General features: G+C 46.0%; 5 protein-coding genes across 6 annotated transcripts; 3 read left to right on the forward strand and 2 right to left on the reverse strand.

Moving 5' to 3' along the window:
• Nucleotides 1-56,518: 56,518 nt before the first annotated feature.
• Nucleotides 56,519-72,194, reverse strand: LOC149359735 (uncharacterized). The gene is made up of 3 exons (XM_089571863.1): nucleotides 66,589-72,194; nucleotides 62,556-63,841; nucleotides 56,519-59,730 (listed from the first exon to the last, which is right to left on the reverse strand). Exons 1-3 carry the CDS (start codon nucleotides 66,940-66,942, stop codon nucleotides 59,367-59,369), a joined length of 2,004 nt encoding a protein of 667 aa, XP_089427989.1. The 5' UTR covers nucleotides 66,943-72,194; the 3' UTR covers nucleotides 56,519-59,366.
• Nucleotides 72,195-74,545: 2,351 nt separating this feature from the next.
• On the forward strand, nucleotides 74,546-82,485 carry LOC149359736 (uncharacterized). Of its 2 annotated transcripts, none has more exons than XM_089571864.1 (4): nucleotides 74,546-74,704; nucleotides 77,977-78,014; nucleotides 80,982-81,163; nucleotides 81,797-82,485. In XM_089571864.1, exons 1-4 carry the CDS (start codon nucleotides 74,608-74,610, stop codon nucleotides 82,029-82,031), a joined length of 552 nt encoding a protein of 183 aa, XP_089427990.1. In that variant the 5' UTR covers nucleotides 74,546-74,607; the 3' UTR covers nucleotides 82,032-82,485. The 2 variants fall into 2 exon arrangements, with proteins under 2 accessions (XP_089427990.1, XP_089427991.1); XM_089571865.1 differs by having other exon boundaries at nucleotides 81,800-82,485.
• Nucleotides 82,486-86,321: 3,836 nt separating this feature from the next.
• Nucleotides 86,322-101,658, forward strand: LOC149359737 (uncharacterized). Its single transcript, XM_089571866.1, has 7 exons — nucleotides 86,322-86,712; nucleotides 90,415-90,465; nucleotides 91,120-91,200; nucleotides 96,642-96,740; nucleotides 99,058-99,128; nucleotides 100,876-101,055; nucleotides 101,497-101,658. The coding sequence occupies exons 1-7, from the start codon at nucleotides 86,556-86,558 to the stop codon at nucleotides 101,638-101,640; spliced, it is 783 nt and encodes a 260-aa protein (XP_089427992.1). The 5' UTR covers nucleotides 86,322-86,555; the 3' UTR covers nucleotides 101,641-101,658.
• Nucleotides 101,659-106,365: 4,707 nt separating this feature from the next.
• RpS4 (ribosomal protein S4) lies at nucleotides 106,366-117,117 on the reverse strand. Its single transcript, XM_089571869.1, has 6 exons — nucleotides 117,044-117,117; nucleotides 116,678-116,755; nucleotides 115,721-115,901; nucleotides 108,146-108,415; nucleotides 106,871-107,000; nucleotides 106,366-106,541 (listed from the first exon to the last, which is right to left on the reverse strand). Exons 1-6 carry the CDS (start codon nucleotides 117,044-117,046, stop codon nucleotides 106,415-106,417), a joined length of 789 nt encoding a protein of 262 aa, XP_089427995.1. The 5' UTR covers nucleotides 117,047-117,117; the 3' UTR covers nucleotides 106,366-106,414.
• Nucleotides 117,118-117,312: 195 nt separating this feature from the next.
• RpL23A (ribosomal protein L23A) lies at nucleotides 117,313-118,060 on the forward strand. Its single transcript, XM_089571870.1, has one exon. The coding sequence runs from the start codon at nucleotides 117,384-117,386 to the stop codon at nucleotides 118,017-118,019; it is 636 nt and encodes a 211-aa protein (XP_089427996.1). The 5' UTR covers nucleotides 117,313-117,383; the 3' UTR covers nucleotides 118,020-118,060.
• Nucleotides 118,061-124,253: the final 6,193 nt, after the last annotated feature.

A 124,253-nucleotide genomic window follows, 5' to 3' on the forward strand; every position in this document is an offset into this window, starting at 1 on the left:
GAGCGGTATGAAGACTTCCAGGGGTCTATGACTGCAAAGTACAGAATGACCAATGCCACATGTATGCGACTTAACCCATTAGCGCTATCGCGTCATATATACTAAAGGCGGAGCTCAAGACCCCCCTCAGTTTTAGAGGCCCGTGTACTGTGCGATGTCAGTGCGCGTGAAAGAACCCCAGGTGGTCGAAATTTCCGGAGCCCTCCACTACGGCGTCCCTCATATCCTGAGTCGCTTTGGGACGTTAAACCCCAATAACCAAACCAAACCAGTATTTTCAAGCTTAAATAACTTGGTGTGAGTGGTGAGGGGATATAGGGCGGCCGCAGCTGGCACAGCACAGGCATAATTGGAGAGATAAGGGAGAGGCCTTTGTCCTGCAGTGGGAGTAATCAGGATGATGATGATGATGATGAGTGGTGCGAAAAAAGGCTGAGTAGAGAAGCAGGCAGTCAGAAAACAATAAATTCATTTTACAGCGGCTTGAGATTTTTACCATGGTTTTATGACAACACATAAACACAGCGTTGCATTTGCAGCCATAGCCCTCATTGATGCAGCCGTAGCTCTTGTGGTGGAAATAATGGTGGTCTTCGTGGCGGACTTCGTGGTCTTCGTCTTGGTGGCAATTTCTTTAATCCATAAGGAACTCTAGCGTTGTTTGCAACGCAGAGAAGGCCAGCATTTTCGGACAGGGCCCGGTGAGCGAAGCGCGAAGGAAGGCAAGTGCAATTTGTGCCGCACCAACTCCCTACTTGCAGCCCAAGGCACTGTTCCGAAAGCAAACACATAAAAAGTATGATATGCACCGCAATAGAGAAGCGAAATATACTGTCCTCAAAACATAAAAGACAGACAACACCTTCAACAAACTGGGTAAAATAAAACCATAGGTGGCGGAAACACGCTCCACTGCGCATAGTTTCTGGGTTAGTGAATGTAGTTACGCCAATCGAAGCGACTCTTACGCCCTAAATGCTAGAACATTGGCTAGAAACTTGAACAAACTTTCCCTATGCAGACCTTATAAAGCCTGCGTTTTAGCTTTGGCAATGGTGCCAGGAACCGAATATTAGTTATAATCCGCGAAACATAATCTTCTCTGCATCGCATTATGCCAGGATATGTGTAAAAGTGTAAAAAAGAAACCTTTCTTATCGGTGTTGGAGCAATCAGTAGTAGCAAAAACTGAATTATGTCTTATCAGAATGTACACGCCTAATAACAGGGGTCAGGCAAAACTAAGCCTTCTTTATATTCGCGGTTATACAAATAATGAATCAATTTCGAAACGAAACATAACAAAATTTTCTGTTGTCATAATAGATTTTCCTGTAGCTCTTTGGGACCTGACAACAGAAATTCTTGTCGTAACAGCAAGACTTTCTGTATTATTGAGTAGACTCCTCTCCTAACGACAGAGCCAGCTATGTCGCAACAACACACAACACCACAATAGTACAGAAAAATCTGTCGCAACGACACGATGACAGAAAATTATGTTGTATTTCGGGATCAGCCCTGTCGTATTTTTCGACTTGGAGGGAAAGCTACTGCAATAAACTAGCAGGACAAATAATGTATTTCTATAATTTCAGGACATTTTGGGAATGGTTTTTGAGCATTTACAGGCAGCAAACCGGTTTCATGCAACTAAATTAGTAGCAACTAATTATTACTGATTATATACTGATTTGCGAATACACTAACTGTTTCGCGCTTGATAACTTTAGAAGCCCTTATTCATTTATTCATATGTTTATATTACAAAGGCGGGCGAGTTAAGAAATGGAAAGTTTTCAGCCTTTATTTCTAGCCTAGCGTAGCTTGCAGTGTGTGAGAAAGGCAGGAAAGAGGTTTCAACTTGCCACAGGACTGCACAGGCAGCCTCAGATCTAAATTCAAGGTTGCAAACTAGGTTACAGATCTGCACTTCGTGCATTTTCCATGCTCGTTGTACCCAGCCTAGGACTGTTACTCCTCTACCATCCTGCCGAATAAGCTAACAGAATGGCACACCCAGTTGTAATCGCGTTCAACACATAACTATAACTTTGAAGCTTGATGTGTTTCTTTATTCACCATTACCTCCCTTCGAACATAAAAAATTCATATCGCCCTCATTTTCCGCTCCCTTGAGCAGTGTTGTAGCTATGCGTAGCTGCCGCTATTCGTTGGCGTAATCACAAATGATCAGACTTGATCCAGTCGTTGAAACTTAACTCGGTGAATTTATTTACATGCTAAATACAAGAATCAAATGCAAGCAACTGCACATCTCTCGGAATGCTCGAGCAGTCAGCGAAGCTAGCTGCTCGTCGTTCGGCGTCCGGAGTACAACTGGTTCTTGCTCTCCCCACGCTGTCCAAAGCCCCTTCCAACCGCGGCACCTTTGGGGGGCATCGGCGGCCGCGCTCACACAAAGAGCTTCCGCTTTGGGTGAGCCGGCACGGCTCCTAACTGATTACTTCGGAAGACCAGAGCGCGAGCCTCCAAACGCCCCCCCCCCCCCCCCCCCCCCAGGCGCTCCCCGGGCCAGAAGGACATGCGGCGGAAAACGACAAGTGGGAGATGGCACACACAAAAAAAAACTAATGGGCGGTAGGGTGAGCCCGTCCTTGACCGTCGCGCCGGAAGGTCGCAACACTCCCCCGCCGAATGGGTCAACGACTCATTCTACGCTTCTGACAGCTCAAACGAGTACAAAAGCTGTACAGGCCGTCTAACCACTTTGCCCTTCGGCAGCCGGACTTCGCAAGACCTTATCTTTCCGTCGCGTCCGTGGAACACAGTTACAAGGACTCCGCTTTTCCACAGGAGGCGAGGAAGACTTTCGTGGACCAAAACAATGTCCCCAGGCTACAGTGTTCATGTCCTTCACCAGTTCTAAATGCACAGCACGCGTCACAGCACAAGTGCACAGAACAATGTAGGATTTAACTACACTTGAACCCTCTTTCACGAGGAGTGGGCCCGCAAAATCCACTCCGACGACCTCGAAAGGCTTTGCTTGAGAAGTTCTGTCGGGGGGGGGGGGGGGGGGGGGGGGAGTTGGCCCGTGTCCAATTCGACGCGGGTGGCACTCAGCCGCCGGCACACAACACAGGAGCGCACTACATCTTTCACCAAATGCCGGCCACGCACTATCCAAAACCCTTCGCGCAGTTGCACGTGCGTGTCCCGCACTCCTGCATGCAACAACTTCTTGTGAGCCTGATGCACTAACCGGACAGTGGATCTGTGCTGCTTCGGTAGGACGATACGGTGCCGCTCGTCGTAGTCCTTGTCCGCTGAACAGGGGCGACTGCGTATCCGTAGCAACCCGTTGTCATCTCTCCGTAAAGCGAAGTCGTTGAGGGTTGAATCTCGCGGCGTCCTGTCTCCTTTGACTACGCGCTGCAGCTCGGTACCGTATGTCGATTTCTGTGCCTGCTTCAGCCAATAAAGTTGTGCACGTTCCAATTCAAGAGCCGTTAGGGGTCCCGTATGTCTTTGTCTTGTTTGCAGGTTATTTACAAACCGCAGAATCCAACCTGTCACCCGGTTTACCTTAGTTGCGGAGCTGAATCGATTCAAGTCTAGGAGTTCGCTTTCTTCTCCGCAGACGGGGTTCGTGGCTTTTACTCCCCTTTGTTCAAGCTCGACAGGAGTGAAACATTTCAAAACCGGCTCTACCTGTTCATCTGAAACCGTCGCTCTTAACACGACTGCATGAGCGCAAGTCGCTTCCTGGCCGGAAAATGAAGTTTTGCCCTGCACTGCCCATCCAAACACTGTTTCGAGTGCCGTTAGCCGAGCGTCCAATTTCTCCATCCTGCCAGTTAGAAATTCCCAGAAGTGATCTGAACCGACCAGGACATCGATCAGGGCAGTGTGGGGATGCTGAAATTCGTCACCCGGTGACAATGAGAGCTCGCGCAGAGTCTTCCTGATCTGCTCGTCGGGACCAGGGATGGCTTGGTCGCATATAGTAGGTACCTCCAAGGACTCAATTTTATATTCTGTTTTCGGGTCATCTTTTCCAAATAGACACACTTCGACGCGTCGGAATGTGCGTTACTTTTGTACTCCTCCGAAAACTCCAATAGTGAGTATTTCGGTTCCTAGCAGTCGGCAACCGAGCTGTCGCGAGCAGTCTTCGGAAATGAAGCTTCTTTGGCTTCCGCTGTCAAATAATAGTCGAGACATTCGTTTTGCCCTAGCCCCTTTGTTCCAAGCGGTCCCCGTCGGCATTAGCACATTTTGTTTGGGGCGATTCTCCTCGGCTTCGGAAGCATGCCGGATGACTTCTCCAGCTCTTTCGGTAGCTCCCTCTCCTTTCGATGAGTCATTAATGAAGGCGGGATCGCACATGGAGGTCGCATGCCTTCGTGTGCATTTTTACAGATCAGTCTTATTCTGCAATTCTTGGATCTGTGACCTTGTTTCGTGCAGCGAAAGCATCTGCCTTTGGACGTTAAAATTGTTTTCTTCTGCTTTACATCCAGATCTGAATTGCAATCTTCCCCTCCGTGATTGCTTGATCCGCAGATTGGGCAGGAGGTGTTCGACGCTGAGCCATGCAAAGCTGCGGCCGAGGAAGGTCGAATGCTCCCTCTTGATTCTTCCTTTGGCCCGTTAAAATGAGACGCTGGCTTACCGGGTGCAGTTTCAGGTCGATGCTCGAAGGCTTTCTCGCGGCTCTCCAACTCCAGTCTGAAGAACCGAAGTAAGGACTTGAGTGGTGTCCGGCTGTCCGTCGCTGTTGCTGAGGATGTCGTGGACCGGGAACAATCTTCTGCCGTTGTCGATGACGTTGTACTCGGAGCATGTTGGTCCTCTGCGTGCGCGCGGTGATAGGCGAGGACGAGCTCCCTTGGAAGTGCACGAAGCAGGACGGGATACAGCATCGCGTTGTAACTGTCGTCGCCAACACCCAACGCTCTCAAGCCTCGCATACGCACTTGCACGTCGTCGTAGAGCCGCCTTAAGTCACGCACTTTTCCCGCAGACATCACACCCCGGATATCGATGAGCCCCTGCATGTGTTCCTGTATCAAGGCCGCTTGGTCGCCGAATCGCTGCTTAAGGATTTCGATGGCATCAGTATAGCACTCAGCTGTAGCTTGAAGCCCGGCGATGGCGGCTTCAGCTTGTCCAGAAAGCAGCGACTTTAGGTAGTTAAAGCGGTCAACAGGGGAGAGGTCCGGATTCGTATGAATAGCTGGCTCAAACTGCTGCCAGAACGGCTGCCAATTTTTTCTTCTTCCGTCGAATTTCGATAGTTCCAATTTCGGAAGTTTTATCTTGCGATGTGCGGAAGTCGTAGAGGTGGTCGCTGATTCCTTCCGGCTTTCAGGATTTGTCTTGAGTTTTAATCTGCAGATGCTAATGGCAATCTTGTCGGTATACTCAAGGACCTGTTCAAACTCAGCGTCTGCGTCGTCATCTTTGATATGTGGCTCGATCGCGGAGTCCACATCGTTGAGCTGCCGTTGCACCAATTGTAAGCGCTCGAGAAGAACGCTCACCTTTTCGATGTCGGGTGCTGTCTCGGCGGCCAAGATGTCGTCGGCTTCTTTAGTGAGACGCGTCGCTGATGCTCTGACAGCCTTCCTCTTCTTCTTCAGCACCTCCATCTTGTCGTTGTCGTTGGGGTCCGGTCGATGTAAGAAATCCGTTCCCGGGTTTCGGCACCAGAACTTTTGTTGTAAATATGCGTAGCTGCCGCTATTCGTTGGCGTAATCACAAATGATCAGACTTGATCCAGTCGTTGAAACTTAACTCGGTGAATTTATTTACATGTTAAATACAAGAATCAAATGCAAGCAACTGCACATCTCTCGGAACGCTCGAGCAGTCAGCGAAGCTAGCTGCTCGTCGTTCGGCGTCCGGAGTACAACTGGTTCTCGCTCTCCCCACGCTGTCCAAAGCCCCTTCCAACCGCGGCACCTTTGGGGGGCATCGGCGGCCGCGCTCACACAAAGAGCTTCCGCTTTGGGTGAGCCGGCACGGCTCCTAACTGATTACTTCGGAAGACCAGAGCGCGAGCCTCCAAACGCCCCCCCCCCCCCCCCCCCCCCAGGCGCTCCCCGGGCCAGAAGGACATGCGGCGGAAAACGACAAGTGGGAGATGGCACACACAAAAAAAAAAACTAATGGGCGGTAGGGTGAGCGCGTCCTTGACCGTCGCGCCGGAAGGTCGCAACAAGCAGCTCAAACAGAATTGTATTATTGCGGTTGAAACCTTTGCAAATGTTAAAGTTCTGAAAAGTATAAAATATTTCCTCGTGTATCTAATTGGTAGCGGTGATCGTAAGGCAGGCAAGAAAATGGACTTTTCGTAAGTTCTTTTTAACACACTCCCCCACGGAACTTATTGCCGCAAAATCAGATAATTTTTTTACTTACGGAATAGATACAAGAGTAGTAAATTCTGGCTCCAACGGAGCCAGGAATTCCACATCTGGAAAACAAGAGCTAGAAATTAAATGATTATAAGTAATCGTGGCTGCTACAAAAATAACGACTAGTAGATCCTGCATATGCGAACAATATGAAGTGCCTGTTAGATAAAAGCAATAAAACTTCATTATAATACAATTGGAGAGATTTATGAGACCTCGCTAAATAGACCATTGAACACAAGAGGGCTGGATCAATAAAGCTTTTTTGTTTTGTGGGTTTAAGCCTAGATTTAACCTCTTCTCAAATTTCACGAAGTGTCCCGATTAATTAGGAGATCTCACTGCATCTGGCAAAATCGCATTCCGTCTTTTTACGATTCGGGCCTGCTATCGACCTAGGAAGGACATATCCGGGGCTAAGCCTAACGTTGCTAACCGCGTCATGCTTAAACAGTATAATATGCTTCACTTCATTTTATATTTCTTTGCGACCATTCTGGAAGCATTTTACATAAATGCTGGGTTGCAGAGTGAGAAATTGTAATAATGCATATGCAATTTATATGCGATGCCGTGCGACATGTGCGTGGAAGAAACGCGTCTGAGCAAATAATAAGCATGGTTCTTATTTTCTAACGATCCATTTAGTTTTCGGGTCATTATTGTCCTCTGTCATTAGTCGCCATTCACAGTAGCGTAGGCCGTTGGGTACGACGTAATGCTGGTGGTGACAGGAACCTGTAAACGGTGACACAACTTAGAATACTGGCTGCTTCATGTGACGCTCCAGACACCTGGTACAATATTTTATAACAGTTAATTCATATTGTTACGGGGATTTTATTATTTTTAAATTTTTATTTTTTAAATTATTACTTTTAAATTATTTTTTAGATTATTTTATTTCGTCGTGACATGTACAAGGACGACAGCAACAAGAGATGTGAATGCATATGACCAGTCACAAGCTCAGTCACCGTACTGGCGCTGCACCCAGTCCGGCCCAGTCTCCTGGCGCATTAGAATCGGCGATCCGATGCAGCTCTCCGAATCAGCGAAAGAGGAAGATACCAATCGGGGTTCAATCAGAACTCGGGATCTGAATCCTAATCGCCCGATGAAACACGATATTTGGTTTCTTCATATCACCGATTGAATCCACAGACTGCGACATATTACTAGCGTTAAAATACACACAGGGCATTGTAATACGTCATTACCGATTAGAATACGTCATTACGGAGCATTCACAGTGAATTCGCAGCGCAACTACAGCACAGTTTCTTTGCAATTAATGGATTACAGCCGCTAAAGCTTGCCAGGCATGAAAAAGCATAGTCGTGATCCGTCGTCGGGCGCAATGGAAACCGGCCTGCCAGTTTGGTTTGTGTGGGGGGAACGAGTTATGCTAGTAAGCGCATAATTCACTGACGTGCACCTGTCGGGACTAGCGGGACGCGAAAGCGCGCGATCTACGTCACAAAGAGCAGCGACCAATCCCAAAGAACGAAGTGAAATGAAGGCGAAGCTAATATCTCCAAGTTACGTTTCCCGAAGGAATTTCTTTGCAAATACAAGCTTACCATGGCCTCGGACCGCATATATACATGGTCGTCAATGGATGCTTTTTTTTTTTTTAATTTGCATGAACAGGAATGGAGAAATTGCTGTCTGTCAGCGCCGCGGCTACTCCTACAATACTGACAACACAATGCGGGCCCCAGATATGAATGCCTCTACTGTATGTTCACTACATTCGAATTGAAGCGTATACGCACGGATTTGTGCTGCGTAGAAGACGACGGGGAGCAGGCAGTGCCGCGGGACGGAGGAAGTTGATGAAGACGACGCTCTCCAATGCACAGCACGAAAGTGTGGTGCAGTTTAACACGCATCAAAGTTAAACGATTAGCTTGGCACCAATTTACCTTCTTTTGGCTCTCCTCACTGAGCCCTGGCCTATCCCCCGTCGTGGGTATGTGCCATGCCACTAAGGCAACAACAACACGAGGCGTGTTGCCTGTGGCGATAGCCTTATGGTATCGCTGAGCGGCCCTTAAAGAATATCTGTTCGTGCAGGCGCGGGTCCTACTCATTTCTTTTTGTCTTCTTCATGGTTTGACCTCTAACTCAGCTGAAGGTCAAATTTACACGGTCCGCGATTGAAGCCCGAGTTCCCGTAGTGAAGCTTTCACTTCAAAAATGGTTTAGTTTGGTTTGGTTTATGGGGTTTAACGTCCCAAAGCGACTAAGGCAATGAGAGACGCCGTAGTGGAGGGCTCCGGAAATTTCGACCACCTGGGGTTCTTTGACGTGCGCTGACATCGCACAGCACACGGGCCTCTAGAATTTGTCCCACAAAGAAATTCAACCACCGCGGCCGGGATCGAACCCACGTCTTTCGGGTCAGCAGCCGAGCCCCATAACCACTGAGCCACCGCGGCGGCTACTTCAAAAATGATATGTGTTGGTAGAATTTACTAGCACCACTTCTTGCTATTCTCTACCTAGACCGAAACACATAGCGGTTTATGAGGAGGTGACACGTAGCGTGGGGTGGGCGCAGTTATCTAAGCACGCATACCCAAGTATAATGCATTACAAGAGGTCCACAGAAGTAAAACCATTTTCCAGCGCTGGGCTGTTAAAGCGAATGTTCTCAGCCAACATTTCTTTCTTGCCGTCAGAAATCGTCCCCGGCCACGTGACGACAGCGTGATCGCAGCCCGCGCCTAGCGTCTCGTGATAACTTTGTCGTAGTAATTTTGGGGCACGTGCGTGCAACAATACGGGTGTCAAGTACCTTGAAAGCCCTCTAAAGAACACATCTTGTAAGTGAACGCTCTCAGATGATGAGGAAGCGACACAGCGTCACTCGCCCGCACTGTAGCATGGTGGGTATCTGCCATTAAACCTGAGGACATCATCATCATCATCATCACTGGCGGCAGAAACGATGCGCCCGAGAGGAAGTCTCCTGTGAAGGACTCCAGGTTCGCACTAACTCAACTAGCCCGAATGTCTAATCGGCACACATTTTGCTTTTCTAGGCCTCAAATCACAGTCTCATATATCTAACTCACAGCTAAACGCTCTGGTGTTAGTGTTTATCACCTCTATATAGCCTTGAATTGAAGGCAGAGGCCGCCACGGTGGCTCAGTGGTTATGGTGCTCGGCTGCTGACCCGGAAGACGCGGGTTCGATCCCGGCCGCGGTGGTTGAATTTCCATGGAGGCGAAATTCTAGAGGCCCGTGTGCTGTGCGATGTCAGTGCACGGTAAAGAACCCCAGGTGGTCGAAATTTCCGGAGCCCTTTACTACGGCGTCTCTCATAGCCGGAGTTGCTTTGGGAAACCCCATAAACTAAACCAAACCAGCAGTTTACTAAAACGTAAAAATTTGAAGATTTCTCACTTACTCAGAGGCGGGGAATAAAACTGCTGTAAAAGCTAGCAAACAGACTAGGTGTTTTATCTCTATTCTCATTGCGAATCGCAGGGAACTGGAGAGCATTTTGTGTGGTAGAGAAGCACTTCGAACTGGATATTGTCCCGATGTTTCTCACACCTCAATATTTATAATTCAGTTTCATTAGCTTAAACCTAAATGCTAATGCTCAAGGGACATGCAAGTTTCAAGGCGTCTTCTTATACAGAATAAATATACGAAACATTAAAAATATAAGACGATAATTACCTTGGGAGTTGAAAAATGTCATATGCCGGGCATTAATCCCACTCGCTTCGAATAGCTCAAGAGAGAGAGAAAGGAATTTTAATGAGGGAAAGGTGGAGAGGTCGGCCGGTGGTGACATGGCCCTGGCCTGCTACTCCACAATCGAATAGCTCAAATCACTCAAAGGCACTATAATGTAATTTGGTAGGCCTTGAATTTTTAGCGTAGCGCTGTGATTCAACTTTATAGTTCCATTTTACACAGACAGCTCTTAAAGGGCAGTTCGGGGGGGTTTTTCGAAGTCACTGTGTTGTAATCGAATAGCTCAAATCACTCAAAGGCACTATAATGTAATTTGGCAGGCCTTGAATTTTTAGCGTAGCGCCGTGATTCAACTTTACAGTTCCATTTTACACAGACAGCTCTTAAAGGGCAGTTCGGGGGGTTTTTCGAAGTCACTGTGTTGTAATGAAATTTATCCTCTACATTTATCTCTCATTCCTGATTACTTTCACTAAGTTTGGCAGCAGTGCCACGTTAATGTGGACCAAAATCGATTTTAAAGTTTGCCGTTTCTGTGGCATCAGTTAAGATTATTTCTACACGTAACACTGCATTTTCGACGGCGCTAACACTCCCGTCACGTTAATACCCGCTCCCGGTTTGTGTAAGAAAATTTTCAATCTCAACCATTTTATCAGAATCAGTTTATTTTAAACGATCAGCCACTGCGTACACATATTAGACAAATACAGGAGGAGGTCCGAAAGCCAACTGCTGCAGGAGGACCTCCTCTTGCAAACATGCAAAAAATAATTACATATAAACAACAGCGGTTAAAACTGAAACTCATTACATAAATTAATTAATAAACCACGCAGAAATACAAGATTATGCAACTATAAACGAAACATAATTGGGGTAAATGTGCATAAACGCATAAATAGAGGGAAACAATTCTAGTGAATGCCCCGTATGCGCTACCTGTGAAAAAAAAAATTATTGTGATTGAAGAAAGGCACGAAAGCTGCGCTTCAAGCATGAATGTTAAATTATTGCTTTATACTAAATTGTAATGAATTCCATAAAAATGAGGCAGAGAAATTTACTGTGAATTTGCCGTAGTTCTAGGCTTCGGTAGGAGGAGGTTGTTTTCACACGAGAAGCGAGTGATACTTCGTCGAGAAAACTGGGTACTATTAATTATCGGAATGGGAAGTGATCTTTAATTATGATAATGCCAATGAAATAATGAACCATGGATGAGACTCCTAGGACATTATGAGCCTGCAGTAAGGGTGTAGCGCTGCATAAATAGTTATTGAAGGTAATAATGTATGTGGTTTGATTCTGTATGCGTTGTAATCGTGGCATGTGTGTCCTGTAAGCGTTTTCCCATGAATAAATGCCATAGCTAATATGACTATGGATGAAAGGGTAGTAGAGCGATATGAGCGTGTGCAAACTGAAGTATTTTCTTACCTTAATGAGTAATCTTATACCATATGCTGTTTTTCTTGTTAGGCAATTTGTGTGTGTGGAATTTTAAGAAGCAGTGAAGTTCTATTCCAAAAAATAACACACGATCGCAAAGATTGAGCGTTTTCAGTAACTACTTCAAGCACTCGACGCACCGATTAGAGTATTTCTAGTCACTTTTTGTGACGTGACTTCCGCGTCACGCAAAGGATAGCTCCTAGTCGCGGTCTTAGTACCGATTTCGGTTTGCTGCTTTAGGTGTCTTAAAATGGTTCCATTCGTATTTTGGAAAACTGTTTGTTTTGGTGGACAGAAGGGCATCTGAAAATTTGGAGGGCAGTATGAAGGGTATGACGTGATAACGTTAATGCCCTTATATGCAGCATTGGTCATTATCAACCTTACATCCATAGGTCCCAGGGAGTCCTCACACCATTCCCGCCGAAATGATGCAGCGGTTAAAGGTTGTGCCTCTGCCCTGTGATGGAAGACGCTGCCACCAGTGGGGCTTGTGCGACGCAGGTTGCTGCCACTTTTTTTGCTGGATAGCTCCGTGAAGAAAGACTCAGTAAACTGGCACCAAGGGACCATGAGATCTGGCATAGTTACATTTCACTTTGCGTGCACAGAAGGGCACCACTGAGGCCATCTTTCGCCAAGATGTCGCTTTTTTGGGCCAAAGGGTGCCGATGCTTCCACTGCCAAACCTATATACCGGGTGTTTTATGCGAAGCATATTACTAGCGGTACACTACAGCCCTTCGCCGTGGTTACACGCCGTGCACACCACATGGTACAGTGACGTCACACCACGTGACATACCACGTGACACATGACGTCACGACAGATCGCCGTCACGCGCTGGGAGAGGGAGAACGATGCCATCGCACAGACACCGGAATGTCCTCGAGCGGCATTCCCGCGCATTTCGAACGCGCGTTCACACTCGGTGTAGGTGAAACGCTCGCTCCACCGGGCAGGCAGACGCGGCTTCCGTGGCAATCCTGGCGCTCACCCAACGCGCGTCTCGGGGTTAGTCGGCGTTCTGCTGTAGCCATGCCGTTGCCTTCCCCCACGACGAAGGCTTCTAGTGGTTGTATTAAAATGACCAAGTATTCAACCAAGGAAAGCCATGTATTACCAAGCCTAGCCACCAATATGCTTCGCATCTGACTAGGCTTAACCTTAGCTAAGCCTCAGCCATTTTTTTTTTTAGAAGGTCCAAAATTTTTAAAGGTAAATTCCCTTAGATTTATTTTAACCCTGGGGCTATACTGAGGGCTAGGGCGGACGCCAGGTAAGAGGCAAACTACTTTAATTAGTTCGCTGATTAACTGAATACGTTAATTAACTGTTATAATTTTTATTTTAGGGGATATGTTGTATTAGCAGAATTGGAGATCGCCTTCCAAACAGTCCAGCCAAGAAAAGAAATTCATGAAAAAAATTTTTGCGCGCGTTACGAAGCGAGAAAACGTCACCCTGGTAGGCAGCTTCACACTGTAACACAGCGCCTGTGAGCGCCTGTGACGTAGTTCGCTCCGCCCTGCGCTTTGAGTCAGTGCGTTTTTGTTCCAACGCGGCATCCGTGGGGCCACGGAGCGAATCGAAACAAGCAGCGATAGCGCAGGCCGCCCGTCCGGGCTTCAGGTGATATCAGCCGTGTGACGCAAAGCGCAGGGCGGTGCGAACTACGCCAGAGGCGCTCCCCGCCGCTGAGTTACGGTGTGAAGATGCCTACCAAGGTGACTTTTTCGCGCCTCCTAACGTGCGTGAAAAACTTTTAATTGAAATTGTTTTTTTCTCGGTTGGACTGTTTGGAGGACGATCTCCAATTCTGCGAATACGACATACCCCCTAAAATAAAAATTAGAAAAGTTTATTAACATATTTAGTTAATCAGGGAACTAATTAAAACAGTTTTCCTCTTTCCTGGCACCCGCCGTGGCCTCCAGTATAGCCCCAGTGCTAAAATAAATCTAAAGCAATTTACCTTTTTTTTTTAATTTTGGACCTTCCAAAAAAAACACCCGGTATATCATTAAAATGGCCGCAGTAGCTGCGGAGGGAATCGTGATGGACCTGGTGGTGGCATTGTTGGTTGCCTTCGTGTTGGTGAGGCCCTCCTGTAACCAAACGGAGCCTTGATGTTGTTTTCCAGACACCGCCTTTTTTTTCAGATTCACCGCATTCCTTCAAAACCAGAGTTCAGTCATAAACTGTGCAGGTATGAACTTATTCTCTGTGTTATAAAACTTTCTAGTTATAAAGTTACAAAACTTTCACATTTGACTTTGTTAGTCGATTGGCCATTGCGTCAATCTCTGCTAAGAAATGTATTCAATTAATAGTGAAAATAATGCAATTTCCTTATCCTTCTCTAGTAATAAACATCAATATACTGCAACGTTTCCTAATTTATTCTGCTCTTCAGCCAAAACGACCAGGTGCAGGCGGCCTCCCCGGAAAACCGGGCATTTGGTACGGTCGCTGTGATACTCGGTGTTGTCCTTGCTGCAGTCGATGAGGGAATCTCGGTTGCTGTACCGGTCTTGTTGGCACCCTTGGAACTCGCGTGAAGAGATGGGGCGTCCGAGCGCCGTCAGCCAGGCAAATCAAAGCACTAGGCATCAAAGTGTTGGGATGGCAGGTGCAGTTCATGCCACAGGCACTTCCTGCCCGTTGATAGGCGCACTGTGTACAATGCAAAATTATGAACGCAGATGCAGTAAAATGGAACATTTAAAAGCATAGCACCACATGCAGAAACCGCGGTTTTATACATGACATTCAGCTCCATACTTGCAGTAAATTAGCGTGTGTCTACACCTCACCACTAAACAACACAGCGCCTTGTTTGCACTGACACTTTACTACTACTACTACTACTACTACTACTACTACTACTACCACCACCACCACCACTACTACTACTACTACTACTACTACTACTACTACTACTACTACTACTACTACTACTACTACTACTACTACTACTACTACTACTACTACTACTACTAAACTACTACTACTACCGCACAGTATATATGTGTAAAAATTTTACCATTTTTTAGGCGCTAGAGGACAACTTACTCCCTTTTTACACCCATATAGGTGTATTTGTGTTTAGAGTGTATGTGTAAAAATTTTACCATTTTTAGGCTAAGCTACACGAACTACGCCGCCCCTATTCCATGCCTAAAAAAATTTCTGTAATTTGCAGTCCAGTACTAATACTCAAGATGGGCCACTAAGCAAAACACTGGATACCAAATGTCTTCGCTCGTTTCAGCAATGATACACATGAGCTTCAGTAAAATAGAGCGAACACTCACACACCCGAACAAACGCCACACGCAGCTTTCGTCCGTGTTTTTGTTTCTTCCTAATGTGAATGTGGCTCTTGCTCTGCAGTTATGTCTTAACAATGAGACTAACTCGCCCAAAGGCTCGTTTTACTCGAGCAAAGTAGAGTTGTTGCATTTGTGTAATGTTCAGTGCACAACGCAGCAACTACACAAGCGAGAAAAATATCTTCCATCTTCGCATCCATAAAGCAGACAACTTGTAGGTGCCTTTGTACAGATTAATTTCTGCGCTCAAACAAACCTTACTACTACTTCACTGGGCGAAATGATGGCGCTGTGTGAGAACACCGAGTTAAAATACCTCTGTGAGCCATATAAAGCAGTTGTTTACTTCTTACGCGTAATAAGGATATATTTCATTGAATTTTACGTATACCTGAGTGCATTTCTAGCATCTCCCCTAAAGAAAGAACTGCAGTGGTGAAATTATACTTTGCTAGTACAGATGGTCTTCAATGAGTTCCTATTTTAACGGTTTTTATTCAGAAGAGGGTGCGCTGACTTGAACAGGAATTGCACATATCTTAGCGGCTTATGATGAGTATGACTTACAAGTGCATGTGAAGTATATATAATCTACAGCAATATCTAGAGCAACGTCGAAATCTCAAAATCAGAAATTGTGTACAACGCGAACTAACGATAACGCCATGCTAGATTCTTGCGCACAAAACTGAAAAGGGAATAGAGACTTTTGCACTGCCTTAAGGCATAATTTTTTTTTTTGGCATAAAAGCTGCTGTATTCCTCTTTATTTGGAGTGTTGTTTCAGCTCAAGCCGCCAGACCGGCCAATGTAGTTGCCGAATGGAAAGGCACGCTGTGCATATACTTCTCGAATTCCACTCAACTAACTTTATGTGCTGTGCCACATTGCTTCCGTCCGTCCCTCTTCTGAGTATAATACTTATTAAACCAAACTTAAAGAGACCAGACAATTTGGTTTCAAAAGTCAGAAGTTATAATTATCGAAGTTCCCCTAAACATTATCTGAGACTAATTGCATTTTCCGCTGCGATATTTATCCATACAAATGTTATTCTGGAAGAACTTTCTATCACGCAAACCTTGTACTTGCACTATATTAATTTCGAGAAAACATTCGAAATGGTTATTCAGCCAGCGGTCTCCAACTGGTAGCATGGCTGAAAAAAAGCTGTCAGTATGTCCGGCCTTGTGAACACACCACAACCTCATTTATTTACTATTCAAAAAATTTAAAAAAGCTTCTAGATTATCTGAAAGTGGAATTATCAAATGGATTCAGAAAAACAAAACTGATGAAAACCGTTTCATAGCACAGCGGACTTAATTTCTGAAAACAAATTGGGCAATTATTCTGCGGTCTTGAGTGAAAACAGCATTGCAACTACCACTTTTCGCACTTCGGTCATGCACTGTGTGCACACTATCGGAAATATCAAAGCCAAATTGGTTCAGTATTGTAAAGGCTTCCGTAGACTCTTTCAAAGAGCGACGCGCTAGCGGTAGCGCCTCAGTAGTATTCACAGTTCAAAAAGTACCAACATGATGACAAATGACGAGAGCACATTTTCTACGAATGACCCGAAACGTCAGCAAACGGAACGCACATTGGCCCCAAAATGGAAAGAACCCTTCTGAAGAGTAGAAGTTAACACCACAGATGCACAAAATCATCGCCCGAAATGGCGCGCATCTGTGCACGCCTGGCTGATGCGCGGCCTATGGCTGTCACAGCCACGAGCTACTAACGAAGCTTAGAAACGAAACTATGCGCCTACAGTAGCGCACGTTTCGCAAATGTCATTTCTTTTACAGCATATAGTGCATGCTACCATGCAATTCAGAGCTTTAGGAGTGATAGGCGGATGATCCCTTCCTGTAGTCATCATTCTCCGACGTTGCCCCTTTCGGAAGGGCATCCATTTTAAACTATTAGACTACAGAAATGGTCGAGTTTACAGCTGGCGAGCAACCACCAGCCTCCTTTATCTGACCTCGACTTCCACCAAGCAGCGCTTCAAGCCGAAAAAAGTTTGAATTAACCGAAACTAAAGCTAGAATTCAGCGGATGGAATGCAGTAGGCAATCATAACAATGATATATGTTAAGATATGTCAGTTTGAGTTATCGGTTGTCTAGTGTTGAATCCTTCACTTTCTGACACAGGCCGGTCCCTCTTTGTGGCAACAGAAATGCAACCGAATTTCACACTTACTGAGGACTTTTTTCAGCACACGAGCTTGTTTATGAGCATACTAAATTGAGTTTAGACGAGCTTCATTCTCCATCCGCTCACTGTGTGTTTTTAGATTTCTTTTTGTTTTTCACCAGCGTCTGAAGCCTTTTCTTAGTGGGAAGTGTAACCACGTTGTACACGGCAACTCCACATCGATAAATTTTCTACACATTCCTCTAAGCAAAACTCTATGCGTGCATCATTTCTTGATGTAATAGAGGAAACTGTCCAGTGGTACGCTCTGCTTCGCGAGCGTTTAATGGGCTGAATAATAGCTTCAACGGGCTTTTTCGTTTCCACTCGTTCACTCCCAGCACGAGTACGCGACGCATTTCTGTGCCTGAATGTCGAGGAATCGTATTTGAGAATTTTCTGCAGCTCATACATGTCCTTAACACCGGTGGCTGCACATGTACCAACTCAGCAGAATTAAAGAAGTTTTCCCCTATAACAAAACCACGTGAGCAGTGCTACGCTTTATATATGTTGGAATTATTTTGCTACTCCTGAAAGCCTTTAAACCAACCAACGTTTAGGTTTCCATGAGAAAAAAAAATGTCTGCTAAAACAAGAGTCTCCTCAACTGAGGCCCTTTTCAAAAAAGTAACAGCTTCAAAGGCTTACATCAAATATGCACGCATATCGAATTCCTTGTCCGATGGTGCCCGGAAGTCCAGCTCTGGAACAAAAGAAAGCAGCAAAAAAAGAAGCATCAGGCATTTAGTTTTTGTCAAATCATGTGCCTCATGCGATAAACGTAGCAAATAGCATTCCCGGCAACTGGCTAATAGTTATGCTATATTGATTTCATTTACCTCAAAATGAGCAAGAGGATTTTCTCAAGTAGGGCGCTCTGTTTGGTGCAACGCCATCGAATTCGCTTGCGAATTGCACATAACGTCGTGGCGGGTGCGAGGCTTACAGAGTGTGCATCATCCTTCGGGGCAACAAATGGGGGGGGGGGGGGGGGCAAAATATCGATTTCTTTGCTCCAGAACGCCTGTATATTCCGCCAGCAAATATCAGCACCATGACATGTGTAATAAATATCGCACACTTACTCGGATACAGCTAATAAACCTGACACAGCAGTTAAAAAAAGCCCTACAGCCTTCATGGTGGCCGCTCTTGCGTATGGAGCAGACCCAGAATTCTCGTGTTTTTGTCGTATTTTGTATAGGAGCTTGCGTCGCCCTGACTGCGGAATCGAAATTTACACTCGCCCAAGTGCTGTTCTTCAAGATTAAGTGTTTCAAATGTGAGCTCTTCTGATCAAAAATTAAAGATATTTGCTGCACACGTTGCAATGCAAAGGAAAAAGTACAAGTACTGCTGGAACTTTAAGCAGTGTCTGCTGAATCACTTAGTGGCTCAAATTATTCCCATAAAAAGATATCTAGGCTAGATCTGAGAGCGAATCTGATGTTGTAGACGGAGTAACAAGTGGTTCTCGTTTTAATTACCATAGACTCTAATAAATGCAGTAAGTATCTGCGAACAGCTGTGGTGTATCGTGGTATATAGAACGTATATTTCTAGAATGATACGACAGCGACCAATATCACAGAGCTACAATGAAGGCATGCTACAGCGTTACGTATGCGCATTCTTTAATCTAGTGCAGGCTGCTATGCTGCTACGTAGTGAACAACGAACACCCGAGCACCGATACAATCCGCAGCTTTAAAATTTCTCTTTGAAAAAAAAACCTTGATATAAGTGATTGGTCTTTGTTTAAACAATTTCGTGGAAAATACAGCACTACGATTCTAGCAGCTTGGTTGTTCGCTCCTGGAAAGATTTTCAACCACGGCAGAGAAACTAAACCTAGAATTACAGAAATCGTCATGTAATTCGAAACACTAAGTTCTTGGTTTCTTAAACGATGCGGTGGTATTCAGTTTCCCATAACTTAAAGAAGGCTTTTAAGACTGCCAGAACAAAGTATATTAAACGAGACAAAACTTTTATTCTTTTACCACCATTTTAACAGCTTTCCACGAAAAGTGTAAAAGGGTAAGCGAGCAGCTGACATGTGAGTTTAACCGCCCTTTTGATTCAACGTAACAAGGTTACCTCGCCTCGGGGTTAGCAGCGTACTTGCGGCATGAATTATTACTACGTCTTCAATTGGCAAACATGCCCAACAATTCTGGACAAAATCATTTTTCAACGGGAAAGAGTTTATGAACGAAATCTGTTCATATATTATACGAGTTCTTATAAAAATCAATATATCCGAATATCTCCCATGAGCAAGCTTGCATTTTTTTTTATTTTCACGTTTTTGCAACCGTCAAAAACGTTCCCCCATTGGATTTCTATGAATTCTTAACTGCTTGATTCGAGTGATGGAAAAATTTAGAAGAAAGATTTTGCTAGCATAGTAAGAATGCGTCATTACCTTCAATATTTTCACAACAGAAGATTACAATATTCCAAAAATCAAAATTTTTTTCAAGAATGTTGTACATGGTTACCTTACCCAGGTGGTAACAACATACTCCATCCACAGTGCCGCCGGGATACAATGGGTAGAAGCTTTCTCCTGCCTTGTGCTCCGCTTCTTTAGGGTGAAATGATTGTGAATCGGGTCCGTGACCCCAACTTGAGTAGAAGACACAACCTTGTGTCATGGCGCTCTTTGGCCACAAGTGCACTTGCGCTATAAAAATTCATCATCATCATCATCATTCAAAGTTCGTCCACTGCCCGCATCGAGTCGTTTAGACTACCTTGGAAAACGAATAGGGAATGTTTCTGACGATAGCAAAAACGTTCACAGCGACAAAAAAATGCAAGACTGTCCGCGGCAGATCTGCGCTGCGGATGTATCGACTGTTACAGTGGTTAAATGTCCGCTATAGCTAATGCTTGGCGTCCTCGCCCGCTCGTCGATGAAAAAGAAAGAAAATAAAGCAATGGTTGAACGCGGGCAAGCCAAGTTTGTCGAGCGGTAGCTCGGTTTTGCTTGCTTTGCAGGGATTTCGCTTTTTCTTCGTAGGTAGACTCTCGCTGTACCTGTCGCCGAGCACGCTGCTGTTCGCGCCGTTTGGCGTGGGTGCGCCGGTTTACGTGAGCCCATGGATGGATGGATGGATGGATGGATGGATAGGAGCGCCCCCTTTGAAACGGGGCAGTGGCAACCGCCACCATGCTCAGCCCTTTTTTATTTTTTTCCCCCCTGTTTACTGTGTTGGCAATTCTCACCAAGATTCCCCATCATCTTTACCTACTGTTTTCTACAATTCTAACCTTATGCCACATCTGTGCTTTTCAGCCACCAATCCTCCAATCGCTTTTTGCTAACTTCCACTGCAGATTTATTTACATGACCATTGTGATCTTTAAACCCTAGGGCCTCAGAAAGAGTGACTGTGCCTGCATCGACATCCGGATGGATACCACCACATTTGATTATGAGGTGTTCAGTTGTTTCCACAGATCTACCACACACTGCACATGTGTCATCTTCTTCGTTAAATTTCTTTTTGTAGCTGCGCGTTCTAAGACACCCTGACCTAGCTTCAAAAAGTAGGGCACTGCCTCTTGAGTTATCATAGAAAAATTCTATGCTACGCTGATGCCAGCGCCATCTACTGAGAGCCGCTGTTCGGTTCGGCAGACGTAAAAGACGCGCCATTGGCCGCACAATTTTCTTGCGTGCGCCGTTCGCCCCGATCAGGCATTTACTTGCTCCGTCGTTCATGCGCCGTTCGCGCCGAGCGGCGGCCGGACATAGGCTGAGCTTGGAGATGAAATTGACGGAACAAGCCATTCTCTGGGTTTGTAGATCCGGAAGTGAGCTTTCGCTCTAAAAGAATTTACTTCAAGGCTCTCGAAGGCGCGCTCTCCCGCAGGCGCATCACGACGCACGGTTAAAGTCCCCCTCTCCTTGCGCCCTTCGCGGAGCGGGGCGCACGTGGACAGACGTCCGAAAGGGTTCTAGCCCTCTCGAGAATACAGGGAAAGGTAGATGTAGCTTGACGCGTGCTGCGGCGCTTCCTCTCTCTCTCAGCGCCACCGTCCGCTTCAAGAAATTTCGCAGTTGGTTATATTGTTACGTGGCGGCCAGCCGAAGAATGGGACGAGATGAACGATGAACGAGAGCTGATTTAATGGCAGCTGGCCTAGCGCGAGCGCTCCGTCCCGCGCCACTGTCAGCTTTGTCTTATTTATTTATTATTAGTACCTCAAAGGCCCACTAGGAGCATTACATGAGGGGTGGGCATACATATCATTAAAAAAAATGAGTGAGGAATGATTTGAAGTATTCCAGGCCAGGATGGATGAAAGCTTCAGCGGGCAGGTCGTTCCAATCTCTTGCGGTCTGGGCGAAGAATGATTTTAGGTGCACAGAAGTAGATGCTCGAGGTGTATTAACAGCTTTCGGATGACTGGTGCGAAGTGAAAGGCGGTATGCAGGGGTGATAACGGATTGGCTGAAATGCGAATGATCAAACCTGTGGAAAAGGCAGAGTCTGGCTATTTTTCGACGGGATTCAAGGCTGGGGAGATTAGCTTTTGTTTTCAATGCTGTTACGCTCGTATGATATGAGTAATCAGAATATACGAATCTTATCGCGCGGCTCTGGACGTACTCAAGGGTTTTGGCTAGGTTAATTTGTTGGGGGTCCCAGATTGAGCATGAATATTCAAGTTTAGGACGGACAAGAGTTAAATAGGCGGACAGTTTTACGGAAGCAGGTGCCAAACGCAAGTTACGCTTTAGATAACCAAGAACACGGTTAGCTTCGTTGGTTATGTTCATTATGTGGGTGGTCCAAGAGAAATCCTATGTTAGGCTAATACCTAAATGTTTATATGAAGATGCGTGTGATATCATGGAACCGCGAAGGGTGTAATTGGGAGTAGGATACGATTGACGACGATGAAATGATACTAGCGTTGTTTTATTAGACACTTTTAGTTGGACGTACGCAGTGAGCTTGCGTACGCAACGACACCGCGGGTAACGAATGCGCATGCGCAGAACGCAACGTATCTAGCCGCGCGTTGCGTACGCCCGCCCGCTGTAAAGCATAACGTAGCGTACGCAACGCGGGACGCTACGTGCTACGTAGAGAACATGGCGGCGATCATCTCGCCCGCTTCGGACCGATTTCACTTCTCCGCTGCTTTCTTCAATGCGATGGCTCGCTCTAAACTGTGCTGTTAGCTTTTATTTTGTCTACTCTCACCCACACGCCAAAATATTAGGCACAAATGCCCCTTGTTTTTCAGATAATGAGGCGATTTTTGACCTTTTAAGCCTAACTAAGGTTGTGTACGTTTATCGTCATAGCAACCGCACCTGTCGAATATTGTTTTTAAGTCATGTGCCTACTTTTGCACTTCATTAAACATTATACATTTTTTCCTTCATTAAAAACAGTAATATACTATTCATATTGTCAGAAACTGAAAAATGTTCAGCCGAGCGCTACAGCGCTTTCAGTGTTTGTCACTAGATGGCGACACAACACAACGGCTACGCGACTGCTCCATGGGCTGTACGGCCAACTATAAGTGTGACGGGGGTGTCCTTTACAGCGTACGGAACGTAGTGAGCGTTGCGTACGCAATGTCGATACGTACGCAGCAACTAAAAGTGTCTATTAACGTTTAAAGACATTAGCCGGTTTGCGCACCACTCTTCCACAAGTTTTATGTCGCACTGCAGATGGTAAGTGTCTCTGTTACGAGTGATGCTCCGGTAGATGACGCAGTCGTCGGCGAACAAACGAACGGTGGAAGATAGATTACTTGGGTGGTCGTTGATGTAAATTAAAAATAGTAGAGGTCCTAAAACCGTGCCTTGAGGTACGCCGGAGGTAACAGGGGAGATGGAAGATGCATGATTGTTAGCCCATACAAACTGTTGGCAGTTAGTCAAAAAATTCCGGAGCCAATCGTATACTAGTGGGTGGAGGTTTAGGCGCGAAAGTTTAAATAAGAGGCGTTGTTGGGAAACTTTGTCGAAAGCTTTTTCAAAGTCTAAGAAAAGAGCGTCGACGGGTGTAATCGTGTCCATACTAAAACTGGTGTCATGAGTCACACTAACTGGGGCCACTGAGTGATCATCGCGATCGCTGACAAAGAGATGCGCGAAATGATGATGTGCTTAAGATGACGCTACAGCAGAGATGGCAAGGCTAGGTGTAGTGCTGGCCTACACGATGAAACATATGTGCGAATGAGCCCTGGTCCACGCAGCTTCCGAGCCGCTGGTCGCCAGGAGCCTACGGCATGGACAGGGGGACAGTGTATTCACTTTCACTTGTCAGCGGCGTCCCTGGTCGGTAGGTCGGTAGTCGGGTTGGTCATGGCGTCGGCTCCAGTTCGTCGTGTAAGTTGGTCAGGGCGCGGGAGTAACGGCAAGGTCGGTTGCGGTTGGATAAGGTCTGACAGCTGGGGCACTGCCAGGCGACGCAGGCCAAGAACTCAAGGCCGACGACCATGGCAGACGCAGCACGCCGAAGGATGCCGATGGTTCCCCTGCAGCTCACACCAAAAGTTACGGGTGTTAGCTCCGCAGCAGGCGCGACGGACCGCAGTCAGAAGGCACAGCAAAACCAAGTCACCCAAGCACTAGCTGGAGCTGCAGCGTCCCCGTCGCCCTCGACTGTCTACACGGTGATGTGCTTGGTGGTCGGGACCAGGGTCTGCACCGCATGAGGATGAGGTGGGCAGACCGCGGAGAGAAGCCTTCAGGAGAAGCTAGGAAACTTCGCGGGTTTATTTACATTATTTACAGTATAGCAAGGAGACCAAAAGTCAGAAAAGGGAGGAAGCTCTACAAGAGGTCAGGGAAGAAGCTCTGTGACACAGCACAGATTGCGGCTTAAATGCAGTTCACATTCCCCAGACACTATGCTAGGGAATCTGATCTCTGGTTGAGCGTCCAATGGACCTTTAGCTTCTTCTTAGGCTCCGCCCTCCCCACGTGACCACGCACACCGCACAGACACACACACACTGGCAACGAGGAACTTGGCGCCTGGCCGTCGCGAACTGTTTGGTTTGCCGCGGGCCGACCAGGTCCAAAGGTCGTTCGCTGCTGAGTGACGATCCTGATCGTGGGAGACGCGACTGCTGACGGCTCCCACCGGTGACCTCTTCAGGTCGGAGGAAGGGACAAATCCGCCGTGATCACCCCCGCTTTGTCGGCTGCTCAGGGCGCACGCGGGCAATGGGTTGGCGCCGCCGTCGCCTCCGCCGTCGCCGTCGCCGTCTCCTGTGCTAGTCCACAGAAGAGCGCAGTTCGGCACCAGTGCCGCATTCAGCATCGCCGGCGAAGGGTATTAGAGCCTTTGTTCACGCCGACGCCGTCGCCAGAAGCCGCCCCCAGGCCAGCATTTCCTTGCGTATTCTCTTAAAAACAGCGCCTTTGATCAGCGTAGCCCGATGGCGCTAGCCCGGCTCGCCGTTCTCCCCTGGCTGGGCCCCCGATCACAACAACGGTGGCAGGCATTTCTCTTCTATTGATCTTCGTTCAGTATACTGGCAAATTGCTGTTGACGAACGGAATCTTGATAAGACTGCCTTTGTCGTCCCTGATGGCCTGCACCAATTCAAAGTAATGCCTTTCAGCCTCTGCAAGGCTCCTTCCAGTTTTGCATGATGGACTCACTCCTGCGTGGCTTCAAATGGACGACGTGCTTGTGCTAGCTAGATGACGTTGCCGTTTTCTCCCCCACGTTCTAAAGCCACCTACACCGTATTTATACCATCCTTGCCATCATCTGTCGCGCTGGCCTCCGACTGAACTCCAGGAAGTGCAACTTTGGCCAGTGCCAATCTAAGGTCGTCGGCCACTTGGTTGGTGCTTCTGGTGAAAAGCTCGACCATGACAAAGTGCGTGGCGTTCGCGAGTTCACCATCCCCCGCTCCTCAAGCGATGTGCGGAGTTTCCTCGGGCTCTGCTCGTATTTCCACCGGTTTATCCCGAACTTCGCCGACACGGCCTGTACCCTTACCACCCTCCTGAAGAAGGATGTGCCTTTCTCCTGGAGCCTTGGCCGGCCAATCTCGCGCCTTCACAGCGCTTGTTGCGGCCCTCACTGCTCCACCTCTTCTGGCCCATTTCAACCCCTCGGCGCCAACGGAACTTCACACAGACGCCAGTGGCCATGGTATTGGCGTCATTCTTGCGATGCGCCAGCACGAGCACTATCGTCTGATTGCCTACGCCAGCCGCCTGCTATCTCCCTCCGAACGCAGCTATTCCATTACGGAGCGGGAGTGCCTTGCACTTGTTTGGGAGTTAACGAAATTCCGCCCTTTTTTGTTTAGGAGGCCCTTCTGCGTAGTTACGAACCCCCATGCCTTGTGTTGGCTGTCCTCTCTTAAAGATCCCACAGGCCGTTTGGGTCGCTGGGCCTTGCACTTGCGGGAATACACATTTACAGTTGTCTACAAGTCCTGCCAGCAGCACAAACACGCTGACTATTTTTTCACGCCATCCTGTCGATCCTCCTTATTCCCACGCCCGTGATACCGACGATTGTGTTTTGTCCGTATCGGACTTTCCTCACATCGGTGACGAGCAGCACTGTGATCCATCTCTGCCCGTCATAGTCTATCGCCTCCGCAGCGACCCTTCTGATCCTGCTCTGCGCCTGTTCTTGCTGCATCATGATACTCTGTACCGACGCAATATGCACCCAGATGGCGCCGACCTCTTGCTCGTCGTCCCGACCTATCTCCGTTCCACACTACTTGCCCAACTTCATGACGCTCCTACTGCAGGGCACCTCGGCGTGTGACGCACGTATGACAGCGAAAGCATGATCAACGAGTTAGACAGGCAGAGCAGAACGGTGGGTCTAGAAATTAACACGCAGAAAAACAAAGTAATGTTCAGCAGTCTTGCAAGAGAGCAGCAGGTCGCAATTGGTAGCGAGGTGTAGGAAGTAATGAGGGAATATGTCTACTTAGGGCAGGTAGTGACCGCTGATTCGTCCGGATCATGAGAGGGAAATAACTAGTAGGATAAGAATGGGGGGAGCGCATATTGCAGGTTCTCTCATATCATGAATGGCAGTTTGCCAATATTTCTAAAAAGAAAAGTATACAACAGCTGTAACTCACCGGTACTCACTTATGGGGCAGAAACATGGAGACTAACGAAGAGGGTTCAGCTTAAGTTAAGGAGAACGCAGCGAGCAAATGGAGAGCGAAATGGTAGGTGTAACATTAAGAGATCGGAAGCGGGCAGAGTGGGTGAGGGAATAAACGCGGGTTAATAGCAACCTAGTCGAAATCAAAAGGAAGAAATGGGCTTGGGCAGTGCATGTAATGCGAAGGCAAAACAACCGCTGTTCCTTAAGGGTAACGGAGTGGATTCCAAGAGATGGCAAGCCTAGCAGGGGACGACAGAAGGTTAGGTGGGCGGATGCGATTAAGAAGTCTACGGGGATACGGTGGCCGCCGCTGGCAAAGGATAGGGTCAATTGGAGAGACATGTGAGGGGCCTTTGTTCTGCAGTATACCAGTCAGAGTGATAATGATGAAGATGATGATGATGATGATGAACAAATCTACTACTTTTGAAGTGATGTGGCACCGCGTGCGATCGATACCACGTACGCAGACAGTGTGACACTGTAATAAAACGTCCCTTCATGAGCGACATGCGTGCCATTTTATTAGCTTCATACTTCTACAATAATGGCACACGTCTCACACATTTAGTTCAGTGAAGCAATGACAGACTTTTTAAAGCGAAAGCCTAGCTGGAGCCAAGGTCACTGGGAGGCCACATTTGACTCTCAGGTGGAGGAGCGATGGAGGTGTGTCTGTCATGTGACTAACCACGTGGTTCGCCGCCGCAGATGCGCCGACCATCGTTTTGTCAGCTGTGGTCACGTGACTAGCCACATGACTCCGTTTGCTTGAAAAGGCGGAAGGCGCCGCCCTCGCGTGCGCGCCTGCCAGTTTCTTGCTATGGACAAAACGCGTCGGTTGGAGCCGACGTCTTCTCGCAGGAAGAGGCCAAGTCTGATCGTCCGGCTGACATTGCCAACCATGCGAGGGATTTAGCGAATAGAAGGGAACGGAAACGGGCAAATCTGGCAGCACAGACTTACGAAGAGCGGCAGCATCGCCTGGCTCAGCGGCGATTGAAAGACCCCGAAAGACAACAAAATCAAGCATAACCACGGCACAATATAGCTTTCGCTTCTATATCCAGGCATAGCTGAGCTAAGCCACAGCCAATTTTTATTATCCCCTCTTTATCCTCAGAACTCTTTTTCGTTTTTGTTTTTCTGAAATGCACTTCATGAGTCTTATGAGATGATTTATTGGACCACAGCTTTGCTTCGGAAAGTGCCGTTTAAATTTATTTCTACACTGAACAGAAATGCCAGCGCAGGTTGAAATAAAGAATTACTCGATTATATGCGCCCGCCGACGTGGACCGGAGTATGGTCGCTGGGCGAAGCGGTGGATGCACACGAGGGACTTGTGATAAGGCTCCCAACGAGGTCCCGGCAGGAGGAGGCATATACAGTTGGGAGCGCACGTCGCCCCTACTTGCCAAGGCTCGCACTGTTTGCAGAATAAAAACGGAGACAGAATAAAACACGTTGGAGACAACCTATATTTTTTCACATTTGTCATTACTTATCCAAGCATTATTTTAATTAAAACTTATTGGCGCTCAGATATGAAACAAATGCTTCACGTATGGCATTACAGTGTCAAGCAGAGAATTTTTCAGGACGCCCTGCAGGAATTCATGGTACAGGACCTCTGCGCGTTTAGTTTCGCAGGGTTATGGAAACTAAGCTACATCAACCTGGTTTGGTTTGGTTTGGTTTGGTTTGGTTTGGTTTGGTTTGGTTTATGGGGTTTAACGTCCCGAAGCGACTAAGGCTATGAGAGACGCCGTAGTGGAGGGCTCCGGAAATTTCGACCACCTGGGGTTCTTTAACGTGCACTGACATCGCACAGTACACGGGCCTCTAGAATTTCTCCTCCAAAGAAATTCAACCGCCGCGGCCGGGATCGAACCCGCGTCTTTCGGGTCAGCAGCCGAGCACCATAGCCACTGAGCCACCGCGGCGGCTCGCTACATCAACCTGAAAAGAGTTATGAGCAGTGATACCTTCCTTCAGAACATCGTTTAGACCTGCACTTTCACCTAGGTATCACGTGCTATAATGCACTGGACACATAACTCCTCCTGCTATGTTAACTCCTCCATTTCATGTGTCATGCCGACGCCACTTACATTCGGCAGGCAGAGACAAACTCCCTGCCCTGTGACCTGTATTTCCATTATATCCTACGCAAACCTGGCAACCCCGCCTGTCTCGTGTCTGCTTCCAGGCATCAAGTCAATCGGCTCAATATTGGAAATGTATTGGCAAATGCAGGTCCTACACAGTACCAGTGTGAAACCATCTATTTGCAATACTGGGTCGATTACCTGGGCTGCTTGTGGTAAGGACGAAGAAGCTCTGGACCCGTATTACGGAACTTTGTCAAAAATCTGTCAAAAGTTATTGGCAGTGGCGTCAAAATGACGAAACGATGTGACGTCGACGCCTGACGCAAAATTGACGCAATAAGGAATCAGCCAATTACAGCAGTGCGGCGCCCCGAAGCATTTGCCTGCACGACGAGGGACCGTCTGCTAAATTTTTGCTAAAAGAGGAAAGAAATGCACAGCGATAAAAATAATTATTATTTTATTTTGCCAAAAAATGATGTTGAAAGCTGAAAAATATTAAGAAAAACAAGAAGCGCAAGAAGTTAGGCTATTAGATTTCCTGGTGGGTAACTTTTGCTGCCGCGGGGGTGCGCAGACGGCGGTAAAACGTCAACAAGCCGCTTTGCACGTGAACAGCTGTTCCACGCCTTGATACTGTTTTCTTACGTGGCGACGAAAATCAAGGTACTGTGCGGTTGTTCTAAGTGCAGAAAAATCGACGAAGCCAACTTGTTAAGGTCTGTGTTGTTCGGCTCTTACGATCGATGAAAAAAGTGTCAAAGCGTGAAGCGTTGTATGTGATGTGTGGTCGTCTGTTTCTTTTTCCTCGACCGGTAAATAGAAGACGGCCACGAAGTGCGATTTGCAGGTGAAAATAAAGTTCTTTGCCAGCCTAAGCATGTTTTATTTGTATGTAGCTGTGGCACAGAGGTGTCGTCGGCTGCCGAAGCTTGCATGAAAGCCGCCGGTCGCAAATAACCGCTGTGCACACAGCACCCGCCGCTGCACCGACAGCGCATTCGCACGCAAACCTCCAAATTCATCGGCGAGTTCGTCGCATAGCCACACCGCAGTCTGCCTCTCCAGTCGAAAAAGCCGTCGGAACAGCTCGTCCGGCAAGTCAAACGCGTCTTCGTGCGCCCTCCTTCGCCGTTGCTCGCGTCGCCGCAGCCGCCTCAGCCACATACGACGACGCTGCCGCCGCCGCCATTTTCTGTCAAAAACGGAACGGTCCAATTTTGACCGCCTCCATGCGGTCAAAAAAAATCGTCAAAATGCGCCTGCATAATTAGGCGTGTAACGTCACCACTTCTGTCATGTCCGTGACGTAAACGCCAGCCACCCATGACGCAAGAAAGCAACATGGCCGCCGGACACAGCCGACCAATAGGAGCGCGACTACGGCGGGGCTTTTTGACGAGTTTTTGACGCGTTTTTGACAAGTTTTTGATTTGACAGTTCCGTAATACGGCCCCTGGACCGCCCCGCATAGTAACAATGCCGAGCGGGAAGCCGACCAGTGCCAGGACTAAACTGACCATCGGCGTCAAATGACCCCGCGAACGGCGCAATTGACAGCCAGAAAAAGCGATGCCTGAGCGTCGACAGCCCTCTATGACGGTCCGTCCGCAGCCAAGTGTCTGCAGCCGTACGTGGGCGACCCACAAGTGCTTGTGAGCGACATGAGCATAGAAGCAACGCAGAGTGTTTCAGTAAAACGAGCTTCTGGGCAAGTTGGTTAATTTGCTTCCACATAACTGCAGCGTGAAAAATGACGAGCACAAAGGAAGAGAACACCTACGACAAGGACAAACGCTGCTTTTTTTTAAGCATCAACAGAAGGAAGTGCTTCATTAACACAGAAAGAAGGGCCCACTGTAGAAGAAATATGCTTTAGTAAAACGAGCTTCTGCGCAAGTTGGTTGTTTTGCTTCCACATACTGCAGCGTGAAAAATGACGAGCACAAGAGAAAAGAACACCTACGACAAGGACAAACGCTGCTTTTTTTATTAAAGCATCAACAGAAGGAAGTGCTTCATTAATACAGCAAGAAGGGCCCATTGTGGAAGAAATATGCTTTAGTAAAACGAGCTTCTGGGCAAGTTGGTTGCTTTGCTTCCACATAACCGCAGCGTGAAAAATGACGAGCACAAAAGAAGAGAACACCTACGACAAGGACAAACGCTGCTTTTTTTATTTAAAGCATCAACAGGAGGAAGTGCTGCATTAACACAGAAAGAAGGGCCCACTGTAGAAGAAATATGGTTTAGTAAAACGAGCTTCTGGGCAAGTTGGTTGCTTTTCTTCCACATAACTGCAGCGTGTAAATGACGAGCACGAAAGAAGAGAACACCTACGACAAGGACAAACGCTGCTTTTTTATTTAAAGCATCAACATGAGGAAGTGCTTCATTAACACAGAAAGAAAGGCCCACTGTAGAAGAAATATGCTTTAGTAAAACGAGCTTCTGGGCAAGTTGGTTGCTTTGCTTCCACATAACTGCAGCGTAAAAAATTACGAGCACAAAAGAAGAGAACACCTACGACAAGGACAAACGCTGCTTTTTTTTTTAAAAGCATCGACAGAAGCAAGTGCTTCATTAACACAGAAAGAAGGGCCCACTGTAGAATATGCTTTAGCGTTTGTCCGTGTCGTAGGTGTTCTTTTCCTTTGTGCTCGTCATTTTTTACGCTGCAGTTATGTGGAAGCAGAGCGTTTCGTAGACGATATGTGCGACTTCGGCCTGCTGCTAGTTTCGGACGCATCGATGGAAGCGACGAACAGAAAGTCGTGTATAGACTTAGCCTTTCACGCTCACAGCTTTGCACGGGACATGCAGCTGATTGATGTGCAAGATAAGTGTCCTTTTGCTACCGATCGCCAAGCTTTGTACAGGGCGCAGACCTTTCGTCAAGCCTTCTATAGGGTTTTTGGCTGCGCTTCTGACGTGTCTGTGATGTTAAATAAAGATGACTTGACTTGCTACGCCCTTAAGTGACCACAAGGCCGTCCTCGTGCGCTGCTAAGCAATGAAGAAAAAAAGGAGTTGCAAAACATAGCCTCTATTTTTTGCGCATTTACCAAACACAGCGCGCATGTTTTTACTTTAGACGCTTTGCGCTGCGTAGAAAAAAACCAAAGCAGCACTGCACAGTGCGCGGTAGAGCGACTCTCGCCGTAGATTTATGCGCTAAGTAATGAAGCTTAGCACTGCCGGTTTAGTGTGCATGAAATTAGCGACTACAGGGCTGCTGCCCTCACGTTATTCTGAGGTCCTACAAATGTATCGTAAAAATTATAATTACCGAAGCGGGACAGGCGCCTGGGAATGGGGCTCTAACTCTTCTTGGAGGAATTCCCGCCCTGAAAATAAAAACAGTATTAACATCTGTAAAAACAAAACTTTACAAATCCTTACAAAAGCTCTAATACCGTCAAGAGAAAGGTATATAACAGCTGTATCTTACCGGCACTCACCTACGGGACAGAAACGTGGAGGCTAACGAAAAGGGTTCAACTTACAAACGGGGGTTAATGACATCCTAGTCGAAATCAAGAGGAAGAAATGGGCTTGGGCTGGGTATGTAATGCGAAGGCAAGATAACCGCTGGTCCTTAAGGGTAACGAACTGGATTCCAAGAGAAGAGCAAGCGTAGAAGGGGGTGGCAGAAAGTTAGGTGGGCGGATGAGATTAAGAAATTTGCGGGGATATGATGGCCGCAGCTGGCCCTCATTTCTCTTCAAAGTGAAGCGGGAGTTTCCTAACCACTTTGTCTGCTGCCAACCGATGCTTCACACACCAACGCCAACGACGGAAACTTTTTGCGACAACAGACGTTGTAATGCTAACGCACTAAACGCCTTGATGGGGCTGGTATTGAGCTCGGGCAGACTTCTTAGTGGCCTCCATCCAGAGGAAAACAAAACAAATTTTCTACAAACTAGGTAGCATATTTATAGTTAATTAGTTCTGACGCCAAACGGAATGCCGACGCTCTAATTCTCCTGTTGCAGTATAGCTGGCACATAGTCGCCAACTAGGAACATGGAGCCCGCCACATAGAGCGTTTATGCCTTGGAATACTCTTCTCAGAATATCATTGTAATGAGCTGTGTCGGCTTCTAGACTTGTTCCACTGCACACGCACCATTTCCCAATCACACAGCAGTTTCTCCGTGCTCATCCATTTCTAGCGGGTGCTGCGCAATGCTTCGCAACGCGTACGTTTATTCATTGACGTCTATTTATGCACTTGTTTGTACAATTCCGAGATAAGATTAAATTTAGGAACGCAATTCATAAATTGATGAATAGTTCCTTCGAGATTCCATTAAAAAAGTAAATCTCTAGGACCCATGAAGCACGCTCGCTTATGAAGTTGACAGGGCATAAATTTAGAAGTACTTTTCCAACCGTAACATAAACGAATTTTGAAATGTGAGGAAGAAACTGATTCCGAATAGATACCTTGATGTTGTTTCTGGACTTGGTTTTATGTACCGGCAAGATACGTTAAAATATTTCCATCGAAGCAGTTCAGTTAGCATAGCAGCTAGATCTGCTCCAAGCCTAATATTTTTAATAAAATATGTTTAAAAATTTAGTACTCACTTCGATGAAACGTAGAAAACGGCGAGAATGACAATACAAAATGCTAAAGCTTTCATCTCCACTTTATGCGGAAATTCGACTACAGCGTAGCAGATGTGGCTACTTTTCTCTCCTGGCAATTTCTTCCGTGCTTCAGATGGTTAATATGCTGACATCGAAATGCCCTTTCTGCAATTTTTTGTGCTTCAGCGAACGCCCAACTGGTATCTTCTTGTCTTCTTGGCACATGCTGTATGATTGAATGTTTGTATGTATTCCCCCCTGCAATTATGCCTTCATGGCGCTGCAGAAATGTAAATAAATAAAATAATAAATAAAAGTACCGCAGACTAGAAGCTGTATGCTCGCTTCGTGCTTAGCTGCACGCGTAAGAGCGAAAATGTTAAACATATTCAAGAAATAAAAATACATTCCAGATATTAGACCTTTCATTTTTTAACGACAAACAGACACAAATTTTGCATTAAATCGTTAGGAAGTGCATAAGTATGAAACATTCTTTGGTATACAGTCTACATATATGGTGATTTTTTTTAATGAAAGTCATTCTGCGAACATAATGACTTCGTCGTAGTTGCTTCTCCCTTCGGTCGTTCTGTGTTACTTAAGATTTTACTCTTAGGTTGGTTTCTTTTTTAATATAACCAGCTTTCGCCGCTCTAAAGCAGACCCCTCTTAAGTTCTGAGGAAGTTCTATTAGAGGAAGCTATTTGTCATACAGTTCAGGTCAAATTAATCCATAATGACTGTGAGTTAAACTTCCCCTCCTGTTCTGGTCTTCGAGGCACTGGTCCCTGCGCACTTGCAATGCATGTGGCATACGTGCACACCAACAGCCGGCATTTAATAATGCCGAATGCTGCTTTTTCTTCATATCCTGATTGGCACATGACCGGTGGAGCGAAGCGCCGCCCAAAAACTTACACTTCTAAAAGACACGTCCTTCAGTCTTGTTGAGCTTCGAAGGAGGGGTAAATTCCACATTCGAGTCAGGGCACGTGTACTTTTTATGCGAAGCATACTAGTTTAGCTACCACTTCAGCCCTTCACCGTGGTTATGCGCCTCCAAATCACGTGATACATGACGTTACACCACGTGACACGATGACGTCACGACAGTAGAGAAACGGGGGCCCACCTTGCGCCGTCGCTGTGGTTGTGCGCCTCCAAATCACGTGACACGATGATGCCACACCACGTGACACGATGACGTCACGGCAGTGGAGAAACGTGGGCCCACCTCGCGCCGTCGCTGTGGTTGTGCGCCTCCAAATCACGTGATACATGACGTCACACCACGTGACACGATGACGTCACGACAGTGGAGAAACGGGGGCCCACCTCGCGCCGTCGCTGTGGTTGTGCGCCTCCAAATCACGTGATACATGACGTCACACCACGTGACACGATGACGTCACGACAGTGGAAAAACGGGGGCCCACCTCGCGCCGTCGCTGTGGTTGTGCGCCTACAAATTACGCGACACGATGATGCTTCGCATTCTCCAGGATTAACCAAGTTAAGCCTCAGCCTTTTTTTAGGGTGATCGGTAGAATTTACAACGTCGAAGTAGGAAAATTATTTGCCTTCTGCTGTACACAAAAATTCTGAGCCACTTGTGCACTAAACAAGCCGTCACTGAGAAACGTCCTGCGGTCCTGATTGTTATATCGATGTGTTTTCATGATTCATTATCTGAGCTGGACGCATACGTGTTCTAATGTTCAATGGATTGTGCTATCATGCGGGCTGCTTAAAGAAGCTTTAGCATGGGATGTAGATCTACCTAGTGCACACTGATATCATTCACCTTACCCGCAGGCTCGCTATTGCATGGGCTCAATACCATTTGTTATCTCTGTGCTAAAAAATCTCCTCCGAGATAACTTTCTGTCCGATCATACAAGGGCCGCAGAGCCAAATAATGGAATTGTTGTAGCTGGCGTATGGGGATAACATACGAAAATGATGAATAAAATCTCTGTCAAACCTATTAGGACTGCTCGCTAGACGTCAGTTGACATTTGGTGCAGAAATGTTTTTAATCAAATTTGTGTGTTGCTTTCTGCAACGAAATCATTCCTGTTACTAATGAGAATAATTTAGAAAATTTACAGTTACAGCACAAAATGTACGTCAAAATTTGACAGAATTTTCGAAAGCTATTTCAAAGAATTGGTCGTTCTGATGGCCTTGGGTGTGGCGGCTTGCATGGTTTCGGGAGTCTAGAGAAAGCGCTTCTTTTACCACTGCGGCTTGGAAAGAACAAACCTGTATTGAATGTGCTACGCGTGTGCACAGGATTCATAGTTCATCCGACCATCCGGGAGGGCTGGGAGGAATAAAAGCATACTGTAGACTCCGACACTACTGTAGAAAAAGACTTCCGGGCTATGGGTGCGTTGACGGATGTGAAAGACTGGAGATATGCAGCCGGTTCACGGCTTCCAACAAGAAAGCATTGAAACTAAATAGTGCATCGGTCAGCGCCAGCGGCACCTTCCACCCGTTTAATGACTGGGGTTCTGTGAGATCCCGGATAATTCGGAGAGGATGTGATAGGTGCAGAATAAGTGAACAGTTCCTTTGTTTCTCCTTTGATGACATGAACTTGGCTCGAAGGTAGAAATCGCAGTATGTGGCCTCTTCTGGGCGCTGACGGGTACAGCAAACACAATCACGGCGAAGAGCAGAAAACTGAACTTTACTGTTACCAACTTGTCAAATTCATGAAAACAACTTGTCCGTTCACAAGTAACCAACAACTGCAACTCAGCTACCATAGCTGAGAGATCTCTTGGATCGCGAATCGCGGCTTCGTGCACATAGCACAGGAAACACGAGGTTCGTCTACTCCGCCACACCAAGCCTAACCAAAAATCAGAACGAAGCGCAGTATGCCAGGTTTTGCAGATGTCTCGTTTTGTATGCTACGCCGTGTCTCAGTCGGGACGCCAGACCGAAGGCAGGAAGAACTTGAGTCGCCGCAATGCACTCGCAAAGGCGAACTTTTTGTTGCGAAAGCAACACTACGCTAGTCGCCGAGCCATTTCGCGGAGCTGACGAAAGGCCATGCTGCGCATGCGCGAGAAGCAGTGACGTCACACGGCGCGCGCCGCCGTCGCTGCGCGGGTGACTCAGAGGTACCGCCGCCGCGCTCGCCAGTTGCGCATGCGCAGTAGCGGCGCATAGCTAGCATGCTGGGGCGCGTGTTCGCCAAATGCAGCCGGTACAGCCAGCGATGACAGCGCCGCCCACCGGGAGGTAGCAGCCACATTAAGATGGGTTATAAATATTCATTTAGAACGACGGCCTGACATCGCCGCTATGGCGCAGTGGATTAGAGGCACGTGTTGGGTATGGAAGGTCGGCCGTTCGACTCCGCTCTCTGTACTGTAATTTTATTGTTTTTTTTAATTTCATTTTTTTCCATTTTTTTCCCTTTTAGGTCGCAAATCGTGATGCTTAGTGGCATATGACGCCATTTAAGAGGATTTATTATCCCTTTTAGGTAAGCCGTTGTGACAATCTTCAGTCACCGTGATCAATTCACCGTGGTTTCAAGCCTTGTGGCTGTACAGGCTGCAGTTGGCGAATACGCTGCCGGGGCCGCCGCTGCTGCCGCGCGCTCTCCGTCGCCTCTCTCTCTCTCCTCGTTGCTTTCGCAATCCTCCAGGTTTAACCAGAGCTAAACCACTGCCAGTTTTGCGAGAACCATCTCGAACCTTTGACGCCGCAATGCATGAACTCTAAAATATTAAAGAAAGCTTATTTGTACGGACTGCGGGATCTACGTGGAGGGATTAACGCCTTAAAGCGACTCAGGCTACATCCCTTCGGCGGGGTGAAACATCTGCTGCAAGAGAAATCTCTCACTCGAGCAGCGTTTAGATTCTTTCTGAAAACCTTTCTAAGATAATTTATATTCCAAGTCGTGCCACCTTCCAGTAGAATGACCAGAGTTTGTGCATCATGGCTAGTGGTGCGTAGCCCACTGCCTAACAAAGAACGAAGGAACACAGCCGAATCAGGCGAGAGAGCGACGCACGAGCTAAAGACGTTTTCACAGTATTTTACAGGCCAGATGACAAGCATTTGGCAAGCACATAGCGTAAGAAATAAAATAAGACGCTCTGAGAAAGGCGAACCTATACGGCTTGGCAACTCCTGCTATTTATTGCAGGACTTCCATAGCAACACTACATTGAACAGACACCACATTTCCAAGTCAAACATAAAATGTGCATTGCTTTCTCGACGCTTAAGAGGAAACCAGCAATTCTCATTTCAAAGCAGTGAGTCGAACTTACATCTGTCACACTAGCAAATTTAACGTCCTTCGAATCGAACGATATTAGCATCTAATGTCATTAATCGGCTGCTAGATGGGAACATTTATTGTCATCAGGTTAGAATGACGTCCGCCATCGAATGAGTTTGGAGAACTCATTCTCATTCGATCTCGGACCTAATGTATACTCCGGACACCAGATATGCTGCAGAAACAATTAAGCGACGCGAAAAATTAATGTGCGCACCGCCAAAGTCAGAAATTGTAAAAAAAACAAAGTGCTGAAGAATGTTAACTTCAGTGCGAAATTCGCACTGGAGATTGTCATGGATTGATGAACGGTTAGCTCGGAAGCTCTACCTGAGAGCGTCACCTTTTGGAAGTCATTTCACGCTCCGCGCGTCTCCGCCGTGTCAGCCATTTTTTTTTTTACATTTACCGGATTTGTGGTTGACTTTATACTTTCCTTGGATTTTGATGGCTTAAGTGCTGCAAAATGGTCGGAAATAGTATTTCAAGCCTATAATATTGCACAACGATAATCTCACCCGCTTTTGAAATGGTGCACAAAAATTTCTAACACCTTTTATGCACGCTGATGTTGTTTATTGTACCATTTTTTGTCACTGATCGTCATTACTATTATTTACGAATGACATTATTTTTTACTCTGCAGCACTTAAAGACATCGAATGACATTTGAAGCATCGAATGTCATTCAATTCGTGTGACATTAAATTTGCTATTGTGACAGGTGTATCAATAAATTTTGTTTTTGAATACCAGCTGAAGATCAGCTTTAGCATTTCTATTCGCTCCAAAATCGACACTGAGTTGTCATACTCAAAAAATTCTGGACAAAAACATTTTTTAACAAGACAATAATTTATGAACGCAATTTCTTCTATTGTAGCATTGTACTGTAACAATAAATATATTTGCAGATCTCTCCTCGACAGGCTTGTATTTTTTTGCTATTTACGTTTTGCTATCATCAAAAACGTTTCTAATTGTTTTTTTTTTGGCAGTCTTAACTACTCAACGCGAGAGATTGAAAAACCTTAAATGAAAGACTTTGGTGCGCATCGGAAGAATGCACCATTACCTGCAATCTTTCCTTAACAGTACCTTACAATATTCCAATATTCAAAACTTTTGTCCAAGAATCCTGGACTTGAATATTCAAACCCCACCCAGAATTGTGACACTTCTTTCTGCCTTGTGAAAAATGGTGACGTGAAACCTGACAGTCTCCTTGCAGGAGCACAGGGGATGTTCAAGCTGAAGAAAATTTTTCTGCATATCGAAAATTCCTAGCCCACATTATCACCGTTGCTGCGGTGGGTTGATTGCGAAGCCAAGAAGGAGTCATTGGTTTTAATAAACTTAGAGCATGGCGATACCTCCTTGCTACTACCCACTCCCCTTTCCCGTAGCGATGGTGCCAGAGTTGTGGCTGCTTAATCCTAGCGGACGCAACGCTCTCCGTGGTGTGGTCCGAGGCGTCAATACAGACCCAAATTTCGTATCGACCCCACTTGTGACTTTCGCATGCCACGCAATTTAGACTGGGGCGACCGTAATTTCCTGCACCGAATTGGCTTGGACGTTGCTTACACTAAATACTTTCTTCATAAAATTGGTGCATCCAGCAGCTCTCTGGGCCCGACATGTGGGGCTCGCGAAGATCTTGAACACTTGGTCTGCTGCTGCCAGATTTTCAATACTCACCGCAGGGTATTGCTAAGTACATTGACTCCGCAAGGATGGCGCTCTTTGCTGGAGCATTTCCTTAGACCCCGGAGTGATACGGCTTCAGCTGCGCGTGGGACAAAAGCCTTGCTAGTTTTTCTTAGGGACACGGTTTGATATCGTATATCCAAAGCCCACAGAGAATTGTGACACTTTCTTGAGCGCGTTAATGTTGTTCTCTGGTTTCTTCACTAATTATTATTTAATATATAGAGCGTGCGTCTTTTAAATAACGCGTGTTTATCATTGCGGATGTTCTCAGTTTACACCTACGAACAGTGTTGTGGTGCTTTATTTTTTTCAGCTTTTCTCTTTTTCCTTTTTTCCCCTCTTTCTCGCCCTCTTTCTTCACCCTCATGTGGAGTAGCATGTTAGATTCAACAACCAGGCACACCTCTCCTTTATTCATTAAAATCTCTCTCTAGCTCTCTCTCATCTCTTCGGATCGCACTGGCGGCATGTGCTTGTTTTTCCTGCTACTTTCTGTTCAGTTAACTTGCAGGCATATTATTAGACTACTAATTTCCCCATTGCTGAACACCAAAAAATTTTTTAAGAAAAATATAAAAATTCTCCAAAACTCTCCTTGCTTTAGGTGACTGTTGGCTTCTTTCATATGCCATAATGAGCCCCTCACAATTTATTCTTGTCTGCTCATTATCCTAACGAGGTCCTCGGTTCTGGCAATGTCGGTTATGTCAGAAACACGGTAGAAAATCTCCTAGCGCTCATCATCCGCTTTACCACGCATGTGTAATCACCGTATTTTGTTTTTTTAACGCCATAACGTTTAGGCTGTCGTGAAAAAACCCATCAGGTTTCTCCCTAACAAAGCGCCCTAATTGGTCGAGAAGATCGAGACGTCATCAGCACAGCCAGATTTGAAAAACTAAGAACTATTATATTCGAGTACCTTCCACTTCATTATAATGTGGGATTATACTAACCCGACCGATTCTTCCGCCTTAATCCATCCACTAATCCACCTTCATCAATTTTCTGGGGTGTGCCTACTTCTAAAATTTCGGGGGTCCTTTGGAACATTTGAGGATGGGAGGCTCCTCTTTAAGAACATGGTTAAGAGCGCACCAAGTTATTCTCAATTCGCTTTTTCTTACTGTTTCGATGGTTTTTCCTTCTTAGCTAATTTTTTCTTGAAACTTTCTTTTTCAGTGCACAGTTTCAGCAACATCAGCAGCTTTTTTCGGAATCAAAATAAGGTGCAATTCAAGTATCGCCTGCGCGTGTGTGCTCTTTTGATCACATTCCGTCCTGCGTGTATACGCTAAAGCGTCAATCATCTGTGGCTGACCGCTAGAGTTGAGATGCTACAGGCTGAGCTTGGGCGGCCTAAATACGCTCTCTGCTGCAAAAAACGTTCTGTGACGTATCTGCCACAATGACGCGACAAGGTCACGTGACCAAGCTGACCCACCTAGGTTGCTTCTGTGGGGATTTTCCGTGCATTTTTCGATCACGCTCAACGACGTCGACAATAACGGTGATTTTTCTACGACACAAGCTCTTTAACGCTGTGGCGTTAAAATAGACGCGGACAAGAATAACTGTATCGTACCAACCTTACATTAATTACAGTCATTTCAGCCACTGCTTATGTCTTTGCTTCAATCACTGCTTAAATCCAATTAATATTAGCAGCAGAACGATGGCATAAAGATTTCTGACTGCATGCCGTATTTTGCAAGTGGTTGTTTGTAGGCGATTTTGTTGCCGCTGCAAAATATAGTTCTTCAGCTTATGATTAGTGAAAAATTCTATGAATGCATTGCTGGACCTCAGGTTTTATTTGTATGATTTTAATTGTTTACATCAGTACGCTCTAACACATTGTGATGATGTCAAAACTGCAGGATTTCAGTGAAGGCGAAATGAAAAGTCGCCTCTGCTCACTGCTATATTAAAGCGCGTTAGAAGCCCTACACTAGCGCGTTCCTCATAGCCCAGGTGACACATCGGTAGATTACACCCCTCATACCTGCCATACGTTATTGTGCTGGCTGTCATCGCCTTTGCGACAAAAGCCATGATGCTAAAAACTTGGCGCCTTCTTTACCACATCTTTTAAGAATAAAGAGTGATAGCATTTTTGGAAGCACGCCCGCCCCAGAAAATAGATTGATGTGGATTAGTGAGGATTAATGGGTGGATTCAGGTGGATTCGTGGGGATTAGTGGTTGGGTTCATCAGACCTTGATGAGATTAGTACTGGCTTAATGTGGATTATGGGGGATTAGTTTGTATTAGTGAGTGGATTAAAGTGGAAGAATGGGTTTGGCTAGCGACTTTCACATGATAATCCAATGGAAGGGTCAATACAATCCCATATTCTAATCCAATAGAAGGTCCTCGCACATTCTAGTTTCAGATTTTTAAGTTTAGCGGTGCTGATGACGACCCTCTTGACGGAGGAAGAGAGTAGTTTTTGCAATGCGACAGCCTAAATGCTATTGCCATAAAAACGGGCCGCTATGCACACTTCATGATCAATCCCTTTGACGGCCTCGCGATCAGCTGTTGTCTTGTTCGAGGGTGTGTCTTCTTCCGCGAAAGCTTGATGGATTTAGACTCAAGATCACTGATGGTCCGATGTTCAGGCAAGAAATTCAGGTCTAGAACTATGTCGCGGGAACACTGCTCTAGTACCAGAAAGTTGCAGGATGCGTGTGCCCGTTGACGGTTATTCTAGCGGTATAACGCCCTCACGGTGCAATAAAGTGGCCTCCAGCTGTCTGGATCTGCGGGCCATTCCAAGCGGCCCTCACTTTCTTCATATTGTCGGCAAAGGGCATGGTGACGACGGAGTGCGTGTGTTTACCAAGGCGGTAACCTTGTGGCCGTTAAACGCCCCTTCAAGTTCGGTGGTTCATGTGCTCGAATCACGCATTGTTCTTGGATCACGGCTTCGTCGGGTGCTGGCACTGTGGCTTGGACGTATCGCCGTGGCCGCTTTTGGCGGCGTTCCCTCCTTAGAGTCACGTCGTTGTCGGGCTCATGTTCAGGTGCGGCGTCGTTTCATAGGCAGCGGAAAGCAGCATCTGCTACCACTGCCCCAACAGCATTCGACATATGACCGAATTAGGCAGAAGTGCATAGTAAGGTGTCCTTACACTGCGCTATAGATCGCCGATCAGAGGGAGGGATCGTGGACCTTTCTTTCGTGTCCGCCATTCTCGCCTCAAAATTTTTAATTCTTCTCTGATGTTTTCTGAACAACCTTGAATGAATAAAGTGTATAGGCTTCAAATACCAACGAATTGGTCCATGTTGGTGAACTTACGATGGTAATGATTTTGTTTCTAATGGCGCAGGGCAGCTTAGGCCTAAGAGCGCCATTGTACGAGGTATTTTGGTCCACTCAAGGTGGGGTCAAGGACCTATTCTAAAGTTATTTCATCGCAGTGAAGCCCAGCACCATGCCAGGGGAAATAGTGTACCCATTAGAAAGCGACGAGTGGGTGGTGGCACGGCAGCTCGAACCCCGAAACTCCCGCATACGAGGTGGATTCTCAAGTGACTAAGCCGTTGCTGCGGTTGTTGGTAAGCTTTTAATGGTCTTCGTGTAGACAGAGCGTGAAGTATGATCTCTTAATCACCAAATGTGTAGACGACTGCAGACTACTGAAACCTATATGGACGCCTGGCAGACCTATGGACGCAGTAGTGAACCACACTGTTTCTTTCAACTCGGCGAAGACATAAGCAGCCAGGACCGCAGCGCATCCGATGTTGCCACTCTGGACACTGGTTTGGAGATAAAAAGGAATAAAAAGTCATACATTGTTGAAGTTACATTGTTTTCCGAATAGTCATATGCGCGCATCCATGCATTCAAAATTCCGATTGATCGGATTTTGCGCATATAAAATCAAAATGCAGAATAAGGAAGAAAAAAGCCGCTGGAAGACGAACTCGTCGAGTAGTTAGTTGGCTCCGTCACTAAAACGTACCGCGTGCCAACGCACTCTGTACTTAAAGCTCCCAAGTGTTGCCTCCCTTTGGGGGAGGGACACCACAAATATTCATTGCAAGTAAAACATTGCATTGTGCCTGATATCAAGGCGAGTTACTGCTCATTTAGAACTTGGCATTGAAATCCTGAGGTCCAACACATATTTTGAGCGATCGATGTTTAGAAGTCTGTAAATCTGTACATGATCGCTGTGAGCATGAGAGCATGAACACACGTTCAAGCCCAGAATGACGTAAATGAAATTGGCCGGGACACCTGATCAATTGATTTAGTGGCGGCGACATATTTTTTTATGAAATAAAATATGCACATCTGTGTGACGAATAAAATTATAGTGTCTAAAGGGTATATTTTACAATTTATAACTAGCTACCTCTGAGGATTACACCTAACGCTGTCAGTACCGAAGTGCGTGGCCTAAAATATGATTGTATGGGCCTGCGTGAGAACCTGTTTTTTGTGCAAAATACGGAATCCAGGTGATACAAAGGCAATGTCAAGCAGGGGCGTTATCAAAAAACATTACGATAGCCACAACCTTCCGAGAAAATTCAGTTGAACGAGTGCACCAACCGCTCTCATTAAACACCTCGCTGTAATGATAGGATGTATTCAAGAAAATCATAAGCCAGTAAATATTCTCTGCAGTTATGCAGATAAATTGGAGTGCATCAACTAAAGCATGTAACACCACATGTATACATTCAACTTTAAGCGCCCTCCAGTTATTGATAAAAACAAATGTTAGCTACGTAACCGTTTCATTCCTGGCTAAATTGCACTCCAGCAATAACACTGCGACTGTGACAAACCATAGTGACTTAGAAACCGTAACTGATGCAACAAACAATTAACCCTTCCCCACGAAGTAAAATACGCTCAAAATTTCACTCCTACAGCAAAAAAAATTATTTCGGCACATACATACTAAGAACTAACGCTTACTCAACCTGCTGCGCATATTCGTTTTTATTATTATTTCTTTTTTGGACATAGACGATGTTTTTCATAGTATAGAGTTGTTCCGTGTAATGTTTTTTTTTTGTTTTTTTTCATTTCTGCACTTGTATTCATACACATGTATCTACCCCGCTGTTACAAGTTCTATTTGCATTGTACTGGAGTGTCTGTATGATTGTATTTCATTATTTAGACCCATGACTAGCCTACGGCTACGGGTCCAGACAGTGTTGGACACATCTTTGTGTACTTTTAAATGTAAATAAAGAATTTGAATTTGAATTTGAACGCACCATAGACGGTCATTTGAGAAAATTCAACAGGTCTGCGCTAGGTTCAACTTTTCTGCGTGGAGAATGAAGGAGCGATATTCAGGTCCACGCTAACTGGGTGCGATCTTTCGATGCAACATACGCACGCATAGTTTCCGGGTAAACTATTTCACAGCTATGCTACATCTACGGCACTTCATGGTGTCCGTGGTAGGGTGGCTTCGCGGCGTGTCAGCAATGTCCGTAAGTGTTTTGCACGCCTGCAGTATAAGTTTTGCCACATGGCTTAAATTTTTCTTTGAATAATTGGCTTCACTGCAGAGCAGCAGTGTAGTCAGGTGAACGGGTACGCCTGACTAACAACTACCTCTGCGCCTCCCCTCCTCAAAACGGAGAAAATGGGAAACTTTGCTTACGAATGCTTGTGCGCTCCTATAGTCGGATACAACTTATGGACGCAGTGGCTTTTCCCCGTCAAAGCCCCCCCCCCCCCCCCCTTCCAGCCAATGGCATCGGCCGGTTCTCATGAACCTGCTAGCGTGGCAATGCAAGGAGCGGCACCACAAGGAAGAGAGGGGTCTATCCCCTACCGTCTATCCAACACCCCCTAGACTTCCAGGCCGCAGCGCTCCTGCTGATCACGTGATGCGCGTCATCATCTGGAGGCGGCTGCGGGGGGCCGAGAAAGCGCGAGCCGCCGCCGCCGCTCGAGTCCGGTCGTTGCCATTGACATGTTTGACAGCTTTTGCAGGTGCACGGGAGGCAAGTGAATAGGGAAACGGGCTACCCGAAAAGCCGCGTTCGCGGGATATTCATCCGCAGCCGAGTTACATGGCAATCCTGCATTCTTATTTCTAAAATAACGCTTGCTAAATGTCAGGATTGTCCGAGATCGCCTTATGTCTTCACAATAAAAGTTTGTTGTTACGCACAAAACTTCTTGTTTCTACGCCTTCTTAGCACCATTTCGTCACGCGGATGAGAGTTCTGCGGCAGCGTCTGCCGCACTTCTTTTTGCTGGTATTTCGGGGTTTTTTTTTCGTAGCAAAGTAGCAAGCAGAGCGCTCTGGGCCTAACTTGCCTCGTGGTTGTGCTTCACCTTTTGCGAGATTTTGTGCCCCTACTGCCTACTGTCGGCGCAGCGATGGAATAACTGTGACGCCGCTATGCCGAACAAGTGTTGTGTACCGCGCTGCCGCGGAAACTACACGGCAGAGTGCAAAGCCCATGTATTCAGGTTCCCGCAAGATGACGAACTGCGAAAGAAATGGATTCGTGCAATACCGCGTCAGGGCTTCGTCTGTACGCAGAACTCCAGGGTAAGCAATTTGCAGATTCCTGACTAATATTTTATTCTGTGAAATCGACGCAGTGGTGGACATCTTTTCCTGACTAATTATAAGAGACTAATTTCTTGACCTGTGGAGCAGGCATTTTTTTTAAATGTCATTGGGATCTTTATCTATGTCGCCGTTGCGCGCCGGCTTAATTTAAAAACGGCGGTTATACTTGTAATTCTGTTTCTTCGAGAACTAAATTCTGTGGTAACAGTGACGGTAATAAATCTGACGACTAAATTCATTAAGTAACGCCCGCGTATCCTTTTCTTGTACACCTATTAAGGTGTGTATTTTGATATGCTTCAGTGAACAATAATTTGATATTCACTTAAGCGTTACAATGTAAATCTAATCTTTATAATTTGCCTTTTATGCGACCAAATCAAGCTTTTGCATGCGGTAAGGAAATAGTTAAGAAATGTGCTGTTTTGGGAGAACCTCCGCATGGTATATTTGCATTTACGGTGCATAGAGGAAAAAATTACTCATGTCCGGTGATATTTTTCTTAGGTATGCGAGGCCCATTTCCGCCCAGAGGATATCCTGAAGGAAACTTCATACCTCGATGATGCCTCTGGGAGAACAATCACGGCTCCTTTGCCATATCCGCGCCTTCGTCAAGGTGCAGTGCCATCCAAATTCCCCGCCTGTCCGATGTATCTCTCGACTGAGAATGCAACAAGGGAGAGCCCAGAGGCCAAGAGGATCCGCTTAGAGGCTTCAGCTATGCAGAAAGCTCTTGCGGAATCTGTGGAGACATTTCGTGAAGAGGAAGACGCAGACAAAATTTCGCGAATTCAGGACATAATTGCTCACTTGCGGCTAAAGAACTCCTCATTCTGGCACACTATTGAGGGCAATGAGCGGATTATTCTCCTCCACATCGTTGAAGATGAGGCCCCATGGATTAAGTATTCTGTGACCATCAAAGCGGACTTGGCCGTTACGTTCCACTTCATGAAGTGCTTGACGACGAAGCTTGGATCTTGCTTAGTCGTTCCAGCGACCGCAAAGAGCAAGAGAGAGCTAGAAGGATTTCTCGACAGCGTCCAAACATGGGACAGCAAACTGGACTCAGCCTCCGAGAGATCGGAAGAGGAAACCTTTACAGCCATCCTTTTCCTGCTCGATAAGCTTTGCGACACAGAAACAGAGGACAGAGGTCGTGCCGTCCGATTTATTCGCGAGCAGTTGAAGTTGCTCCTAGTGAACAAGATTCGGAGGCGTTATTCAGCTGAATTTATGGTGTTTTGCTGCCTTTTATTCACAATTTCGCCCCATGCCTACAAATACATGCGCAGCTACGGGAACGTCATCTTGCCACACCCAATGACAATTAGGTCTATATGCTCATCCTACGGCATGAACCCTCTGCTAGAACACGATGATTCTGCGTTCCTGAAATACATGGCCACACGGATTTCCGACTTGGATCACTATCAACGCACTGTCACCCTGATGGTAGATGAAATCCATATTAAACCTTTCTTTGATTATAAAGGCGGCGGTATAACTGGCGCCGCCCACAATTCGGCTGAAGCTGCTAACAGTGCCCTGGTTTTTATGGTTCAGAGCCTAACATGCAAATTCAAAGAAGTGGCCCACATAGTGCCCGTACGTGGCGCCGATGGTGACTTCTTGCATATATTGCTGAAGCGCATCATATGTGGACTTGAGAACATCGGTTATAAAATAATATGTGTCGTAACCGACAACAACAAGGTTAACGGGAAGGCAATGGAAAATTTCAGGAACTCTGCCCCTTGCCTAGGCAGCGATCACCCGACTTTTCTTTACCCGCATCCATGCTCAGCCGAGAGGCCACTGTTCTTCATTATCGACACTGTGCACTTGCTAAAATGCATCCGAAACAACTGGATTCGGCAACGCAATGACCAACACTGCTTCTCATTCCCTGAATTCGATGAAGGGATGTTGCAAGAACGGCGCATGCTCTCTGCATCTTTCGACACCTTAAGGGACGTCTACAACATCGAGCTCGGTCAGCTCCTTAGGCATGCGTATACGCTGTCCAGAAAAGGCCTTTTTCCCTCTGATATCGAGAAACAAAATGTGAAGCTTGCTTTGCAAGTATTTAATGACACCCTGCCCCCGGCCCTCCGAGTCATTTCAGAGAAACATACTTTGAACCACATTGAAGGGACCGCCAGTTTCATAGAAATAATTGTGAAGTGGTGGAAGATTGTAAACGTCAAAACTCCGTTCAAAGGCACTAGACTAAGGGATCCGTTTCAAGGGCCAGTGTTTTCTATGGACGATGCAAAGATAGTTTTTCTTTCCAACCTGCTCAACTGGTTGGACGAATGGAAAGAAAAAACAGAACATTACAACTCCGGTAAGCTTACCAAAGAAACTCACGGAGCCCTTCATCAGACTACCTACGGCCTCATCGAACTTTCCAGGTACTGCCTTGATGAGCTCAAACTCTCTTATGTACTGCTCGGGAAAATACAGACGGATGGCCTGGAGGACCGCTTTGGGAAGTACAGGCAGCTTGCAGGCGCTCAATATCATGTGTCCATTCGGCAAGTGTACGAATGCGAAAACAAGCTCCGCCTTCAGAACACTTTGCCTCTGGTGGCCACAAGATCTAGAGACTGCACCGACGAGGACCAGCAGTGGGATGGACTTCTTAAGGAAAATGAAAGATCGCGGCCTAACTGCAATGTGGTAGTCTCTGAACAGACACTGACCAAAATCAAAGACCTCATTCCAGTATTGGTGTACGTCGCAGGATATGCCGTTTACGCCACGCTAAAAAAGCTCAAGTGTGAGAGTTGCCGGGCCGCCTTGACTGTGGACAAGGAATTAACAGTCGGCGTGGAGGAAAAGCACTATCAACTTATTAGAGAGATGGATCGAGGCGGTCTGGTACATCCAGCGATGTTTGTGGTTAATGCTGTTGCCCACAACTACGCAGTAGTTGAGCAGCTGTCAAAGAACAGCGACTTCCTCAGTATGCCATGCCAGCGCAAAGTGGTCACAGACCTGACGGTGGAGCTCCTCACGAGCGAAGACAGCCAAGATTTCGACACCTGTGACAGCGGACACACTAGTGAACTGGTACTGAAGCACGTGCTATGGTGCAGCACCAATATCCTGCTAAAAAATTTTTGCTGCAGGTTAAATGACAAGATTGCTGATGCCAGTACCAAATCTAAGGAGAGAAAACTGAAGACACTAAGTAACAAGTAGGTGGGCGGGCCCCATAATGAAATAAAATTTCGTACTTGGATTACTCAAACTGTGTTTTGTGTTATAAATTATCGCTGCTTAAACAGCCGCAAAAACCAACTCCAAAAACAAACGCGTCTGATCAGGCACATCAACCTTAAAACGCCCAAAGAGACCTCAACAAAGCCTTCGCAGTCATTGGCTCGTAGCGGTGTTAATCGTAGTAGCTATCACGAAAGGCAATAATGTGTTCAGATGTCTTGCGCAGATATGGGTGCAAATTAGTGTGCGCTTTCACATCTTACAGAATCGGACTTACGAGACCCGCTCAGGTCATCCTTCCCGCTCGCATACCATACCGTCGCGGAGGGAGGGGTCTATCCTCCCTCCACGACGCTGCGCTGGGAAAAGCCGCTGCATCCATAACTTAGTAAGAAAAACCGGTTTGGTGTGGGGCACGGCAGAGTGTAGCGTGTTAAAGTCGCTTGATTTCGAGAGTTGTGATTCTGCTGTTTAATGGGTACTTTAAAATGTTTCCTGCGCCGCATTCTAAGGGCTATGCACGACAATCGCCGGTGTATGGAGAATTTTAGATGAAAGGGTGGTCAGAGGCCCTTCAACTCTCTACGATCCGAATCCCGTTTACCGTAGCTGGACAGGCATGTTCCTCCGCTCTCATTCCTCCATTCTTTAGTGGAAGCCCAGCTCTGAAAGCAGCAGAAGTTTGCGAAACATCAAGTCACGCTGTTTTCCCTCCAAAAATATAACAAAAATAATTCCGCGAAAAGATTCTCAGCTTCTCCAGCACTGTCCTCCCGGCCAAACTGACTCAGGTGTATTGAATATGCACGGAAAGCTGCTTAACGCGCATGCAGCCTTCTGTCCCTGTCTGCGGCTGTATTAAAGGTTTCTCCCATATGAAAAGGAACGACCAATTTCCACTCTGACAATTGTGTGTCTCGTATGCTGAGGTTCCACTCATTGCTCAGGTGGAGGTGTGCAACCAAGCAAATATCAGATAAGGATTTCTCTCATCTACCAGGCCCTATGGACTCGGGCATTATCTAATTCGACACTTGTATCTGGCAGTCAAAATATATCCAGCCACCACTGCGATTCAAAGGGGATGTCAAATAAATTCCATCCATTCATTCAAGTTTCCCGAGTTGGCCATGCAAAAAAAATCATACAAGTGTTCATGCATGATGTGTACGAGGTCTGTTAGAAAAGTATCCGACCTTTGGCCGAAGAAAAAAAAAACTGGCATAACTGGAGCGTTAGAAACCTAATAACCTTCAAAGTAGTCACCTTGGGGCTCCATATACATCTCCCAGCGGTGCTGCCATTGTTGGAAGTATTCCGAAAAGGCCCTTTTCGGAATGGAATTTAGCTCTGCTGTCGTAGCAGCCATAATGTCCTTTCTTTTCTGAAATCGCGCTCCTTTCAATGGCCTCTTGATTTTGGGAAACAGCCAAAAGTCGTAGGGGGACATATCAGGAGAGTAAGGAGCCTGTTGAACTACAGGAGTCTGGTTTTTCTCCAGAAAAGTCTGAATCAAATGCCAGGAATGTGCAGGAGCAATGCCGCGAGGGATGCGCCAATTTCTTGCTGACCTCAATTCCGGTCTCTTGCGCCGCAGAGCACCACGTAGGCGATGGAGGACATCCCTGTAGTACTCTTTAGTCATTCTTTGATCCTCTGGGGTGCGTACTCGTGGTGTGCCACACAGAGGGAGTCAAAAAAGCAGTCAGCATCACATTGACACTGCTGCGCACTTGGCGGGCCTTCTTTGGTCTTGGTGACGTGGAATGCGTCCTCTGTGACGACTGGGATTTGGTTTCCGGGTCGTACCCGTACACCCAAGACTCGTCACTAGTGATTACGGCGTCGGTGAAGTCAGGGTAACTGTTTGTGGAATCCAGCATCTCCTGTGAGACTTCAACACGAAGCTGCTTTTTCTACACCGTCAGCAGCTTCGGCACGAATTTCGCCGCAACTCTCTCCTTGGCCAAATCTTCGGTGATAATGGTATGTGCAGAAAAATTGCTGATGTCCACCTCTTCCGCAATTTCTCGGATAGTCACACAACAGTCCCGCATCACCACAGCGTTCACTTTGGCAATTACGTGGTCATTTCGACATGTTGATGGCCGACCGGAGCGTGGCTCTCTCTCCACAGATGTGCGGCCGTCTTTAAACCAGTTGCACCACTGCTTAATCTGTGTGCTGCTCATAGCATCATCACTGAAAGCCGTCTGAACATTCCGAATGGTTTCCACTTGGCTATCGCCAAGTTTCTGGCAAAATTTGAGGTAGTAGCGCTGCGCCTCTCGCTCCACCATTTTCCTTGCAATAAAAAACTGACGAGAGCACTGCGCACTGCCTCACTCAAACGCTGCTTCCCAGCGACTGACACTATCGGCAGGCGGGAAAAAATTCGTGCATGCGCACTAGGGTTCTAGGTCGGCTGCTGTAAGCGCGCTTGTTTCATATCCATCAGGTGTTCGCAAAAAAAAATAAAGTCGGATACTTTTCTAACAGACCTCGTATAAACAGCCGCTGTGAGCTTGATATGCATCTACTAGAAAACGCATTCATCATGCGCTGCGCTCAAATTGTAGAGTTGTAGTTGGAAGTCCGAACGTGAAAGCAGCGGAAAATTTCAATATTCACTCGTAGCTATGACCCATCTTGAATTTTTGGCGGCGTTGCAAGTTGTGGCATGTATCAGGATTAATGTGGAACTATGGCCCTTTTTTTCACTCTTGGCGGTGTTGCAAGTAGGGATATGTCTCCAGATCAATATCCAACAGTAGCATGCATTGCATGTTTGGCGGTGTTGCAAGTGACGGTATGTTTCAAGATGAGTGTGGGACTACAGCTGACTTTGCATATTTGCCAATGTTGCACATGCAAAAAAGGTTCCCTTCTCGATCAGTATTCTAACACCGAATCTCTCCGCGTGCTCGTCGAATGCTTTGCCACTCGGCCACACGAACGCTCAACCGCAGCGGTTTTTCATAAGTGTTCAAAGCCTGCACTTTCAAGTGTTCAGATTTTTACAAGTGTTCAGGGAAACCCACGTGGAACCCGCCTTCCATCCCAGATGAGGGAATGTGAAAACACTTCTAGCTTCAAAACTTCAATGCAATGCAAAGACAAACACACGCGCCCTAATTATTGACTCGTGATATAGTTCTTAGACTGTTGTAACCTGGGCATGTGCGCCGCATACGTCAGGTCATGTGACTTTTTTTTTAACTATAAATGTCTGTTCTTTTTTTTCTGAATAAAAAATAGTTGTGAGTCAGCGCTCGTTCGTATGGTTTCCTTCATCTTTGTGTTCCGTCCCTTTCGCGCTGTTTTTCCACCCAAAGTAAACGCCCCTAATTATTTTATGTTGCCCGCGCAGAGCGAGTCGTCCTCAGTGGGAACACTGGACACAACTGTTCTCGAACAATTCCAACCACGCTCACCTGATTCTACGCTCTGACAAGTACCATTCATGGCGAAGCTATCGTGTTTTCCGAATGACAGCGCACCGAAACACAGGACAGCTGCGACAAATAGCGCTTCTGGAAGGGAAACGCGAGGAGCATAAGGTAGTTTTGCGGAGCGTCACTGAAGCCTAGTCATGTAAACAAACCAGATTTCTCCCAAACCATAGTTGTTATCACGGCCCTGTAAGGACGGGTATACTAGAAAATTCAGCGAAACTTTTTGCTTATACTTAAAATTAAGCTTTTTGAGGCACAAAGACGGGTTTAGCTGCTTCGTAATACCAGTTACCTTCTTTGTCATGCCTGGGCTGAAATAGCTAGCAACAGCCAGCTCCGGAGCTTGGGCTGGGCAGAGTATGTCAGGTGACACGTGCACCGCTAAGTGCCGTGTACTAGTGGGCGGTGTTTTGCGCGCTCTAAAGCCTTAAGTACACCATCGCAGTACGTTGGATCAGAGCTTGCAAGATTGTCAACTAGCCTTCTACAGAAACGCATGTTGTGAAAACTCTCGAGGTTTTCTGCCCAGTATGACTGGTACACTGTTCGGAGAATCGGTGGTTGCAATAAGTGTTTCACTATTGCAGTGTAGTGTACATACAGCCCAGTAAATCCTGGAACTAGTATATTTCACTTCTTACTTCTTGGAATACAAATGAGCTAGAAATTCTGCACTCACTCGGACAGAATGAAGAAGATCGAGAGAACAAGCAGACAGACTGCCAAAGCCTTCATTTCGGTTGTCTTCCCAGTGCCTTGGGGAATAAATCGCAGCAGCCGTCCCGTGGAAAATATTCCACACATTCAAAATTACTGCGACATGCTAACGTGTTTTTATACAAGAAAGCTGACATGCATAATTTTGGCTGAGGCCCAACCCAACGCCAAACTACATTTCCTTACTTTATTTAAATGCCAAGGAGTTTTTTCAACGCTTTAAAAGTTCTGAGACATCGAAATATTAATTTATTCAATGCTGATACAAAATCTTTAATGTGAAAACTGAACATTATGATTCCGGCATGAACACATAAAACGAATCTTGCCCGAGATTCACCGTCAATTTGGGATTTTTTTATTAGCCCAGCATCTCTCTTGAACGATCACTTCTTTGAGGAACTTTTTTGCAATTGGTTCATCTATCCTCTTGAAGAATTTGCTCATCCACTGACTCATAGTTTATACCCTGCGCTTATAAAGAAGACTGACTTTTCGTTTTCTGCTTGAGCCACAAACAATTCGTGATCATACATATACAACTGTTACAACAGCACAGCTTTCCTTCAAAGCTGTTCTTCGCTGGTGTTTCATCAATGCCTCTGGAGTACACAGCAAGATTAAGGAAAAACTACTCGCTATTTGTGGTACTTCAATGCATCTAACATAATCGTGGAAAAAGCTTCTCTGTTACCGTCTTCAGCTGCCTTCTTACGACGATGTTGACAATTTATTATCATTTAACTAAAATATCGAAAATTGGGAGGCATTCTTTAAATTCATAACAACAAAATCCACACAGATACTGTGAATATTCTCATTAGTGGGTAGCCAGCATCTGCAAAGTGGTCACTTCCAATTACTTTCAGTCACAATTACAAACGCAGTCAACTAGAAAGCCCTTCCGACTGGCAGATAGGCATCTTTTAGAACCTTGCCTAACATGCAGGGAGGAATTGAACGCGCACATTTCCACTGTCGCAGCAACACATCTCTCGAATATATGATGACGTTCAATATATTTTTCTCCCTGGAGAAAATAGTTCCGATCACTTGTCCCATACATCAGTCTAATGCCGTTCTGCGCACTTTGAGAAAACTGTCACTGGTCGGGATATTCTTGGTCCAACGCCAACTGAGGTTTCTCATATTGCCAAAACAGCTGCTGTTCATGGCTTGCAAACAGTTCTCTCAGGGGGTTTTACCCGCGCCTCTAATAATAGTGTTATGAGTGTCGCAAACGCTGTGTTCGCTACTCCGGCCAGGTCATTTTCGCTGTCGAGCGAAACTACGAAAAATGTCCTAACGAATAGGTTCCTCTCGAGGAACCGCAAACATGCACGTTCGATTACAGAACACTCAGGAGCGTTCCCGATTACTTATAACTTCGCTACTTCGAAAGAAGCGCGTCATGTTTGAATATCGAATGTTCAGATAAATAAAAAAAGCAAGACTTGTGCAACCTGTCAAAAGGAAGTTCGAAGGCTCATCTCTATGCTCGTTTAATTCGCCGATTTTGCAAGCCAGCAAGTGTGCTTCGAAGCGTTGACATTTTACAGTCGTAATTAAAGTACAAAAATTAAACTGGCGACCCTGAGAGCAACGTTAAAGTATGAGAGGCTTATTAGCTGACTTTGGAAGTTGGAAGTGGTAAGGAATTGGTAAGGAATTTGGAAGGTAAGGAATTGGAAGGAATTCGTTTTAAAAGCTAGTTTTTTACGCACCGGATGACTACTAAGTAGAATTTCAGTGGGAATTGTAGGAGGCGCACATGTTAGATTCGAACGCATGCCTTTTAGGTGACAAGCGAGAATCTTTCTTTCCGACACTGTATCGTTCCATCACAGCACCGCATGACAAGCACAAACAGACCATATTGCAGGTCTGTTGTGTAGCCTTTATGAAATCAGCGCACCAATAGCCCTTGACTTGCAAGCCACTCCCGAGCGTCGTAGCATAGAGTTGAGAATATGGCATGCGTATAACATCCAAAACGTGCATTATTTCGCACAGACGCTTTACGGCGCGGCCGCATGGGCGCCTCTATATTTGCTCACGTCACCTGAAGCCGAAATGCAAAAGTCTCCAGTGTGCTACGTCGTTTTAGAGCGCGTTTAAAAGATTTGTCTTTTGAAGCGGTTTTGCGCTATATTGGCTGCTTTCAAAAGCGCTGGAGAGAATAAAAACCTGCTTTAGGGCCTTGGCGACTTTCTGGTTACATTCAGACAGTGGTTTTGGTCATTTGTGAGTAGATTTTAATGCAAGGTTGCATTTTACTGGCTACATTATCGCCTTTTTTTTCCACAGATTTTTCTCCACCGGTCTGTCTACACAACGAGAAAACTCGAGTAAATAAGACACACGTGCAAAAGTATAGATTTGAATAACATTCGAACGCATGCCTTCTAGGTGACAGTTCATTAGTGGAAGTGAGGCATGATGAGGCCGTTTGGACTGAGACAGGCCAGCGGCGCTGCTGCTAGTATTTAAAAATATTGTTTTTTAGGGAATGAATAGGCTCAGTTACTTTCTGGCTTCTATGTGGGCCCCTCAATCGGGATCTTCAACGCGCACCGCGCAGCACCCGTGTGCTGCACGATGATGGTGCACGTTGAAGATTCCAAGGTAGTCGAAATTATTCCGGAGCCCTCAACTATACAGCGCCTGCCTTCCTCCCTTCCTTCCTTCTTTCCTTATTCTCTTTCTCTCTTTCTTTTTCTTTCTCTCTTTCTTTTTCATTCTTCCTTCCTTCCTTCCTCTCTTTCTTTCTTCCCTCTTCACTACAACCTTCCCCTCTTGCCTCACCGTCACCTTGTGCTGCTGCGGCTGAGAATGAAGAAAGAAAGACGATGAAAGTGCGCGCGCCTCGCGACCGTCTCCAATCGATGGTAGGGGAGGGGGGCGGCGCAAACTTTAATTTAACTATCTACAGATAGGGTTTGGGGTCAGATCTTGAAGGTCTGACCCTTACAAATTCAATAGAGGGGCTAGTCCCTAATCGGGCCACTATCCCTGCCATGTGCCGGCGTGAGAGATAGAAATGCACTCTAAACACGAATAAGCCTACCAAACCCCATGGCAGATTCCGATCACTAAATTTACCGAGTACCAACTACTGGCAGCGGAGGCATATTCCCACAGCAAAGCACGGATCAACCTGTACTCCACGTGTTTTCTGTGCACCGATATAGAACGCTACGCTGCTTTTGCCTCACCAGGTTTCGCATGCGGAAAGCTGTTTACAAACATTGTTTACGTTAAGTCGGCGTTTCGCAACTGTTGCAGTAGTTCTCAGAATTGTTTAGCGCTAAAGGGTGGCCCATTCGGGAAAAGGTCATTATTTAAATCTCATGAGTAAGTAATGCTATCTAAAGCTTCTCCTGAGAGTTCGGCCAGTTGGTACATGGTCACCAAAATAAAGGCGGGGTTGACAGCGCTCTATATGCCGTCGACTAACTATGTGTAGTTTCTCTGCGCTATCACCCCTTCCCCCCCCCCCTCCCCTATCCGCCCACCATTTTTGTATTTTATGGAACACCTGTGGAATCCGAATGACACAACACTGCATCGACAGTGGTCTAACCAGTTGATGCGTTGGTGCACTGAGTTTTTTTTTTTTTCAGCCCGCACCAAATGCCATCCATTACACTCCATTACAGCGGACAAAATATCTCCAAAGGACAGTATTCATGAGTTTGGGTGGCACCTTTGATGAAAAGCTTTGCCAGTTACATTCCCCTCGGGTACAATGAGTTGCAGTGGCGAGCAGGGGCAGAAGTGGGCGAATCTTTAAAGATATTGCTGCGGATGATGTTTCTGCAGGGGCCACTTTGTCTGTGTAGCAACATACTGCACATATCAAAACGGCCACAGCACGAATGGTTTGGGTTCACTGCCGACCAACCTCGTCAGTACAGACCTCTGCCTGGCAGGCATTTCCGATATCGGCCCCGCCTTTGTCTCTAGCAACGCGAAAGTGGCGACGCTCTTGCTGGTCGGCGTTTGTCCGACAAAATATACGTGAAACCTGTGTTGTTTTGACGACCTTCTTCTTCTTAATTCAACTTTTGGCGCAATTCAAGTTCTTTACAAGGTTAGTACACTAAAAAGTTATTCCTTAACTAGTTAGCGGAGCATAATACTCTAGCTTTCTCAAAATGTGTTGACAGTATTCTCAAGTTTAATCCACAAATGTGTTTATCCACTGCACGGATTTTCTTTTTCGCGTAATGTATCAAAGAAGGGGCGTTCTATAAAGCAGTGTATAAAAATGATACTGCCAAGTTTTTGAAAAATTCCCACGCTTTCTCGTATTCGCTACCGTGTGCTACACATTTTGCGCAGTACTTCATGTCGCTGAAAACGGATCTATTCATACCAAACACCTGTCATGTCCACTGACAGCGACAAATATCACCCTTGTTGCTGCTTAGAAGCGCGAGTTTTATTTTGACTGCAGTTTAAATCTTGGTGGTAAAATTGTCGCAACTTACAGCAATTTACTGACGCAGCAGCTTTGAAGTGGCAGAGCTATGTTTAATAGAACGTCAAGCTGAGCCCATAATCCAAGCTCCATCGCTCAACAGGAAGCCAGGTAAAAGAAACACTGAGGACAACTCTTATCAAATTTTCGCTTTTAGTAAAAATGAATTTTATTACTTTTTCTGGGAGTACCAATGTTTGTCCAGCAAGAAGAAATGCATTTATTTCTGTGAAAATTGCATTAAAAATCTTTCCTGCCACTCATTTGAAACACGTCACTTCTACACCAAAAAAAAAAAGACTCCGTGATGACTGTTTTGAAATGAATGACGGTTAGCCTAGCCTCTGAGATATGCTCAAAAAAAAAAAAAAAACTGGCGTCGCACGCAGTTCACTTCACAGATCTTCCGGTGATGGAGACACCTTTATTTTATTTTTTGGCCTCTCAAGTCCAGCTTTCTTGGGCATCACTTTTATTGTGAGGCAAGTGGGGAATATTTAAAAATACTGTTATCAACATATCGATGAGAAGGATCTAATCTTCCTATACGTAGAAAGATCTTGCTTTTAAAGTTAGTCCTGCGCTCGCACCTTGTAGTTAGGACTGCCATATAGAACCAAATTGTCTGCGTTTTGACATTAGCAGGAAACAACAAACATCCCGAGGAGGAATCTGTGAATATATTGATTGTTACGGTGCAGTCTTACAATATGCGAAAATACTGCATCCATAAAAAAACTTGCTGTTGCAAAAATGCTCAGAATTCCTCGGTATGTCTAGCATATAGAACGACAGTTTGCAGTGAAACTAGCGTCATTGTCATTAGGAACATTGTAATGTATTAGTGCAGGCAAATTTCAATTTGACCGAAGTTTGTTGCTTAGTGCATTTTTAAGCTACAAATGCCACCCAAAAATAACGACTTCAAAGAAGCCAAAAGTTATAAAAAGAATAATTTTACATTTTTATTAGGCAAAGTGAGTTGTGGTCCCTTGCCCTTATGGGAAAACGTTGTTCACAACAGACTCCAGTGAAGCAATAAGAAATCGTGAAAATCATAAGGTTCATCGGTGTGGACTTCGCCTCGAAAACCACTGAAAATAGCACGCGAGTAGCGCATTATTATCCACACCTGTTCGCTACCTTCAAACGACGAAGATCAGCGAAACATCCTAGGGACATCAAACAAATCTACGCAAGAGTTCCGAATTCAGATGATCAGCAGTCAGTCAGTTTTCGACGTCCCAGACATTGAGTCCTTCCGACAGCCACTTGTCGTACCCTACTTAAAAAATCATCCTGTGGAACGGCAACGACACGAAACATATTGGCCTGTGAGGTAAAATGCAAAGTTCATTCAACACAAAAGAAAACTTAAAGGCGCATGATCAAGAAGCCACTGCTACCTATTAACAGGATCACAGAAAAAGGCAACATTCGAAGTTCACCGCTGCCTCCATCTGTGGAAAAAACATGAACTACGTTATGCTAGCTGCATTCATTCGAAGTTATGCACCTTCAGTCCTTAAGTAAAGGGGTGCAATTATGGCAGATAGCTGTAATGGGGAGCTGCATAGTCAAGAGACCAAATTACGATAATTTGGTCCTGTAGCTCACCACACTGTGAGTACGCCTCCTGTAAATATGTATCAGCTGGGGAAAGCCCGTGCATCACATTCACCAACAGCGCGTAAGAATGACATCCTTTTTTTCTCTTCAGTTATGTCTATTAGTGTCTATGAGGTGCTAAGTGCTAGCAAGCGTATACAATTATTCTGCCTTCGGTTCGCAAAAAGCAGCCCAAACACGCCGTTTCCATGGATGGAAACCGCAAAATAGTTACAAATAAATGTGACGAAGGAACTATCGAAACTTAATGGAACAGTGCGCACAACACGGTCGCCTATGTCTGCGTGAAATTCGCACAGTCTAGACTGCTGGGTACGTGTTCGTAGGCACTGCACCCAAAGGCGGTGGCGAAATCGGCGTTCATCTTGAGAGGCGCATTTACGAAGATCGCGGCGTCCTTGTCGACACGGCACCGGAAGTAGGTGTATCGTAGATAGAAGAACTGCGCGTCGGACATCTTGTCGAAGCCCGAAGCAGCTTTCGGTGTGTGCCAGTCGGCAGCTGCAGGGCCAGTGGACGATGGGGAGGACAGGGCTCCCACAGCAGCTGCAGCAGCGATGTGCAGGGCCATCGTGGACGGAGCGATAATTCTACGGTGGTACTTGCTCAGCTTCGAAACCGAGCTCAAGACGCAGTTCCTGCGAAGAAACGCGAAGTCAGAGCAGGAGAGGGTTTAACGTCCTCGCAGCCGCATGAGTTCCCTAAGAAACTGCAACATGCTTAGTTATCCGCCGCTATGGATATTGTTCATTTTATTTCGAATAAATAAATAAATTGGTTTTTGAGGAAAGGAAATGGCGCAGTATCTGTCTCACATATCTCGGTGGACACCTGAACCGCGCCGTAAGGAAAGGGAGGAAGGTGGGAGTGAGAAGAGAGAAAGAGGCGCAGTAGTGGAGGTCGCCGGCATAATTTCGATCACCTAGGGATCTTTAATGTGCACTGACATCGCACAGCGCACGGGCGCCTCTTGCGTTTCGCCTCTATAGAAACGCGGCCGCTGTCAATCTCTTTTGGGGTATTTTTACAGGTGTGGACAAAAACATAGGGTATGTACAAGTATAGTTTCAGTGGCTACAGTTTGAAGCTTCACCAATAGCCCCAGCAGCATAGTTAATCGGCCCAGAATAGGAAATGTATTGGCCAATGTCGATCTTACAAAGGACCACAGTGATACCATCCATTTCCAATGTTGGGCCAATTACATTTGCTGCCTGGGAGGATGATACAGGTGCAACACATGTGGCAAAGACAAAGAAGAAATCAAGTCATAAGACCAGAATGGCGCTTTCATCCAATAAACACATGGGGAGAAAGCACTGCAGTAAAAAAAAAACCTGACAGGCTGAGCTGCAATTGACGGGTGCAATCGATTCCAAATCTCGGACTACATGTGGAAAAATGGACGTCGCAAGGTATTATTGGAACAAAAAAATTCAAAAGTCAGTGCATTACCAGTTTGTCTTGAATGGTTAACATGAACGACGATTGTAGTTGAAGATAAAGCGCACGGGTTTTCTTCGCACTATTTCGAGCGTTATAACGTTATCGTTAGTGTAAGGGAACCGGGCTATATTCGCGTACTCAAATGCTGGTCCGATGAACGTGACATAAGCGAGAAGTTTCTTACAACTTGTGGAATGTCGCAAGGCCCTTTTAGGGAAGAACAACTTAGCCTATTTTTGAAAATTACTTAGTCTTCCCTGACACACCTGGTGTAGAATGCAACTTGGCCGAAGCTAGCGCACCCCCTCACGCTGGCTACGTCCGCGCCCGAGAATTTTAGTTCGCAAATGCACAGATAACCGGCGAGCATATTTCCATGTGACAAAGCTCAAGTACCGCAACCGGCAATGTCCTGCACTTGTTCTACCTCCTACCAAGTTTTTGTCCTGGCCCTCACCAAGAACTCGAGAAGTAAGAGTGACATTCGATACACAGTTGGAGCGCCTATTCACTCAGTCTCCATGCCCGCCCAAAAAGTTGTTCGCCATTGGTTGAAATTACTTTCAGACGGCTCGATAATGTAACGTCTGACAGGACCCGTTTTCACGTTAGTGTGCAACGCAGTAAAACTTGCATTACCCAACATTTCAAAAACACATAACCACAGCGTTGATGTCCACACTCCTTTAAAGCAAATCATTTCGTTATAGGACCGAAATGCACATACCGCAAAGTTCAGCTGACATAGGCACTCGCATAAGGACTTAAAGTAGCCAATTTTTTGGTGGGTGCTTTATTCTTTGTAATGATGCTGGTTTATAGTCTGGTTTTTTGGCGTTTAACGTCCCAAAGCGACTCGGGCTACCAGGGACGCCGTAGTCAAGTGCTCCAGAAATTTCGACCACCTGGGGTTCTTTATACCGTGCACTGGCACCGCACAGTAGACGAGCCTCTAGAATTTCGCCTCCATCGAAATTCGACCACCGCGACCGGGATCGAACCCGCGTCTTTCGGGTCAGCAGCCGAGCGCCATAACCACTGAGCCATCGCGGCGGCCTGTAATGATGCGCAAGACATTATGGATTACCTCGTGTATTCTGCTACGGCCGGTGAATAATTTATCATCGAATTTATTTCTCGTGCTCTTTCGGTTTCAACCAACGAACGATTACTGTGACGTCGAAGTGTGGTTATAGGTCACGTGAGGCATGAAAAACTTCAATATAATCACTCCTTCTATATTCGTTGTCATTCCGGCTCTTGAGGAAGGCTGGTTTCAGCACTGCAGTGAATTACAACCATGAAGCAGCGATTATACCGCAATTTTTCCATTCCTCACGTGATGTATAACCACATTGACTTCACAAACCGAAACAGCATAACAGAAACATTCGATTATAAATTATTTAGCGGTCATAGGTGAATACCAAATGGTGATTCATGAATAGTAGTGTCTTCCGCATCAGTGTAGAGAATAAAACATACCACCAAAATTAGGTGTCTATACTCCTTTAAGCCGGGCACTCTGAATGCTATATCAGCTAATATCACTGCCAATTCTGGCCCTATAGACAAAATTTCACGGTAAACCTTTTCACGACAAAATCTCTCGAGTTTAAGCGCGAAGAGGACATATGCAACCTAGATTACATCACCTACCATGTGTGGTCAAAGCTTACACGTATAAGCGCCCACGGTCACAGTTGGACAATGGGTCACAATATGAAGTAGTGACCGTTGTCGGTTGCTAGCTTTCATTGAATGGCTTTCATTTAACAGTTTTCATTTAACAGTTTTCATTTAACAGTTTTCATTTAGCAGCTGCTCCGTCGCTGCCGATATCGCGTAAACAAATTACAGCCAAGATCGAGGCCCTAACGATCCTTCTTTGATCAAAGTCACGTTACATATGGTTTTCGACACATAGAACACACATCAAGGAAGACTTGTAACCTCTCCAGAAACCCGCAGCGCTCCGCTAAGGCTGTATTTACTAAGCGAGTAGTGTTCAAATCACCTGTGTATCCTGATGGCCTCCTGTGTCTGTGGAGACCAGGTATTTCCTAAGACAACCTGATCCCACATCAGAGCCGCCAGTCTCGAAGCTATCACAGCGGCGTCAGCGAGCATCGGATCGGTGGTGTTCACGCTTAGTAGGCTGAACGCAAGCGCTGGCACGTACAGGGCCGTCTCGCTGTGGAACCGCATGTTATCCCTTCGAGCGCCTCTCAGGTCGTCTCTTATCACCGGCATGCCTCGACGCCACATTGCTGCTCTGACGTCGAACTCGAAGCTCAGCGTCCGAAAAAAGTTCCGCGCGAAACCCTTGGTTGACAGGTCGGGTGCTGGAACGTCCAGAAGGATGACGTCTGCGGGCAGCAGGAGGGTTATATTTTCGACGAAAGCTTCAAACTTTGCTGTGTCCCCGCCCACTGCCATGATTCTGCGGAGCGGTGCATAGGTAACGAATGCACGCCGCGTTGCTTCAAAAACGTTTCTGATTTGGGTATTCTTCTCGTTGCTTGTGAGAGCGGCGACATAGGTTCTGCGCCATAGTTCTCCGAATTTCAGCGCGTGAGTCCGGCAAAGCCTCGCTGAGCTCATCGTGGGGGAATCCAGCACGTCGTACACCTGAACGGAGAGAAGTGCTTCGAGGGCCACGGTCATGATCATGTGACACAGCGACAACGGTTGGTTCGAGGGGTTCCACAAGAGTCTCATTTCTTCGAGGAAGGTAGCCTTGGACACGGCGTACATGGGCTTTCTTGAGTCTACGGCTACGGGGAACTCTTGGAGGATGGCTTTCGCCTGCGAAATTTCGAGGCCGTGGAAGGCGTCGCGAAACTCCTCCGGCGTAATCTCCTCGACGGTTTGCGTGCCTGAGCTGTTCGGAAGGCGGCTCTCCCACGCGGTAATCTCTTCAAGCCTGTAGTTGGTTCCGAAATGAGCATTGGTAGCCGATAGAGTAATGCCTAAACAGGTTTCAGCGCAGATGGACCTGTAATTTTTCATGCGCGGGCGGTTCAATACGAATGCGAAGCCCTTTCCAAATAGGTGTTCGACACTAAAGAAGAAAGTTATCCGGTAGCGATTCGGTATTTCAATGGCGGAGCGAAACATGTCGCTGGTGTTCATGCGAGGTTTGAAGTTTGTCATTTCGAGGACAGCAGCCAGAGAGTCCCTGAGACGTAGCTCTGGCTGCCATATTTCCCTCAGGCATGACGTGTAGAAGCGGTGAAGGTCAGCAGCCGCTGGCGAAGCGTACAAGGTCGTGCCCTTGGCGAGATTTCCGTTTATGCTGTCCTGTGATGGATAAAAAACCGGTTTGAAAAGAGCTGTTGCAGCAAAGAGCTGTTGCGGCACTATATCAGTCATTCAAGCGCACCTTTCCTGGACATCAGCGTCGCCTGTCGGGTTCTAGGTGCGAACAACAAACAACTAAATGAAGACTCTTCCTTCACGTTGCATCAATCAAAGTGATGCCGGGAGCGTGATCAAAAAGCCGACAAAGTTGTTGGCTTGGCAGGAACCACGCAACAACCGGCAGCAGGAGGCAAACAACACAATTGCGCTAGCTTTGCAATAATTTCCGATATGAGAAAAAAGAAAAAATAACAAGCACACAATCGTATTTTAAGATGCAAATTATGGGGAAAATATATACACAATATCATTATTAATCAAGTAATACAGTGACATACATTAGCATACAATAGCACAAAAAATGCAGTAGCATGCATTAGTTTACAATAGTACAAAATACATTATTACGCAATCATAAAAAACAAAAACTAGGAAAGAAAAAAAAAGGTCTAAACAGCACTATTTGGGAGAGACGACTGTAGAAAATGGGCGGAAGCATGTCGGATACACTGCAATTTCCAAGATCGACTACTCAGTGTGTCAGTGTGAATATTTGCAGTGTTTAGTTTATTAACAGAGGTAACTGGTGTCGTAATCTCTGACGACCTTAGTTGCATCTGCTGAAGGGGGCATCCCAGTATGGCATGTAACGAAACTGCTTGGTTTTATTTTTTGCGTTAGTTGTGTCGTTTCCTCCAGAAGTCTTCTGTGCAGCTTTCATTCATGAAGGACAGTACGAGAGTGTACAGGTGCCATCAAAAGTAAATGGAAGGTAATATTACCGAAAAAATTTAATAACTGCCCGCTCAATTCATGCATCTTTGAATACATATGTGCAGACTAATTGTGATTGTGCGAATTGCACTGTGCACCACCAAACAAGGACCATTATGCTCTAGATTTAAAGAAATTAAATTTTTTGGACAAAGTCGACTTCAATTTACTTTTGACGGCGACTGTACATGTACAGATGACGGACTAGGATGATGTTATGAGCTCGAATAAACTGTGGGTGAGTCGGGCTGTTGGTTAGATTGCGCACTGTCTTTTTTGCAGGACCTGTAATTGATTTATGTTTGTTAACGTTGTAGCTCCCCATACAAGCACAGAATAGTTTAAATGACTAGAAAAAAGAGAGTCGTCTATTAAGCGCTTTATTTTATGAGGGAGCATGTTTCGTAATCTGCTTATTACATCACAAGCTTGTGAAAGTTTTTTGCTTTAGTGTTCGCACGCACCTTAACCAGACGTTATTCCAAAGGGCAAAAACAGGCCTAGTTTCGGCCTTCTCTGTTATCAACGTTGTGACTACGTCATGAAGAAAGAGAAAACGCCTTTTTTTTTCACACGGTAAGTTAATTGGCATGGCTGGAAATTCGAGCGCTGAAAATACATTTACGTTCAGTGCTTCAGTGGAGGAGGACCAAGCAAATAAATTTTAAAACGAGTTAGCGTACTGAATATTGATTTTTCTTGTATTTTCTATAAAAGGCCCTTAATGGTTTGCTTCTTGCTTTTTAATGCGTCCAAAGGATAGTTGTTGCTTGCCGATATTTCTATTTCTTAATGCGCCAATTCGGTTTTAGAATAAACAAAGGTAAAAATGCAGGCTAGTTTCGTTAATGAATACTAACAGGGCTCGATAGTGAGCCCATGTGTCCACATCCCAAGCACTACAGGCAATGGGCCAATATTGCAAATGGATTGTTTAATTCTGGCCCTGCATAGGTCCAGCGTTTGCCAATACGTTTCCAGTACTGGGCCGATTACTTGTGCTACTTGAGCATGCGAGTCTGGCGGGGGCTTGGATGGTAGCCTTGGTGGCGTGAATATATTTTCTTTGCACAGCTCAATTTCATCAGTTGCACAGATTACATAAGGCACGAAATTCTCGCTTTCACACAAAAAGAACTGTGAAAGGCGTCGTCGGTAATAATTTCTAAGCAGCCACAAATTCACGACGCTCAGTGGTGTAATAAGTTCGCTCCGAGAAACAAGAAGTGTCAGCTGTGTACTGATACGTGTGAGATAACTCCTAAGCATATCTCGATAGGCGTATCCAAGAAAAAGAACAATGTGCAGCTACGAAAATTTATCGGCGCACTTATTTGAACGCCTCAGAGCTAACGAGCAGTAACACAAACCGACCAAAGCTCTAGAGCACTTTGCGCCGGAGTAATAATAAATGTGACGAAAATTAGTGACAATGGTGGCTCGTCAAGTATATGGCACTGTCGGAATGATGCAGTATTGTGAAGGACGCAACCAATAAGTTGGTCCATATGTGGAAGTTTTCACAGAAAGGTATTGCTACTCTATCGAGACAATGATATGACCATTATCATCGTTCTTAGCCACCATGCTGCATTAGCATACGAAGCAAACGGAGTGGCGAAGCAATGGTCGAAGTACGTCACGGCAAGAGGCCTTCGGACACAGCTGTCCAGCTCAGTACTATCAAGGAAGTCTGAAATGTCACCTTGGAGTGCGCCCAAAGTATTCCGATGTGTCAGGAGTCCTCCTATCGCCCCCTCCCCCTCCCATCCACCCTTTTAACGCACACACACCCTTCTTCAGTAAGTAGAAAGGAACGAAGCTCCGATTCCTCTAAGATTACGTTACTGGCGCGTTAATGGTAACGTGCTGCCCAGGACATAGCTTTGCGCGCGCGCCTTAGTGGGGCTTACCAGGATGTCTTGGCCGACGCCTTTTCTCACGAGACCTTCGTTGATCGCCTTCCTGCAAACGTGCGCGAAGAAGTCCCTGCAGGGTGAAATGCTCTTGTCGATGACTGAGAGCAGGTGGGCGGCTTCTTCGCGACAGCAGAATCGCTTCTCTGTGACGTTCCCTCTGCCTGGTACGGGAGGGGACCGAAAGACTAACCAGATGAGCGGGCCGGCGACCGCAAGCAGGCACAGTGCGCCTGAGGCAGTGACCATCACTTGCTCTTCCTTCCCTTGAACTCGTCTAGGCGTGGGAGTAGCAGAGGGGGAGCGCACAGCGGAAGAATCCGCTGCATCGACCGGCCTCGAAGGTTCCATGTTCGTCTTCTTTTTCTTATCGTCACGAGCGGAACTCCCGCGTGCGAGCCCGTGCCGAGATATTGACAGACAGATGAGAAATTTTCAAGTGTAGGCAACGCTGAGTGCAATGTGGTGTAATTAAAAAGAAAAAAGCTTCGCTACAAATGTTTATGAATGGAACGAGGAACAGACACAGGAAGTCTCATCCCACCTGTCAGATGTTGGGGAGAAACTTCCGACCATTTACCCGCGCAAAGAAGTTCCCTTAAACACGACTTCGTAGAGGAGGGCTTTGATTCCTGGTATTGTCAACATGCAGCGCATATACGCATATTGATATATGTGGGCGTATTCTTCACTACACTGTCTTGATCGCCGACTTGAATAGGACAATGAAGGGCCATTTTGGTGCTGTTTCATTGTTTCAGGAGAAGCTGCTCTGAAAAGAAGAAAGCAGGCGTGACCATCGTCACAGTATAGTGCCTAGAATAATCCCGATCTGCGAGATCTTTCGCGCTTCCTTCCAGACATTAAAAGTGTGTCATCGCACGCACGTATGCAGGAAATCTGTACACTTTTATGACCCTTCAGCTTTTTTTCTTATTGAGCTATGAATGTATGTTTGGCGTTATCCAATCGTTAACGAACCCACGAAGTTCCTGTGTACTTTAAGGAAACGTGATTAACAGGTATTCATCTGTAGAGTCATGTTATATAAGGCAGCATTCTCAACAAGAAAGAGATCAAGCTTTTCTGCTCGGTTCTTGTTGCTCAGTCCTTAGTCCGCTAGAAGTACGCGTGACGGAACAACTAGACTCCTATAGTCGGATACAACTTAAGTCTGCAGTGAAGCTCCGCCCACATTCAGCCTCCGCGCACAGAATTCCTCCACGACAAAAAAGTAGTCCGCTGCTTAAATGTTTCTTGTTATGTAAACAATAAGATCATCACAAGAAAAAAATTATGAGCTCTAGGGTTTTGACACGTGGATTGTTTGATATAGTCAAGCATTAAAAAGCTGATTTCGTTTAAAATTGCGATTGGCCAGCGGAGTAATACAGGACTCCGCGGACCACGGCCCAGTGTTAGCAACTGCTGTTTTTTTACGTTGTATCCTACTATAGCCTCAAGGAATTAGGCGATGAACTGTACTACTTGCTGCTTATGGCTGCGATTTGCAATTAAGCCACATGCGTGTAGTACCTTCCTTTCAGCCTCTGTTTAAAGAAACCTTGTATCCTTGTTAATGAGCCCATTATATGGCGTTATGAAACATTTAGCTGCCCGCTACTATCCATGGTTCATAATGTGCATCCTCCGTAAGTGGCGTCTCGAAGAGTCGGTTTCGAATCATGTCTTTCGAATCATGTTATGGCGCCATGTCTGTTCCATACCTTTGCTCTGTCGGACCTGTCCCGTCAATGTTTACAGGGCAGTGCTATGGCCATACTGGCGGCCGAGGACCCGGGATGTTGCGTTCCAAGGACTGTTTACTTGCCGAGTCACTTTAAGGCAACCTTTCCAGGTTTTTTTTTTTTTTTTCAGTTAACAAAACAGGGATGATTCGTATATTTTCTGTGGTTTAGAGAGAATGGAAATTCCTTCGCAAGCGCTTGTTACATTGATATCTCAGTGGCGCAGGGACTGCCTTTCTCCGCCTCTGCTACACATGAAAGTAAAAGCTACTGCTCAATAATATTTCGTATATTTTGCAATTCAATCACATTGAAATAAATGTTTCAGAACCATTCCTTATCTTTGCGCTGCGCTTTGACGGGTTTCGGTGGGAGGGCACGGGGGGGAGGGGGGGCGCCGCGGTGGAACTTGGTTTCCCCTAAAGTAGAACCCTGCGCACGCCTATGCTCACGGTTACCAGCGTGCTATACCGAGTTTTTGCACAGGCACTGGAAGCCTGGATGAGCGAATCAGTGGACAGAGGTTGTGTAGAGTCAGCACATGGCCTAACGGAGTTACAGTGGCTTTCGTCCTGGCAGCCGACTAGAGGACCTCTTCGTGCTTACGAACTGCGTCGACATCGCAAGAAAGGAAGACAAAAGACATCTACTGTTCGCTCGACGTCGAAATGGCATAAGATAACGTTCCACATGCAACTTTTTGGGGTCGCCTTAGTACTCTGGGGAGGTCGTCACCACTCCAGGATACAATAATGAGGCTGTAACACGGTCGCGGCTTTGTTTGGCAACGCCGAGTCGCGAGGGGTCTATATATCCAGAAAGGCATTCGGCAGGGATGTCCAGTGTCTCCACTCCTCTGCCTGCTATAAGTACCAGGCCTGGAAAACCACTCCTGCAAACAAACCTCTGGGCCTCGGCCCAAAGTCCAATACTAGCGGAATCGATAACTCCCAAAGATTGTCGGGTCTTCCCGTTGCCGATGATTTGGTATTTATGGAAGACGTTCCAATGGACGTGCAAACTATGATTGACATTTGCACCGCGGAGCTCAAGAGCCTTGGCCTTGGACTCAACCAGCGGAAATCCACGATTATCCAACTAGCAGGAGACGCTTCTAAACACCTGTTCCTTAAATTGAATGGAAAGCCCTGGCAGTCGACACGTCGTGCAAATACCTGGAAATAACGTCACTCACTGCGGCCGACTGCGAAATGGCTAAAACAAAGTTATAACAGCTTTCGCTGGTTAAGGAGCTATAAGCTCTATAATTTTTTTTCTCGCTTTTTCACTTTTATTTTTTATTTTGGTTTTTATTTTATTATTGCACTTTGGCCCGGGCACCAAATTTAGCAGGGCCCATCCGCTACACACGGTATGTCCTCAGGTATATCTGTCTGTTTATCTGTCTGGCTGTCTAACTGTTTCTATCGATCTATCTGTCTGCCTATGTATAACGATACCTATCTATCTATCTACCTGGTTTGGTTTTATAGGGTTAACGTCCCAAATGACTCAGGCTTTGAGGACGCTGTAATGGAGGACTCCGGATAATTTCGACCAACCACCTGGGGTTTTTTAACGTGCACTGACATCGCACAGTGCTCGGGCCTCTGGCATTTAACCTCCATCGAAACGCGACCGCCGCGTCCGGGATCGAACACGCGTGTCGTGGTGGATCTATCTATACGTATCTACCTATTCTATCCTACCCTCCCCTGCCTACCTAATGTACCCTACCCTACCTTACCTAGTACCTACGATCCATTTCTCCGTTCGTTGATCAAAGAGTGTCTTGAGGATCATGTCCGGGGAGTTTTCAGTACTACCTCAGGGTTTGTATCAAGAACGTTTTTTTTATAAGGGTGCCGTATACAAAGCTAATGTAAGAGAAGCAAACCAGAATAGGCAAAAAGAAGAGGCACAGCACGGATTTACAGTGTCCAGAGCCACATAGAAATACAACCAGGAAGCATGCGGTACAAGAGGCAAGGTTTATAGAAGCAAGGATGTCTTATCATATTCGGACGGCGGCAATATCTCCTCAAGGCATACAATTGTAAATTTTGGATCACAAAGGTTTTCTTCTTTTCATCACTATTTCATGCGCACGCATATCTTTCAGTAAACCTGCAGTTTTTAAGTAATGAGAGCCGAGTGCGAGAGATAAAGCCGGTTTGATTTGGTTTGGTTTATGGGGTTTAACGTCCCAAAGCGACTAAGGCTATGAGAGACGCCGTAGTGGAGGGCTCCGGAAATTTCGACCACCTGGGGTTCTTTAACGTGCACTGACATCGCACAGTACACGGGCCTCGAATTTCTCCTCCAAAGAAATTCAGCCGCCGCGGCCGGGATCGAACCCGCGTCTTTCGGGCCAGCAGCCGAGCACCATAGCCACTGAGCCACCGCGGCGGCTTTGATCTCAGGTAAATTTCATAATATACAGGGTGTCCCAGCTAAATGTAACCAAGCTTTTAAAAAAGACGAAGTGCCCTAGCCCAGTGAAACCAACTGAGGGTTGTTGCCAGTCGCGTTTCCTAGTCTGCAGTATTTTATTTATTATGCAAACGTAATTAATTAGCAGAGACTAATCAGCTACCTGTTTAATTGTTGCCTTCATGAAGAAAGTGTCAATGCAGGAATTGTAGATCCCTTAGAAAAATAACCGGCTGCCGTGTTTGCAACCAAGTACGACTGATACAGCTTCTTTTATTTGCCTTAAAAGAAAGCCCGCGAAATACAAAAAGAACCACGTGATAGGGACGCAGTTTCAGCGCTCCCAGACGACCGGTCAAGCAACGACATTCACTTTGCAACGCTGTCCCGGACGGGGTTCGGCGTTTTGCGGTGGTTGCGAGATATACGCCAGCAACTCTCGCATGAGCGCTAGGGCAACCGCTTCTTCAGCGCGTGACGGTGCAAGTTCGGAGGCACGGCCACATGCCTATCACTGTCGCGAATCGGGGTGACGCGTCCCCGACTGCTGAAGGGGAACGCTTTCGCGTACAGGTTCGAAGAACAAAGGAATCAAACAAAACAAAACGAAGTCGTGTTTATATTTTAAAGGAAAGGAGCCAATAAAAGAAACGAAAACACCAAGGAAAATACACACTAGAAACGCGTAAGGGATAAAAAGGAGAGAGTTCACCGGATACACAGCGTCCCAGGTGGTGCGGGAATGCCTTGCAGCTAGCACAGACGCGGGTTGGCGTGCGTCGCTGTCGTTGCGTCCAGGGGGGCGGTGGTAGAGAGCCAAGAGATGAGGAACGGAGATGGATACGGGAGACGCTGACGAACTCCTGTCAGTCGCCCCCAATAACTGGGCAGCTTCAGCAGGCAAACCGTAGCCAGGTCCTGTCGATGGCGTCCCGATACACCGTAGGCCTGTGCAGCCCATCCAAGGAATCCGTGGCAGCAAAGTGGCGATCGCAGTAAGCCTGCGTCGTTGATTCAAGGGGAGTCCACGGCAGCACAGACCCGAAGTTTGACGGCTGCCACCTCCACGCTTGAATGAGCTCAATGGTCTTCCTCAACACTTCGGTTTGCTGACACGTCAGCCTTCCGGTCCTCGTGCCCAACGTTGCTCGTGCCTGCCTCGCGCACACCATAGGCACGCGCACACGCGCAACGCGGGGCTGGCACGCACGGCGCTCCGCTGTCCGACGCACCACTGCCGACACGCCGCGTTCCAAAAATCCCTCAACAGTGTGGTGTGCACATCACAATCACTCGAGGCGAGGTTTCGCGTGAAAAAGCGCTCCGTGCGAGCCGCGCTAGCACCCGCTTAAAGCATTACGATCCTAACACGGATGGGCGATGCCCACACTGTGGGGAGACCTGTGATATCTTCCACATGGTGTGGGCATGTACTCAAAATCCCCACCTCCCCCCTTCCCCTACCCCTTCCAGAGAGGCATGGGAGACTGCCCTTCTCAACTGCTCCTCGCTTGAGTCCCAAAGGGCTCTGGTGAAACGGGCTAGAGACGGGGCATTGTCATGCGGTGTCCCGGACTAGGGACGCCGACCATGTAGCGTGGCCACTCTGTGGCTCCCAAACTCTGTTTCAGTAATTAAAAGTTTTCACCACCACCACCCGCTTACTTTCAATGACGCATAAGCAGTTCCTGGCGCATATCTCGCCACCACCTCAAAACGCCGAACCCTGTTCCGGACAGCGTTGCAAAGATGAGCGGATGTCGTTGCCTGACCGGTCGTTTGGGAGCGCTGAAACTGCTTCCCTATCACGTGGTTCTTTTCGTATTTCGCGGGCTTTTTTTTAAGGCACACAAAAGAAACTGTATCAGTGGTACTTAGTTGCAAACACGGCAAACGGTTATTTTTCTATGGGTTCTACAACTCCTGCATTGACACTTTCTTCCTTAATGCAATAATTAAAATGTTAGCTAATTGGTATCTGCTAATTAATTACTTTTGTATAATGAAAAACTACCGCATATTAGGACACGGACTGTCAACTACCCTCAGTTGGTCTCACTGGGCTAGGGAACATCCTCTTTTTTACAAGCTTCGTTACATTCAGCTGAGACACCCTGTATATTGTCCTGCGATAGGACCATTGTAGGACATGGAATTTTCACCCTCAAGTCGTCCAACAAAGTACAAACTGAGGACATCCGCATGAGGACATTTAGCACACGTGCTCAAAATGTACTCAGTATGTCCTCTTCGGGATGAGGACGTTTCGACCATTTGAGGACATCCTCAGGATGTTTGGTGCCGTGTGGATAAACAATGGGTAAACAGGGATGATGTGCGGACTTTTCTGCTTCAGAGCAAGCTGCAGGCTGTCTAATATTTCCGAATGTTGTTGTCAAGAAGATGTACGCCTGCGTCGTGAATGGCTGCAACAACGTGCGCAAGCTGCTGTTCAAAACTGTAGCTTCTGTCAACGGGCTTCAGAGAATCCTGATGGAAGCTGCTAGGTGTCTTAAATATCTGTGCAGGTGCAAAGACATCTTGGTGAATGGGCGGCCAAGTCGGAAACTATATGTTCATCCCTGACCACTGCCACGTGGAAGAAAGAGCAAGGTCCTGGCACTGAAGGCAGCTTTCTTAGAAGTTACAGTCCAGGGAATTCAAACAGCACTGGATGATCTCCTACAATTTGCAGCGCATGGCGTTCATGTCATCAACATGTGGCATAGTAGTGCACAGCTGAATGCTTGTGCACTGAAGCAGTTTTGTCTCCCATAGCCTCAGTCGCTTTGGGACGTTAAACCCCAATAAACCAATAAACCAACCAGTTTTGTCAAAATATCCGATTGATGCTAAGCGCTACAACAGCCAAAAAGAACTTAGTGAAAAACTAAAATGGCTGGAAGGCATGAAACACACGTACGTAAGAATGCGAAGCGCGCCTGGTCTAGTATAATGTCGTTTAACTGTCCCAGCCTCAGTGTTAGCAACTTTGTGGCATCAAAGCAGCGTGGTTTTCACCATGTAACAGCACCAGTAGCACCAGCTAGGCCACATACTTGTTGCCGGCCTCGTGAAAAGGGCGCATACCCATGAGAGGCGGCGGTAAGGGTGCTATGTCGGCTATGTCGCCTGTCTTTCCGGAGGCGTAGCAGACGACGCACGAGACGTAGAAAAGTGCGACTGCAGCGCCATTAGCTTCATCGACGTCCTTGGTAGACATGGTTGTAGCCTCGCCAGCTAGCGGGTAGGAAAGGGAAGCTGCCAAATTCATTGGCAGCATTGGCCAAGACTCTGTCGAAATAAGCTGTCTGAAGCACGCTAACGCAAGTTGGCATATTCGATGAACTACACCAATGCGTTATTTTATCTTTGATATTGACACCGGTGCAACGTCTCGCTGCTTTGATTTCGATGCACTGCTTTGATTTCAGTCAACACCGGTGCAGAATATCGAACATGCTCCCCTCTGTAACACATGGCCTCAGAGACCTAAATTTTATAATTTGGAGGTCTCGGAGGCCGCAAAGTGCTACGCGGTAACGATAGCAACGCGGCAATGCGCTACGCACCAACGCACGTTCATAGAGAACCACACTATCTGCGCCTGGACATGTGCGTCTCCACAGGAAATACAGGTGTCAAAATCAGTAAAACGGGTCAAGAAAACAATTTACGAAAGCTCAGACGGCTCAGAGAAACGCCGAATCGCCGGCATGTGGCGGCGCTGGTGATGCTCACAGTTGCGCGCGCCCCCCTCTGCGCATCGAGGCACACTATCACGTGGGTACACTGTAACGTGGGTAACTGCGCCGTCCGAGACCTTGCCTTTTAAATGGGCGGCGAGGGTGTTGTTGGGAGCTGGCGTGTGAAAATGACTCCGACGCAGCGTTTTGTCTCGCGGAGCGATGAAACGCAAGACGCCGATCACTGTGAGTCCTATCCTTTCATAGCAATAGCGTATCAGGTTGCTGCATGTTGAAAAGCTTGCGTTTTCGCTGCGCTGGCTGCACATCGTCGCTGGTTCGCCTTCGTGTGAGCGCTCTCAGACCATGAATTTGAAATCCGGAACTACGAATTCAAAAAAGGGCAGAGCTGGTCGTCTTCGTCTGTGAGCAGCGGTCGCGCTGGAACGCAGGTGTTTTTCTGTCAGGGTGGTGGGCGTGGAGAGCAAAAGCGTTCGAAGTGAGGCTTACTGTTTGCTGACTAGTTCGTGCACTCTTGCCTAATTAACTTAATTAACCGCACCGCGATTTGACGTAATGTCTGGGCTGTCTTTTATTTTGTCACTTGTAAGCACTGCTTGAAGAACTTTACGTTTGTGATCAGTCATACTGTTTATACACCTGCGATGTCAGAACAGCAAGGCTGCAGGTGCACTTCCGTGTTGCTACCGTCATGCGTGCACGTTTGAGCGCACCTAATTGCACAACGCACATCACGAACGTTTCTGGGCTAAAAATGAAGTGTTTGGGAGAAAACTGGTAACAGCTGAAATGAAATTTTCGGCTGTAGTGCACTGCAGAGCAGGCAGCGGCCTTTGAGATTAGATTATCCATACGAAAAACCTGTGTAATGTAATGAACCCCCCTTCCTTTTTTTTTTTTTTTCAAGCAGGTTTCAAAATGTAAACAAAAAACCTTTTCTTTCCCATTTTATTTGTCAGGTTTAATTGGTTAGTGTATTTGGTATCTAAGCAAGTAAAATACAGTGGCATCTACAACCATTTTCCTGCTTAGTAGGAATTACCTATTGTTTTAGTGCATTATTTTTACACTACCCTTTTATTTTGGTGTTGTAATTTGACACCAGCACATCTTGCTCAAATTAGCATAGCAGCTGAAGTATGAGCCTTTTAAAAATGGCCTAATCGAGAGCATGCATTGGTCACAAGATAGCAAATGTTATTGGTTTATTGGGGTTTAACGTCCCAAAGCGACTCGGGCCATGAGGGACGCCGTAGTGGAGGGCTCCGGAAATTTCGACCACCTGGGGTTCTTTAACGTGCACTGACATCGCACAGTACACGGGCTTCTACATTCTTTGAGATGTAATTAAATGTTGGTGCTTGTCTGATTTTTTTTCTGTAATTACTGGAATACCGGTGTAGCCCTGGGTACAGTTTTCGGAAAGGCTGGCTGAGCTGCTGAAACGAGGGTATGCGCCTACTGCCAGTTGGAGAAGCAACAGATGGCTTAAGTTGTGCGGCTCTTTGAGGATGCCGTTTCATCTGCTCGTTAAAATTAGTCAAAAGGGGGAGCCATCGCTCCTCTAACTAGAACACTGCAAAAATGCAACAGTGAGCTTGAAAACAAACTTGCAACTCGTCCACCTTGAGCTGTGCTTTTGGCTTTCGGTTGCTTCCTTGTCCTGCAAGCGAAGCAGCCTGTTGGATCAGCTGCTTGGCTCGCGTCTGCGAAAACTGTACTCGTAGCTGACATTTTCTCCTTAATTGTAGAAGGGCAGGCAGATGTTTAATTGCATCTCCAAGAGCGTAGATCATAATGCACTACCGTGTGTGCTGTGTGTGCCCGCCCTCGAGTAGGCCAGTACTTTGTGCACAGGAATTAGATTTAGTATAGCATTAGCATGATAGCGGACATAAGGGAAATTATGTTAGCATGTCGCAAGCAACTTATCTCGCAGAGTTTTAGTGAGGTGTTCTGAAAACATTGAATGTGATCTGTCACGTGGAAGAGAAAGGTCCTTTCAGAATGGTTGCCACTGCTGCTGATTTGCCAAAATATTATATTTCATTCATTTACAGTCAGTACAGTAACACTTATTTTTACCAGCAAAATGGCCAAGCAGTTCCTTTGCAATTAAAAGTTTATAAAATAATAAACACAGATAGAGTGGTGCCATTTAGTCAAGACATTGCTAAATACAAACCGCTCGAGCAGAAGTACCACATGACCTGTTTAGCTCAGAACAATTTTGTAATTTTGATATAAATCGCTTTTTTAAACTATTCAAGTATGTAAAACACCGTGACAAAGCTTGAAACGTATTGTTACATTCCAAGCTGTTGCAAATGGTTGCAGTGCAGCTTGAGGCCCCATTAGTCCCAGGAGTGCCAGAATCAGGAGTGTATCTCAACAACTGGGCTCAATTACAGCTTGCACTTTGCTGTCGAGCCAAGGTCAGTCATAGCGAAAGGCAACAACACTAGCAGTTACTGGCAAGCGAGGTGACCAGAACCACAGAGACTGCTTATTCAGCTGAAGCGGACGGCTCTCACTTCGAAGGACACCGCCACTTTTTTGCACTAAGTGTACAAAAGCCACAAAGCTACCTTCTGAAAATTGTGTGCACATGTTTATGCTATTTCCTCATTAGTGTTCTGCACATGCGAACTCTGGACTGGTTACTCTGCGAAGCATGCGATCATGCAAAGCGTGCGATGCTAAAACTCTCTATTGTTTTAAAATCCGTCCAAATAAATACTGAGGTCTCTGTAGTTGGGTGTAAGAGTAGTCCTTAATGGTATACTGGGCACTTGCTGTACTAGGCACTTGATTGAAGTTCTCTTCTTGGATGGTAGTCCTATTAATTTTTTTTTACTAAAATAACAAACTTGTACAAGGAATGCAACAAAATGCAGTGTAAAGTATGAAGAACAAAACCAGAGCCCTTTGATGTTGCCAGTTGGGAAACTTCCCGTAGGATTGAGTTATCAAAATATGGCGGTCCGAGGTGCCCAAAATTCATATTTACAAATTTCCATGCCTCTCATTTTCAATAACGTAAACTGTGTTGAAATTGCAAATTTCGAGATTGTTGATAAACGCAAAGCCATCTGGCTACAAAATCATTGAAACAGATACTTGACGAAAATCCATAGATACAACAGTCAGAGAGATAAATTAACAAATAAAACTAGAAAAAAAACTTTTCAGGAGACAACGGCGACATATGGCAACAGCTTTTATTTGCCGCTTCCAGATGGCGCCACCTTCCATAAGCACTCAGACAGTGCCTACTGGAATTAGACTTTTTTAAGCGGAGTTTCGGTATGATCTAAGAGCTCTAGGCCAATGCAACTTTTGAGCAGCCCATTAATGCATTAAGGAAAAGATTTTTTCAATGCTGCATTCTTTTAGATCAAGGTCATTTGGCAAAGTGGATGCATGTATGCATGATCTTTGTGGTGTCTGCTTTCCAGTAGTACTATAAGCAGTGTTGTGATTTTTTCCTTACGCAGGTGCTCTCTCCTGTGCTCCTGCTGACTGCCAGCCCGTGGTAAAGTGGTCTCACTCCCAAGTATCCATTTGTGTGTTAACCATCATTATCACGCACTTTTGGAAATGAGGGTATGGGGAAGCATAATGGACCTTTTCCCCCCGTAATGTGCTGTGAATCTACCTAGCACTCTCGTCCGTCATTTTTGCAGGGTGTAGCTGCTGTTCCCATTGCTCAGTGAATGATGCTGGTTTCTCAGAATCCTTGAGTTGAGAGTTAACCAAAATTAGGTGCATCACTAACGGCGTTGCATTCACAGATGCCGCGGGCAAGTTTTCTCTGGCTAGACAGCACCAGTGCTGCTCCTGACTTTTTCTTCAAAGTAAGCTCATGCCACAACGCTCACGAAATGTTGGCTGCACAAGGAAGTCTGTTTCTAGTTTTTGAAAGCTTTTCACACCAACTTCACGCGTGGGGAATCGCATAAATGATGCTAAAATGGCACACGTATAGGCAGACACTTTACTGGCCACACTTTAAACTTCCACTGCCTCACACCAGCAGAGCAAGCACAGAAGCCTTGGAAGTCACCGCAGGCTGCTCGTGGTAACCATTACTACCACTGCAGGGCAAGAGAATTTGAGGGCCCACAGCAAGCCCTAGCCCTGCAGGCATACTGCAAATGGCGGTTGCTAGAGGGGCGCACTATTGGGAAGAAGGTCCATTTTGGGGAACAATTTTTATCTGGAAGTAACTGTGAGGCAATAACCAGAGCAATTTACAGTTTTACCAGAGTGGTTTATCTTACTTTTTAGTTACTCTGACCGGGAAAACTAATCAGTAGCTTAGTGGTTGGGGCACTTGCCAGAGGGTCAGGGTTCAATCCCGGCAGCATTGGCTACGTTTCGATGGAGGCGAAACACAAAAGGCACCCCCGATGCTGTGCAGTGTCTGCACACGTTAACTCGAGTGTGTAAATTATTACGGAGTAGTCTACTATGGCCCATCTTTCGCTTTCTTCTTTCACTTCAACCTTCCTCCCTTCCTTCACAGAGCGGTGGAGGTATCCAACCAGAAGTTAGACAGTTAGTGCACCGTTTCCTTTAATCAGAAACCTGTGAGATGCCCAACCCAAAATCTAGGTGCCTTAATAATGAGACAAATCCGTAAGAAGAGCGTAGTTTCTTATTAAAAGCAACAGTAGTAGATAAAAAGTAGATCAAAAGTAAGTAAGTAGTAGATAAAAAGAAAAATGCGTGTGTACAAGCTGGTAAACTTAATAGCTGAATACATTGAAAAATCAAGCTGTAGCAGTTGAATGAACCCAGCTTCATTATATCTTGGTACGTGAAAAAAATCTTCCATCAGTGTCTCCAGCTTTTTGTTTGTTTGTTTGTTTCTTTCTTTGTTTGTTAGTTCCCCGTGGCAGCTCACTTCTCTTATAATGTTCGAGACTTTCTGGCTCCCGCAATGGTCCATCATAATAACTCTGTGTGCGCAAAACTTCCCCAAACGTGTGAATGCTCTCTGCACGAAGAAGCTGTCTATAGAAAGGCAGCGGCAAAGAAGCGAATCTTACTGCTCGCATGTGAGCTCCTGTGCCATTGTCGTGATGACTGCTTTAATCCAACACAGTTCTCATCAGTTCGAAACTTGGAATCGAGAAACTCGTCTAAGCCACAGGGGTCAGGAAAAAATTACGAGGTGCACTTAAGTCTCCTTACGTGTGCAAATGCAAAAGCTGCGAGCGGTCTGCCACCTGCACCATCTGCTTGGCCAGTGCCGTACATTACTAGGGGGTTTTCTGTGGGTGCTGCATGATGGCGCTACGACTGCACGCCAAGCACGGAGGAAATTTACCGGAAATGGAGGAAATTTGGTACTCGCTTGATTGCAACATATGTAATCAACATGCCCATAATTACTCATGTAGGCCTCAGTGCATATTTCACAGATACATTTTTTAGAACTGTGCATTCTTTAGGCCCGCCTTTATTCAACTTCATACATGGAAGTGTCGTGGTGGAGTGGCAGTGTCCCAGTCTTCCACGCCAGTGGCCTGGATTCGATTCCCACCTAGACCCCAGTTTTCTTTTCTTATTTTTATTCTAATGTCTCATGACGCCATATGACCGATGACGTCACATATCTAGTGACGTCACAAGGGACCAACTTCTGGTGACACATTTTGTGGACACTTCCGACGTCAGCATAGCCATTTAATGCTTTCGCATTAATAGAGTGGACGAAAGAAGCAAAAGCTTCGGAGCCAACACACCTGCGCCACAGCATCTCGTACAGTGCTACTTGCAGCGTGGTTTCATTTTTGCGGTGAAGTGCACAAGAAGCGTGAGCAGCGTAATGAAAAGCTCAGCTCTTGCTGAGACCACAGGCAGAGGTGCGGTAGTGGCGTAAACGATAACGTGGCCACGCTTAAACACTTTTCTGCATGCACCACAGCCAAGCAGGACATTTCTCTGCTGCGATTTTCAAGTTAGGGGCTCTCTTGTCCAGCCATGACCTGACCAAGTTGCGGGCGGACTATGGGCGATGATCATAGACGTGGGGAGATCCCAGACTTTGGGATTGCTTAAAACATGCGGGGTGATTGACAAGTCATTTGCAGTTACATGCAGATGTGATGGGAACAAGCCAAATCCTTAATGTATTATGGAGGCAAAGCCATGCAGTACAGCAGCAGCATAATATTTCCACATATAAATGAGCTAACCTTGCTTAAACGAGTTGAAATACAAGTACGATGTGAATATATAAATTCGTATTTTTAAATGCAGTCAAAACGGGAGTCTTGTGCTGGAATGAGCGCAAGCAACATTCTCCATTGAACTTTGCTCTGCTTAGAGAGACAGCTTTGAAGATAGGCCTCTTGAACTAAATGGTACAGGTGCGCAGTAGTCTCTCACCACTCCCCATTTTATTTAACATTGACAGACCTAACTGCTGCATGTGTCATTAATGCACTAGAATCTTGATATTAATGCAGCATATTTGTTGTTTTGTTCACAGAAGCCGGCTAATGCGACGCTTCCTGTACGGACCCCGCTTAAGATAAATTTCATCAGTGGAAACTTCGTCAGTGCAAGTTCACCTGGCCTCAGCATGGACCAGCTGTACAGTCATTCGAAGGACGGAGGTCAGCCGTCATGCTCCATCAATGAGCATTGCACAAGTTCCAGCCCTGTGCTTAGGTAAGTGTATTCAGCTGGCTGTAGTGTGTGGATCTTAGGGTTCTGTGTGCACCTGAGTATGCATCTTTTCCCTGCTGTTCAAACTCTTGTTTCAGGGGCATGTATGCATGTTTTGGAAAGTGAAAATCTGGCAGTAGGTTTTTGAAATTCTTTTTAAAGCCATTCTCCTGTTTATTTTTAATCTGGCCTGCCAGTGTCTGCCTAAGACTTTACAATGTTGCCAACTGACAGTGTCCACCCAACCCTGACCTGGTCTAACACCTGCATTTTTACATGCAAATTTGTTAAGCAACTTCATGTTACTCAGATCATTGTTATTTATTTATTTATTTGTGACGCTGAGTGTGCCGCGCGGCATAAAACGTGGTGTTAGTCACGAAGGGTAGAAAAAGTTACAGAAATGCATGAAGCCCGGTTGCGTGTAAAAAGTCACATAAGCTTGTGGATGCTCTGCGTGGCCTTAGAAACTGACATCTTCCTTAATACTCAGATCATTGTTTGCTGTTTCTTTTGTCATTTTTAACTACCTTACTTAGAGACTCTTGAGTGCCTTGTGGGCCTTCAGAACCATTGGAGCATTAACGAACCGAATTTCCAAGGGAGAAGCTAACACCGATTTTCTTCTCATTTCAGCAGAGAAGCGATGACGGAAGGCAATCGCGGCCCTGACAGGATTGCACAGAGGATTGTGAAAGGTCACCGAGGCATCCCTCCACACAATCAGGTTGCACTCGTCACATTCACAGACCTTCTGACCAATCTTCTCAGCGCTGCTGTGAATGCCACCACTGAGGGTTACCTTGTGAGCTCACCACTCCATCACAAGTGCTGTCAAAAAGAACTTATTAGATTTCATCGCTTCTTGTGAGCAGACCACCCTGTGTGGTACTGCTTTGTCATTTGAGACTTCTTTTGTCGATATTTTGCTCTCTGATGCTCAGAAGCAACTTTGTAAATGAAGTCTCATTTAGTATAATTGTTGATAAACATGATTTTCATACTAATAACATCGTTTGTGTTGCAAGTGGCTTAGCATGGACAGTGCTGAACCTGGTTATGCCTTAAAATTCTGGTGATGAACATAGTGACTTATTGGAATTGTTCCTCTACAGGCATTTTCAGTTTAAAAAAAATATATATACAATTGGAGCAATTGAACAGGGCCAAAACTCGTTGGAACCAATTGAAGTCCAACCGGTTTCGGTTATGTTTTGTCCCCTTCCAATTGTTTTTCTTGACTGGGTTGTTGGGAGGGGGATTGAGGTGTTTTCACACCCGGATGGTTGTTGTTCAGTTGAAATAAAAGATATTTTTCAAATAGATGCAGTCTGTCTCCTATCCTGTTTTGTACCATATTTTCTGTTATGCAAGCTGCATTTTTGTTCAGAATTTTTTTCCAGTGAGTCTTGTGATGTGCCACCATGTACAGTCTTTTTCCATGTCTAGCAACTGTGTTTGAAAAGAGTGTATAAGTGGGGAAAAAAATAAAAGCTATTTAGCATGTTATCTTAGAATTCGTAGAATCTCATATCCTCTCCACAACTGGACTGAATGCCGTAGCGATGTGAGAACAACGCAAGAGGCATGCAAAGCCTACTGGATGTGAAGCCAAAATCAGTGCTGTTCAGGACACAGCTAGACTAGCTGTACTGAATGTGTTCGCGATGTGCCCTTCATGTCACCAACTCATTCAGTGTGGCCATATTCTGGACATTTTCGATTTCTGCATCTCATCCATTAGGCGTCACGTACGCTGTGTATTCTTGCTCGACATGACACCGCCTGAGAGGTGAAGGCGAAAAAGTGCAGGTCTGGTGCAAAGCCGCAAGCTCAAGAGCACTCGGGTCGATGAAGCCAGCGAAAAGGCGTATGTGGGAATGCATTCGGGCCAGTGCTTGAGAATTGTCTGTGCTGCCAGGCGCAAGCTGTTTTTTGTCGCATTCTCTATGAAGAGAACGTCTGTTTGTGAAGCACTTGTCAAATGTACTGGTGTGTCTTGTGCAACTTATGGGATCTTTTTTTTCTTTTTAACTGTGTGCAAGACACCTGCAGTACTTCAGGTCAAGCTCCAAAAGTTTGTGTAGTGGTGACGGATGACTGAGTAACCCCAGGTGGTCGAAATTTCCGGAGCCCTCCACTACGGCGTCTCTCATAGCCTTAGTCGCTTTGGGACATTAAACCCCATAAACCAAACCAAACCTAATTATATATTTTTGTTGAAACGCCTTTCTGAATGCTGCTGTCCCTTTTTTGGATTTCAGTAGGGGCACAGCTGCTGTGATATGCTACTGTTAGTATGTTGTACTAGTCAAGTCTATGGCAATTTTGCATGCTTCTCAGGCATGCTGCAAAGCACACGTGTGTAGCTGGTGCAGATAATTGCTCGTTTCTCCCTGCAAGTTTTGGTGTTCTGTGGAATGCTCCTGTGTTCTGACAGGATTTTTGAAAATACATTTAACAAAAAATTTTATAGCGTTGTTAGTAAATGCACATCTCTGCTAGATAGGTGGAGAAAGGGAAAGGTGTGGTCTTGGAAGAATTGACTGTACTATAAGAGAGGAAAGCTCCCATGTCGGCTTGGGTGCTTGGATTCCTTCACCTGACTTGCACATTGTGAATGTTCAGCTACACTGTTGGGAAAATATTATTACTGCGAGCTTGACTTAACGCAGAAGCGGCTGCCTTTTGCTTTTTAACGGGAAAGCTTTAAAGGCGCTGTTCCCCAGAAGACTTGGTGTTGACGTTGTGAATGAAAAATCGCGACCATGGCTCTGGCAGGTGGTCCCCAGAGAGCAACCTAGGGGGCAGGTGAGTCACCTAAGTCGGCCTTGCGGTGTCATTAGAACCTGCCCACCGTAGCAGGTGGCAGTTAATGATCAGTTGCTTGGGAATAGCAACTTGTGTAGCACAAGGCACACTGCAAGAAGCATGTTCCATCGCAGCGCAGTGGCGCATCTCTTAACATCTGCACCACTGCACCAGGAGGGGAATGAGGACTCCCAAGAATCTATGAATATAAAGTCAAGAACGACCTTCTGCACATATATAGGAATGAACCCACTGCACTGTCACGTCAATTTTTGAGTACTGCTCATGGTTTATGTTCAGAAACAGTTACATTGTATAATAAAGTTCCTCAGTGAAGGCATCGTCTGCAATGGTACATCCACTGCAGGGCTAAGGACTTCCCTGATGTGCGTCAACCATCTCAGTCCTTTGCTTGCCACAACCACCCCACCTCTACAAACTTCCTTGTGTCCCCACTTGACCTTTGCCCGGGCACATCTGTCTGGTGCAGGAGAGCTGAACACCTCATTGGGGAGTTCCAAATCACACACTGGCCACTGCTGCTGTGCATGCCGAGAGAATAGCCTACGCTTCCTCCACTTTTTCATCAGCATTATCTAATGATGAAGTCACTGCAGTAAAAAGGGAGACTGCTGCACTTTCCCATCAGCAATACCGCTGGGTACCCACCAGTTTCCAATAGGTACAAGTTGAACCCCAGCCTGGTGCTCGGCTTCTCTGGGTTTAAATTCTTGGCACAATCTTGTGCAGACAAAGACACCTTGTGCCATGTTGCTCTTTCGCCAAAGCTGGCCTTGCGCCATTAAAAATTTGTCAGTAACAACTTTCCCATCGAGCTCCAGAGCTGGTTTTATTTCTTCGCTTGACGTGAAGAATATGAAGGCATAGTGAGTGCTGTTTCTTCATGAGATCAGATTGCTCCTTCTCCAGCTTCTTCCCAGTTGCCCAATTCAGAAAACAAATGGATTCTAAAATAAAGTGGAATCTCTTACTGTTCACCAGCTGTTTGCGTATTTCTTAAGCTAAACGTCTGGTACTGCGTGACGTCTGCAACATAGTTGACAGCCATGCAGGCTTTCATTACACATAGCATAGCATGATTCAGCAGTACACAAAGAGCAATTGACTTGCAAATTAATTCCATGAACAGGGAAAACAAACCCTAGAGGCAAGAGCCTGACCTTCGCTTGCAACAGCTCTTATCAGGCAAATTAATCCTGTGACCGGGGAAACTGATATGCCATGGCCTACATGCCTGAGCTGTTATCATCTCTTATTATTCGTGTTTTTATACAGTTGTACTGGCCAGCATAGCAGCTTAAGTCTGCTGGAACTTTCAGGAAGTTGCGAAGATGAGCTGTCGGCAAGCCTGATGACTACAGAAGTGTTGGCAAGGGAATTTTGTCGCTGCAAAGTCTAGGCACATGCAGTTTGGCCCACGAAACCCACTACGTGCCAGCTAGATGGTGAATGTTATTGCAAAGTGTATTGCACAGCTACTGACACACTCTTTATGTCGTCAACCATTGAGTGTAAACATCATTATGTGCTTCGTGAAAGCAGGAAGTATGTATGTAATGTAGGTATTGTGGAATGCTGTTTGTGCACTCAGTTTAGAGAAGATTGGAGGGTTTCATTCATTTTTGTGCTGGTGTTGCTTGAGAAGCGTACAGATTGGCATTTACGATGGCTTTTAGCCACAGTCGTCCATGAGGTGGAAATTTGTTTCCGGATCTTTTTTTTTGAGCTTCGGTGTCATCATTTGAGACCAACAGTGCATCAAAATCTAACCCATGTGCTCACACCTTCTAATGTGTCTCGGTGCGAAATTTGAATTTCTCATTCTTGCAATGTTCAGAAGCCTGCACATCATATATGCGTGGCTCTATTTCTTCCTTAGCAACTATTGTCCAAAAGCGAAGAAGTGCATAACATTTCGAAACAGTGTAAGCGTACATCTTTCCTATGCCTGTGTTTTACGAAAATCACAAATTGAAGTCCAGCTTTCATGAAAAGGGCCCTACAATGCATTTCTATGTAACGGTAGTTGATCATTCGGTATTCTGGCTTAAAGTTTGGACTACCTGAATATTCGAGCAGCATTACTTGAACAACCATACTGAACAACCCCCCCCCCCCCCCCCCCGAAAAAAAAAAAAAATTTGGTACGCTCACTTCAGAAAATGGAGTTAGGTGGCTTATAGTGGCGATTATAAAAATAACGCTGAAAAAATGAGTGGGCCGAACATTTTAGTCCAAATTTAGCAGTGCATTAAAAAAGAAAAATCTTATTTGCGTCCTGTTCTGCATGAACAGACAAGTTGCGCGTAGCCGGGGAATCCCCTCGGATACCGCGACAATCCAAGGTCAGTTGGACAATCGCCTCTTGGCAGCCTGCCAAGCATGCAGCCAGGTTACAGTGTACTGTAGCCAGGTACGCCTACATCATCATCGTCATCATACGCGTTTAAAACGCGTTGCTGGGCTGGCTCACTCAGACCAGCTGATAGCGAGTCTGGTGCTGGGAGGTCGGAGCGTAGTGCTCGAACTCGAAACTTCGTCCACGCCGAGGAAGCGCAGACAAATGAACGTAGCGCACAGTTTCAGCGCCTGTAGCAGCAGCAGCGAAGCAAGCCTCGGCATGCATTCAAGCGTTACTTCAGTGCCCGATTCGTTGGTTCTGGTGGAATACGTGAAGCAGGAACCTCCTTCGGACACCGAATCGACCGAACGCGAACTGGGTATGTGTCTTGAGCAAATATATCAGGTTTGTTTTGGTTTTAGCTGCCGACGCTGTCGTGTTGGGGGTCCTTGGGCCCATAAGCTTGGTCTTGGACGTTTTCGAGAAGCGCAAAGAATATGTATAATCGGTACGCGGCTCCCGGCCGGCGCATGTTTTATGCATACCTGCTGCAGTCCCCTTTTCACACCTTTTTTTTTTGTTGTTGTTGTTGTCTTTGGCCCTGTTCGATTAGCGGCATTACTCGGCTGTGCTCTGCGCAGCTGTCTGATTGCCAAATGATGAATACCGGAGTATGCACGAGCAGCGTTGTAGGCTGTCTACGCACCAGAGCTAAAGCTTCTCAATCACTGTATGCACCCCATGGCACTTTATTGGGGCAATCAGCAGCTGTGAATGCCGCATGCTCACTTCAGTGCCTATGCTTATGGTAACTGCACTGCGATTCCTCCAGCTCGATATCTCGTTTTGTACGTTTGTTCCCATTCCTTTGGAAGTGCACAAATCATGCAGTTATTTTAAATGATTCAAATGCAGCAGCCGCCGCGGCGGGAATCAAACCCGTCAAACTAACGGACCAAAAGCCCTGCATGTATACAGTCGAAGACACTACATGTATAAACAGTGTTTGAATGATCGATCAGGACCACTGATCTCCACTAGACCAGTGATCAGGACTTTATCGTACCGAGCGAAATGACACCAATGATCTTAACCCGGTGGCCCATGTATCCAAAGGAAAAGCTGCTAAGTATGAGTTTTCTGCATGCTTTGCCTGGTGGTGTACTGATAATCCCTGAATGCCACATATATGACAATCGGCTGACCCCCGGCAGCGCCGAATGTTGCGTTATCGTTGATAAGGGGAGTTTCGCAGCTTAGATTATCTGATGAGCTCAGACGCGTAGGCCAAGCCCTTATTTTTTCTGGGTAGTTTGTTTCCCAGTCACAAAATTAACTGCCCTAATAAGAACCACTACGCGAAGGTCAGGCTCTTGCCTCTGGGTAGTTTCGTTTTCCCTGTCCACGGAATTAATTTGCACTACCGTCGACTGCACTACCGTGCAGTGCTGAAACATGCTGCGTTATGTGTAATTTGTAACGCTCGCCTGCAGGGCTGTCGACTATGTTGGCGATGTTACGCTGTACTAGATAGTTTAGCTTAAGAAATGCACAAAAAGTTGCCTTGTGAATCGTTATAGAAAGATAACTTATTCCACCTTATTTTAGAATACATTTGATTTCTGAATTCAGTTACGTCCTCAAAAGAGTAGCTAAAATCTTTCAAAAGCTAATCGATGGCTGTTTCCTTTGAAACATGTTAGCAGTTTACAAATATACAGGGTTTGTCACAAATTTACCTAATGTAAATAGGGTGGCACATTTCGCCAAAAAGCTTGATTGCTGGTACCCACTCTGTCTGTAGCACTTTATTCAGCAATTAACTGGCAGATCAGCTAAGGTTAAATATTTCGATTTTTAACTCTAGAAATATGGGAAAAGTTTCAGTCATAGATTATTACAAGAAAGCACCGTTGGTGTCATTTCTAAAATGCAAACTTTGCCTGGAGCAGGAGGAAAATGCATGGGAAATTTGAAATGTGCATTTGAAACCAAATCCAGCACAGGGTGACCCAGTCGTGATTGACTATCAAAAAAAACTACGGAGAATGTTTACTACATTCATATAATATCATATAATCATATAATATATACAGGTGTGATAGCATTCATAAGCGAGGCAGGGGCGTACTCTTCCGCATAAAAAAATCGCTCACATCATTTGCTATCAATACTGATTGCGATCTTGAGATCATTTGGACGTTTGATAGGCAACTGTTACCTTGCATCGAACTCCAATCCCTCCTTTTCAGATAAACTACGTGTAAGCCTTACGCGGGCATTTGAGCTGTTCCAGGCCGATGTAACTTATTTACTCGGAGACTTTAATTTTCTACAGATCGACTGGTCAAAGCTCTCATCCCCTTGTACTGCTTCATCAAGCTTCATAAATTTGACTTTAGATTTCAACCTATTTCAACTAGTTACCCAACCCATCTGTGGTCCCAATATTTTAGGCCTTGTCTTTACAACAGCCCCCGACACAGTGCGTGATATAAATTACTTAGAAGGATTGAGCGACCACAATTTGCTTCAACTGACAATTAACATTCCACTTCTGTTCACTGGCATCGCGAGGACAAAGGTTCGTGACTATAACAGAGGAGATTATAATAGAATAAATGACGAACTTCAAGTGTTTTCTGATAATATCCTGTTGCCCTCTCTTTAAGACAGGTCGGTCGAAGATAGCTTTTTTTTTTACAGGCAAGCTCCCAGAACTTGTTGCCAAACACGTCCCACTTGTCACGCTATCGAATGATAAATCTAACCCTTGGTTTACGAGAAAGCATCAATGCATGCGAAATAAAAAAAAAAAGATTGTACAAAAACGCAAACCACGAATGTACGTCATGCGCGTGGGGTAAATACAAAAACTTCCTAAAACTGTATTGTTCGGACCTTCGTGACGCAAAAAATAAATATTTTTCAAAAGACCTTCCCGTGCTACTAAAGAATAGTCCAAGCAAGTTCTGGAAAACAATACGTCAGAATAGCGTCAGTAATGAAATTTCAATACATGGCGTTAACAACACCCCATACTCCGATGATAACTGTCCTAAAGCATTCAACTCGTTTTTTGCATCTGTTTTCACCGTAGAAAATAATTCTAGCATCCCAATTCTAGCACAATACCCACGTGGGTCTACAGGCTGCTGATTGTTGCAACGCTAAACGCACACCGTGAAGCGCTTCTCTCGGTTGAACCGCTTACTTATTCGCACCGAAATTTGACGCAGATATGGCGTATGACATACTTTTTGTTTCAGTACCATAGTTGGATGATGTACTTGCCTGATTCAGTCAGAATTAATTAGAAATCATCGTCATCTGCAGCATTGCGACCCGAAGCAAGCAGCCTTCCCATAGGTGATATCGGTGGCATTATCTGGTTCCTATCCTGCGATGACTGGTGGAAATGAGCAAGCGGCTCATTTGACAATGCTTCCTCAATTGTCTAAGCAATATTGAGCAAAAGCAGTCGATAAAGCAATCAAATGAGCTGCTTATCTATCCTCCCCCACTCATTGCAGCATTTATCGTAAGACAATTGTTTCTCGGATAGGCACCAGATAACGCGACCGGTATCACCTGTGGGAAGGCTGCTTGCTTTGTGTTGCAATGCTGCAGATGACGATGATTTCCAATTAATTCCCATTGAATCAGGCAAGTACATCATCCAAGTATGATACTGAAACAAAAAGTACGCCATCTCTGCGTCAAATTTCAGCGCGAATAAGTGAGCGGTTTAGTCCACAGAACCATTTTATGATGCGCATTTAGCATTGCGACTGTCAATACCTGCCACCGGTAGTCGTCACTTGCTGTGGAAGCTTTGCAGGCAATCAATCGGTTGGTTTGTACGCTACTAGCATTGTCGAGGTTGAGAGACTTCATTCTGAATTTTTGTGGCAGCCTACAAGGATGCTTGAAGTGCGACTCATTGGTGACAAAAAAAAAGGCATGCATGCTGGAATGAAGAGGCAAAGAATCTCACAGGGAGTGAAGAGCTTTATTGACAAAGAGAGACTTACTTCGGATGTACAATTCATCACCTTTGCCTCTGTACACTTTGTTGCAGAAGCAGTAGCAGAAGGAGCTGGAGGCCATGAAGACTCTTTGTGGGAAATGTGTAGGTGCACTTGAGCTGTTTCTGCTGTAGGAAACTGGATAGGGCCCCCAGATGCATGAAATGATAACCCAGTGGTGATACTTATCAAGTGATTCATTTACATTGCAGTAAATTAAAGTATTCTCACAGCAAGAGATTTGCAGTTTGTTTCATATGATACAGTACTAGAAGTAAACGACAATGGAAAGAAAATATCCAGGAAAACAAATCGTGAAGATGTATGTTGTCATTGACCACCAGAGAAATGTGTGTAGTTATGTCAGAGCAGCTTCAGAGCACTAAAAATGTGCATTCATTGTTACACAGTGCGGGAAGACGGGACAGACAAAAGAACACTCAACACAAGCGCTTGTGTTACATGTTCTTTCTTTCATCTGTCTTGTCTTCTCATGCTGTTTAACGATGAATCAGTACGAACTTGCCCAAATCGCAGCCTTAATAAAAATGTAGCACAGCACATTTCACTTTAGCACAGTTTTAATCTAGCTATGGAGTGGGCGTGCCCACTGTAAATACATTTTGTGGGGCTCTCAGCCTGCACATAAACAGGCTGAAATTAAAATCTCAGATATGTTGCAGTTTTGCCTGTTGGGATCTGTGCGCTCCATCCATCAATGTCACGCCAGCAATAAAGAAAGCTCCTATATTTTACAGCTGGTACGTCGGGAGTGCAACCTGAGCCCTCGCATGCTTTGGTCAGAAGTGAAAGCACAAGTGGTACCCAAGGAGGACGTGGTATGTGTACACTGCGTCTTGAATCAAAGTTGGCCTTGGAGGTTTGACAGGGCCAGGACTCCGTTTACCTGGCACCAAAATTTTGCCAACATAAAGGATCTAATACATTGAAGTATAAAACAAGAATACTGTCAACACGTAAATATATTCACATAAGACATACGGATTGCATTTAAAATGGAAAATAAAATGGCCAAAAGTAAATTGTTTTCTTTCGCAAACGATGCTAAACTCAACTTCACGAATTCATAACATTCGGCAGAGTATGTCTATCATCTGATGACCGTAATTAGTATGCATAAATGGCGCCTTCCAGAAGTCGTGTTCTATGGATTAGTCCACGATGTTATGCTTGCTAGGTCACTTAATAAATAGGGGTCATCTTTCTTGGGACGTGCTTGGTACTGAGAAATGACAGATTTATATAAACCAGGGACAGACAGTAGTTTCAGATTATTGAAATTTAGTCATGGGGAACATTTGTGATTGTATGAACTGCATTCTTTTGTAGCCTAACTTTGTGAGACAAACTTGTGTCTGTGGTTGTGTCCCATACCAAAAACCAATACCTCGGAACAGAATAAAAGAGAATTGTAAATTATGACTTTCGTATTTTGCGGTAAAGTTAAGCATACCCATTATAGCATTCCAACAATACAAGAAAAGAAAGATTTGAGCAAACTTGAAGAGTGTGCACGTTCCAAAGCATGTTTTCATGGAACACAACACATGCGCACTTGACCCCTGGAACAAGATGAGTGGTTTCTTGAACCAAGCTCGAGAGTGATGTATGTACCTATATGCTTCTTTTTAGTTGAGAACAGGACTGCTTTTCAGAGTTCAGAGCTTGGTACTGTAAACATTATTTGAGCGAGTAAGAGCAGCATGAACTGCACTGGTCGAGTGCTTCAGAGACTTCATTGGGTGTCATGTTTTGTAGTAATGCACGCTTTTGAAGTTTTCGTCGTGCATATTACAGGAGAGATGTTCCAAATTTTTCAGCTCCTGGATGTGAATGGTCGGGAAGGGAGACAGAGCTGCTGCTTGATTTGTATGCCACCTACTTTTCGCAAATTGGACCACTTAAAAAATTTCGAAACAAGAAAAGAATGTTTGAGAAAATTGCTAGTGACCTGCAAGAAAAGCTTGGAGTGACAAGAACAGGTGAACAGTGCTGTTCACGGTACAAGACCGTACGTAAAAGAAAAAGGCCAGCTGTGCGAGAAAATGGCAAGCCTGGTTACTTTTCACGACTTGTTCCCTCCGAAGAAGAGTCTGAAAAGGTCAAATGGCCGGAAAACAGCCTTGAGATTGTAAGCGTTGCAGCTGGCACGGTCTCCAGAAAACCTTGTGCCGACTCCTCAGGATCAGAACTGCCAGAGAGAACAGATGCTGCAAGTCCCGTGCGAGAGAAGGCTCCAGATTCTGAACAAGAGAAGTTTTGCACCGAAAAACGAAAGTACAGACAAAGTACAGCAAGGCTGAAGGACATGCGTTTCTTTTTCGAGAAACTCGAAGAAATAGAAGAGCGCAAGGCAAAAAGGCAAGCCAAAAGGGATGCAGAAAGAGAGAAAAGATGGGCACTTAAATTGCAAAGGAGAGAGGAAATGCACAGGGAGAAAATGGATCTTCTTCGTAAAGTGTTTGGCTTAAGCGATGAGCAAGAGTGTGAGTAAACGCCCATTATAGGTTCATGGCTTGCATGACCCTCTCTCGCTTCTGCTCTCCTTGACAGCAGAATGTGGTTTCCCAGGCCATCAAAGGACCAGAATGTTCACTTTGGTCAACTGGCAGGTTGTGCCACTCAGGGTTGGTCGCTTCATCATTGGGTATAGGTGGCACAGTGGTGTCTCCAGAGTTGATACACAGGTTATGCAGCACACAGCATGCCAAGATGAACTTTCTCACTTTGTCAGCAATGAAGAAGTCTACTTGGTGCAGTTGGCGGAATCTCGCCTTCAGGTCAACAAAAGCCTCCTCAGTTCCCACTCTTGCTGCACAAACCTTAGTGTTGAATGCGATCTGGCTTGGAGTCAACATTACATTGTTGCGAAAAGGTGTCAGCAGAAACTTTCCGAGTGGGTAGGTGGAGTCTCCAAGAACATGGAAGTCCCCCTGGGAACAGATCCGAGGGAGCTTCCGTGCCAACCCCGTCCTGTGGAAGATTCGTGAGTCATGGATTGTGCTTGGGTTTCCAACTGCGACATCAAGGAATTTTTTTTTGTGGTCACAGACAGCTTGCACAGCCACCGATGGGAAATAGTGTCTGTTCTTATTTGTCAGTGGGACCTTGTGAGGTGGGCAGTGAGTGCTGACATAACATTCATCGATGCATCCGACTGCTCCAGGCACACCAGACACCTGCATTTAAAACGAAAACTTTCGGTGGAGTGTACCTGCATTTCCTGCATTTTCCTCAGTAGGATCAGATTCAAAGTCTCATACAAATGTCCGCGCACATTTTAGAGATTGCATAGTACCCTCTAATGAAAGCTCGCTGTTTGATCTGAGCTTGTGTGGTATGAACTAAAGCTAGTCTCTCTAATTCTTGCACATTGCAGAAGCGCAGTTCGTAATTTGAAGCACAGGTTTTTGAAGCCAATTTTATTTTGTTCACTTGTTTTGTGCAGCTTTTGTTGTTACCTGTAAAACTGCACAGTAAGGTACAGTAGTTGCTAGCTTATTTGTGCAATTCTGAACATAATTAATCAGTTGTGTGTTCACGTGTACAGTACATTCTTCGGTAACAAGTTGGTGCAACAGAGAACAAACACCAGAGATGCAGACTGGACGATGTCTGGCGTCCCATCTGCCTAAGTTGCTACCGAAGAAGAACTAGCCCCGCAACAAATTTTACTTTGAGTCTCTTTCCCATACTGTGGGCCTTTTTCTACATGCACAGTACCTGCTTTTTCTCCCGTGCTTCCTCGAGGCTTCCTCCCTGCTTCTTGGCCCTACTGCCTGCGTCTCTCGTCTCTTCCCACTCTTTTCAGTTTGATACTTTTTTTCATGCAGAAGGGAGCGCTCATTGGCTCATGTATATTTTCTTTCATTCTAGGCATAAAATGGCATTTATTTTGCTATGTCCTAGCTGAATATATTAGGGACTCCCACAATATAGTTCGCTTCTGCAAGAAAGTAATTAGCACCCACCTAACGACAGCACAGAAGCAGCAAAGGAAAGCTGTACAGCTTTCCTTTGTATCAAGCTCATTATGAGCTGCAAAACGTAAACTGTGGCCAGAGGTCAGTTCTTGAAGCCAACCAGTGTTGCTGGAAATTTGTGCACTTACCTATTGATGCAAATAACTATACAGACTCATTTATGCATCTTCGGTACTCTGTGTAAGGCTGCATTTTACCATGAAGCAAAATCATCAGCAGGTTCACTCTAGATGTGTTGAAAGTCTTACTGATGAGCATGATAGTACACAGTCATTTCATTTGCAGCTGATGACAGCCTGCTGAAGGGAAACTTGCATTTTAGTTTGCGTGTTAAATGCATTTCTTTAACTGTACAGTGTGCTTTCGTCGTTATATTTTTTTCTTTCAAGAGCTAGACATTGCAAAGTGCAGTTCCAGAGTAGCCAATCTTCTCATGCAAATGTGTGACAGATTGTGCACACAAATAAAGCATTCCAGACGACACTCCATGGTGCAGTTGTCTTACTTGCTCGAGCTCTGTTGACAGTTGTTTAAGGTCATCTGGGAATGTGATCACTGTTTTAGCCATCTTCACAAGGTAGCTCATCATACGCTCTATAACCCTGAAAGTGGTAGCCTGTGCCAACCCAAAACGTATGGCAACGTCTCTTATGCAGGCTTTGTTCCCTGCATACCTGAAAAAATAGAAGTGTTGAGAAATGGTTGAGAAATTAACCATGGATAACATTAGGCGTGTTTATTGTTGGTGAAATGGTGTTAAAATATTTACAGATAAATAATGTGTCACTGAATGCTACCATGCGGTGACTGTCACATTGTGCACAAGGCGCGAAGCCAAACATTAAACCAGCTCACCAGAGGAACGCCAGCACATGCTCCTCGGGTGACTTTGCAGGCAACCCCCCATTGTCGCCACGGGGATACATGGGGGACGTTTCGAACCCATTGCAGAGGTCTGCTACCAGACTCCTCGAGACGCGAAACTTCCGGCGGAACTGCGCGTACATGGAAACAAGTAAACAAAAAAAAAGTAACGCAAGGCGAACTGAAGCGCTGCATGTTTTATACGTCACGCACGCGTAGTACACATACCTGTTCGTCGGATAACATGCGCACGACATCGTCAATGTACCCTTCGATCCTCGGGCGCTTGCGTGTGGGTTGAAGAAAGGCCGTGCGGAAGAACAGCTCGTACAGTTCCTTTCTTTCTTCGTCACTACTGCTGCTGTCCGAACTCGTACTGCTGTCCGACGAACTGTCGTCGTCCAGAGCGAATGCTAACGCCTCGGCAGACAACTCCATAGCGCGCGCAGAAAAATTCACGATGTCTGTAGCTTCCAAAAAATCCTGCACCGCACCATCGGAGTGCAAGCAAGGCTCATAGGACGAGATCCGATTCTGTCCAACGGGTCAAGAAGGCTTCTCCGTGGAGCGAGGGTCTCTCAGGGAGGAGGAGCGGGACACGCCAATCCGATCCGGATCGACCAGCGAAACCATCAGCGACACGCATTCTCCGGGGTTCCGGGCCCGGGCCGCGGAGCGGGAAAAGCTGTTCCATATCGATTGACGGAAATCGCCATTACTTCCGTTCTCAGTTCGTGGGCTGGCGCGGCGCATCCAAAGCACGCCCCGCCGCTCGGTTCTGGCTCGACGAGTTTGCGCGTAGTTGACGGCTGCTGACCTCTCCAAGCTGGATGAAAAGGGTAACCGCATACCGCAGCGCAGTAGTCGATTTCAAACGCAGACCCGGAGCAGTTCGCACGATCCGCCCCGAATCTGTGTTTGGAACACGGGCGGAGCAAACTGGGGGCGCTCGGGCGCTGCGGGCGGTGCAAGTACCCGGCATTCCTCGCGCTCTCCCGCGCGCGTCGTCTGCTACTGAAAGCAAGGCGAATGGGAGCGCACTGCTAAGTTGTGCTTGAAGTTGTGTAAATTGCTTTCTTTACAAAGTAACTATAAAGTGACCTGATGTAAATAATTTAACTGACCAATGCAAAATAGAGGTGCTGTTATTGCTTCTACTCTAAATGTGATGAAATCATTGCACGAGTGTGAAAAATAGAATTTATGAAAACAGTTGTTTGTAATCTGTGATGTACTGGTCTTCCCATAAAGCTGCTGTGCATGCTTGGTGTAAATGAATGTGACCAAACTGAATAATATAATCATTTCCAAAATGCAAAGCCTATTTAAATTTTAAGTGAACAATTTGGTCATCACTGTTAGTGAAACACTGGTTCTGACAATCCTGCTATTTCTCACATGTGTAATTGCAGGTTGCCACCAAACATCCAGTGGGTGTCATATGCAGACGAGTGTATACCATGGATACTCAGTCCCGGAACATGCATCAGGAAGGCATAGGGAGAACAAAGGTAATTGCTTGCAATATCTTGGGTGTTGGTTCTTGACATTCGCTGTGCCAGTTGTTTAAAACTAATAACAAGAGGCCGCTGCGGTGGCTCAGTGGTTGTGGTACTTGGCTGCTGATTCGAAAGACGCGGGTTTGAGCCCGGCCACGGTGGTCGCATTTCGATAGAGGCGAAATGTTAGAGGTCTGTGTACTGAACCCCAGGTGGTCAAATTACCAGAGCTCTCTGCTACGATGGCTCTCATAGCCCGAGTCGCTTTGGGACGTTAAACAGCATAAACCAAACCAAAACAAACCTTTACCAAACCAAAACAAACCTTTACGAACATGTTTAAGGCATGTGCTGCTTGCCATTTACAAAAGATGCTGATTTTCATTTAATTCACTCCTTCGCTGCATTGCATTCTTGTAACCCCTGATACAGTACATAATTTTCTCATGCATCAGACTTTGGCATACAAACACTCACTTCCATTTCAGTGTCTGCATTAGTGTCACAAGTGAAAGTGCCTTTGCACTGTAGGAATGTCTCGCATGTCTTGGACAACTTTAAAAATAAATTCTTTGGAGCAAGTTTCACTCTTATGCTGTAGCAACGTATGAGAGGGTAGAAAGGCTGACGTTTGAAGGCCAGTCCATAGCTGTTGACCTGACACTTTAGCTTGCCTTCACCTCACTCCTAGGAGTCAAAAACATGCCCCATCCCTACCCTAGCCCCCCAAAGAGAATATTTGCCTACATCACAGGAACTCCGAACATATTGTGTTACATTCACCCCTCAACTGTGCTCACGCATGTCCCTGGATGCAGTTAATTGATGGCTTTCCTTAATTGTTCACCGGACTATGGCAGATGTGTATGAACATACTATATCTATTTTGCATAGAATTAATATTGTTTAAACTATCGAATCTTCATCCACATCAACAGTAACTCAGACCTGTGTATAATTAACTTGCTGTGCCATGCATACACTAAACTATAGTTGAAAGGACAGAAGGTGCCCAAAATGAAATGTCAAGAATCGGCTCTGCTAAACATCCTACAAGGTTCACAACAGCACACTAGCCAATGCAACAGTTTAATGCACGTAAAGAAAAGGAAAATCTACTGCTTGCACTGTAGCTGAATAGAAAAAAACTGCTCACAGCATCACTAAGGCAGCACTGATTTAAGGGAAATGAAGTGGGGATAAAGGGAATGAAGAAAGGGACAAAACTCTATAGAACATGGAGCAAGTCCACGTGGCCCAAGTGTGGGAGAGTCTGAACAAATGTGCATCTGGTGTTGAAACATCACCAGCACCTGCACACTGTAGGTCTGCTTGATTTGGCCTGCAGCGCCAGTTCTTGCGGCATGAATGTAGCCTGACTCTGCACAGTAGGTGCTCTTGGTGCAGGGTCCAAATAGAGTGCAAAAGTGCTGGAATGCTCATCTGTTTCGGTTGCGAGCTGGTGTTTGTCGCGTGGTTTGACATATGCGTGTGCTAGTTGTATTAAACGATGTGCGTTTGAGACGGTATTCAGACTGTCTCTTGAGGCAACCTTTGACACTTTGTATGCGTGGTTCAGGCTGTTGTTATTCTATCCGAAAAGTATCTGTGGTTGTCCGCCATTTACAGCAGAAAAGAGTTGCCCGACAACTTGGACTAATTTGATCCTCATGACTCGCGTTCACTGTCAACATACGGTGGTGGCAGAGTGACTATGGGAGACTAACTGGCAAGCAAAGGCGTGGGCTGATTGGCAACCCTAAAGTCAGTGGCTACTGTAAGTGGAGGTGCAGATGATGTTGCAGCAAGTCACCACAAATGTTGTGATCGCCCACGTATTGAAAAACATTTCGCCTGCGTGTAATATAATATTTGCACACAAACGAGAAATAGTACAAAGCAGCATGCAGGGCTAAACAGAAAGGCGAGAACCCATAATGCAGTGCGCCTGCCAGCCAGTCGTTTACATACGTATGTAAGACACATGCAACGTCATTTCAGCTGTTTGGCGAGGGCACTGTGCAGATGCTGCATCTAGTGCGGGTATGCTGATGTCTCAACACTGGTCTCTAAAACAAACACGGCCACAGTACCTACACGAAAAGGCCAGGAGGCTAGTGCACAAAACTCGTGCAGCTTGAACTCAGATTAAGTGCCGAAGCACAGGTAGTGCCAACTGCGCTGACGAATTGAGTGCGAGAGTGCTGCACTGCCTGAAATCATGCAGAAAGTGCAGTCAAATCGAGAACTTGTAGATGCCTGTACAAGCTCAATAACTAAAACAAAGTTTGTTGATCGATAAAAGAACTTCCTTGCTGCTCTTGTTCAGTTGCCAGGAGGCCCTGCTGTTCTGAACCAGAGACTGCCAGAAGTTGGTCTCACTCCCAGACATCCAGTCAGGTATTCACTATTGCCATTGCAATCACTATATGCCAGGAAACTGGGAAACAGGCATTGTGTGTCTTGGCATTCTTTCCCTCCTTGAGGAACTAAAAAAATGTTAAGGGAAGGGACAAAGCAGAATGCCCAATGCCGCAAAGCTTCTTGTGCGACTGTAATAGGTTGATTGCCATGCATATTCTGCTGGTGGCAAGTAAACCTTCATATAAGTGGCTGCAAAGTAAACACTTCTCTAGCATTAGAAGCCTTGGTTTTTTGCGATTGCAGGGGCTGCTGTGTTGGTAGTGGAGGCATAGCAATTCACTTTTCAAAGGGCATCCCATTAGCCAACTCTTCAGCGTTAACTTATGCCCAGCATCTGACCAACAGCATTACTCATTGTCTTGCCCACGATTCATATCTCTGGCCTGCTAGGTGCCCTACTTATGATCTTTTGTGCCAGTTTTTTATTTCTGTGTAAATTAACTTTGAACTTTCCTTTTTCATGGCCTCAGCCAGGGCAATTTCTAATATCAACCTTGCATGTGCGACGTCACAAGTTGCACATCTGTCAATATGTTTTGCAATTGCTGAAGTTAAAAAAAAAAAATCTAGGCTTGTTTCTGGTCATTTGGCAATAATGGTCAAAGCTATCAGTTACAGTTGTTCCATTCAGCACTCACGAGAGGTTTTGTGAAAGCACCTGCAATGTCATTTGTTAGGCTGCCATTTCAGTTTTCTTCTTTTCGCTGTTTTATAGTCAGTTTTTTTTTTATAATTATTTCGAAACACTGTTCAAAACTAAGGGGCAGTCCAAGACATATAATGCGTATTTACCTTAAAATGCCGGAAAATCCTCCGGAGTTGCCCTTTAAGGGATGGAACCAAATATAGTGTTGTGGAAAGTATGAATTGCCAAGACTATACGCAGACAGCCAGATGATGTCATATATTGGAGTTCTGCTGGTGTAGTGGTTGCATTTGTGGCATGGTATGCGAGCTGTGTGCTGCACATTTTAATTGTAGTGATACCAAAACGGGCTACTATACATGCTCACAAAACACCACTGAATGTCTCATGGCACTAAATGTTGCGACAAAAGACGAGACAAATACACAGACTAATCTCTGGAGCCGAAAATTGCTGCCAGCATATTGATGAGTGTCAAATCACTTGAAGCATCCATGAAGTTGTCTCAATGTGCTAGAAACAGTTCACACTCCTATGTGATCGTCCTTCGTAGTTCGAAGTATGCAAATGTTACCAACAAGTTTACATGCTTGGGTGTACCTAGGAAACACTTCCACCAGGTTGAAAGACGTTGGGCACTGATATGAAGGAATACGAGTAGTTTTTTCAATTGTTAATGAGGACCTTTAGACCCAGCGATACCTTTTTATAGCACCCTTGGTTTTATTCTCAGTTCACACAAGCTAGGGGCAGTGTTTAAAAGTAATCAATCAGTGGTGTACGCAGTAACCTGGAGATGTTCAATTAAGCCCTTCATTTGCTTTTAGCGCACAGCCTTGCCAGAGGCATAGGCTTTGCTGCAGAATACAACTCCACTAAGGCACCAAAAGCCAGGCATTTATAGATGGGGGCAAGAGAAGCACATATATGTATCTTCCTTATTTCTGCAATGGGTGCAGGGCATTGGTAATTCAGGATGAAGTCTGCAAGCCGAGTGCCTTGCTTAATAAGGATGCAGTCCTGGCTGCCAATGACTTGATTGTGACACTGACTAAGCTTTCGCTTTTTCCTCCACAGAGAAAAGTGCCCACAGCCACATGCTTTGTGCTGCCAAGTATTAACATCAACATCACCAATGGGAACTTCATTGTTAATGTGAACTCTCCTCGGTTCAACGTGTCAACACACAACCACAGTAGACATAGCAGCAGTCCCACTGACGATCATCATGCGAGAAATTCCAGGTCTTGTGATGAGGTGAGTGTTTGCTCGGAAGTGAGCTTGGCCAGCTTTTTTAATTGTAAACATTTGTGAAGGAAGGAGTCATTTTGTAATGCCCTCCAAATTTGCATATATGTAAACGCTACCGCTTTGTTGTGTTGCAATAGCAGTATATGTTCAACCCTTGCCTGCTATTGCATCGTTTTTCTGAGGCAGTGCTTGGAATAAAACTCTTTAGGTCACGTGAAGGCCATTGATTACAGTGCCATGGGACTAGTACTGACCATCAGCTCACCAAAGAGCTCAGTCAACTGTGGAATAAAGGCAAATTTAGCCACTTTTTTTTTCTTTATGATGTGGCTGTACAGCTTCTGCATTGAGGGGCTAGCTAAAGATGCAGGGTTGATTAGACTGTAGTGGAGGGCCCCACACTGCAAGCAGCAGACATCAACATTTCTGTCCGTTCTTCTTTTTCAGTGCACAAGGTGTTCTCCAACAGCGTGGGATTACTCCAAGCGTGCACAGTCACCTAGCCATACTTCCCAGCGGTCAAGTTATAGTTGCTATGATCACAGGTCCTCACATTGCCACGGTTCGTGCAGCTGCGTGCGACACCGATAAACAGTGCTCACGAGCAAACCAAGTTGTGTGTTCTTAATTTGGAGGCTGTTCCACATTGCACCATCTGGACCGGCCAGCATTCGAATTTGCCTTCGACACATCACTGTCACTGTACAAGGACCAAAGTTATTTTATACAAGTTACAGGGACAGCACAAAGGCCTTTGAGAATCAGGTCCTTATGTTAAAAGGCGCAAGAATTGCAGCTACATGGCACAAATGTTGCACGTTTGCTACTAAGGGCCTTGGAGGTGAAGGTGCCCATCGGAGACCTTTGGGGCCCAAATGTGCGGCCTTTGAGAACCTGCAGTCTCAGTGCCATGCAACACAAAAAAGTAAAAGCAAAAAGAAATATATGCAGTTCGTCTCGTTCTGCTTTTTGGACGTGTTATCTTCTGCCCACATTTCAAGACAGTAAAATTGTTGCAGCAACATAAGAGTGCCCCTGGTGGCCAAGGCAGTGCACAAAACCTGCTGCTGCTGATGAGGGTAGCTGTTGCAGTCCCCTGAAGGGGGCAAGAATAAAAATTGTCCAAGCTCAACGAATGGAGAGAATACACCCACGTTAACTTTAAAACACTCACTTCAGCCACCTTATGCACATCAGCAGGTGCTAAGCCTCGACTTTAACCTTTGGTGAAAAAGAGGCTGCCTTTTCTGGAAAGGCCTCTAGGAACACCGTGCGACAGCAGTATTGCACCTCTTGTCTGAAGCTGTAGAAATCTGGCACGACACCTTTGCTGTGGTACAGTGAGATTTGCACAAGTTGTAAGAGGAAGAATACTTAACAGTAGAAGTGTAACAAGAGACCTTATGTTGAGGGTCCTTCTCCTAGGGTCTGAATGCTTTTGTAAAATTAGCTGGTCTCCTAGACTTGTGGCTGCAGTCAACCACACATCTGAAGGCAGGAAGATAGTTTCACGAACTTTGGAAAACTGGTGGCCAACCACTCCACACACACACATATCGGAAACGAAGCTTTGTGGGCAATGGGCTCTCAATTTGTTTGGCAGTTTAATTCTGCAAATGCAAAGTGTCCTATTTTGCTGGATCACAGTATACAGCTAATCTCCTAGGGCAGCTATTGGAAGCTTAAAGCTTTATACCTTCGTCAAAGAGATGGGTCCAGATAACTGGCAAATTTTATTTTTGAACCATTCTTGCCTTCAAAAAATTTATCCCTCATTAGATCGAGCAGCAAAGTACATATCCTCCTAGCCCTACCACAGAAAATTTGACTGCCATTAGCATTGTTTTGACAACTGTACGGCTAAAACAGCAGCATGAGGCTGCTGCAATTCAGTACCGCCATTAATGTGCAGTCCAAGTGATGTTATGCCAGTTTCCTAGATGTGAAATGAATGCTTCAGTTGGCCTCTGAGCTGCCTGTTATTGCACATTCCAAAATGCTTAGCACACCAGTGACCGCTACCCATGTTCAAATAGTATGTTCAGAGAATCTAACATGTCAACAAAAAAATTAGGAGTGGATCACCAACTCAATCAGTAAGCAGAGGCATGCACACAGAGGGGGCAGGGGATACACCCCAATCATCTAAGGGGGGTGCCAAGTCTTCCCCCATACCTTTGCTCTGTCGGACCTGTCCAGTCATTGTTTAAAGTTGTTTTTAGTTTTTTTACTATACTGGCAGCCAAGGACCCATAATGTTGCTTTCTAATAACTTTATTAACAAAATACAGATGGGTTATATATATTCTATGGTTTACAGAGAATGAAATTACTTCGGAAGTGCTTTATAAGATTCCTCAGGTGCAGGGACTGCTTTTCTCTGCAGATGTAAAAACTATTGCTCAGTATTTTGCAACTCCATCACACTGAAACAAATGGTTCATGACCATTCCTCATCTTTGCGCTGAGTTTTGACCGAGCAGCCTCGGACGGTGGGAGGGGCGCTGCAGTCAAACTTGGCTCTCCCTAACGCAGAACCCTGCAAACGCCCGATTTGGTAAGCGCCAAATTTTCGACAAGAAAGCTACACTGCCCTTCCCCCACACAAAGTTGGAGAAATACTGTGTAATTAACCTGCCCCTAGGTAAACACTTGTGCTCCAGTACCTTTCAGGCTACCAAGGCTGAGGTACACTCAAGAACACAAAGCACATGGGTGGCAAGGGGCCAACCCCACGAAAGTTCTCAGGTTTCTTATTTTTTTTCTCCGGAATTGGAGAGATGGGCTGCAGTGAGCGCACAGTCGAACCCAGATATATCAAACTTGAAGGGGATCAAAAGATAGTTCCATATATAAAAAAAAATGGAAGTAGGGTTTGTAGCCTACATGCAATATATTGCACCCATTAGGAATGCTTCTTCCAGCAACATGCCTCCTAGCAACGCACCACAGCATTGAACTTGCTTCATATCATCGAAGCTGCAGCTGACAATGCTTTGCAACTAGCCACTGCTCATCACGAGACGTCTAATCCTGTTACCAGTATGCTATAAACAGTATAATCGTTCATTAAAATCAAGGTAGTTTCATGCAATGCCTTTGGCAGCAAAGCAAGCCAGGCGAGGACTGCCACTGAGCCAGGGATGTCGAGAGGAAAAGGAGTGCAAGATATCAAAGGCCACCCTCAGGCACAGCCCAAATTCACTTCATCAAAGATTTCACAGCGTTAACACTGCTAGCAAGCACCCAAGGCAGCACAGCTGACCAGTCTCTTGTGAAAAGGTATCGAAGAGCATCATTAGGAGCAGCGACAGTAGCAGGGGAGAGGTGCAGTTATATCAAACCACCGACATTGTAGTTCAATGTACCGGACTACTTTCCTATACTTTTAGAGAGAATTTTCAAGGGGTCTAGAGTGCTTCTGAGCATATAAACAAAAGGAAGGAGCTCAGTGCTAGCACTTTGTCTCATAATCTATGTAAAATACAGCCAGTAACTAGAAATATCTGGGCTCAACTGTAGTCAGGCTGATGATTCATACATCGATCACCATGAAAAATTTGCCACAACTCAAATATTTCCGAATCAATTTGTTTTCTCCAACGGCTGCGACTTCACAAGCGAGTAGGGGTAAATGTGAGCCATGCAGAAAAAGCAGTTAACGAATGGAAAAGGATTTCGCACGGCAACAGAAATAGCGAGCATTTTCATTTCCATATGAAACTTGAGCCTGAATTTTAGCAAGTGAACAGACCTTGCATGACCCAGCACTCGCTTGTGATGCCACAAGTCTTTATACTGCTGAAACCGAAACTGGAATAAAGTGAATTACAAGCTATATACCGAGAGTAGGCAAATTTTATACAAGTCACGCTAGCACACCATCCGGAAGTAAAGAAAGTTTTGGCGTGCTACCTTTCTAAACAAATACTTCCGAATTCGCAGTTATTCCGACAAATCCTACTCTGGTCAGCACTAAGAAAAACAGGAATCTTGCTGCATCCACCAACACTCCCTGCCACTACATTTAAATTTTACCCCTTTGGAATACAGAAAAACTAAACTGCATGAAAAATGCAGTTGTGCAATATGGTACTATGACAAAGTGGTGCAGCAAAATGCAAACTTTGTAAGGCTGCAGTTCAGCAAATCAATCGGAAAATAATTCAACCACTTTTATTAAAGAACCACATTGGATATTAACACATGACCAGGGAACTGGGCCCTGGTTTTGACTGCCATAAGATCAAATGGCAGATCTCTGAATATTTCGAGAGTCCGTGTTGGTTTCTCATGGTAATGCCCTACGCCGATCACACTGTGTCGTAGCGAGAGCGACCGTCGGAAGCCATTGCTGTTGGTCTGCCTTCTGACCACGGCTCCCAGTAAGCTTGGAAGCCACGGTTTCCATTGCGACCGAAATGCACAACACTGCTCCAGCTGCCACATTACGTGTCATGCCGTGAGGGGGGGGCCTCCCAAAAGCTGGGTTAAGGGGGGACACTGGTCTTGAAAAATAATTTTTTATTAAGTTACGAAATCTTCAGGAAATATGTATTTTTGTGTGCCGATTCTAAATATGTCATTTAATTTCATGTAAAACAATTCCTTGAGCATTTATGCACTTTTTATGCAAGTATTTTGCGGAGAGTTTTGAAGAAAATTTGCTGCGGGAAACTCGCTGAAATGTATGCCATTGGGTTCTCTTGACACCAAGGAATACAATAAGGGTGAAATTGTCTTTGTGCCTATCATAGAACTTAAGTTAGAGTTTTGAAGTTGTCGCTTCAGAAATGAGAAGGAAAGTGTGCATTCCTGTTTCTGAAGTGGCAGCTTCAGTCCCCTATAACTCAAGTTCTATGAGAGCCAGGATGATAATTTCACCCTTATTGTATTCCTTGGTGTCAAGAGAACCCAATGGCATACATTTCAGCAAATTTTCTGCAGTAAATTTTCTTCAAAACTCTCCGCAAAATACTTGCATAAAAAGTGCATAAGTGCTCAAGGAATTGTTTTACATGAAATTAAATGACATATCTAGAATCAGCGCACAAAAATACATATGCCCTGAAAATTTTATAACTATGACTAAATTAACAAAATTTTCTTTTTAAGACCAGTGTCCCCCCTTATAGACTATTTCTGTAAACTGGCTGGAACACTCACATCGCATCAACCTAGTTCCAGTGCGTTATTGCCAAACCATGCAACCGAACCCATGCACGAAGCACCATCTAATGGAGAGCAGAGGTCAATCAGTGTCATCATTGTAAACCAGTACCTAGTGCCAAGGATAAGAAAACAGGCACACAGCTCCACTGTACAAAAGGGTGGGGAAGGTTGACAGAATGGCCATTTATTTTGCTCAATGCTGGGCCTTGAGCTGCAGACGGCGGTCCCGCTCCTCGGCCACGGTCAGCTTGATGCCCTTGCCACGAGGCAGCGAGATGTAGGGCTTTGTGCTCTTGCCAATCACAAAGATGTAGTTCAATCTGCAGGGGAGAGACCAAGGTCAAAGGTCAATGACCCCACATTTTCATACGAGGGTTGGTCCATGCACAACCCACTAAAGCTGTGTGCCCAACCATGCTCAGTAAGACCAATCAAGTGATCAGAGTGAGTCACAGGATATGACAATGTTCTCCTCATAGCATGACAGAGGCACAGCCAGGTGTTCTCTCACACCACCAACCAGTTTATAAATGGGATATAACCACTATTGTTTGCTGCAGCAATGCCAGGCATGACCAAGAATGCTGCAACTAATTGAACACACCACCAGCCTCCCCACGCAAGCAAGGAGACTAGCACCTCAGCTCACCTGGTGGCAAATGAGTGTCCCTGGGCATCCTTGACGTGGACAATGTCAAACGACCCTGGGTGTCGCTCCCTGGAGGTGATGATGCCCACACGGCCCAAGTTGTGGCCACCAGTCACCATGCACATGTTGCCTGCAAACAGGTCATCTCTGCTCCATTAAGAGCTCAAAGAGAACACGGTCTTTATGACAGGCACTCTGCTGGGTTACTGGAATGCGGCCAAGTTGACACTCGAGCACAAAGAGCACTTTCAAACAGCAACACGAAACCCAAACACTTGAGGAATGAATAACTAGTACTACATGGAAATCAGCATTGCTAATAAAGCCAAGTGAGGCTCAAGCCAGAGGGAAAATCTAGGCTTTCCGGCAGAGAATGTTGGCTTCCCATGGTAATGCCCTACACCGATCACATAAGTGCCGTAGTGAGAGCGACCGTCGGAAGTCGTCAATATTGGTCGGCATTTTGACCACAGCTCTCCGTATTGACAGCCATGGCTTCGATTGCGACCAAGTAGTGTCCCGCACTGAAATCGCATGTACAGGCTTGAGCTATGAGCTAGAGCACAGGGGGCAATTTTTGGAACAGCTATGTTTTCACTTTACAGCTAAGCACCACCAAGATCTGCTGTGCTCGATAACAATAGAAAACTGATGCAAAAAAAAAAAAAAATCACTGTTCCACAATATCCATTCAATACTGCTCGTCTGCATGACATAATATACATTTACTGATAAAAAAAAAAAAAGCCTGCAGCACAACATGCCAGGAGCAACGTGCACATCAAGTCTTGCAGCCATTTTTTGTGCCCCAGTAAAGAAAAAAACATGCCCACAAAAGTATGTTGAAAGATGCAAGGACTTCACATTGAACAAGTTTAAACTGGGAACAACACTGCAGCCTGTCTTAAACTGTAAATCTTGTCTCCACCCATGCCTAACTTCAACTTGCCGTTTTCAGGCTTCCTCCAGTTTTACTGCTTGCCCAACATTACCCAATTTGATTGTTTGTTACTCAACATCACTTAATTTCTACACCGTATGCCATTTTTTCACTATGTTCGGTACTTACATGATGCTACCCAACTGGACAACCACTTCAAGCTATGCAACAATTGATGCTCCTGATTCCGAACAGCGTTGCGATCAACCCATGAAGTTGCGGCTGTCCATGTTCCCCTGCATACTCTAAAAACAAGTCGCACCCCTGCAGAACGTCCGTGAGCTGTCGCATCTTCCTAACCACCCTGTGGCTGAGCCAACTGTAGTCCTACTCACCGGAGTCGAACTTGATGTAGTCGTCGATCTTGCCGGTGGCCAGGTCCACCTTGACGGTGTCGTTGACCTTGATGAGGGGGTCGGGGTAGCGGATGGTGCGCGCATCGTGGGTGGTGAGGAAGGGCACCCCCTTGGGCCCCACCTGGACCCGCTTGACGCGGCACAGCTTGTACTTGGCCTCCTCTGGTGTGATGCGGTGCAGCGTGAAGCGCCCCTTCACGTCATACAGGAGCCGGAAGAACTCGCCCGTCTTCTCAATCGTCACGACGTCTGCGCAAAGGGTCACACCAGGGTCACATCATTGCTAACAGAATGAATGCCACAACAACCGGGCAATTCCCCTAAACACATATTGCAGTTTCAAAACCTCGCACCCCACCTTGGAAGTGGTGTCAACAAAGAAACGTAATTAGAACAATTCAAGCAGGACACTTCACCTGAACATCATTTAGCAAGTAAGCCCACCAGGTCTGCACAAGTTTCTAAAAAAAAATCCAGAAATAGTCAGCACAGTTGCTGTTTTTGAAACCCCCTGAAAAAACTGCAGGATGCAAGTCGCTTTTAAAGCTTTTTGTTAGCCAGACCTAAATACTTCTGCACTGGGTGGGCACATCTCACTATAGGTATCGCTGAGTCAAATAAGCCAAAATAGGTTCAGTGAAGTTCGCGGTGCTGTAGTTTGTTTACCGCATCCGGTCGCGTTATGGGAATGCCCATTACGTTCTTTTTCTTGGGCCCTCCGCACAACCACACAGGAAGGGGTCAGTCAACCCGGCGGGAGAAGAGGGGGCGCCGAATGGCGGGGGATTACAGGAGACGTCAAACTCCCCTCATGGACTCAGTCGTTAGGCGGCATCCTGTGTGCACGTGTGTACGGCGAGGCTGACCCGCGCCACAGTGCGTGGCTCTTTGTACCATGTCTGCAGCGGCATGCTTTGACATATTGTCACGCTAGCTGCAGGCATGAGGAGCGCCGACGAGAAACAGATGAGTTGAAATGGCGTTCCTCGAACTTGGCGGCAACCGGACGTTGGGAAAGCGAGTGTTCGCGAAGCTCGCAGCGGGAAAGCATAATTATCCGAAATCGTGATGGTGGAAAGTGTGCATATGTGTACAGTGTCGCGATGAGTTACCTCCTTTCCCCATTCATTCATTGGTTGTGTTATTCTTTCCCCAACTGCTGATTTGTGGTATTTTCCTTTCCCCAATAAGTTATTGGGTGGATGTTTGTATAGTACTTGATTGGTTATTCTCCCACCGAGGGCGGGGACATTGGTTTTAAAACCAGCTGCTTCGGCAGGACCGAGGGCTGGTTTCGTCACCTAGAACTGCGAGCCAGTCAATTGTAAATATGTTTTCTCCTTGCTTATATCCTCCGTTGTGCTTTTAATTGTTATAAAAGTTAACCTCTCCTAAAGTGTCCTCTTGCAATGTGATTGAGCAAAACGAATCTTCAAGACGTCAAGAATCCTACAACAATCATCATTAACTAAATTTCCCTCTACGAGATCAAGAGAGAGGGAATCCAACTGGCGCAGTCGGCAGGATTTGCTACGTCTTCCTGCTCGAGGTATCTGACGGAGGGGCGGAGGACCAAGTCGGTGGACAAGCTGCAGAGCGGTACGTCCTAAAGGAGGAACGCCAGCGTCATAGAGCGACGCTGAAAGCTTCGGAGACTGCTGGTCATTGTCAACGGGACGTAGGAGGCTCAAGTCGGCGAGGAGCTGAAGGAGCCAGGCGACCGACGTGTCGTGGAGGTGCCTAGTCCGTGAGCTGCGGAAGGAACCAGGCGTCCCCGTTGAGGTTCAAGAGAAGAACCAGGAGGCCAGCAAGTCAAACGAGGCAGGACAAGTCAGCGAGCTGCTGTGAGAGCCGGGGCTCAACTCAACTCATCCGCATCAAGGAGCCCGCTGTCGTCACTCAGGGCGACGTGACTACCGTGGCAGAGGAAAGCAACCTGCGAGGTAGGAGACCTTTCTGCTTCATCCGAATTCACCATGTCGGTGTAGTGTTTTCGTGCTATAGATGATAGCACGGAAAAGGGAGATGGCTGCCGTGCGGTACGATCGGGAGGGCATGATGCGATGTTTGGAGACTGAGCAGAAGGCAGAACAGCTGCTTGAAATTGGCAAGTTGAAACTCGAAATTGAACGAGAAAAGATAAAACTTGCACAGATGCAATCTAAATTCAACCAGGGAACGAAATCTGATAGAGGGATGTTATTTGCAGCAGTTTAATGTTTTGACTGCATGGAATTTGGGCATCTAATGATTGACTGTCCGAAATCGAAGCGAGAACAGCATGTTCCCGTATTGAGAATGACCTGTGGGCCAATGGCTACAGGTGTGAAAGCTGCAGCGTTTAGGCAGCAGGGCCCAACCGTGTGTGCCGTGCCAGGAGAGATGGCCGAGGGCATAGGGGCGTTAGTCACGCCTTTGAAGCGCTGCTTGTCGGAGCAAGCCGAGATAGAGGAGACCCAGGAGGCTCATGAGTGTTTTGTTTGTGAACAGGAGTTCAGCATTGAGCAAGAACAGGTTGGCGCAAACTCTGGCGCAGCTGTAACGCTCGACGAAGAGCTAGAGCAGGCGCGCATAACGGGAACACCCTTTGCAGGCGAAGGTAAGCTGGCTGCCAAAGATGAATCGGTTAGCCAGCCGGAGCTGACACTCTGCGCAGTGACAGCAGATGTAGCTGACGGTGTAGCGAAGTTGGTGACACCTGAGACGCACTCGCTGTTAGACCAGATAGAAAGAGAGCGGCTACATCAAGAAAATGAGAGAGCTGATTTGGAAGAGCATTTCAAAATTCGAGACAAACCTAAGACGCCGGTAGAGCTTGAGGCCAATCCGGTAGCTGCAAAAGTTTTTGCAGCAGATTGTGAGCTAACAACGAGCGATGAGGCTGCATTTGATGCCGAGGAAGGAAAGAATGCGCGTTTGATCACTGCAATGGTTTTCGAAGCTGATAAGGAACTGCAGGATTGGGATAATGCATCTGTCCCCGTGGCTATCAGTATGGAGGAGAGACAGTGTGTTGCATTGCCAGAAGTGCGCAAGCAAGCTGGTGAAGGCAGTTGTCAGAAAAGAAGGCGTGACGGCACGATTTTCTTTGAAGTGAACGTCGGTGGGCAGTTGTACGAAGAGCTAGGGCTACTTGAATCTCGATGCAAAACTGCATGCGAAGTAGCTGATGAGAGGCCTGACCCTACTGCGAAACTCAAAGAAGGGGAGAATGCAGACGCGAGGGCAGTAGCAATCTTCGTGGCCCGCGAGGAGCAGGTGTGCTCTATTGATCCGACGGCGGTGGCAGCCTTTAGAACCGGTGTTTTCCCGGATAATTCGGAAGTTGGGTCTAGTCTTCCGGACAAGGCTCAAAAGAAACAAGTGTTGTTTCGAGATGTAGGCGGATAGAAGTAATTTCTGCCCGTTTGGGGCACCGATCTGACATGGTGAATTCTGGAATGTGCAGATTGGTCTCCAGCCTTGTGTGTGCGGGTTGAAATATCCGCTGTGTGCGCGCATGTGTGCGTGCTGGTGTACTGACCGGACAGCCGGCGCATGTGTGCGTGTTGGTGGACTGACCGGACAGCCGACGTACGTGTGTGTGCGTGCGTATGTACTTTTGTTGTTGGACACCGTGGCTGAACTTTAATGTCCCACTGACAACTAGTGTCCGTGTGACATTCTTGGTTGGGAGGAGTGAAGTTCGCGGTGCTGTAGTTTGTTTACCGCATCCGGTCGCGTTATGGGAATGCCCATTACGTTCTTTTTCTTGGGCCCTCCGCACAACCACACAGGAAGGGGTCAGTCAACCCGGCGGGAGAAGAGGGGGCGCCGAATGGCGGGGGATTACAGGAGACGTCAAACTCCCCTCATGGACTCAGTCGTTAGGCGGCATCCTGTGTGCACGTGTGTACGGCGAGGCTGACCCGCGCCACAGTGCGTGGCTCTTTGTACCATGTCTGCAGCGGCATGCTTTGACATATTGTCACGCTAGCTGCAGGCATGAGGAGCGCCGACGAGAAACAGATGAGTTGAAATGGCGTTCCTCGAACTTGGCGGCAACCGGACGTTGGGAAAGCGAGTGTTCGCGAAGCTCGCAGCGGGAAAGCATAATTATCCGAAATCGTGATGGTGGAAAGTGTGCATATGTGTACAGTGTCGCGATGAGTTACCTCCTTTCCCCATTCATTCATTGGTTGTGTTATTCTTTCCCCAACTGCTGATTTGTGGTATTTTCCTTTCCCCAATAAGTTATTGGGTGGATGTTTGTATAGTACTTGATTGGTTATTCTCCCACCGAGGGCGGGGACATTGGTTTTAAAACCAGCTGCTTCGGCAGGACCGAGGGCTGGTTTCGTCACCTAGAACTGCGAGCCAGTCAATTGTAAATATGTTTTCTCCTTGCTTATATCCTCCGTTGTGCTTTTAATTGTTATAAAAGTTAACCTCTCCTAAAGTGTCCTCTTGCAATGTGATTGAGCAAAACGAATCTTCAAGACGTCAAGAATCCTACAACAATCATCATTAACTAAATTTCCCTCTACGAGATCAAGAGAGAGGGAATCCAACTGGTTCTCATTTTTTGTACTCCACAGCTGAGTGTAATGTTTGATGTAGTGCTTCAAATGAAGTCACAGAATTTATTGTCATTTTGTGCAAACGCCTGAAACGTGTCCTGCTAACGGATTACACTTTGGAAGCTGCTGGAGTTTACATCACCAGTAAGCTTTCCACAGCTAATGCTGGCACAAATGTGAACAATCCACTTGGAAAAAAAAAAAAGACGTTAAACAAACTTGTTCAAATGAAGACAAATGCGTTTCTCCAGCATCTCCAGGAAATCTTAAGCTGGTGATTTTACTCGAGTACAGCAGGCTTTTAACACCCCTTTTAAAATATCACAAGATATATTACAAAGCCAGAAAGATAACTATTCAACTAAAACACACAAAATATTAAAATGCACAAGCTAACAGTGTGCTATATGCATCACATCAAGTCAAAATGTGGTTCAGGTCAGATCTTTGAAAATCAGCCCCAAATTAAAAGCAAAGCCATTCGCATACTTCACTGCACACTTCCAAGACCTTAGCAGACAACTATATGCAAAACCTAGTGCACTGGTAAATGCCTGAATGAAGAAGGTATGGCCCATCCCAATGTATGGTATGTTTACGACGAAGTCAACGCTGACAATTCACATGTGCCACTATGCTGCATGCCAACAACCCTTGACACAAATACAGGGCACGACGGTGCAGCTTGAGGTGACCAAACATGCCAACTCGGGGGGTACATCTAGTGCTCTCTGGGGGTTCCCAGAGCATGTAAATCCATGCATGCCTCAACACCGATACTGGTTTTACCCTATAACTAATCACACTGCAATGGTTCTTTGCAGGGATTTTTTTCCACTGCGCAGTAAGTCATTACTTGAATTAAACATTCCAAGGGCTGCCATGCATCTGCATGCTCTTCTTTTGCACACCTATCAGGAGGAAGGACTAGATACCAAGACATACAGGGCTCCAAAATGATGGTAGCACCGGCTGACAGATGCTTTGAACGCCCGGCCAGTGGTAGTTTTCATTTCAACTCCTGCTAGGCCACACCACTTGCCATCAGCAATCACACAGTCCATGATTATGCCACTTTTCAGGCGAGTACAATTTTTTAAATCGGAGTGACGGTAATCACTTCTTAAAACTTTGAACCAAAATCTCTCAGCAAAATCTCTCAGTCTTTCACTGCTGGACAAGCTACAAGGCCATGAAATGCCAGAGTATCGAATTCTGCTAACAAAAAGAACTTTATGTTATCCTCAGTGTCCATTTAATATCCAGTCTACGCATGGGCTATGAGGCGTGCATGGTGGGGGGACTCCTGCAACCCTGGAATCTGTAACGAAACACCATGGCACTAAGCCCTATGCAGTGTTCTACAAGCCACATCAGTATTAATGAAAGGCTAGTTTTTGTCGCGGAAGCAACACAACACTACACCAGGTGTGAGCGAGCGATTTCGCGGAGCCCCCAAGAGCCCCAACTGCGCAGGCAGGAGGAGCGAGTGTGAGACAGTTACTGCGTAATTCCCTTTCCTCAAATATAATTTTCATTTCCTCCCTTCCTCTACAAATGGATGCGAGATATGCCTGACAGTTACTGCGTAATTTCCTTTCCTCAAATACAATTTTAATTTTCTTCATTACGGCCCCTCTTTCTGCAGTCCACCGAGATGACAGAATTACTGTGCCATTTCCTTTCCTCAAAAAGCGTTGCTTCTGGTGGTGGTGTTCCGCGGCGCTACAACATGCTGTTGCGTTCCACTCCTAAAGGCGAAGCTTAAGCGTCATTAATTAGTATTTAGTCATTAATCAGTAATTTGTCATTACTTAGTAATTGGTGCTTAATTATGTGTGACATCACCAGTGCCACAGAGGCAGTCAAAGTAGTGCGGAAAACGCTTTCACCTCTACGCACTTCAGACAGTCAAAGTGCGCCCTGAGATGCCTCCGCCGCCGCTGCGATTGCCGCGCCGTTGCTTCCGTAATTCTACTCGGGATGGCCATTGGTCAAACCACAGCCAATTTTGTCCCCTCCCCTCAATTCTGAGAGGATGGTACGGCAAGTTATTTAGCAACAAATTAATTTGAAATGCAGACTTATGTATGCGAGCAAGCATGCCCACTAACTTCCCAATGTTCCCACTTGAGCCAGTACCAGAGGCAACTCACACAGCCTCTGGCAACGGACAACCTGCGGGCATACGTGCACTTTAGGCACACTTGTTGGACCCCAGAACGGCAGCATCAGCCCTATCCAGGGCTTTGGATGGTGCCACAGCATGAAGAGCATCAACTACTGCACAAGCATTGACAGCATGGCCTACTAACACCCACAACTATAATCTGGTTATCAAAATAGCTGAATGCTACACAGCACCTTGAGAACAATGCCAAGAAAGCTTGATGTTCCCATTAACCCTTTCCCTGGGCATGTTTTCACACACAAACTTCCTGCCACTCCTGTGTTCAATATTTTGCTATAAATTCCACGTGAACACAATTAACCCGAGGCATATTTTCAACAACTAGGGCAGCACTTATTTCTTCGTGGTGACAAGACATGGTGAGCCAACCAGAGGTCATGCTAATGATTACACTGATCCAAGTGGCATGACATACCTGTTAAGCTGACCCACAGCCTATAAATAGTAAGTGAATTGCTCCTGCCATTTAGCTTACTTTTAGTCAGAGTTACTAGAAGTAAAAATACCACTTGTTGGGCATGCAATTCCATGAAAACGATCAACAGGAGCATACGTCAAACTCTGAAGACAGCTGCCAGTTCCTTGTTAGGGGCCGAATTATTGCACAAGTGCAAACTTCTCCCAGTTGAAATTCAACTTTCCAATGGCTAAAGGTGCTCGAGCACATTGGCATTGGTTTCCAGCGTTGAATACTACACAATAGAGCTGGGGACAATTTTCAGGCGAAATTCGGGAGTCTTCCGGAAATTCAGGGAACGGTGGCACGTATGCACACAGCAACAAGTGGCACTGCTGTGTGCTCACCCATGAATCCAGCAGGGTAGTTGGTGTCGGTGCGGACCTTGCCGTCCACCTTGATGAGGCGCTGCTTGACTATCTTCTTCACCTCGGCGCCAGTGAGGGCGTACTTGAGCCGATTCCTCAGCATGATGATGAGCGGCAAGGACTCCCGCAGTTTGTGGGGTCCGGTGCTGGGCCGGGGAGCCTAGCGCCAGGGAAGTGCAAACATCCGTATCAAGGGTGGCCCCGAAACACCTTTTGCCCACTATTATGAAGTCCACCCAATGCCACGCTATTGAATATATTAATAACTGGGCCTCAAACATCGATTTTGCCCAAGGCAGTCATCCTACCACTCTACTTTTTGTGAGCACCGCTATCCTGTGGCTTCCATTGCCCAGATTCCATTGTGTCATCAGTGGCAGTTGCCTTACAGGGGCCAAGCAGCGCAGCGCGTCGGTAAACCAAACACGGGAAATTACGCAACTAAAATGCCAATAACAAACTAACTTGCTACTGGGGAATGGCATAACAGTCAACTTGCAGTAACACGGGCAAAGGTACTGCCAGCATGATACGAATAACCAGGAAATGCACTGGAGGCAGGAGAACTTCTGCCTGCTGACGAACTCATGTCACATGCTTTCGCAAAAAACAAACTCGCTAGCACGTTAGGTCAATGTGTTTACTGCTCGAAGAATCGCCTGAGCAAGAACTTTGCTCGCAATGCTACGGGTTCAAGGTCAAAGAGGTGCAAAACATTCTTGGAAAATTGCTAGGTTGTACTGTGTTCACAAAAAGTTGTGGCACACTGAGCACCCGGCAGAAGTCTGTCCGTCGTAGTGCACTGCAAGAGGCACAACTCGCAAAAACGTGGCATAACAAAAACTTCATGTCTAACTTCTTTAGCATTTGTTTTTGCTACACATTCAGAGCGACCTAGTCGCTAACAAGCTGCTAGCGGCAGACAGAGCTACTTACAAAAACTCCACCGAGCTTGTCCAGCATCCATGACTTCGGAGCGTTTAAACGCTTGAGGTGCTTCTTAGGTCCCCGCGCCTGTAAGAAATCAAACCATCATCAAACAAACTAGATAATACAGAGAGGACAGAAACACGTAGATATCAAAGAACCGGCATCAGAGCATGAAGCGGACGTGATCGCGGTCAGCATCTTGGGAGACCCAACTGACAGTGGGCGATATTTACAGAAAAATTAAATAATCTAGACCAAACGAACAACGTGAAAAGGAAGATTAATCCCTCTTCTTACTCCAGAATTCTAAAATCCGATGTTAATGCAGATTCGGACTTCGATTATCCGAGATTGAAAACGAGCACCACTTACCATTCTAGAAGGCAGCCATGAAAGAGAGCCTTCCCAGCAGGCATTGAAACAACCAGCTCGTGCTTCGACAAAGGTGGCCCCTTATTGGCTGAAAAATGTGAAAACAACGTTAAAAGCAAAATGCACGCACCGTTCTGCGATTATTGCCTGTAAATAAATTTATTTTATTAAAATAAAGCAGCATGTTTTGTTGGTTGCATTTTACTAAAAACTAAATTGCTTTTTCTGCGAAGCTGTACTGTTTTCTGCGCCACCTCCTGGCCGTTCTGGCTAGGCTTATCCTTTCTGTATTTTACACGTGTGAGGCGAAGTCCGTAGCCACGCGTGTCCGTTAAAAAACATGCCACCCAAGGGTAAGAAACCGCCAGCAGCCGCGGCTAAGGCTGAAAAGCCCGAGGAGAAGAAGAAGCCCGCCGCCGCAGCCGCTCCAGCCAAGAAACCCGCAGCTCCGGCGGCCGCGAAACCAGCCAGCAAGCCCGCAAAGCCTGCTGACAAAAAGCCGGGCGACAAGAAGCAGTCGGCAAAGAAGAAGGATGCCCCAGGTCAGGCCAAGGCGCGCGTCAAGGCGATGGCAGCGCGCAAGAAGGTCGTAAAGGGAGCTCACGGCACGCGCACGAAGAAGATCCGCACGTCGGTGAAGTTCCGCCGGCCCAAGACGCTGTCGCTGCCCCGCAACCCGAAGTACCCGCGCCGAAGTGTGCCCACGAGGACAAGGCTCGACCAGTTCTCCATCATCAAGCACCCGCTAACGACCGAGTCTGCGATGAAGAAGATCGAAGACAACAACACGCTCGTGTTCATCGTCCACCTGCGTGCCAACAAGCACCAGATCAAGACCGCCGTCAAGAAGTTGTACGAGATCGACGTCGCCAACGTGAACACGCTCATCCGGCCCGACGGACAGAAGAAGGCGTACGTCAGGTTGGCGCCCGACTATGACGCGCTGGATGTGGCCAACAAGATCGGCATCATATAAACTGTGGGTCACACTGGAATAAAGCGGCTGTTGGCGGTAAACTTGTGTCCCATGTGAGCTCGTCACGTAAGTGCAGCGCCAGCTCCCCCGCGAGCCTGGAAGCTCAGCATTTCTGTGGCTTCGTATTGTTCCTGTGTAAACCGTAGTTTACGCGAATACTCGCTTCCTTTTTCGAGGCTGTCGTACGCGTGCAGCACGTGTCTTTTCACATGCGTCAGTGGACTCCTTACCACATGTCTACCCCCTTTCTCGCCAAAGCCGGATCACCTGCAGCCATCGTTTTAGTCTTGCTAGCCTTCCGTGCTATTCTCAGTTTCATTTTCTTGCACCACTGTTCACTAAGAGTTACTATCGTGAGGGCGCGGTTCTGCAGATTTGCGGCCCTTGCGATCTCGTGCGTCTAATGCCTTCTTCCACTTGGAACGGTACAAACAGATGCTTTTATTAGATACATCAGCCTCTGGCACACTGCAGTCGTAACTGACTTCTGAAAAAGCGTTAAATGTCATGTTGTGTTGCTGATTGACGCAGCTGTTGCAGTTAGTTTGATGGCCTGCTTTTTGCGTTCACATGCCTGTGACACAGTCTCATTGTGCTTGTCCTGCCTTCTGTTACTGACTCGTCTACCTACTTACACTACAGGCAAAGTGTAGAGGCTTGTTTGATTTCTTTGGCAGTGGTCTAGGCTTCTTAGTGTCATTTCTTAGCATATGTATAAAGTGTACCCTAATTTTAGTCAGGTACGGTAGGAGAGCAGTCACAACTGTACAAGGTCTGTACAAAAAGTACCGGGACTGCATTTATAAACGAAAAATGAATTGCAGGTAAATGCAAAAAACTGTTGCCAGCACATCTGCCACACACGGTACGGTCCCTGTGTCCTTTCAGGCGTTGTTTCATCCGAGGGAAGTCAGACAGAGCAGGCAGGTATTGATCTCCCCTCAGACGTGACAAACCGTGGACAACAAACACCAAATTTTTGCTTGCATGTTTTTTTGTTTCAAATGATGCATTAGACATTGATATACATGAATCACCGCATGATATTTGCCTACGACAGCTAAATAATTTATAATTTAATTTCTTCTTGACACTGTTTTAGTCTGATTAACCGAACGATGGCTGTGACATGTAGTTCACACTTAGGGTCACGTGAGGCAGGCAAAAAAACAGCAGTATAACTGCTGATATAACTTTTGTTGTCATTCCATATTTTGAAGCAGGCTGGTTTAAATATTGTAGTGAATTTTAACCTTGTTTCAGCATTTATTTTGCAGATTTTTATGCCTCTCATGACCTAAAGCCCAACTGATGTCACAGCCATCGTTCGGTGAATGAAAACGAAGCAGCATGAGAGAAGTTTCATAAATTTAGCAGTCATAGGCAAATACCACGTGGCGATCTATGTAATAGCATCTAACGCATCATTTGAAAGGTGAAAACACGCAACTAAAATTAGATGTCTATAGTCCTTTAACCTCAACCGCTCGAGCACTTCCACATAAAATTGACTATTCACTGTGTCCAGTGGGCACAAACTCACTGTGAACAACACCCTTTGATTCAAAGACGATGAACATTGGTTTGACTTTTGATTTGCTCATGTGGCCCTTTTTGGGGCTAGGAGAGGCACCGGTGTACTGCTGCATGCATTTTTTTTCATACTTTTCAGTGGTTAGCACATAGTCCAAAAAGTTAGGCTCAAGCTCCACACGTTCCAACAGTTCCTGACAAATCAACTCAGGGCTTTGTCTGGTGTCCGGACAAAACCTCTCAATCAATCGGTATCAATCTGGCGCACATTTTCCTAGGCTACAAATGAATGCACACTGGATTTTGTGAATTCAGCTGAATTCTTTCAAAACGAGCCAAATACATCGTGACAGAAACCAAGACAAATGCAGAAATTTGTTATCCGCAGCAACTGTAGCACATTGCAAGACCTTACGGGACGTGCTAAAATGCTAGAAATCTATGGGTTAACTTATCATTACAGTTCTGTTTAATTTCACTTAGCTTTGTTTCTGCATTTGGCTCATTGTGAAAAAGAAAAAATTCAACATTTTTGTAATCATTCTCATGCTTACCGTCGATCAGAGTCCAAAAGGTCTTACTTTTGTCACATCTTTGCTAATTTTAGCTTGTTGACAGATGTCGTGCGCACTACGTGTCCTTACCGTCCTCCCTTCAGTCTCTTAACTTGTGCCAATCAAAAACTTGTTTTTGATATGGCATTTTCCATGTAGGCTTCACGGATCATGGCAAGAGTCTCAGCACCAGATTTGTCCAGTTTTGCGCATAGCTTGCTCACATATCTCTGTTCATTCGTGTGCCGCATCCAGATTCTTGACACAAAACAACTTCTCACTCCAGGTTTGGTTCATACTCTGCAAAGGTTCAGAGACAATTGTGCCGGGCCTAGAATCGTATACCTGCCGAGGGAGACCTCCCCGCATCCTGTACCCTGTACACCATTCACCTACAACATGCTTGCATTTTTTCTCGTTTAAGTGCTTTTCATAGCCTTCCAGCTGCACGGGATACGTTTTTCATGCTTAATCACACTTACTAATGCGTTTACATGTTCTCGCCAAGAACTGTGCGTAAAGCACACCAACCATGGTGCACTGCTCTCAGCAGCTGCAATGGCATGGAATTTTTGTGCCAGAGCAGCACCAGGTTGCGAGGCACACCATATTTCGAGCCCATGGGATAGTGCAACTTGCACAGAAATTTCAGTATATGAGTGCCTTTGCGTTTCACCTCACCACAGAATGCAAGGGCTGAGGCTGGCATCAAACCCAGCAGTACTGCTCAGCTATCACTTAGCTATTAAGCCACTATGGGGAGTAGCGGCATGCGTTCAATCCCCATGTTGCACTTTACATGGTTTAATATACCATCACCTGTCTTTCAGTGAATTCCGAGCTTGTGATTCCAACAGGAGGTAAGTGCATCTTAGCATATGTGCTTGTTTGGTTTGGTTTGGTTTATGCGGTTTAACGTCCCAAAGCGACTGAGGCTATGAGAGACGCCGTAGTGGAGGGCTCCGGAAATTTTGACCACCTGGGGTTCTTTAACGTGCACTGACATCGCACAGCACACGGGCCTCTAGAATTTCTCCTCCAAAGAAATTCAACCGCCGCGGCCGGGATCGAACCCACGTCTTTTGGGTCAGCAGCCGAGCACCATAACCACTGAGTCATCGCGGCTGTCGGTATAAGTGCTTGTGTAGTAGTAGTAGTAGCAGCAGTTCATTTTTAAAAAATAAAAAAAAAGGTGAAGCAAAAGAGTGTTGCCGGCCGCGGCAATTGCTTAAGCAGCCGAGCTGCAGCTGGCTTGTGTGATTGGAATTGAATCCTTGCAAGTGGGTGCAAGGCCTGGCGAGTGCAATTACCAAGTGTTAAATGAAACTCCAGCAGAGCATAGTGGGATTTTGGTTAAGGCACAGCAAAACTTTGAAAAGCTCTTAAATGGGACATGCTTTTATCTCCCATTCACGGCAATATCAGTTGAAACATCTCCCAGAAATTGCAGCCAAGTTGATGTCAAAAGCAATGCTGCAATCTTGATCAGGAATGTATTCATATGCAGTGAGAACACTCCCTAACATTCCAGGCTGGATTTGAACCAACGTCAGTGTGACGAAAACAGCTCCAAAGGTCCGACAAACAAGCAGTCAGACATACAACACAGCGGAGGGACAGGCCGGCAAGCATAGCAGGGGGCGGCAGAAAGTTAGGTGGGCGGATGAGATAAGAAGTTTGCCGGGATATGGTGGCCGCAGCTGGCAAAGGATGGTTAATTGGAGAAACATGGGAGAGGCCTTTGCCCTGCAGTGGGCATAGTCAGGCTAATGATGATGATACAATATTTCACATAAGGGAATTCAAAATATGCGGACAAGCTGCAATTTCAGTCATGTCGCAGGACATCACAAGTGAAGTAATCTGGACGTCTTATGTTTAACCACTAGACTATTCAGACATCAGTTTGATAGAAATTTCAAAAGGATTCAAAATTTTGAGTCAACTTGCGTTCCTTTGTGATAATTGACATCGTGAGTGATGTAACCTTACGACTCCCGCACTGTCTCTCTTGGAGCATTCAAACTTGTTCACTTTGGTACCTAACACAGTGTTTTAATATACAGTCGAGCCCACTTTTAATGGCCGCATTTATAATGAACGCCCATTTCTTATAAATGAGAGCAGTGCAAGCATTAAAGTATGTATCAGGGCAGTGGGACTGCGTCTCGGATACAACATACAACCGTAGTGGCGTAACTCGGTTAGAGCGAACGAAGAGGCGCCCAACATGGTCCCCTGATGGAAAAACTTGGGCTTTCTCTAAATGCGGAGAATGAAGAGCTTTTCCTATCGCACATGACTCTTCCTATCGCACATGACTCTTGCCTTTGGAAAGAACATTACGAGGTCCAGACACGCAACACACAGGGCGAGGCATTGCTGACAAAACGCAGAACGACAGTTTTACCAAATGATGCCGTCAGAAATGCATGCCTTGAAAGGCGACACCTGCAGTGGTGGAAGGCTCGGCAAGTTTTCAACATGTTTCGGTGCACAAGGATGGGTGGCAGAGACCAATGTTAAGTTCAACCATAGCATAGCGAAAAGAAACTCCAGCTCCTGCTTGAAAACTTCTACGCCATGTGTTGCTTTCTCTGACAGTGGTGACAATACTCTTCTCGCCACCGACAGCTGGACACGAGTTATCATTCATGTGCTCAAAGTGTCATAATTGGTGCATCAACCAGCGCATGCTGATAGCAGTTGACAGACCAGGTGGTAATGTTCCCGTTCAAATGTCTTAGTTCGATGCTGCGGATGGTAGTAATGTTCCTGTTCAAATGTCTTTGTTCGATGATGCAGATATAATTGAGGTCGTGTAGATGGGACTGACTGCATATTGCATCGGCAATTGCTTCCATAAAACATGATTTATGGGACAAGGAACGACTGAGGAAGCTGTTGAGCACCTGAATGATTAGACACGTGGATTTGTAGCAACGCGTTATTGATGCACAGATGGCTGGACACGATTTCGCCTGGGATGACTTGGTACGGATCACGACGCTGGCATCACAAAGCCATTGTACAAGAAGTACAAGCACTTTCCCGATGACAATGACGAGGAGATTGATCTGCCATTAGTTTCTGTGAATGCTTTAACCGCGATTAGCTATATCTTATAAAGCAGTTTGTTAACGTTTAGGGCCTCAGCAAGGAACATGCGTACGACTGCTCTGCAGAGCTTGGGAAGCGCAGTGAAATGGCCTCTTTTGAAGAAGCTTACACACACGAGCTTTTCCAGGAAATGAAGGCCAGTTTCATTTTACTTCGTATTTCTGCCAGTAAATATGGAAGTCGACTACTAAGAACCTCGGATTCTGCGAACGCAATCTGCCCGACAGTCAGGTTTGTTTAAGCGGGCTCAACTTTATTCGGGTTGATAGGCTGATTGAGGCTGTAATTTTCGTTGTCATGTTGTCATTCAGTGATGCAGTACTGTTACTCTGGCATCGTGTGACTTTCATTACCACTCTATGGCCATTCAACAGTGCATCCTGGGCAGATTCATTTTGTGCTTGGCACCATGACGTAATTGCGAAAAATTGTCATTTCCGTGCAGTTTTGACTAAAAGCATGACCACTGCGCACCTTTTCATCAGTTAAATTTGCTGCGCTGCAAAACTTTTCTGGAAGTTTTTTTTTGCAGTCATTCCACTGTCTTTATAATTCGGACTTTTTTTTTTTTAGTCCTTCGAGTTTCCAGTCAATGCAGTTTTACTCTGTTGGGAAACCAATGGATTACTAATAACATTTTTCAACCATATATAGCCACTCTGATAATGCTGTTTAGTAAAGACATTAGTGCCTTTCACCCATGTTATATGTTGTGCTAAAGCATTTAGCTACGTTTGCATGGTGAAGTAATTCTTAATTACTATTTGTATGCATAGATGTACAGTCTTTGTCAAAAGTAACCAGGCTGCACGTTTTTCTTCTCAGTCGTATATTAAATCTATTATGCCAGCCCTCGGGCTTTAAACCTATGTATGGTAAGAAGAACCCCTGTTCTCACCTCCCAAGAACTTTTTGACTTTAGGGAAGACGCGAGGGGTCTACTTTTCGAGTGAGAAGCAAACCATGGAGCCTGGTTACTTTTAACAAAGACTGTACATAAAGCAAATCACATTTAGTCTTGGGTCAT

The sequence above is a fragment of the Amblyomma mixtum genome, chromosome 2 (genome assembly GCF_055824585.1).
Source record: "Amblyomma mixtum isolate Tamu chromosome 2, ASM5582458v1, whole genome shotgun sequence".
Taxonomy (NCBI): domain Eukaryota; kingdom Metazoa; phylum Arthropoda; class Arachnida; order Ixodida; family Ixodidae; genus Amblyomma; species Amblyomma mixtum.

Excerpts from the sequence above, each read along its gene's own strand:
- LOC149359735 (XM_089571863.1), bottom strand. The coding sequence starts at position 66,942 with ATGGAACCTTCGAGGCCGGTCGATGCAGCGGATTCTTCCGCTGTGCGC. Across the intron at positions 63,842-66,588 it reads GCGTCGGCCAAGACATCCTG|GACAGCATAAACGGAAATCT; the intron begins GTAAGCCCCACT and ends TATCCATCACAG. Across the intron at positions 59,731-62,555 it reads GAGGCCATCAGGATACACAG|GAACTGCGTCTTGAGCTCGG; the intron begins GTGATTTGAACA and ends GTTTCTTCGCAG.
- RpL23A (XM_089571870.1), top strand. The coding sequence starts at position 117,384 with ATGCCACCCAAGGGTAAGAAACCGCCAGCAGCCGCGGCTAAGGCTGAA.
- LOC149359736 (XM_089571864.1), top strand. The coding sequence starts at position 74,608 with ATGGGCGGCGAGGGTGTTGTTGGGAGCTGGCGTGTGAAAATGACTCCG. Across the intron at positions 74,705-77,976 it reads AACGCAAGACGCCGATCACT|GTGCTCTCTCCTGTGCTCCT; the intron begins GTGAGTCCTATC and ends TTCCTTACGCAG. Across the intron at positions 78,015-80,981 it reads CTGCTGACTGCCAGCCCGTG|AAGCCGGCTAATGCGACGCT; the intron begins GTAAAGTGGTCT and ends TTTTGTTCACAG.
- LOC149359737 (XM_089571866.1), top strand. The coding sequence starts at position 86,556 with ATGAACGTAGCGCACAGTTTCAGCGCCTGTAGCAGCAGCAGCGAAGCA. Across the intron at positions 91,201-96,641 it reads TGGTACCCAAGGAGGACGTG|GTTGCCACCAAACATCCAGT; the intron begins GTATGTGTACAC and ends GTGTAATTGCAG. Across the intron at positions 96,741-99,057 it reads AAGGCATAGGGAGAACAAAG|TTGCCAGGAGGCCCTGCTGT; the intron begins GTAATTGCTTGC and ends GCTCTTGTTCAG.
- RpS4 (XM_089571869.1), bottom strand. Across the intron at positions 115,902-116,677 it reads ACAAGCTCGGTGGAGTTTTT|GCTCCCCGGCCCAGCACCGG; the intron begins GTAAGTAGCTCT and ends CCCTGGCGCTAG. Across the intron at positions 108,416-115,720 it reads CTACCCTGCTGGATTCATGG|ACGTCGTGACGATTGAGAAG; the intron begins GTGAGCACACAG and ends CCCTTTGCGCAG.